General features: G+C 46.8%; 4 protein-coding genes, 2 long non-coding RNA genes and 2 pseudogenes across 7 annotated transcripts; 3 read left to right on the plus strand and 5 right to left on the minus strand.

Moving 5' to 3' along the window:
• Positions 1-15,081: 15,081 nt before the first annotated feature.
• On the minus strand, positions 15,082-24,340 carry LOC120678485 (DNA-directed RNA polymerase II subunit RPB1-like). Its single transcript, XM_039959688.1, has 14 exons — positions 24,007-24,340; positions 22,388-22,651; positions 21,562-21,861; positions 21,315-21,473; positions 20,971-21,132; positions 20,660-20,880; positions 20,433-20,574; positions 19,995-20,330; positions 19,628-19,914; positions 19,256-19,514; positions 16,058-19,155; positions 15,863-15,934; positions 15,685-15,744; positions 15,082-15,594 (listed from the first exon to the last, which is right to left on the minus strand). The coding sequence occupies exons 1-14, from the start codon at positions 24,088-24,090 to the stop codon at positions 15,504-15,506; spliced, it is 5,535 nt and encodes a 1,844-aa protein (XP_039815622.1). The 5' UTR covers positions 24,091-24,340; the 3' UTR covers positions 15,082-15,503.
• Positions 24,341-33,459: 9,119 nt separating this feature from the next.
• Positions 33,460-36,096, minus strand: LOC120677848 (BTB/POZ and MATH domain-containing protein 5-like). Its single transcript, XM_039959053.1, has 3 exons — positions 36,073-36,096; positions 33,936-34,489; positions 33,460-33,520 (listed from the first exon to the last, which is right to left on the minus strand). The coding sequence occupies exons 1-3, from the start codon at positions 36,094-36,096 to the stop codon at positions 33,460-33,462; spliced, it is 639 nt and encodes a 212-aa protein (XP_039814987.1).
• Positions 36,097-37,586: 1,490 nt separating this feature from the next.
• On the minus strand, positions 37,587-39,577 carry LOC120677849 (annotated as a pseudogene).
• Positions 39,578-43,986: 4,409 nt separating this feature from the next.
• Positions 43,987-45,653, plus strand: LOC120677850 (zinc finger MYM-type protein 1-like). The gene is made up of 3 exons (XM_039959054.1): positions 43,987-44,119; positions 44,224-45,133; positions 45,215-45,653. The coding sequence occupies exons 2-3, from the start codon at positions 44,727-44,729 to the stop codon at positions 45,651-45,653; spliced, it is 846 nt and encodes a 281-aa protein (XP_039814988.1). The 5' UTR covers positions 43,987-44,119; positions 44,224-44,726.
• Positions 45,654-45,693: 40 nt separating this feature from the next.
• On the plus strand, positions 45,694-46,790 carry LOC120677446 (annotated as a pseudogene).
• A 158-nt stretch (positions 46,791-46,948) lies between these two features.
• Positions 46,949-47,434, minus strand: LOC120677851 (BTB/POZ and MATH domain-containing protein 1-like). Its single transcript, XM_039959055.1, has one exon. The coding sequence runs from the start codon at positions 47,432-47,434 to the stop codon at positions 46,949-46,951; it is 486 nt and encodes a 161-aa protein (XP_039814989.1).
• A 1,647-nt stretch (positions 47,435-49,081) lies between these two features.
• LOC120679523 lies at positions 49,082-49,559 on the plus strand. Of its 2 annotated transcripts, none has more exons than XR_005677222.1 (2): positions 49,082-49,291; positions 49,368-49,559. It is a non-coding gene; the product is annotated as an uncharacterized LOC120679523 (long non-coding RNA). The 2 variants fall into 2 exon arrangements; XR_005677221.1 differs by having other exon boundaries at positions 49,082-49,283.
• An 18,489-nt stretch (positions 49,560-68,048) lies between these two features.
• LOC120679775 lies at positions 68,049-68,678 on the minus strand. Its single transcript, XR_005677321.1, has 2 exons — positions 68,567-68,678; positions 68,049-68,490 (listed from the first exon to the last, which is right to left on the minus strand). It is a non-coding gene; the product is annotated as an uncharacterized LOC120679775 (long non-coding RNA).
• Positions 68,679-144,179: the final 75,501 nt, after the last annotated feature.

Below are 144,179 nucleotides of genomic sequence, written 5' to 3' on the forward strand. Positions count from 1 at the left end.
ATGCGCTTCAACGCTTTCTTATGGAAAGATTCTTTTCGCTCCTTTTATTTTTTTTCCAACGCCATCGGTAGAAGGTGATATGAAAAACAATCTGGCACAATAATCCAGGTTGTTTGTTTTCTTTTGACAATTTAAAACGCGATTTTGGTTCAACATGTTATTTTAAAATTTCGGTATTTTTCAATGCTCAAAAAAATAATTTATTTATATATTGAAAATGGACTAGATCAGGCAGAAAATTATTTGTTATTGCAGCGAAATTTAATAGAAGATAGACTTGCCGGTAATGTATCAAAGAGGATGAATTCACTAAGGATTGAGCGTATATTTATTCAGCTGAAGGTGTCCGTCATTTGTGCTCATGTCCGTAGCCCGCACTATCACCAAAACCGTCCTTGTTAATGCATTGGAATCATTTTATCATCTCCATGTTGCTCCAAATGTAGCATTTATCCTCACAAAAGAATGTAACACGTATCACTTTATTCTTTTTTTTAGAAAAAAAGTTCTGTTCAATATTTCTACAACGGCAAGTGTTTCAAATCGAATAATCATTGACCTGTTCCTGTTCCGTATTGATCACAAAGTTATGGTCTTCTTCCTCTATTTATGCAGCTACCCTTTGGATCACTTGGTCATGATTAAAATATCTAAGGAACACCAAAAGCCACCTTTGAAACATGCACCTTTTTCTCTTTATTTCTCCAGGGAGATAAAGATAGGCAAAGCAACAGACATTTTTATATGTCAGGCTAAAAATTCACTGGGTGGTATCTCTATCTTGTCTGTTTCTTTTCAGGTTTGTTAAACTGCACAATCTCTAAAATGCTTCAAGGAGCAATTGGAGCCTCCCTAAGTGCTGATGTACTAGTTTATTATATTGATTTGGGTGTACTATGTGCAGTGTGCCTAATTCTCTATATGTATGGCTTTCATTGGAGGGAATTGTTGGCTTTAGACTATGAGCCATTAACTTATCAATAACATGAACTTAGCATCGAAAAAAATATGCTAGACAAGAACCATCTTTAACATATTTTCTGCTAAATATATAATGTCATCAGGCCCCTTTTATTTTTTTTGGGGGGTAATTTGCCCCTTTTGATTGTTATGGATATTTTTTCTTTAAAAAGTTATCGATATATACGAGACATTTTCTTAGCTTTTGCTTTTTGGAATATGGAGAATATAATCAAATCCTATGTGTCTAGCCCCTAGAGCCTCTACTCGGTTTTAGCAATTAAACTACTTGTGAGTGCTGCTACTACACATGAACGAACCAATATTGTGCGGGGAGACCAACTTCGTAAACTAATAGCTAGACACACGGACCTTGATAAGGTATGGTTTCAAAGGGAGTTAATTTACCAAATACAGAAAGTAGGAAAGCATCTTAGTTTTAGAGAATAAATAAATATTTTCTTCTAGAGTTCTGTTTTCCATAGACTATGATTCCTGCAAGCCTGCAAGGGCATCTTCATTCATAGCTGTACCATAATCTCATGAAGTATGTTTTTACCTCTATGTTTGTTTATGTGATATTTCAGCCAATAAAATGCTTTCAGCGGGGGGAGGAGGCAAAAGAACACCTATATAAATTGTTAGAACTGTTAAGACATACTTTAATTATACATCATTTTTGGGTCAAACCGTACTGATATCAAAACTTAAACTCCTGACTTGGATCATTTCTTGAAAAGAAATTGCATAAGCCGGTAATCGGTGTAACATATTCAAAGAAAATATTCCTGATCACAAGGAAAATGGTGGGCCTTAAATCTTACCAAAACCCATGGGACATTAATATTGCATGACTTAGAAGGACCATAATCAATTGCTTAATTTCGCACACAATATAATATTCCTGCAAGAGCGAGGATATTTTGCTGCAGGAACAAACACATTGACAGGATTCCACCTTTAACAATACCAGTAGTACATGCACCCTACATGGCATAGGCTCAATGATAATGCCCACTTGATAGGTATATTTCCATTAAGAACAATATTATATGGATGATAGGTATAATTCCGTTAAGAACTTCCCAAGATCACAGGAACAATTATATATGGATGATAGGTATATTTCCATTAAGAACTCCCCAAGATCAGTTATGGAAACTGAGGAAATGTTGAGTACCTTCTCCTAGCTGTGATGAGTGAATTGTCAACCGTGCGGTGTGATCGTGCGCTTGGTCTTTGGTTGCAGGTACACGGGCATCGAGTGTCGACGGAGAGTTGCCGTGGAGGAGCTCAGGCCGGGCGGCAGCTGTGGCGTCCACTCCTGGATCGAGGGCGCAAGCGGCGACAGGAGGCGAGTTTCTTGGTTTGCGCCACCAAACCAAGGAGGCGGACGGCGGTTGAAGACGCCAAGTCATGGAGGCACGGGCGTCGGTCTCGGGACTGACGGAGGCGACGGGCGTCGACGGCGTCTAGGGCCTCGCTGCGGGCGAGGAGGTGACGGGCGTCGGGCGGCGTCTAGGGCCGTCAGAAGGCCGAGGCGGGAACGGCGTCCAGGGCCACGGCGTGGAGGCGGGAATCTTCCCGCACGTGGAGTTATGGCGGTTTTCTCAAAACCGGCCACCTACCCGGATTTCGCGGACCCCCCAAAACCGCGAACCGGATTTTCATCAACATGGCGGCATCGCGGAGAAGACTTCGTTTCGAAGAAAGAACCTCGGCCGTCGGATGAGATCATGTATCTTTTCCGGTTTTGCCCCTACGGGCCTTCTAGTTTATTTTCAGCTCTAGGAGTAGTTTAGTCTTTTGGGTTGAGAGTTGTTGGGGTTAAATATCCCCTCACCCTCTCTCTCTCTCTCTTTCGCTGGCCCCTGGCGCAAGAACAGAGCTGCCGCTCCTATCCTGGTGCCGCCCTTCTCTTCCTGTCTCTCTCTTTTCTTCCTTCCTCTCCTCTCTAGGGATTAGAGGTATGGATTCTTGAGGATTTTGTACTGAGATTGATCGGGAAAGGAGGCCCTTCCCTCCTTGTGCCCTCCGGGGTTTTGAATTCATCTCGTTCTTGTTCATCTTGTGCCTCGTTTTGATTGAATTTCGATTTTCTTTTGTCGATTCATGAGCACGAGTTAATGGCTTGATTCTTGATGATTTCGTGACTCTATGTAGTGATTTAAAACCATCTAGCCTAGTGTTATACCCTCCGGAATCATGAGTCCCCCCGAATCTAAGTTGCTGCGTTCTTGAGAAAACCCCAATCTTGCTTGGAATTTCTTTGATTCCTCCCTAACCATGGAGTGATTCATCGATTCCTTCTGTGGTCATGTTCACAAGTCCTTTGTGATCGTGCCTACGAATTTTGGTGAGATTTGGACTTGATTTGTTCCTTCGATCATCGAGTTTTTGGGCGAGGCGCGGACTGGAAAATCGTTTCTAGATTCGAACAGAGTTTTTTTCTATCACTGGTTAAACCGACGCTTGTGTTCATGTTGCGTCGGTTCAACCAGTGAGTAGGCTGTTCGGTGTTAGGGTTTTGGCATTTGACTCGTTGCACCGACGCTTAGAAATTGTTGAGCGTCGGTTCAACCGGAGCTTAGTGCGACTTGGATTGTTGGTTCTCTGGACAATTGCACCGATGCAAGGGCTTTGATTTCATCGGTTTAACCGGTGCTTTGAATTTCAATTTTGTGATCCCTCTGGACAACTGAACCGGTGATTGGTATTGATTTTGCCGGATCATCCGGTGTGTAACACCGGTTGAACCGACGCTGTTCAAACTCATCTGTCGGATCAACTGGTGTTCACTTTTTCACTGCTGCCGGCTCTGACTCATCGGTTCAACCGACGTACTTAGACTCATATAAGTCGGATCAACCGGTGAGTTATACCGTGCTGTTTCTCGTGCTGTTCTTCGTGCTTGCTTCTGCGATTGATCTCGTTTGTTCCTAGGGTTGTTTTGTGTTAGTGTAGTTCCTTTATAGCTACTCTGCACTTCACCTAGGACTTTAGGGTTGGGTGCACACGTGGGATCTTAAGCTGAGCTTCCGTTTGCGATAATTTTTTATCGGCTCCCATTCACCCCCCTCTGGTCGCCTTTTCGGTCCCTCAGAAACTAGGCAACAAAAACGTTCTGATCAACGACTTACGTGTCTTTTTGTACGTTGCAGTGTCCTGGTCTCTTGGAGGCGCGAAAATTGATTTGTGAACCACAATCTAAATGACAGATACCTGTAGTGTTCCTGCTGCATTATTGTGCCTATCCTTTGACTCCGTTGACAGTGATTTGTACTGGCCAAAAGGCCACCATCTATCATAATCCTGAACCATGCATGGCGATATCATGCTTATAGTTAATCTCTAGAAATTAATTAATCAAACCATGCTTTTGCAATGATTGATTTACTAATACGTAAGCTTATCTCCTGAAATAATCATTTAAATGGCTTGTTCTTGCTGATGCAGCTGTAGATAATAAAACAGTTGGCCTTATAGGATGGGGCACATAAGGTTCACAAAGGCACAAAGCTCAGATAAGTTGATGTCCATTTCAGTGGCATGGCTGCAAGGCAATTGTAATTGCAGTCACAGTCAGCATTATTGAACCCATGCACTGGTGACTTTTGGAACCCTTTTTCATTGAAACAGAACACAGTAGCAGGGAGCTAATAACCTTTTCAGACCTGCAGGATAAGGATCCAGAGGCATATGCACACACAAGTGTCATCTGAATGGCTTGACATCATGTTCAAACCCTGCAACCCACTATATACGGTTACAGACTACATAAGTCAGATTATGACAGTTATTGGTAGCAGCTGGCTGCATTGCTAGCTAGCAATGTGTACAAAGTTGTTATTTTCATTTGATTGGGTCAAGACAACTAGAAACTGTACAATGATAAAAGTTAGGGTGCCTAGATCCCAGGCAATATCACTTGCTATGCTGCATTATTGATCTGCTCCTCATGACACAGCCCGATATGAAAGATACAATGAATCTGTGACACTGTAGTGGTAGAATATGTTGAGTGACATGCACTATTTGTGAACACTGAAACTTCAGAAATCCGATGACTACCTTTGAGATCTTCTTTTTTCCTTTTATAGCTCTATGGAAGAATTTGTCCTCTAACTGTTTCATTTTCATTATCATTTTCAATTAGCTGTTTATCCTCCAGCTTTTCCAAAATCATGTATCACAGATCATCCTATTCTAGAGGTTGTGGGTTACGATAGACCTTCTATCTTGATTCAAAGCCTTCAGTTGATTAGGATAATAAGTATGTGCTACTCTAAGCAAAACCAACATATGGTTTTAGTAATTGATATGGACAATGAAAAATGGGGATGCTGGTATTTTCCTGTACAGAGCCGAAGCCTAGTTTCCATCATTTTAGAACAAACAGTAGTTTTTATTCCGGCCTCAACCTAGTTTCCATCATAATGTAAGTGTGTAACAGAACTACAATGGGTTCTGTATTGCAGCCAAATTACATCTTTTCAAGTTTAGGACAGCATATATTCAAGAACCTATAGGTTCTATAAGCTTAAACAGTATGTGCAGAATTTCTGAAACTGTAGCTCTCAATTCAGACATATCATTCGTGGAACTTTTGGTTGAATCTCGGGACATCTGACAAATTTATGAAATCTGAAGGAAACAATTTTTTGTCTTAACAATTAGACAGCTATGGAATATTCTCATGCATCGCACAATAGATGACAAAGCAAACCACCTCAACGTGTTAGAGGACTGGACGTATACATTGAAATCATATCAAGGTTTTTATGCGTTGAAAGCACATCAAGGCTGTCGCATCTTGGACAAAGATGATGGACATTTGTAATGCGATCTTGTAATTACCACAGAACAAGCACGAAAAGACAAAGGCATGATGCAAAAGCATGATGGCATTTAGTAATATACAGCATATCTGCACAAGGATGCCAATTCTGTCATGTTATGATTTTGTATTGAGATCACTTTATCATGTAACCAGCTCCCTATTCGCGGCTGGTTCATTCTGTTTAACTCACTAAATTTTATATCTTTCTGTTTGCATCTGTAGTAATGCTTCAATTGTTTCTAGATGATTATTTTGTTTAACATTCTATTTTCAGCTCACATTTTCTTAGAACCCTGTATTTAGATGGATCAAGTATTTATTTAATTTATTTTTTTGACTGCGCGTCGATGAAAAAATCCTCTAGAAAGTAAAAAATATTGTGGGATAAGCATGCGAAGTTCAAACTGCGATTACACTAAATCAGATTTCAGCTGTATTCTGATGATGTACTCCGTGACGCTTGATTAATCATGACTGAGTCTAGATGGATTGTTTAGTTATCACGAAGTTGGTTCATTCTATATTTGTATTTATACTTTATAGCAGGGCTGGTTTGGGTCTATATTCTTATTTATCAGAAGGCGGCACACAACTCTGAAGTCTGAACTGATTTTCTTTCTATATCTTCTTAAACTCAAATTTTATTACAAAACTTCATAAAGCCCTCCTGAAAAACGTGGATCCTTGTGAGTTTCTAATGTTCAGAGTTAGTTTGAGTACATGTCTATTTTTATTATTATCATTCAAGATGACAAAGAAACCCTGAACTCAAATTTTGTTTATGTGTCCAACTCAAAATTTATCCATAAACTTGAGACGTCATGTTCATAGTTGGTTCATGGACGTCTATATTTATATTTGCCACAAAGTTGGCAAACCACCCTCAATCTGATTTTTGTGTGCCTTAAACTCCTCACCCGCCCTCTCCTCTCTCTTCTAAAAGAACGAGGATCCATGTGAGTGCGATGTTCGATCAGTGCAAATGCACAAAGACAAGGCCTCAATAATAGAGTGACTAATTGATGGGAATAAGTCAAAGCCACAGATTTAAACTTTTGAGGTTAGTGGAGTTTAGCAAATGCATGTTACATGTTTTTCCTTTTGTTGCCAGGATAATGAAAGGGATGGGTCAACTCGAGGCATGCAATCAGTTGCCCCTAAAAGATTATGCGGGCTCCCTGCTAAGCGGTGTGCTGATGAATGGCCAGCATTTTTGCAACAGAAAGAGAAGAAAAATGAGAGAAAAAAAAAGATTTAATACTTTTGAGGAAAAAATAATTAAAATGCTTGTATCATTGTATGCAGTGCTAGACATCTATCACCAGTTTAGCACCCATGACATAAGGTACAAATCAACTGAACACCATGGTAGGCGAATATTTCAGGATTTAACGGCATTGTGCTTTCAGTGGTAAGCGATGTTCCCGTCGACAGTGAGGCACCTGTGATGACTTTTTCAATCTCGAGGATTTGCCAGCTCGCTCTTCGAAGATGCTTGTAGGGGTAGAGTTTGAGTACGTGTGTTCATAGAGGGTGAGTGTGCGTGCGTTGTGAATGTCTGAGTTGTACTATGTAATCGCAAAAAAAATCAACCAAACACCAAACACATCGCCTGGTCGTGGCATTTGTCAAACTGCTGGAGTGTTGGGCAGCATTTTCCTCTGAAAAAGGTGCCATTTTTCCAAAGATGGCTTATGGCCTGAGAGACTGAACCGAGAAGAAATATAACTCTCGACCAAATGAATTCAAAGCTAGGGGGTCCAATCAGGAAGGCGATTTCAGGCCGACACATCACAACAAGGGCAACATCAACTTCACTTGGTCTGCATCTCACACACACCACCCATCAGCCAATTATTCCCCTCTGCAGCCACACAACATTCAAAGGTTCCTCTCCAAAAAAAAAAGAAAAACATTCAAAGATCCCAGACAGCATGAGGCCTCATCCACTAAACACCCCACATCATAACCATGTTCAGTCCAGCTCCTGAGAGGACAATAATTATGCTTATCCCCGGTCCCAAAAACCGGGCGGTCCCGCTGCTGACTTGTCTATGCCTGACTGGCCCGTGCGCGTGGCGTGTCCGCCACGCGTCCGACGTGGCGCGCCACGGCGGCGCCCAGGTTGGTTGGGGTGGGGTAGAGCCGTTGGGAACCTGAGGTTGGAGAGAGTAGTAGCCAACTTGGGATTGGTGATGACCTGGTGAAATGATGGGCACGCTCTGATCTCTCCTGGCCATGCAAACCCTGCTCAGGTCGTCTGCTTAGTGGCGGGAAAGCTGGCCGTTTCACCTTTTGCTTTTTTTTTCTTTCTTTCCAAGACTCAGCAGCAGCATGTGAGAAGCATATGCACGTATATTCAGTGGCGCATGGAGAAATGGCGCCAATGTCCAGATCATTCGAATCGATCGCCTATCACGTCTGCTTGTCTGAACGAACAAAGTTTTTCTTTTTCACCTTTTTCACGTGTGAGCAGCAACCTTTTTTTTTTTGTGGTTCATCTGGTTCATTCCGTGGTCACCTGGGTAAAGTTTTCTTTTGGTCATGAACTCATTTCTACACTTTCCTGTGGAAATCATAAGATAGTTGTTGCCTTGTTGGCCTGAACCATATGCATTATTACAGGTGAACCAGATGGAACCTACCTGGTATGTTACAACTTGCCACTATGCCAAGTTGTTGATGGAGAGAAATAAACCGGTATTGAAGATAGGTATTTGAAACAATTGGAGGTTGACCAAGAAGAGCAAAGCCTGGTTCCACTAAGTATACATGTTAAGCCATACCGCGGATCTCTTGGTTGCCGAATGCCGAGCCCTAAGCACAAAGATGGTACTCCCTCGTTTGGATTGCTCATTAATATTTTCTTTATATGATATAAGATTAGAATCAAGATTACAATTGATCATGTTCTTGATCATTTAGCGATTTCTTCTAGAAGTTTGGTGGTTAGGCAAAACTACAGGCATCATCTGTGAACAGATAGAACCTACCCACCATGTTACAATTTCCCTTGTCTATGCCATATTGTGGATGACGATGTGACTTAAAAAATTAAATCATATCTAAGATAAGTTTGTAAAATGAATTGTAAAGATGACTAAGAACAATGCCCATACGTGGCACTTGTGTCTTCCACTAAGAAAAAAAGAAAAAAATCTTAAGGAAACAAGAAGGTGCCTTGAACTACTACTGCTGAAGGAAACAACAAGGTCCCACAGTGTCGTGTTTTGACTTCGTGAACAGAGGTTTAAGGGAAAAGGTCAACGGCCCAAGTGGCTCTAATGGCTGGAACCAATGCAGGTGGGCCCGGCACACGTGGCAGGTTCCCCCAGGAGCACAATGCCGGCCGGCAGTTGGTGACGATGCCGCAACACAAGGTTGGAGTATTGCACAAGAGGCTGGGGCTCTTTGGGTTGGCAGTTGAGGACAGCAACACTTGTACTACACAGAGGACCTACAGCTAAGCCTACATAGGTGGTAATTTAAATGAGAATACGCAGGAACAGGAGTTTGATCAAATTATTGATCTTTCTCCTGTTCACAGAAGGAAGAAAGCAAGCAAAGCCAAAAATACTAAAACAGGCAAACTTGCTAAAAAGCCAAAAACTCCCTCCAAAGTGGTTATCAATTGAAAGGGGTATTCTGGAATAGCAGAGGTCTTGCAGACTTGGCTAAACACAGATATTTGGCTGATTTGGTTAAGGAGGAGCAAATTAATTTCATAGCTCTTTCCGAGACCGGTAGAGATTCCTTTCCATATAATACTCTTAAAACCCTGTGTGCCGGCCGGGATTTTCTCTGGCATAGTTTGGCTCCACATGGTAGATCTGGAGGTATCCTACTTGGGGTAGATCTTCTTGTTTTTGATATTGGAGCTATTGCAGAGGGAGACTTTTATGTTAAGTTTACCTTACGATGCAAAAGTGATGGTTTCAAGTTTGCGCTCTATGGAGTCTATGGACCGGCGCAACACGAACATAAACAAGAATTTTTGGCAGAGGTGGCTAACACTTGCTCTCGAGAATCTCTTCCATATGTAATAGATGGAGATTTTAATATTATGAGACACCCACAGGACAAGAGCTCCGGGGTTTTTGATTTCAAGTGGCCTACTCTATTTAATGATGTCATCGAATCTCTGGACCTTAAAGAGATTGTTATGTCTGGCCACCAATTCATGTGGGCGGGGCCTGGGGATGACCCTCTTTTTGAGAAGCTTGACAGAGTTTTAGTCAGTACGGACTGGTAGGATAAATTTCCTTTGTCCACACTTGAGTCTAGAGATGGAAATATTTCGGACCATACTCCGCTCATTCTTAATACGGGATCTTCCACACATTAGAATAGCCAAAGACCTTTCAAATTTGAGAGAGGCTGGTTAATTCGTGATGGTTTTTATGATATGGTTGCACAAATTTGGCAATCAGAAAATGGAGGATCCACTCCTTTAGAGAGATGGCAGAATAAAATACGGAGGCTCAGACAACACCTTCGTGGATGGGCCCAACATATTTTTGGGACCTATCGAAAAGAAAAGAAGAAGTTTCTGGCTCTCTTAGAAGGCCTTGATAAAAAGGCAGAGAGTGTTCCTCTGACTGATCAAGAGATTAATTATAAACACTTTCTAAAAGGACGTTTAGTTCTGCTTTTGAGAGAAGAAGAACTCAAATGGTATGAAAGAGCCAAAGTGAAAATGCTACTAGAAGGAGATGATAATACCAGATCTTTCCATCTAGTGGCAAATGGTAAGCATAGGAAGCAGCATATCTACCAACTAGAGAATGACCAAGGAGTCATAGTTGGAGATGAGCAGCTGAAAATTCATATTACTCAATATTATAAGAGTCTTTTTGGATCACCTGAGGATTCACATATCTCTCTCATGGAAGATCAAACTCATGATATTCCTCAAGTGACGCAAGAAGAAAATGATGTGTTTGTGGCAGAATTCACAGAAACTGAGGTTAGGAGGCCGTGTTCCAATTGGAACATAATAAGGCGCCAGGACCTGATGGTTTCTCCGCTGAATTCTATCAAGTCTTTTGGTCATTAATTAAAAATGACCTTATGGCTCTGTTCTCGGACTTCCATAAAGAGGAATTAAACCTCTTTAGTCTTAATTTTGGGATCATTACTCTAATCCTGAAAAGTCTGGAGGCTACTAAAATACAACAGTACATGCCTATTTGTGTTCTTAATGTCAGCTTTAAAATATTTACAAAAGTTGGTACAAATAGGCTTAATAAGGTAGCTCAAACTGTGGTGAATCTGACGCAAACTGCCTTTATGTAAAGTAGGAATATCATGGAAGGTGTGGTTATACTTCATGAGACCATCCATGAGTTGCATACCAAAAAAAGGGATGTGGTCATTTTCAAAATTGGCTTTGAAAAGGCCTATGATAAGGTGAAGTGGTCGTTCCTTCAACAGACCTTACGCATGAAAGGTTTCTCTCCTACATGGTGTAGATGGATTGAAGGAATGGTTACTGGAGGTAGTGTGGGGATTAAAGTCAATGATGACATTGGTACTTACTTTCAAACTAAAAGAGATCTAAGACAGGGCGATCCTATGTCCCCAATCTTATTTAACATCGTTGCTGATATGCTTCCGCTCCTGATTAAGAGAGCAAAAGTCGATAGACAAATAAGAGGTGTCATTCCTCATTTAGTAGATGATGGATTATCCATTCTTCAATATGCGGATGATACTATCATTTTTCTTGATCATGACTTAGAACAAGCAAAAAATATGAAACTTTTGCTTTGTGCTTTTGAGCAATTATCTGGGTTAAAGATCAATTTTCACAAGAGCGAAATCTTCTGCTATGGTCATGCTAAAGAGATGGAAGATGAATATACCACTCTCTTTGGGTGTAATGCAGGGGAATACCCTTTCAAATATTTGGGAATTCCTATGCATCATAGACAGTTACTCAATTCCGAGTGCCACAAAGTAGAAGAAAGATTTGAGAAAAAGCTCTCGTGTTGGAAAGCTAAGTATTTTTCTTATGGAGAAAGACTGGTCCTTCTAAATTCAGTACTTAGTATTCTACCCATGTTTATGATGTCCTTCTTTGAAATTCCGAAAGGAGTGGTTAAAAATCTTGATCATTTCAGATCAAGATTCTTTTGGCAAGGGTCTTCAGATAAGCATAAATATAGAGTAGTCAAATGGGACATCCTTTGTAGACCCAAGGATCAAGGTGGCTTGGGTATTCTGGATCTTCAGCTTCAAAATAAATACCTTTTGTCCAAGTGGATAATAAATTTGCTTAATGCTGAGGGCATGTGGCAGAATTTACTTAGGAATAAGTATCTGGGATTCAAATCCCTAACGCAAGTTAAGGCTAAACCATATGACTCCCATTTTTTGAGAGGTCTTATGAAAATTAAAGATCTTAACAAAGGGTTCCTTTTCAATTAAAGATGGGAGTACCGCGCGGTTTTGGGAGGACAATTGGGTAGGCAATGCTTCTTTCAGAGATAGGTACCCATCTCTCTATAACATTGTGAGAGACCCTCATGCAACAGTAGCAAAAGTTATGGCTACTCGTCCTTTTAATATCTCCTTTCGAAGGACATTGCTAGGTACTAAACTGAGAGACAGGCATAATCTGGTAGCACAGATAACACCTGTTAATTTGACAGATGGTTCTGATACTTTTAGATGGGATCTAACCAAATCTGGGTTATTCACGGTCCGGTCTATGTATCTGCATCTTATCAATTCTCAACCACCTTTCAGGCATAAGAAAATCTGGAAGATTAAAGTCCCTCTAAAAATTAAGATCTTCCTTTGGTTTCTATAAAAGGAGGTGATCTTAACTAAAGACAATCTCGCTAGAAAAAATTGGAAAGGAAGCCAAAAATGTGTTGGCTGTAATTTAAATGAGTCTATCCAGCATTTGTTCTTGGATTGCCACTATGCGAGAATGGTTTGGAGGATGGTATATTTGGCTACGGGATTAACCCAACCTAGATCAATAAGACATATGTTTGGATCTTGGCTTTCTAATCAAAACAATAAGTCTAGAAATTTGATTTGGATTGGAGTCGCTTCTTTATACTGGGCTATCTGGAGAACCCGCAATGATATAATCTTTGATAAAATTAAATATAACTCGATCCTACGGGTTATTTTCAGGGGAACATATTGGCTACGTTTCTGGGCGCAGCTGCAGCGGGGTACAACAAGAACTTCATCTCATCGTTGAGCACAAGAATAGAGATGGTGTCTTTAGAATAGGCCAATGATGGATGGAAGCACTTATACATGCTTCCTTAGTTCGTTGTTCTTATGCTGGACCATTGTTGCTCTTTTATACACTCGATCGTTGTAATAATTGGCTGTGTACTTCTCTCTTTTTTTGAGTGCCTCTCATCTAGGTACAACTGTAGTATCTGTTCATACACACGCACACCCACTCCACACACACACACCACACACACCACCCGTGTACAAACAACCCTACAACTACACACAGATCTAACATCGCGACCTTCTTGAGATCACCAGAATCTTTCGACTCCGTAGGCGACGGGCGCGTCGCATTCCCTTTGTGGCTCCACGCGCGAGAGGCAGATACCTGAAATTATTTAGGGAACTACTGTTCCCGGTGGGAAAACCCCGCCCGAGCCAGCGCTTGAACGCGGGGCGGTGGGCGCTGCAGCCAGCCGCTCCACCAACCGAGCTACCGCTCGTTCCCGGCTGTGTACTTCTCTTGACGCCGGATCTTGTATCCGTTATCTAAAAATAAAAAAAGCTAAGCCTACATGCAACGAAGCCATTAATTAAGCTAGATTGTACTAGTCGAGCTAAAGAACGCTTGAGGGCTGAACTGCTGAAGCATTAGCACCACTGATGATGCGTGTGTTGAATTGTTTTGATTTGAATTCTGAACACAAGTGTGACTCATCTACGGCCACACACTTGTTGTTCGCCGCATCAGCAGCGTTGCATGCGTGGTTCATGTTTGTTTTTGTACCAACAATCCACGTCAGCCACCCGGAAACTTGTCCACGTAATCCTGCATGTAGAGATATTGATAATAAACATGCATGTCGCGGCATTTCTTCTACTTTCTTTTCTAATAACGCACGCCGACACGTCATGCCATTTGGAAGAGGATGAGGTGGCCGATTTGACGCCAGTAGTGTTGTAGCTGAGTGTATTTCTTCTTCTCAATGCAGTAAACCCGACTGCAAGGCTAGTGGTTTACCAGTAAGGAAAATGTGTTGCCCTAAAAAAAAGTAAAAAATGTAGGGTCAACAGAAAGTAACTTTCAGAGCGTTGTAACCAATTTGGCTTTACTTTTTATCTATCGTGTGTGTGCAAGTCATTTTGTTTCTGTTACATTAGGGCAGCTCCATTGCTGGTTCAACCTCTCTAATCCACGGATGCCGAACAGAATATTGATTCGCTACCTACAGCGGAGTAGCATCGAGTCGTGAACCCCATAAAGCAAATAAAAAAAAAAAACTCTCTCAGTCTCTCTCCACCTATATCCTCTCTTCTCTTGCAGTAGCAAACTGCGCCAGCCATGTACAAGAATATATATTAGTTTATTCGGGTGGGAGGCAAGCACGTAGCTAAAGAGTTCGCCGCGTCTGCAGAACTTCAATTTTGGCTCTGACACCTACCATTCGACTCCTACAGTGCAAACTTCGATTTTGGCTCTGAGACCTACCATTCGACTCCTATAGCGTTCATGATTCGATTGGAGCAGTTCACGGTTCGCTTTTCGCGCACGCTGGAGCTGCCCTTAAGTTGATTTCAATTCATTTTATTTAGCCTTCCAAACTCCCCCAAAAACTGTCAAACTGGGGAGCCTAAGTTAGAATAATACAAGTATGCGCATTAGATATGACTGTACACTCATAATAAGATGAGCGTGAAACAACCGCTGTAGACTCAATACCCAGTATATACCAGTTTCTAACCATCAACTATCTTTAAATTTGATCAAATTTAGAGAAAAGAGACTTCAAAATCCTATATGTTGCTCATAACAGTACATAATTAGAAAATTAGATTCCAGTAAAAAATAAAAGTCAAAGTTGTAACGAAAGAGAGCGAGCCAAAATGTTCTTGTCCGGTGTACTTAAAAATGGTTGCATTCAGAAAATCCACAAGGTCTGACGAGAGTCCACAATCCATCCATTTTGGCGAATCAGACACACCGCGTACAACGACGCAAGTACAACATTCCCATCTAGGCTTTGTAAATGTAGACCACTACATGTGAGATTTAATCAAACACACCCTCAAAGCCGAAGTTGAGCGCATTCCAAACAAATGTAACTTTATCAGAAGGAACACAATACAAGCTGGTGAAATGCCAAAAGCATTGCGTGGATCATCTGGAACAGCTACATTACAACGGGAAAAATCAGCTCTTACGGCATACACGAATTGGCATGACATAATCACGCCACGATTTTATCACTACCAAATATGTTCTGAACAGCCACCCCACGGGGCACTTAGCATGGAGCAGCTCAGAAGCTGGCAAAGTTCAGTCTCGACTCGTTTACATTTGATCACAGATAAACAACTCTCGCCGCTATTAGCAGCTCTAGGAAACAAGGTTCCTCTAAGTGTTCATCAACCATATAAAAATTTGGGGGTAAAAAAGAGAAGCGAGGTGTGGCTGGTTCGTTCTTCCTATGCAGCCATCAGCAGAACCCTCTCAGCAGCTTCAACGAGTGCTCTCATCATCCTTATCGTTTGCTTGCCCTGTGGATGATGGGGAGTATCCGGGTGCAGTGGGTGAGTAGCTTCCACTTGGGCTGCAAAGTGGAAATTTGGGTTCGTCAGAACACAAATAATGCCTTTTCATGATGTTAAGATGAGATATGACTGGTATTGCGATGGATTGCCTGTAATTTGGTGAGGTTGGGCTGTAGTCTGGACTAGGTCCTCCAGAGGTATTGAACGGGCTGCAGAAATCAAGCAATGTGTAAGATGGGTCAGCAGAATAATAATACTGAAATGAAGCATTGTTCAAACATAAATCTGAAGATGCAGCACAGGTGAAGAAATCTGAACAGCACTCACCTCGTTGGGCTGTACGAGGGACTTGGTTGTGAATACGATGGTGACGTAGGTGAGTAAGTCGGTGACGTTGGACTGTGAAAACAGAAACAGTAACATTCAATACAGATATGCACAGACAGAGTACTCAACGAGGAAAAATTGTTATTGTTTGCCAAAGCTAAACACACATACAGATCTTTGTAGAATTGTGCATACCTGTAGCTTGGAGATGTCTGACTGTATGGAGTCATCCTTGGGCTGCTTGGAGAGTAAGCATGTGAAGGGCTGTACTTGGCTGATGAAGGATTGTAGCTCGGCGAAGTAGGACTGTAGCTTGGTGATGTCGGGCTGTAACTTGGTGATGTTGGGCTGTAGCCGGGCGAGGTAGGGCTGTATGCAGGTGAAGTTGGGCTGTAGGAGGGGGAGGTAGGGCTGTATGAGGGAGAGGTAGGGCTGTACGAAGGGGATGTCGGGCTGTATGAAGGTGATGTTGGGCTGTATGAAGGTGATGTAGGGCTATAGGATGGTGAGGTTGGGCTATAGGATGGTGATGTGGGGCTGTATGCGGGAGATGTGGGGCTGTATGCTGGTGAGGTTGGACTATAAACTGGTGAAGTGGGGCTGTAGCTTGGTGACGTTGGGCTGTAGCTTGGAGATGTAGGACTGTAGCTTGGAGATGTGGGTGAGTATGATGGACTGGTGGGCGAGTAAGTTGGACTTGTTGGGGAGTAATTTGGGCTTGTAGGACTATAGGTGGGAGAGCCAGGTGTATAGGATGGGGAGGTGGGACTATAACTTGGTGATGCAGGGCTGTATGATGGAGAGAGAGGGCTATATCCTTTTTCTGGGGTGAAAACAGGAGAAGATGGACTGTATCCCCCTGAAGATGGAGAGTAGCCACCTGGTGATGGAAATGGTGAGAATGCCATGTGCCCAACATATGGTGAGAATGAAGCATCTGTATTAATGGGGGAAGCCCTGATGTTGGGACTCAGCAGATAACTTGGTGACATCATTCCTTCATGATAGGGTGTCCCGGATATGGGAGAACGCGCTGGTGTCATCCCAAAGTCCAGACCTTCAACATAACTTGGTAGTTGAAGTTCTATTGCCTGTTGCAACATCTGGTCATTCAGATATAATGAACAACCTCCAGTACCAATAGGCGCAAGCTGACCAAGCATAATGTTCTCCGTGACACCTCTCAGGTGGTCAGATTCAGCATATACAGCGGCATCAAGCAAGATATCGACAGTCTCTTCGAAGGAACATCTCATAAGAGGCCCAGTGTCATTACGATTGATACCGTGCCTTGTAATAGCCATTAGATGACCTCTGTATGTCATTGTATCACAAAGAATGGCTAGATGCCTGTAGTTCACATAGGATCCATCGAAAGATATAACCACCCGAAGCTCATCCAAGAGAGATCGACGGACAGCCTCAATTCCAAGAACCTCAATTACTTCAATCAAATGATTACTTGTTGTTCTTGTAGCATCAACATCCTCATGACACATCACGGCTAAGAGATTCACACCTTCTGTATCAAGCATCCACTCCTGATCTGCTTTGAAACCATCATTTTGCTCAAATTTATTGACCTTCCCTTTTTTGATGAACACTTTGTTAATGTCTGGGATGCCTCTTAGAGCCATTTCTGTCAACATGTTGCCCTCTATCTTCTTGAGGAAGACATCATCCTCAGCAGACTCATCTTGTATTTCTCCCTTTGGAGCGTCATCATTTGTGATACGGATACGGAGGATGAGCTTATCAGCATTATCATCATTAAATATGCATGACAGGTCATCATCAAATTCACGGTTGATCTTCTCAGCAATATCAGCCATGCTCAACTTCTTATCAACCATCATCTCACGGTTAAGCTCAATACGCAGCAGCCAAGGAGAGATCTTATCCGGGTCAATATCTTCATCGGGCATTTCATAATACGACCGGACGAACTCCACATCCTCTTCAATGATGGTTCCTAGAGGATCAGGGTCATACCATATCTCAGTGGCATGGGTTACACTGCGCAGTGTGGTGTACTCTAGAGCACATTGAACATTCTTAGCCAACTCTTTCATTTTGTTCACCTCAGGCTTCAGGTAAACAGACAAAGATGGAGTCTTTATCTTCTTGGCAACATTAATAATTTCTCTCAACCTGGGAACCCCAAGGGTGACATTCTTGGCACTGACACCAGCATAATGGAAGGTATTCAGAGTCATCTGAGTTGCTGGTTCTCCAATGGACTGTGCAGCAACACATCCAATCATTTCACCAGGGGCCACCAAAGACTGAAGGAACCTAGATTCAATCTCACCAATAACCCATTCGAAAGCTTCCTTTGTAAGCCTGTATTCCTTCAAGACCCTCTTGCTAGCAAACGTGCTACGAAGCAGGATATTGAAGAACAAGGTTGCATTCTTCTGAGCCTCAATGCTCATAGCATCATCACCAGGTACAACCTTTAGTCTTTCTTGAAGTTTATCTATTGCTTCCACAATTTCCATTGGGTGCATATCAGAAGGTCTTCTAAAATCAATCTTGAATGTCTTCTGGGCATTCCAGATAAGTCGCTTGAGGTTCACAGGCAAATGCCATGCATGGTCACCAGTTGTGGCAATCTCTGTCCCAAGCTGGAACCGATCAGCTTCTAGCTTTTGAACCTCTGCTTCAAACACATTTCTGAATTCACGTATGGTCTTCAAATCATCAACATGTTCAGGCAGCATGTAGTTGGGCCTCCAGTTCTCGTCATCCAGCTCATAACGGAATACATTATCAAACTCAGCCTTCTTCATCTTCAATGAGTCCAATTTTTGAGATTCAATCCAAACAGCATCCATGCCATCTTCCCCATACAAGAACTGAATTACGTCTCCCAGAGAATTTCTTACAGTACCATCATATTTCACCATGATGTCCTCCATAGCCTTCACAAGTCTCCTCTGGATATATCCGGTCTCAGAAGTCTTGACAGCAGTATCGATAAGACCTTCTCTACCACCCATAGCATGAAAGAAAAATTCTTGTGGTGTCAGGCCTCGAAGGTAAGAATTCTCCACAAATCCACGGCTTTCAGGACCAAAGTCATCTTTTGTAAAATGTGGAAGAGTCCGATCAATGAAACCAAATGGGATCCGCTTGCCCTCAACATTCTGCTGTCCGACACATGCAGTCATTTGTGATATGTTGATGAAACTGCCTTTTGAGCCTGCGGTGACCATAGCCTTCAAATTGTTGCTTTCAGATAAGCTCTTCTGAGCACTGCTTCCAGCATCATCACGAGCCTTGTTGAGAACCTGGAACACAAAGGGAATTGATTTTAGTTAACCTAAGCACTCTTACATTAAAGACCTAAACAAAGGCTAACAATAACAGAAGCAAACAGAAACACAGTACCTGGTTCACTTTGTTTTCAAATGATTCCATCATGGTGCGTCCTGGCTCAGCTTCCAACTGCTTCTCCTGTGCTTTTTTAATAAGCTCCTTCACATCATTTTTAGCTTTAGAAATTGTATCATTAATCTTTTCCATGGTGGCTGCATCAGCAATAGTATCCCCAATTCCAATACTGAAACCATTCTGAAGAAGCCAATAGTTGACAAGCCACTGCGTATGACCTAAGAACTTGCGGGCAGCATCTGGACCAACCTCTTCCCTGAGAAGACAAGTTAAGATGGAATTTTCTTAGAAAATGGAAATGGCAAAAGTTCTTAACTTCTTATTCCCATGCAACTTTCAAGTCAAAGAACTTAGATGAAGCATACTTACCAAATGACATGGATAAGACTTCCAGAGCCTGTTCCAAGACTCTTTTTGCAAAGGGTACCAGATAGAAGCTCTCCCTTCTCTATCCTGACCATCGTGTCACCAGGAGTAATAAACCCTGTTTCTGTTTCTGAATGCCAGGCTGAAAACCGAATTAAATTTATTTGCTTGGGAATAATCAAGTTAAAAACTTGTTTCCCAGTCCAAATAGGCCTAGGTTTCAAAATAGCAGGTGCAGGAATCTTCCCATCGAAGTCTTGCCACCACATCAAGATGTTCATAAATACATCCTGGTATAAAATTTTAAATGAGCCACAAAACTGAACAGAGTACAAATGAAAAATAAGAGTTAGGTTTCTGCTTTATTTACCTTTTCAATGAGTGTGTCCCTTTTAGTAATTTTACGACACCCAAGCAGTGTGTCCTGGACAATACCCATGACAGGCCTATTTGATTGTGGGGACACGATGCATTTTGGCACCATCATTAACTCTAGAACTTCTGCCCTGGTCTCAAATGACTGAGGGACATGCATATTCATTTCATCCCCATCAAAATCAGCATTATATGGTGAAGTGACAGACAAGTTCAACCGGAAAGTTGAGTAGGGCATAATTTTGATGCGATGCCCCATGATAGACATTTTATGAAGGCTTGGTTGCCGGTTGAAAAGAACAAAATCCCCATCATTGAGGTGCCTCTCCACCTGGGGAAATCAGGCAAAAGATGAGTTAAATATAAAACAATTTTACAATGAGATTGTTAGAAAGGCAGCATCTTCAATAATTATAGTGAAATTAATACCCACCTTGTAACCCAGCTCCAAATGCTGATCACTGCTTTTCTTCACATAGCGAAGATCAAGCCTCTGACCATCTTCCCTGATGATGTACTTTGCACCTGTCTTCCCTGGGGGAGGGTGAGGCCCATATTCCACAAGTTCCTTCAACCTGACATTATTGAATTTAGCTGCAAATGGTCATTAAAAAGCACAGTGGTTGCATAACATGTGTCAATAACAGCAAACTGGTTCACCTCTCAATGTTATATGGAGTAACTGTTTCAGGATATGTCAGGTTCAATGCAATACTCCATGGTACTCCCAGTTCATCAATGTTTATATTTGGATCTGGTGTGATAACAGTACGGGCCGAGAAATCAACACGCTTGCCCATCAAATTTCCTCTAATCCGGCCTTCTTTTGCTTTAAGCCTGCTACAAATTGATTTGATAGGCCTTCCAGAACGCTGTGTAGCCTGAGCATTCAACCAAAAAATAAAGATCAGTAAACTTATCCTGATATCCAGAAGTTAAGCACACAAAATAGCATTTTAACCTATACTCACCCTGGGTTGACCAGGAAGTTCATTATCAAAGTATGTTGCAATATGAAATTGCAACAGCTGAGCAAACTCTGTTATAATGTGAGCTGGAGCACCATTTCTTTCTTGCCTTCTCAAATTCTCATTATGTCGTATTATCATAGCTAATTGATGAGTCAAATCATCCTGTAGCAAGGCCAAGAAGAATAACAGTGAGGAGCTTATAAAATGTTTTCTTCAAGGTAGGGGCTGAAGCAGTAGCCCTTAAATCTCTTTATTAGAAGAATAGTAATGAGCTATGAAGCATGCATTCTTCATCCATGCAACAACCATTAGACATATAATAACTATAGTGGTATTAAGCTTACCTCACTTCTGGAAGAAGTGTCCATCATGACAGATGGTCTAACAGGGGGTGGAGGAATTGGAAGAACTTGAAGTATCATCCAATCAGGACGGGCAAATTTGGGATTCAGACCCAACAGAAGGCAGTCCTCGTCACTTATACGCTTAAGTACGTTAAGGACCTGGTTAAAGAAGCGATGTTAGACACCACATGATTACAAGAACATTCACAGAATGACAAGCTGAATTGAGTAGAGATTATAGTAATACCCTCTCAGCGGAGAGGATTTGCTTTCGTTCCACTGGCTCAGGGAGTTGATCCTGATCATCAGTTTTCTTCTTTGGAGCTTTGAACTCTGCAACCATCCTCATACCATCAACTGTAATATTTGGCTGCTGAGCACCACAACCACCTCTTTTCTTAACAGGATCGTCAGTGTCATGCTGCTCCTGAACATCAAGGTCATCACCACCTGCACAGACTTTTTTGCTCTTGCAAGCATCATATATTCTCTTCAATCTATTCTTTGGATTCCTGATTTTCAGAGCCTGCTTAAATTTGGTATCATCCTGCATGACAAAAAATGGATAAAAGTAAATAACATGTAAAATACAAAGGTCTGCCAACATAAATGGTAACATGATAAGCATCTTAATGGTTACATATGTGAGAACACATTAATCAGAACATGTGAAAGACTCGAAATTTGAGCATGGTCAGGTTCCATTGCCATGATAACAAATTTGCTTTCGCTAAGGGGCTAATACAATAAATGCAAACTATACACTTACGCATATCAGCTAATAAGCTTCATCAAACATATTATAGAACAAAGAATAAAGATATATCAGGTTGCGGAGAAATAAAGGACAAGTGAAATAATTGCAGTTTACATGCCAGAATGGTACTTCAACAAGTTCATCTCTGTCCATAGTGAAAAGGTGCTAATGATGAACAGAGCCAAGTACAGTAAAAAAGTGACGACGATGAAGGTTCTCACAGTTTCAGTTTACCATGTCTTAAATTAAAATCATAACAACTTCAAGTATAGCGAGATATACACACATACTGCAACACAACCAAAACCAACAGTACCTCATCTGCGAGGATCTTGGAGCAGTTAAAGCAGACGCAGCGCATAATGGACAGCACAGTTTTAATGAAGCCGATGTGGAACATGGGCTTTGCAAGCTCAAGGAGTCCAAAGTGGCCTGGACACTCCGCCATGCCTGCCATGCATGTCTCGCACTTGATTTTCCGGTCAATAGTCCCCAATCGAGGGTCACTGAGCCCACCGGGCTTAGGCTTCCCCCTCTCCATTGTCTCTGCATGTTCTATTTGAACCACCGACATTTGTCTCTGCAAAGGCAGAAAGCAATAAATAGCAATCATTTTCTATTCCCAGAAATCAGTTCCTCACATGCCACATATGAACCAGATTAACTTTTTAATGAAGTGTTACTATTGACCCCAACAAATAATATGGTCGAACTCATCATCAATATCACTTTAATACTAAATAACAAGGAATTTGTGCTATATTTGTGCAGACATACAACCGTTTCAGTTGCAGTTGAACCTGACAGAATCAGACATACAAAATAGATTTCATCTCTATACACGTATACAGATATGGCAAACAGTAAGTCACGCAACCACAACCTACTAAGTTTAAGCTCTACCATGCACTTTACAAGTCACAATGGCACTTTAATTCCTCGTATTTCTCAAAATTAAAGTAAGCATGCTAAGTTCAAACTAAACCATGCATTTCACAGTACAAAGTTCAAATTTAATCATAAACCTTGACAGGGCAGTGCTTTGTGCAAACATAACCACGTATCTCCAAAAGCCACAGTAGCAGTACACTTTTCTTTTCCCTTAAGGATACTCAAATTTTAGGAAAATGACAGTCTGTGCGGTTGTACACATTCTAATTGCCTAACTTCACCGAGACAGACTCTGGCAAGCTGGTAGTCTAGCTCACTCCAATCAATAGTTACAGAAAACGTGCGCTGAATCAGACATCAAATCCCAGTTCATGACCAACTTAATAAGGTAGCTAGGAAACACCTATCACTCAAGAGCACGAATACTAGGCCTGCCCACTCTACTTAGTAAGCTAGTAGCTAGCAACCACCAATCACAGATACGCCAAACAGTAGGTAACGTAACCACAACCTACAAAGTTCAAGCTCTACCATGCACTTTATGAGTCACGTCAGCAATGTAGTTGGTCATACTTTTCAAAATTAAAGTACAAAGCACAAGTGCCAAGAAGTTCAAACTCAATCGTACATCTCCACTGTTCTGCAGTGCTAAAGTCCAGACTTAACCATAATCCTCGACAGGGCAATGCTACGTGCAAGCATAACCACACATCTCCATAGTCACAGTTGCGCTAAGATGCTCAATTTTTAGGAACATGAAAGCCTGTATGGCCGTAGACATTCTAATTGTGTGAATTCACCAAAGAAAGACTCTGGCGAGCTGGTAGTCAAGCTCAGCCCCACCGCCAATTACAGCAAGACGCGTGCCCAGTTAGAATCCTGGCATCAAATTCTCGAGCTCATGACCAACTTAGCAAGCTAGCTAGCAAACACCCATCACAGGAGTCCCATCAGACACACCCTCCCCACCCGACTCGACCCGCCCTAAGCACAGAAGCAAAGAGAGCCAGCGGCGGAGGGGGGAGGGAGGGGGAGGGGTATTACGATCTCGTCGGGGCTGAGGATGCCGAACTGCACGAGCTGGACCTTGGCCACCTCGGCCGGCGAGTACGGGAACCTCGCGTCCATCTCGGCCCCACCCGGCGCCGCAGCGGCCGCCGACCACCACCGCCTAGGGTTTCAGATCGCGGCCCCGCCGCCCTCGCCGGCGGCACCAAGCCCCCGGCCCGGGGCGGCGCGTGGAGGGGAGTGTGTTTTTTGGCGGCCGAGCCGCTGGGCCCGACGTAATCGAACGGATCGGGGCCCCCGAGCAGATCGCTCGCCCCCGCCGCGAGGTAGGGGAAAGGGGAACGGGAGAAGAGGGTGCCTTTGAGGAAAGGGCGAGGACAGCGGGGGTGGGGGTCTATTTATAGACGCGGGGCGCGCCGGGCAGGCTTCCGTGCGCTGGCGTGGGCGCGGTGTATGGCGGTGCACGCGGAGGCGGTGTGGGAGGGAGGCGTGGTGTACCTGGACCGCGTCCGGGGATCGGGCGCGGGGGGTGACGGGCCGCCGCCTCCGGGGCGGGCGGGGTGGAACGTTGGATGGGAACGGACGGTGGGGATCCGAGCCCGGTCAACGCAGAGGGGCTTTGTGTTTGTGGTGAGCCGTCGAGTGGATGGGGTGGGTATATGGGCTGCTTTTCATGGGCCTGCTGGATGGGCTCACCCGGCTGTGGTCCGAAACTTCGTGGGTTGGGCTAAAATGTGTGGGCCTTCCTATTAATAATAAGCGTAAAGGCCACGAGGGCCCACCCAACTCATCATCCTCGCGTGTCCCCTTCCTTTTCCACCTGACAAACAGTCGAACACATTGCTGTAAGCTTTAACCATGGCTGGAGGAATCAGTGAACTTGAAATTGATAGGCACTACACTAAGCCACATGATCGTTGAAATATCGAGAGCAGAAATCAGAACAAACTATAAAGGCCCGCGGCAAAGCCGCGTGGTACCTGTATTTCAAGTTTTATTTCAGGTTGTTTGTTGTATGTTATATGTTTGTAGTTGATGCGGATTTTAGTTCGTGCATATAATAATTATATGGTATCTCGGTAAAAAAAAGCAACATGTGAAATAAATTCGTCGCTTCATTATTTACGCATAGGTGTCATGGTTTGCAAACGGTTGTTATCTGGTAAAATTATTTATTAGGAGGGCGGAGCACAATGAGCCAGAAGCTTAATGTATTTATGAAATGAGAAGATTTGGACTTTTAATCATTTGGCAATTAATAGATGTGATGTTAAAGAAAGTAGTGGTTATATTAAAATATATAGCATTATTGTGAAGGTAGCATGAGAAGCCATAACTGAACGGTGGTGCGATATTATATTTTTAGCAAAATAGGATAGTATGTTGAATGCTTTGAATCTACAATTTTGTTGTGTAGTGAAGCTTTAGGTTTTGAAATTTGAGCATATTTGTAGAAGCCCTTGGAATTTAAATTGTTCTATATTAATGAAGTTGTAGAGTTTGAAATTCTGAGCAACTTTTGTATTGAATATTTTAAAATTTGAAGACGTTTTGATGTCCAAATTGTGGGTAGAACGGATCCCTTGTAAGCATTTGTGCAAACTAATTGTGAATTTTTTTTTTGAAATCTAAATATTTCTCTGCAATAAAGTTGTAGTTTCCGAATTTTTTATCAAATTTTATATTGAACAACTTTTGATTTTGGTGTGTTTTGGTCTTCAAACTATATGTATAATGTAGCTTCTGAAAAAGTAATGTGAAATGAGTTGTGATTTGGTTTAATAAGAACCCGAGGGTTTTGCTAAAAAAATTCTTAGATAGGACTAGGATGCTAGGTTAATTTTATGATAACTTAAGGTTTTCTTTACAAATTTCTATGGGAAGGTTAAACTGTGGGTTGATTTTGATAAAAGTTGTGGATTTTTTGCAAAAATATTTAAGAGAGGAGAACAGACTAGAGGTTGATTTTCTAAAGGGAGAGAGCTTTCTTGTAAAAAAACTAAGAGAGGAGGCCACACTGCGGGTTGATTTCGCTAAAGGTCAAGGTTTTTTTTTTTGCAAAATGCTTAGGATTTGGCCGCAACGTGGCTACGCTCCCAGCACACCTTTTGGTGCAAGAATCGGTACTGAGAGATTAATGTGGATATCATCCCAATCCTAAGAAATTAAGGACCTCTTGCCATTTATCTACATGGTTCTGCAGCTTAGTTTGCCCTTGGATACTACGGTATACTACACAACATGACACAGTAGCTACGACAGGTAAACTCCTCCTGTAGTAAGGCCAATCCCAATGGGTGGTTTTGTTGTTGTTTCCAAGAGTGCCACATCAACAAAATATAAATGAAGCCATAGATGAAACTCACTCAATAATGCATTGTTTCATATTTGCTATTTCAGAGGTTGTCATCACATTTAATTAATCAATTCCAATACTCATTTCATCTCTTTCTTCATTAATCCAATGTCATATCATATAAAATAGTGACACAGTACTTGCATGAAATTCTCAGGAAACCTTCACCGGGAATAGCATAAGTGAGTGACACTCGTAGCAGCTGTGGCACGGTGGTTGTACAAGGTCAACATGCTCAGGCTTGGACTGGCTAGATCAGCAAGCTTAGCTAAGCGTTTACTGGCTCTAGCCTATAGGTCCTCTTAGGGGGTTGAGCCCGAGTGGTTCCTAGAGCCCCCTCCCATGCCGGCAGCCCGGGTTCGATCCCCCGGGCTGGCACCGGGGGCACCTCTGCAACCCTCCTACTGAAAAAAAAGGAAGTCAGCACACTTCACTAACTTGCCACACCTTAGCTGATGAGCTGCTTCCTCCTCTGCAGCAGTCTGCACCCCTTCAGTGTGTAATAAAACAATAAACACATGCATGCTGCTGCTGCCGGCCTGAGATGGCCATACATGTCGTGGAGAAGGGGTCAAGGGGCTCGCCGGGGGGGGCATCGCCATCTACTGGTTCCAGCATTCCCAAGATGGCTCGTTTTCAGAAAACCTATGCTTCCGCTGCTGCTGAGACTGGCCACTCAGACCATCAGCGCATTAACTCCGTTAGCCTCAGTTAGTTCCCTGCATGCAGGCATGGCTGGCTTGTGGAGTGGTTCATGGAGTACTACCGGTTGGTGAATGTTTACATGCATGGGTTTGCTGTTCTTCCTTGAACAGGAGCACCGGCTACCTGGCTAGCAGGAGGGAGTATAAACAAATTAATCCACACCGGGTTCAGGTATGCCATCAATCCAAATTATCCTGAATCTGAACAATATCAACTGGTAATAAGAACCACAAATTAACAACGAAATGCATGCACCTGTAAATCCTGCCATACTCACTCAAAATCAAAAGGCCAAGTCACTGCAAACTGCAATGCAAACGCCAAGAAAACCAGCATGCATGCATGGGCACATAGCTATAGTTGATGGAGAAGATCAATTTTACCGGCCGGTCTCAAGAACAAAGATTGCAGGTAGGGGTGGTAACAGATCATTGTTCTAGTGGTATCTTTACAATCCACCTTGATCTTTACATATTATTAGCTTAAAATAAGATTACAGCATTATTCTTTTAAGATCCGACCCTTATTAGATTATCGAAGTCAAATTTTAAGACCTTTTACTATCTCTATTCGCAGGTCGTCGAAGGTGAAGCCAGAAACAAACTCAGCAGCATGCATGGTCGACAACGACGATCACCAGCCTCCGGCGATCGATATCGATCAAACAAACGCAAGCAGCATGCTAGTAGCTAGCTCAGTAGATCTTGCATGAATGTGGTCTCTTTTTTTTTGCGACTATTGCTAACCAGATCGATTATACCTTATTAACAACTAATTAATGATGCCAAAATAACCAACCAAGATCACACGCATGCATCTGCCAATCGATCTGTGCAGCAATGCAGCATGCGCGTGTCGAACTGATCGCCATCATCACTGCAGCCGCCCATGCATGGCCGGCGCGCGGATCACCGACGAGTAGCTAGTTGTGCGAGGGAGGGTGCGTCTTCGGCCCCTCGTAGTCGACGCCGACGGCGTCCGTCGACGTCGCACTCTCCTCCTGGTCCGTTGCCGACGACGACGACCCTCCCTCGCCGCCGCCGCCGCCGCCGTCGACCAGCCGCGGCGACGGCGACGGCGGCTCCGGCTCGATCGCGGCGCTGGCGTCCTGCCGGGGCAGTACTGGCGGCGGCGGCGCGCCTCCTCCGACGCCGCTCGCCTCCGCGCCAGCCAGTGCAGGCGGGGGCGCGCCCTCCACGGCGCCGCTCGCCGCCCCCACGCCCGGCGGCGGCGGCGGCGGCGGCGGCCCTCCCCGCCGCGCCATCACCGTCGCCGGATGATAATGCGCGTCGTGGTCGTAGGATGAAAAATCCTGCATGCACGCTCGATCGATGAGACACTGTTCGCCGTACGTGCACCTTGCAATGCGAGGCACAAGGAACGAACTCGAGAGGTCGGGTACACATATACATATACGCGCTCGATCGATGTGTACCTTGGCGGCGTGGCGGTGACCCATCACATGGATTGGCCGCGGCGGCGAGGGGGCAGCGGCGTCGACGGCGGGGAGGAAGAGGCGGTGGTTCCGGCTGGTGGCGGCGCAGGTCGAGGCGGACGACAGGTGGAGAAGGAGGAGGAGGAGGTAGACCACGAGCATGGTACGTCTCTCGGCCGGTCTGCTCTCTCCCCCCGTCGTCCCGGCCTCGATCTGTCGGCTCCCAGGATTTTCCTGCCTCCGATCCTTTTGGGAGCTCGATCGTCGTTCCGGTGATGAGCTAGCTAGCTGGATCGTGTCGTCCCTGTCTCGGTCTGTTCCGATTCCGATCGACGGATCGAGTTCGAAAGAGCGACGGGGGGTTTAGCGGGCTCGGACTAGTATTTGTACTTGCTCAGGGCTCGTCGATCGTCTACAAGACCACAACCAATCAATGCTAGATGTCAAAATGTGTTAACTGAATAGTGCAAGGGATTTAGAGCTTGTTTGGTATGGTAGTAGGCTCCACCTCCTTCTAAAATAGCTTCGGCTTCGTTTTCGATGGTGATTGAAGCAGCGTTTCCCCGATTGAGCTAAAGCTAATTTTTCTCTCAAAACGTTTGGTGAAACGGCTTCTCGGTGTTGTAAAGACAGTAGTAGTATTAACTCCACACCTGACCAGCAAATTACAAATGTAACCTAAGTCAACACGGTAGTAATGGATTGGTTGTCCATCCAAGTTAAGGATGATGATCGTGCCAAAGTATATTAATTGGAATGATTAAAGTTATATGTAGGGGCAATGGGGGCGTCTTTTCCTAACGCGCGTGAATATCGGCAGAGGTTTGTGAAAAGATTTCAGATTATTTCTAATCTAGTATAAATGTTTTCACCATTCGAATTTGCTTGAAACTATTTAGAATGTTCTGGAAAAGATTCAAACTAATAGTGAAAATATTTTTAAATGTTCCAATACTTGTGGGAAAAATTATGTTTCCACGTTCCAATTACCAAATCTTTGGAACATTTTAAAATATTTTTAAATGTTTGAAGTCTGCACCATTTCAGAATGTTTGAAATGTTCCATTACCAAAACTTATGGAAATAAGTCGTACCATTCAGAATCTTTGAAATATTTTTAAATGTTCCAAAAAATAATACAAAATTTCTGCACCATTTAGAATTGTTTGAAACTATTCAAGATGTTCCCCAAAAAATCAAACTGATCCTTAAGTATTTTCAAATGTTTCGATACTTATCAAGCAAAGTTCCAAATAGATAAGAAAGATACATTTTTATATATGTTCCAAAATATCCAGAAAATTTCTATACCATTAATTTCAGAATGTTCGAATTGATGTAAATGTTTGAAACATCTCATAATTTTTTTTGAGGGGGTACATCTCATAATTTTTGCAAACTATTAAAAAAGAAGTTCTGCTTAATGGCCCAACACGCTTAATGGCCCAACATCTCATAATTTTTGCAAACTATTAAAAGAAGTTCTGCTTAATGGCCCAACACGCTTAATGGGACATTCTTCTTAATGAGCCTTGGAAAGAAAATGGACCGAACGGCGGGGTGCATGTGTAAACTCGGGCCCAATAGGGCATGTGTTTGCTTCTTCTTCTTCCTTTTGAACTTGGCATGTGTTTGCTCTTGATTCATCAAGATGTGTTTTAGATCTTGTTACCCTACGCGGAGACCGATCACAAGTTGGGGTCGTTTGCGACACGTCACTAATTGTAGTTAGTGATAGAATGAACACGACCCATCACTATATATGGGAGGCCATTAGATCGGTACCGTACGTTTTTTTTCTTTTCTTGTGATGCCACGTCGAGAGAAGCCGCATCCAAGCAAGCATCCAACTTGACAGGTCAAATGGGTCAAAACCATCTATCTTTACCCAAGCCACGCTAGCAAACCATCTATCTTTAATTTGCCTCCTGATCCATGTGTTAATGTGTGTGCGGGTTTAGAGAGACTTCCAAACGTATTAATATATCTAACTCTATATCGCTGAACCAAAAGAGAGCCTCGGCGTTGTTTCCGCCAATCCCGTCATTCCGGGTGTTTTTTTTTGCCTCTTTTTTGTTGTTTGCTAATTGTGTTCCGTGAGCCAGGTCTGCTTGGGGCCCACGAGAGGTTCATTTGCTTCTTGACATGGACATGTTTGCTGCCTCTGTTTGGGCCGTTGGTGTCTCATGGGCTGCTCAATGTGTTCCCCGTGTGTGCTGATTATTTTGGTCTCTTTTCGTTGTTGGACGGTGGGCTGCCCGGGGAGCCTATATTTCTCCTGCGCGCTGCCCTGCTGTTGACCTGTTGGCATCCCCAGCTGTGCGTCGTTTGCCCTGTTTCCGTCGCCGACCGGAACTTCTCGGGTGCGTCACCGAGTACACACGTCTCCTCCTTTCCTTCTTCGGTAAGCTCTGGTCCTTTTCCTTTTCCTTCGTTGTTCTTCTGTGCTAAGTTCTTGAATTTCCTGGCTTCATTCCGGTGATTTGCCTTGCTTTGTTCTCTGTCACATATCGTTTAACTCGAATTTTTCTTCATTTTTTTTGCCCGGGTCCGCTCACCCGCTGTTTGCTGTGGTGCTCCTGCTTCTTGGGCCTTTGGCCCTTCTGGTGGTCTGCATTGCAGATGAGGTTACCAATTCTAGATTCTATTGCTGGTTCATTGTGGCCGCATATTATTCTGTTGTAGTTTTCTGCAACTATGGTTTTCCTTTTGGTTTTCTGATTGCGATTGTTTATTTCTACTGCATACGAGTTCTAAAAGGTGATTTTTTTTTGGTCTTCGTGGTGACGCTGTGTGCATGCCGATTTTATTTGCATTCTGTTATTGCTTGGCATTTGCTTATTGTACGTTGGCCGTCTCCTTTTCATTGATTGGTCTTTCTGGTGTATAGTGTGGCATGTTCTTTGTGTGTGCGGCTACTTTAGTAGTGTAGCACGTGTGGTCAGGCGTAGAGCCTTTATTTGATCAGATTTGTTGTCAGGATATCCTTCAATATGCATGCACAATACTCTTTCCTGGTCTTTATTTCTTGATCGTTAGTAAAAGCCTATCGATTTTGAGAGATCTTGATGTGTACCATTTTCCGCTTTTTGTTTTTAGAGCCTTGCACTATATCTCCACCTTTGTAGTAGGCACATGTTCTTACTTGAGTCACTTTTAATGATGTCAGAATTGATGCAGATGGCCTCCTCTTCTGCTAATGAATCTAAATCCTCTCTTATATCATTAGCATAGTACTTCAATTGTGACTTGGTGATGCAGGGACCAAATCATTTCATTTTTTGATGATGATAACTCGATTGTGGCTTGGTGATGCAGCCACCAAATCATTTCATTTCCTGATGATGAGAAGTCAACTGCATGGTGAGTGTGAAAAAATCCTACTGCCAACTTTTGATATTCCACTCGATTTGAGATCATTAGAATTTCATTGGGCGTGAATTTCTTTTTCGTTCCAGTATTTTGGGAACCACATGAGAACTAGGTCTTTGCCAACAAAGCATCCTTTCATTTTACCTGTATCGTCGCCAACGCCAAGATGAGATGACACTACTGTTATTTGTGTATATAACCGAGTGTTGTAAAGTTTAATTATGTTTTTCTATTCAAGTCAATCATATTATATAGTTGACTTCTATACATGTACTGATATACAATACTACAATATAGCATATTGTGTGTAGCTGACTTTTATACATATACATTTTAATTACTGAATATGTTCTAAAATAACATCTTTAGTTGGTGAATCCAAACTACTACTCATTATTCTGCCGCTATAGAGAGCTCAACAAAATGCAGGCGCTCATCCTTTACCGGCGCGGCGTTAGCGCGCCAATATTTCTAGTACTATACTAAAGCTCCAAGAATCGGAGCGTTTCCGTGAATCGTGGCCCCACGTGGGACCCACGCACTGTTTATGCGGGTCCCACATACTATTCAGGTGGGACCCACGCACTACTCAGGCGGGACCCACGTGGGACCCACGCGCTATTCAGACGGGACCCACGTGGGGCCCACGGTTCTATTAAGTGAGCCTTTTTATCTTAAAAAATTATTTTTCTTCCATTATTTGACAATACAAAATCTATTTAACTACTTCCTACATATAAAAATAATAACTAAACTTTGTATACTACATTCACATGTGGTAGTTCTACTACTTTTTGGCTTTGGGTTTCCCTCCGTAAACTCACAAAATATACTTGAACTGTTTATTTATTTCTAATCTTTTTTTTCCTACTAAAGTAATCAAACTATACCTACTAACACAAAAAAACGAATTCCTAAGGAAAAAATGTCTGTACCTCTATACTAAAATGCTTGAGATTGGCGCGCTCTCAGACTCTAAACTACTATGCCGTTTTACTGTAATTTTTAGATTTAACTCAATACATCGATACGATGTTGTTTCAAACATAATAGCGAATAATATCTTTCCATTAATATTTTAGGTCAATGTTTTTTTATAGGCGCGCGTAGCGCGACAACCTGACTAGTTACTCCTGCCATTCCAAATTGTAGTTGTTTTAGCAAATCTATGCATCTAGATATAATGTCTATCTAGGCACATAACATAATCTATGTATTTAGATTTGTCAAAACGATCTACAATTTGAAGTGGAGAGAGGGTCCGTTTAGTTGCCAAAAATTTTTGGGCAAAATTTTTTGGCACTTTTTCCAACACTAATTATGAGTATTAAATATAGAATAATTATAAAACTAATTACATGGTTGGACGAGAAGCCTAATTAATCTATCTTTAGAGATTGTTACTGTAGCACAACATTGTCTAATAATCATTGCATAATTAGGTTCATTAGATTCGTCTTGCGATTTCACCCGAGATTTGTCAGTTATCCCTATTTAATACTTCTAATTAGTAGTGAAGTAAACAGTCGAAGTTACTGTAGCACAAGAAAATTTTGGAAACTAAACAGGGCCAGAGTACGTATCTTTAAGGGAGACCGTTTCAATACATTCTAATCAAAACTTATGTGCCATAATTTTGCATAATACTTCTAATTTTTGAAAGTATACTATCACTGACACACCTACAAATCACAAATCCTGTAGCAATTATACTGGCCAGAGGACAGGGAGAGATAGGGATGCTTATGTGCCACAATGGGCCTGTGATGAACACTGATGATGGCCCACTATTCTCGATCTCTAAAAGATGGCAGCAATGGATTTATATATGCCAATCAAATCAAATTTAACTGATTACGCGAATCAAAACTGAAGAAAAGTAAATCAAATAATTATTCAAGAAGAAACAGGCCAATTTCTTTATTTTCCTGCTGCTAGAGATACTAGCTATCCGGCGGCCGGATGGATCACGCGCGGCGGTTTTTGGCGAGGCTCCAGCGGATGTACTCCATGTCGTCCAGCGGCTGCCGGCGACGACGCCGGCTGCTCTCGCCGCCGCCGCCCTCCCAGTCGGAGTCGTCGCCGTCGTCCTGCGGCCTGGCGTTGTGGGTCTCCTTGGGCGCGACGGTCAGGACGCCGAGCTGCGTGACGCCGACGTCGCAGCGGATGGCGAGGCAGTCGTCCCTGAGCAGGGTCTCGCGGCGCCTCTCCAGCTCCTCCTTGGTGATGAAGTCGGGGAGGCCGGCGCCGATGTCTTCCGCCGTCTCGTCGCCGCTGGGAGGATCGTAGGGTCCGCGGGCGCAGGTGAAGACGCTCGTCGCGGCGGGGAGCTCGTACGCGGCGTTGCCGGAGGGGTCGAGCAGGCTGAACTTGTAATGCGCCCGCACGGTCTCCTTCTGCTTGTAGGTGGCGGCGAGCTGGAGGTAGAGGGAGATGGAGTCGGAGTCGGAGTCGTCGCCGGCGCGGTGCTTGCCATTGGGGTAGTAGTCGATGCGCCAGTTGCGGCCGCCGACGTCGAAGTGCTCCGAGCTGATGCCCACGCCGACGGGGAGCGTCTTGGTCCACGAGTAGCCGTCGATAAGGAACACCTGGAACCCCCTCACCGGTGACGCCGAGCGCGACACCTGCCGCACAGCGGCGGAAAGCAGAGGCTGCGCCGCCGATATGAGCAGGGTTTACAAAACAGACCGGTCCGATCAAATCGACGCCCTCCGTAGCGGTTTACCGGACCGGTTTGACTGGAAATCGGTAGAAACCGATTGAATTAAAATCTAAATTCAAAAGCACATGTGTAACCGGTTCCGACCGGTATACCGACCGGTTTACTAGTCCAGTCTGACCGGTTACCGATGTTTTAACTAAAGAATCCGACGGTTTAAAAGTGGTTTCCCGGTTTGACCGGTTTACCGGCCGGTTTGATCGGTTTACCGGTCGCCATATGCGGTGAGCCTTAATAGGCCGGCCCATTTTTTCTTTTTCTTTTTTGATTTAACTTCATATGCCCGCAAACTATACTAAATGGACAAATTTTTAAGAAAATTTGACACAATTAGATTCGTCACACCATGAAATATTTTTAGGATATTTTTGGGAATTTTTTATTTTTTGAATTTAAATTTGAATTTTGAATTTGGTCCGGTTTGATACCGGCCCAAACCGAAACCGGGCCGGATTGACTGGTAACCGATTCCCACCGGTTTGGTTAACTCTGGATACGAGAGAGACTGAGAGAGACGAGGCCTTGTTTTGCCGGCCGGCCGGGTATGTATATCAATATGGTGTGCAATGGAGATATGGATAGGCGTGCATGTTAACTTCCGTTAAGTACGGTTCAAGTTAGGGTTGGCAGGTTTGGTATAATCCTTACCTTAACAGATAAGTATTATTGTTTTTTTTTTACATTATAGTAGCAAATCAATTATTGTTGCTGACATCCTGAAAATCTGCACAAAATACATTGCATCGTAATTTCACTTGTGTATGTGTACTCGGGGACTCACCACCGCAGACGATACATTTGCCGTGCGCCCAAGGATTTGGCGTGTGTATTATATTGGGCACACAAAGTTTCTATTTGGCAGCAAAGTAATAACACATGGCAAAGGTCATATTTACCGTGTGGTTAGATAGAATACATATGGCAAAAAAAAAAATACACGGCAAATATTGTACATGTTTGCCATGTGCTAAAGTAGAAAACACACGTCAAAAGCAAAACACACAACAAATTGTACATCTTTGCTGTGTGCATCACCACTAGTACATGGTAAAGTTTCAATCTTTGTTCGTATGCCTCGCCGTTAGGGCACACGGCAAAGCTATGTTCCCCGTTAAGTGATGGTCACAATTCACTTTTTTTTTTTGCCATGGACCAGCTGTGTGCCCAAGAAACAATCCACGAAAAAGGTTTTTTTTCACCAATGCTTGTATACCGTAAGTACTTTGCCGTGTGTGACATACTTTACCATGTGCTTTTTGGCTTTTTGACACACAACAATCCCGTGGTGATGCGTTCGTATACGTTACTTGTGAGTTATAATAATGAAAGACGTTGCATTATTTATTGTTAAAAAAGCAACAATTTATCTATTTGTGAAGATAAGACCGGATTATAGTACGTGTACCTGACCGGCTAACTAACCCTAGCGAGATCCGAAATTAACGGAAGTTAACATGCATGTATATCTCTACAGTACATGCCCCGGCCAGGAGGGCTGCAAATCGCAGCTTGTACAGCCCTGCTCCCGATGTGAGCCATCTGTCCATCTAGCGAATCGGACGACAGACTGATGGAGAGCCTCCTCCATTCTCGGCTCCACGTGGTAATCGGCTAATCGCGGCTCGGCTGAGCGCCTTAGCCCATAGACATGGCTCGATGTTTTCCCCGCCCGCCGCCGGCGTCACCAGCGGACCCGCCCGTGATCAGCACTGCTTCAGCCACCGAGGATAATGATTCTGCCACCTACTCTTGCTGCTTCGTCGATTAAGTTACAACTCCCTCCCTTCTCATGGAAAATGAAAACAAGTCTGCGGAAGGTCCAGATGATGTAGGCGACGAGAGTGTGATCCAGCCCCTGTTGCCTGCTGGCATCAAGCCATCAACCGTAACAGCCGAAGCTAGAGCAATTATAATGATACGACCCTAACAGCCGAGCTGGTAATTTACAATGATACGACCAAATGTTTCATCCATACAGATAGTGTTCTTTTCATGTGTGACCTATTCTCTCAAAGTATATCAGCAATTATCTATACATGATAGTAGAAGTGCTACCTCAAGAAGCACACAACTGAATGCACTACTGTACCCAAAACTGAAACTGAAGATTACAATGTCTTCCTTTTTTTTTGATGAAAATTGCAATGTCTTCCTTGACAAATGAAATTTATAGTGTCTTCTGTGACAACCCCTTGCGAGAAATTTGTATGCCAGCATCTTTCCTAGGAATTATGTCTTCCTGATTGAGAACCTGAATTTATAGATGAGAATATAGCCTGTGTTCTGAACATTTTAACTAGCCATGCAGCACCTTTAACAGTTAGCTGCTCGATGTTGCAGATTTTAAAACATCCATATATATATATATATCAGATAAAAATATACAATGTACATTGATCCTGTGAAAATCTTTGTACATTGATACATATGGATATTTGTACAGTTGTAATTTGATCGATATACTACAGCCCTGCAAGCACTGCTGGAGAACTGACTGTAGACCTCTTGAAGATCTGGACCGATTCCAACCAAAGCCAGCATCTTCTAACTTAATTTGGCCTTTCTAATCAGCATATTCTAACTATTTACTGCTGATGCAAGGAAATGTTTGACGAGGAAAACAATAAACTGGCAGTTATTCCCTGCAAGACAAAAGAAGCAGAGCATCACGGATTCAAGAAATTTGAATATTTGTTAAATCTTCTTGCTTGAGAACTCTAAATTTGAATCACTTGTGGAAGTAAGAGCATCTCCAGTAGGGCTGCTAAATTTGGGTGAGCAAATATTCATTTAGAAGCCTACTTCTAAATTTTGCTCACCCAAACATGAGACTCCACTCCAGCAGAGCTGAGTAAACAGGCTTCTATTTGTTAACCAGACAACTGAGCCCCACCTATCATTCTCCGGTTCTCCACTCTCTGATAGCCGCCGTTCTCGCCGATGCGCCTGGCCGGCGCTGCGCCTTGTCGCTTCACGGCGGGGTGATCCCGGCGGCCGCACGGTCTATTGGACAGCTGACGCATCCCAAACCTGGCTACCTCCGGAAGGAGCTGGTGAGCTCGACGGAGCTGAAGGACCCGAGGTTCTTGTACGGCCCCGGCGAGAGCCCGTCGTCGACGGCACCCAGCTGCCGCCTCGCGTTTGCGGCGACCCGCCGCCTCCTGCTCTACACCCTGTACGCCCCGAACGCAGCCGCGCCGGCCACCGCCGCAACGCCAACAGTGAGCAGCGCTGCCTTGACCCTGCTCGTGCCACCGCCGCCGCTCCGCCCGCGCCCGGCCGCCTCCTCCAGGCTCCTAACCTTGAAGTAGCCCAGCTTTCGCTCGTCGCCCCCCACTAGCAGCTGCGCCGGGTAGTCCAGGAGGTAGCAGTAGCCGGTGCCGTTGCTGCACACCGTGCCCCAGCAGCTGCAGTTGCACTCGCACCGCGCCTCGCAGTCCGTCGCTGACACCGCGTGCTCCAACCCCAGAAGCTCCTTGTTCACCGGTTCCACGCCCTGCCGCCGCACCGCCCTGTACAGCCCACCGACCTCCCCGCCAGGCGTGCCGCACAGGCTGCCCTCGGCGGAGGCCGGGCCAGCGGCGGCGATGGCGCAGCCCGAACCGTCGGTCGCGTTCACCAGGCACTCGCACCCGCCGCTGGGTGGCGCACAGACGCTGTAGGCGCCGCAGGTGGTGGGGAGCTCACAGGCCTCGGTGATGGCGGTGTAGTCGGCGGCCCACCGGGTGCCGTCCCAGTAGTAGGCGAGGAGGTTGGTGTCGGGCTCCAGGGTCATGTGGCGGAGGGCACATACGCCGCGGTCGAAGGTGTCGAACGAGAGCACGTCGGCGGGCGGCGTACCCTGACACGGAGGCCGACCTCGAGCATGCGTGGCCGCTGGACCCGGAGCGCGGGCCCGAGCCCGGGCGCGGACGCGGCGGCAGGGGCGGGGGGGGGGGGGGGGGGCGCCCGCGCCGCCGCATCGACCTATGCGGCGAGATCGAGATCCCGCCGGGCTTCGGCCGCGAGGAGGAGGGAACCGGCGCGGCTGCACCCGCCGGCAAGGACGGCCGGCTGATGGCCGCCAAGGTTCCGATGGGGAGGATAGCGGCAGGGCGGCGAAGTGGAGAAAGGTGGCTCCTTCCACGGAACAGGGTGCGGGGAGGCCGAAGTGGATGAGGCAGGATGATAGTAGGGAGCGGCGGCGCCTCGGCCGGCAGGGCCGCGCGGCGGCTAGGGCGGCCGGCGGCGTGGCGGTGGCGGGGCGGCGGTAACAGGGCGGAGATCTCAGCGGGGCGGAGGCCGATGGGGATCGGCAGGAAATGAAGAAGAAAAAAGAAATTGGTGGGGCCCACAGTTGGCAGCCCAAATAGAGGGCCACCAAATTGGGGGGGAGAAATTTGGAAGGGCCTCTAAAATAGCAGCCCATTTGCTCCCTATGCTAGATTAATTTTTGATGTCCACCGACTAAATTTTCATATAGAAACCCACTTGCTCTCCCTGCTGGAGTTGCTCTAAGGCACTCTGCAAGGAACCGTGACTATGTGAGTGCTCGACAAAGGTATCCGTCTTCAGGCTCCTCAAAGCTGAGCGCGACGAGCCCAGAGGCAAGCTCTGTGCTGCAGCTGATGAGAACGCCTACAAGGCAGAACGCAACGATGGCAAGGAGGAGGCCAGCGGGAATGGGATGTCATGCAGCACGAGATCGGGATCAGGGAGGCCGTATCGAGCAACGGCGGAGGGGTCGGCGAGGAGGGCGGGGATGACATCAGCAACGCAGATTGCGAGTTGGGGACGACGGCGGTGGGCGGAGGAAATACCGAGCTGCGTCTCCAGGCTTAGCCGAGCCGCTATTTCTAGCAGTGGAGTCGAGAGGGGAGGTGGCTCTCCAGCCTTCCGTCCGATCTGCTAGGTGGACAGATGTCACGCATCGGGACCAGGACTGCACAGGCTGCGATTTGCAGCCCTCCTTTAACGAATTTTTTTCTGTCAATTAAGGCGTCAAAACACAAGAGACAAGACGACTCATCTCTCTCTCCATGTCGGCGGTGCAGCCGCTGCTCTCCGCCGCCGTGCGGCAACTGTCGCGCTCCGCGTGCGGCGCCGTCGTCAAGCCGGCGAGGGGGTTCCAGGTGTTCCGCATCGACGGCTACTCGTGGACCAAGACGCTTCCCGCCGGCGTGCGCATCAGCTCGGGGCACTTCGGATTCGGCGTCGGCGGCTGCAACTAGAGCATTGTAACGAACATGGCATCATTTAGACTATTTTGAGTGATTTTGGTGATCGAGTGACAACGTAATCAATGAGACTAACGAGTTTGCGAGATCATATTTGTAGAATTTCTTAGGTCCCTTGGATGACGTCCAAATCATATTCGAGACGTCTAATGCACCGTCGAGACGATGTGTCCAACCCAACGTAGAGATACCAAGTCGCAGTGAAAATCAGAGATAGAATATATTTGAAGTGTCCAAATGACCGCTGCGACGAGTTAGACAAGTGCAACAAAGAAACAGGAAAATTCAGTGGGGTCGGATAATCCGACGCACCTAGGGTCAGACTATTCGGGCAAAGAAGCCGGATTATCCGACGCGTTGAAATGCCTGGTTGGATTTTGAGTAGTAGCATTCTGCAGAGAGCATGCTTTCAAGGGCTGAAAATTGCCTATGGGATCGGATTATTCGACGGTGAGAAAAAGAACGTCGGATAAAGGCTCGGGTGATTCTGCAGAGAGCATATTTTGTCGAGATGGAAAATTTCCTTCAGGGTCGGATGATCCGACGTGGTGACTTCGGAGCGTCGGACTAATGGGCAGTAGCAATGATCAGTGACCGTTGTTTGGAATTCAAATTTGGCAGTGGCACCGGATGATCCGACCTGTGATTCAGAACACGTCGGACTAATAGGTCGGATAAATGACGTCAGCAAAAATTGCAAAGAGTAACGGCTATCGTGGAGATCGTAGTGGGGTCGGATGATCCGACACCCTGGTCAATGGACAGGTCGGATTATCCGATGCCTACGCAGAAAAAGGCATAACGGCTACTCAACGGCTAATCTGAGTTGGTGGCCTATATAAGCGCATCTCCCCGGTCATTTTAGAGTTGCTGGAGTTCAGAGGGATCCTAGACACATTGAAGAACATCTCCAAGCTAACCAAAGAGCAAATTGATCACATCCTTAGGTGTAACACTAATTTAGCTCTTGAGTGAGTGAGCGAGTAAGGTTGTGTGTCTTATGCCTTGGTTCTAGGAGAGAACCATCGTGTACTCGGTGAGCCGGCCATCCTTGGAGTCTTAGTGACTCGCCGGCACGTCTTCGACCCTCCGACTTGGTGTGGAGCGGTGACGACAAGTTTTGTGCGGGGGACGTGGTGACCCCTTCCTTGGAGGAGAAGCTGCTTAGTGGAACCCGGGATCAAGGTGATCGTGGACTCGGTGTTCTCGAAAGAGACTTGATTGCCGAGAAATAATACTCTTTGTGAGTGCTTCAACAACGTGGATGTAGGCGTGCCTTTGTGGCTAACCGAACCACGGGATAAATCCTCGTGTCACAAGAGTTTGCGTCCTCTCATTCCTCTTTAAGCTTCCGCATTTACTTATTGCAATTTTTGTGCTTTTACTTTTTAGAGTAGAATCTTGATAGAATTGGTTATATGTTGCATAACTATTTTGGGATGAGGGTTTTCACACTAAAAAACTTAATTGTACATCTAGATAGTATATTTTAGTTTAATTTATATATAAATAATTGGGACTTAAAGTTAAAAATTTTAATTTGCTTAATTCACCCTCCCCGCTCTTAGCCTACGAGCACGAGCACCCGGTTCCTTTCCAGCATCGACTACTACCCCAATGGCAAGCACCGCGCCGGCGACGACTCCGACTCCATCTCCCTCTACCTCCGGCTCGCCGAGTACCATTACCGGCCGAAGCAGCGCGTGCAGCAGCGCGTGCGGGCGCAGTACAGGTTCCGCCTGCTGGACCCCTCCGGCGGCGACGCGTATGAGCTCCCCGCCGCAACGGGCGTCTTCGCGCCCACCGCCGTTCACGACCACCACTATGATGAGGAGGAGGAGCTCGTCGGGTGTGGCTACGCCAAGTTCATCACCAAGGAGGAGCTGGAGCGGCGGCGCGAGACCCTGCTCAAGGACGACAGCCTCGCCATCCGGTGCGACGTCGGCGTCGTCGAGGTGGAGGGCCTATCCCTCGGCAGCAAGTTCCGCCACCAGAGGGCCACCGTGCTCGATCTCTACTACAGCGACGACGAGGATTCCGACGACGACCAGGCACGGCCACGCCGGAACAGGAGCCGCCGCCAGCCGGACGACAGGGAGTTCATCCGCCGGTGCCTACCCGAACAGCGGCACCACCGCGCGTGATTAAAGTGGCCGACAATCATAGTCAAAATTCAGTTAAATCGATCCATTAATTATTGCTGGATTTGCTAAAATTCAGCTAAAATTGTTTGGAATCTGTTCGTTTAAAGTCCCCTGCGTGCTGTGTCGATCTGTCTTTTTGTGTAGCCTGAAAAAAAACACTTTAATCGTCTCTGAATCCGTTCATAGTCCATTTCTATTTTTCCTTTGATGAACAACAACAAGTACTTAATTCCTTAGACTCACATTTGTTTGGAGAGCAGAAGAGAAGAAGATTGAAAGAGGTCACAAAAAGTAATAGTAGCAAAAGTATTTAAAGTGACCAAGCTTGAAGAAACCAAGCATGAACAATTTAACCAATGTTTTCCTCTTAATGAAACACGGGTTCTCTAAAATAAAGAATTTAACCAGTATTTGTTCTTAAGAAAAAACGCGGCCGGGGGTTGAACGGACCCCACCGTTTTTATTAAGAGGAAGCAACACGGCTTCACTCAGCCGCGAAAAAACCCCCCGAACCCTAGCCCATGCCCGAGAGGGCCAAGCCTTGCGGCGAGCACAGCGAGAGGGATTTTTTTACCCACAAACGGAAATTCATCCCAGCTGGGATTCGAACTCGCGACCTTGTGGGAGGCGACCATACCGTAGCTCCTCTAACCAACTAGACTCGAGGAGCTTTGGTAGTGTTTGTTCTTGAGACCGATATGATAATGCAGGCATGAAGGAAAGGAACCGACGATCGAGCTTAGTAAGGAGTAATTAATCCACAACTTTAGTAACCAAAACCAAACGCTAATTAACACACCCAGTTCGACTACTGCATCGACAATCTACTCCTTATTTCTCTATTACTCCCTCCTTCCCCGTTTGTAGGGCGCATTACCATTTTCACCTTTTCTTCCAATATAAGGCGTGCAGCCTTGGGATTTGTTACGTAGGAATTAACTCACGGAAGCAATTAAGCGCCTGCAGGATTTCGCGGCGGGAGAACATTTGCATGCCGCCATGCAGAATTCCATTTGTATGTGGCCATGCAAAGCTGCATGCGGCCATGCAACATCTCTAAGATCGAAGCGATGTCGTTTGCTCTCCATGTTATTAATGCAAATCTTGGTACATGTGTTATTTGGTCATGCGCCCTACAAACGGGGAAGGAGGGAGTACTAGCTAGCTAGTAGTTTCGCCGTTGGGCAGTGAGGCACCGGCGGATGTACTCCTTGTCGTCCGGCGGCAGCGGCTGGCCACACCTGCCATCGTGCTCGCCGTACATTTCATCAGGCGACTCGTAGCCGCCGCAGTTGTGGTATCCGCCGGGCCTACTCGGCCCCACGGCACCGCGCGGCGGCGCGACGGCCAGGGACCCCACCTGCGCGATGGTGATGTCGCAGCGGATGGCGAGCGAGTCATCCTTCAGCAGTTTCTCGCCCCGCTTCCTCAGCTCCTCCTTGGTGATGAAGCAGGCGTAGCCGCGTCCGGGGTCCCCGCCGGCCTCCTCCACGCGCAGGGCTGGGGCGTGGCCGCCGTAGACGGCGGCGGCGGCCGTGAAGCAGGGGCGGAGCTGGCGGTGGGTCAGGGGGGGGGGGGGGTTCAGCCTCCCCTACCGCCGCCGGAGCCATGAAGCCCCCTAGAGCCCCCCCATGAATTTTTGATGCTGGATGCAAGGTGTAGGGGAGGCTAGAGGTTGAAGACGAGCTGTACTCGCGCTGCTATGAATTGGGCCGAGAAACACACTATGGCGGCCCACTAAGATGTCAAGCCCAAAGACCAGGAGAGATGGAGACCACAGAATCAAAACCCCATCGCGCATCCCCCACCAGGATCGTCGCTCGCGCAGGCAGAGACGGCACAGGCGCAGGGCGGGCTCAGATCCAGATCCAGGCGGTGGCGGTCGGCGGGCAACTGGCCTGGGCATTGGGCAGGCGCCAGCGCGGCAGCGCCCACAGCGGCGAGCGGCCACCGCCCACCCGCACGGGACCAGAGCCCGCGCGCGGCACACCTGTGACGGTGCTGCCAGGCAGGCTGCTGGCGTGCTCCTACTGGCTGCTGCCGTGTACGCGCTGCACCCTTGTGACGGTGCTGCCAGGCAGGCTGCTGGCGTGCTCCTACTGGCTGCTGCCGTGTTGGATTGAATCGAGCCGAGGAGGTGCTAGTGCTGCATAGCTGCAGCCTGCAGGGGCCACGGGCCACGGCCAGCGCCCAGCACACCAGGTATGAATCGATTTCTTTATTCAATTTCTATTTTACTTCTATGATTCAATTTCTAATTTCAATAATTCAATATTTGATTGGTAATTTGGTAATTGGTATGACAGATTTTAGAATGTCAAAAAGAACTATACAATCACACTTTTCAAGTTCAAGTGCTTCAACTCCACACACTAATGAGAGCACATCTGAACCAAAGAAATCTAGAGTGGAGTTTAGTCATTCAGATTTAATTGGGGACCCTGGAAAGCGCAAACCAATTGATGATTATCAGCCTGAAATTAGAGATCAAGTAAAGAGGGCATATGCTTTGAATGGACCAACTCAACCTCGTGATATCATATTTCCTCGTAACTGGATGAGTGGTGAATTTAGATCTTTTCAGAAGACTTGGTATGATGAGTTTGATTGGCTAGAGTATAGTGAGTACAAGGATGCAACTTATTGCTTGTATTGCTATCTTTTCTTTAATTCGGCAAAGCCTGAAAAGTTTGGTAGTTCGGTCTTTGCACATCAAGGTTATGTGAATTGAAAAAAAGCTAAGAATACTTTTAATAACCACAATGTTTGCAAGACTCATGTAGAAGCTAGGCTAAAGTGTGAAGACTTTATGAACCAAAAGACAAATGTGGGTAGAAAATTAGTTCAAATTAGCAAGGAGGAAGAAAAGTGTTATGAGATTCAATTGACAGCTTCCTTAGGTGTTGCAAGATTTCTCATAATGCAAGGGGATGCTTTCCGTGGACATGATGAGTCTTCTACTTCCCTTAACAAGGGTACATACAGAGAAATGATTGATTGGTACAAAGATAAGGTTGAGATAGTGAAGGAGGTATATGAAAAATGTTCTAAAAATTGCCAAATGTTATCTCCTGATATACAGAAGGATCTTACAAAAGCTTGTGCAGAAGAAGTCACGAGTGTCATCATAGATGAGATTCGGGGTAAAAAATTCTCAGTGCTTATTGATGAGTCTCGAGATGTATCAATAAAGGAGCAAATGACAGTGATTCTAAGGTCAGTAGTTGCATTTTCTTGTCTAAATTTTTACCTCTATTTCTATAATTATACTAACACATACTAAAATTTGACATGCAGGTTTGTGAATGATGAAGGGAAAGCGATGGAGAGATTTCTTGGACTTCAGCATGTTCAGAGTTGCACAGCTATTGCATTGAAAGAAGGTTTGGTCCGTATGCTTTCAAGTCATAATTTGTCAATCTCTATGCTTCGTGGGCAAGGGTATGATGGAGCTTCTAATATGAGAGGTGAATTTAATGGGGTGCAGAAGTTGATTCGTGATGAGAATCCTTATGCTTTCTATGGGCATTGTTTTGCCCATCAATTGCAACTAGTGGTTGTTAATGTTTCAACATCTAGTGCAGATATTGCAGATTTCTTTAACTATGTTCCTTTAATAGTCAACAATGTGGGTGCATCTTGTATGAGAAAGGATACTTTACTTGCAAAGCATCATGATGTGTTGCTAGAAAAGATTAAGAATGGTGAGATTATGACCGGAAGAGGTTTAAACTAGGAAAGTAGCCTAGCTAGGCCTGGAGATACTAGACGGGGTTCACATCTTAAAACTTTGCTTCGCATTTTGGTGATGTGGGAGGCTATCATAGATGTCCTTGAGATAGTGAAGAAAGATTCTATTAAACCAGCATGTAATGGTGGAGCTTTAGGTTTAATTGGAAAAATGGAGAGCTTTGATTTTGTGTTCATCTTGCATTTGATGATAAAATTGTTGAGCATGACAGATATTTTGTCACGTGCTTTGCAAAGGAAAGATCAAGACATAGTTGAAGCAATATATTTGATAATGGATGTGAAAGATGGCTTGCAGGATATGAGGGAAAATGGATGGGAACCATTACTCAAAAAAGTGAAAACTTTCTGTGAGAGGAATTAGATTGAAGTGCCAGATATGGATGAGAAAATAAATGTTAGAGGGACATCTAGACGTAGAAAGCAAAAGGTAACAAACATGCATTACTATCATGTCGAGATTTTTCTTGTCGCCATTGATGCCATCTTGACTGAGCTGAATCATCGGTTTAATGAAACTAGTTCAGAGTTATTAGTATGTATGGCTTGTTTTAACCCACGGAAGTCCTTCTCTAATTTCGATGTGGATAAACTTGTGAGACCTGCTGAAATTTATGCTGAGTATTTTGATATTGGTGACCTTACTGTTTTGCCAAATGAACTTAAATCCTTCGTCAACCGTGCTAGAAGAACTCCAGAATTCCTTGGATGTACTGAACTTGGAAAAGTTGCTGAAATTATGGTCAAGACTAATATGAACACATCTTATCAGTCGGTTTATCGTCCCATTGAGCTAACCTTGATACTACCGGTGGCAACAGCTTCAGTTGAGAGGATATTTTCAGCCATGACCATTATAAAGACAGATTTGCGTAGTAAAATAGGTGATGAATGGCTCAATGACTTGATGATATGCTATAACAAGAAGGAGATATTTAGAAAGATTTGTAATGAAAAGATCAAAAAGAGGTTTCAAGAGATGAAAAAACGTCGTATGTTATTGCCTAAAAAATTAATGGTAAACTTTGTTCTATTCTAAATTCATAATTTGGATGTCTATATATGTTTGACTAATTAATTATGTCTATTTTTGCAGATTGCTTCTTCGGATGAATAATGGGTGCCATCGTCACTGGCGGCGTCTATTAGTTTCGTAATTTGCCTTTTTGGTATGGATAAACCGCATCATTTAATTTTCATGATGCATTTTTTGATTTTTATTGTCCATCGATGTTTTAATATAAGACTACTTCAAACTATTATATTTGTTTTAATATAAGACTACTTCAAACTATTATATTTGTCTTTCGTGAGGTGTCGTAGTGGTGCCATGTCGTTGTGGCATTTTTTTTTCTCGGCCCCTCCTAAATTTTTTTCTGACTTCGCCACTGCCGTGAAGGTGGCCGTCTCCTTGGGGAGCTCGTACGCGGCGTTGCCGGCGAGGTCGAGCAGGCTGAACTTGTAATCCGCCCGCACGCGCTCCGTCTTTATGTGGCCGGCGCCCTCGAGGCGGAGGTAGACGGCGATGGCGTCGGAGTCGTCGTCCTTGGAGCCGTCGGTGCCGTTCGGGTAGTAGTCGACGCGCCAGCACCGGCCGCCGACGATGAACGGCTCCGAGGTGATGCGCTCGCCGCCGGAGATGAGCTCGGTGGTCACCGAGTAGCTGTCGATGCGGAACACCTGGAACCCCTGCGCCTTCCTAGCGACCACGGCCGAGGCGGCGCGCGACGGCTTGCCGGCGCCCGACAGCGGTATCGACGACGACATGGCTGGCGGCGTTTGGTGGCTGGGACGGAATCAAAATCAAATCTAATCTAGGTTGTTCTTGCGATCCTGCTCGCGGTGGTTTGATTTCTGGATGCATTGTTCAATCTGGATGCGTCGTGTATATAAGGATCAGTTTAGGTCGGTTGCATTGCATTGCCATGTGTCAATAGTTGAATGTCGGTTATAGTGCTGAATTCCAGTGGCCTAGGTTAGAGATTTATTTGGGCATCGGGAGATAACAGCAAAGCGAGGGCTGGCGCCGGCCCAGCCCAATCAGCCTTTATTTCCTCCTGGGCCTAAAGTGAAAGTTCAAACCGTCTCCGCCAAATTTGACTTCCTCCAATAAACACCAGGTCAACGTTTGCAAGTGCCAAGGAATCCCGGCATTTGGATCGGCAAAGAGGGTGCTTGACTACTTGTTGCTCACGGTGGTGGTAGCAGCTTTCTTGAATGAGGGACCAAGTTAGCTAGCCAGAAGAAGACCGGCAGCAGCTTACTCGCTCGATCAAAGGCTTCACTTTATATATATACATGTGCATCAATCCACACATAATCATATTCGCATGTAATGTATGTATGCCAAGTTTGAGAAGCATATATACGTCTGAAGCATACATCTGACTTGCACAAGTTTCGGGAGTCGATCATGGTGTTGTTCAAGTACGGGTTCATCTTCCTCGCCGGCGCGGGGCTCGGCGCTGCCATGGCGCACCGCGGCTGCTGCAACGACCGCCGCCGCCGTCACGGCCCCTGCTGGCGCCGGGATGGCGGCGGCGGCGGCGATGGTCTAGGACGCCGCCATGATCGCGAGGAGGTGGACCCTGCGGCGGCGAGCCACGAGAACGAGAGGAGGAGGGGCGGCTACTACTTTCGCACTGGCGACGGCGGCGGCGGCGGCGCGGACATGGTGGGCGCGGAGGAAGACGAGTACCGCGCCGTGAAGAAGAACAGCAACAGGCCAGCAGCTGCCGATTCTGCTGCTGATGCCACTTCTGGTTACTAGTACTATTGCGCTTGCGCAGCATGATGTCCAATAATTACACTGCTGGAATGTAAGGTTGTAATAATACTGTTGTGTGCAGTATATGGGTATATATTATTGTACTACTACATACATAATATTTGTCGTGTGTGAGAAGAATTAAATTAATCTTGTGGGAGATTAGCCATTGTATTTTTCAGTTGTGTGACTCATCAAAAAGAAAAAAAAATGGTTTTTTTTTACGGTCAAGTCAGTCAACTGGTCGGCCTGGCCGGGTCTGGTCGATCAGGCTGGCGGTTTTCTTTTCTTTTCTTTTTTTGTGTGCAGATGAGAAGCTGGCGCCTTTAATTTGATCAGACGTGGCACGTGCGCGTTGAACGGCGGCACCCGTGCAGGTCCGGACCAAGGAAAAAAATTTCGAATGGTAAATCCGGTTTACCGAAAAATTTACTGTTACCGGTAGTGTCCGAGAAACGGATTTCGGTGATATTTCGCATTTACCGGTTTCAAATTTGAAAATTTCAAAAAAATTTATATAAAATAGGGTAAAAATCTGATAAAAAACTAGACATTTTTATGAGCATTTTGGACTAACATTTTTTGAAATCTAACCTCATATGTTGTGTAAAAAAAAATAGACCCATACGACGGTGAAGATGCTACCTCTGTCAGTTCCACCTACAGCTACCCGTCGGCACCCACCTTTGTGTGGCCACCACAACCACATCCGATGGCTGTCCCTCCGCGTCCTCTATATGGATATCCTCATATGTACTATCAAGGATACCTCCCATATGGATTTCCTCACATGTACTATCAGGAATATCCCCCAGAGCAAGATCACAGAGATGACGAATGAGTACCCATGTATGTAGGTAACACATCTTATTTTCTCACTTGCATTCATTTCGTTTGCATCTTCTCATCCATTTTATTTATTTCATTCTATAGGATTCGACGTTACAATGTGAGTCATCAACAATTTCCGGTCGGTCGTAAGGTTTTCCTGTTGGAAAACACCGAAATAAAAATTTTAGAGTATATTTTGTGTTAACTATTTGAGACTTGTATTATTTGAACCTATAAATTGTGTTAACAAGTTGAACCTATATTTTATTGCATTTGGATTGTGGTTTGTATTGATATACATATGTTTTACGTCAAATCTATTAATATTTGCTTTGTAAGAAAATCATTATGCATATTGAGCTATTATATATAAGAATTAGATATAATTCTCTAAAAATATTCCACTTCTCTTAACACAATTTGTTATTTTCTATCGTGGTTAACATTTTTCGGTCCATACGCAGCGAATTCCACCGAAATTACAACGGAATTCGGTCGAAAAATCCGAAATCCGATGATTTCAAATTTGAATTGGTTTACCGATCGGTAAATCCGGTAAACCGGCGGTTTTCGGTAACTTACCGTTACCGGTGAGGACCGGTAAATCACTTACCGCCGGTAAGTTTTTCCCTGGTCCGGACACGGATCACCGATCGAGTACCAGCCTACCAGGAGCATCCAGGACCTTTCGATCGGCTGGTAGTGCATGCATGGTGCAGGCGGCGCGGGTTGCGGGCTACCCGCCTCGTGTCCGCAACTGCCGCAAATGCCTATGTGGCCTCAAGCGGTGGCCCTCACGTCCCCGCCAGTTTCTGCGGGCTTTGCGGCAACCCGCATAGCCGCATGCTATCCGCGCTGGTTTGCTTGCTATTAGAAGTGGCGGAAGTACCACAGTAGAATGTACAAGCAGGCTCATGGTGCCGCGAGTAGCACGGCGACGCCGTGCCGGCCGCCATGGCCGCGGGCGAACGCGACATTGACGAGCGATAGCTCGGCCAGCTCGCGGAATGCCGCCATGGTGGGGAGCTGGAGCGTTGCCTGTCCCAAGCTAAGCCTGATCGCCGCGGCTTTCGCGCAGTTCAGCAGGTCGCCAAGGAGCTGCGGCCCCGCCGCCTGCGCACCGGAGCCACGTGTCGGCGAGGGCCCCGCCCCAGCCAGCGGGCGGTGCTGATCTCCACCATGTCGATGCGGGCGCCACCGCCGGTCAGTGGCGGAGCACCCGGTAGGGCAAGGTATGGCTGTTGCCATACCTCAGATTTTGTTAGAGCCACACACGCTCAACTTTGAGCTGAATTATTTAGGGAAGATTTTATCTCTTTATACATTAGGACAAGTGTTATACTGAACTTTTTCTTTTATCAGTCCAGCAACGCCATACCTTAATTTTGTTTCGTCCTCCGCTACTGCCGCTGGTGCCGCCGGGTGAGGATCGCACCGACGATGGCGTTGAACCGCCTGCCGTTCCGCAGCGCAACGTCCTCCCTCGATGCGAAGCGGAGCGCTGGGACGCGCTTCCAGGGGTGGCGCCAGTGCCTGGAGAGTGCCAACGTGTGGACCGGGTCGAGGCAGTCGCTCCTGAAAGGATCGTGGTCAAAAAAAGAGTTTGAATTGGGCTTTTTTAAATTTTTACCGGTTCTTAACCTACCTCTAGTGTTGCCCAAGCCTATAGTTCAAAGACATAATATCTAGAGCACACTAGTAAGAAGATTCTAGGTAGATAAGCATACTAACAAAGCCATTTTCTAGGATGATCAAACTATCATGCAAAGGCTAGCCCAAATTGAAGCAAACTATCAAGAGCAAATCCTAGTCTCAAACAAACAAGCAAAGAGCAAGAACTGAAAATACTTAAAGAAATTGCTTGAATGTAAAAGAGAATGGAAAAGAGACAACCCGATTTTTTCCCGTTGTATCGAGTAGTTGACGCTCTCCCTAGTCCACGTTGGACCACCCACAAAGGGTTAAACTCCCTTGCATCACGAAGAGCAAGTATCCACTAAGAATACCCCTTCTCCATCTCCGGAACGGCAGGCTTCAAACCGTGTACAACTTCTTCTTCTTGAGGCTCTCACAAACTCTAAGAGCTCACCAAGAGCCTCCGATCACCAAGACCGTCTAGGTGTCGTCAAACACCAAGAGTAACAAGCTCTAAGCCTTCACTTGACCATCACTCAGTTGGCCCTAAGGTTCTAGCACACTTGCACTCTTCCAAGGATTGAATTCTTGATTGAATGGGTTGATCTCAATGTGTGGATGTCTTCTCTCAGCTCATGGGGTAGCCTCATGTGTTCAAGGGTTCAAAAGGCAGTGAAGAGACCCGAGGTACCCCCTTAAATAGGTTAGAGATCACCAAGTGGCCGTTACCAACTTTTTCCAGAAAGTTGGTAACGTCAGATAGTCCGACCCAACCCCAGGCAGGGGCTTCAGATCATCCGACCCCACTGCATTTTCTATTTGAGCCGTTAAGGTTTAAATCCTTGCCGATGTCATCCATCCGATGTGTTAGTCCGACCTGCTCTGAGAAGATGCGTCGGATAATCCGGCCTTAACTAAATTTTGAATTCCAAAACCAACGACCACTGATCATTGCTCCTGTGTATTTGTCCGACGCTCAGAAACATTCACGTCGGATCATCCGGTCCAACAGAGAGAAAACCCAGCTGAAAAACATGCTCTCTGCAGAATCACCCGACGATTTGTCCGACGCCCAATTTCTTAAGGGTCGGATAATCCGATCCCACAGTGAGTTTTCAGCCCTTGTAAACATGCTCTCTGGTACATGCTACTACTCAAAATCCGACCTTTACTTCAGCAGGGTCGGATAATCCGGGTTCTTTGATATGTTTATCCGACCCTAGTGCTTCGGATAATCCGGACCAACTGAATATTTTCTTTATCTATTTTCTGACTTGGAGTTGATTTGAGTGACAATTCTTTCTGCTTTTCTGAGTTCCATAGCATGTCTTGAGTTGATCTTGAGCAAGTGTGCATGAAATCTAAGGCCAACTCTTTGGATGATCAAGCTACTCACTTAGAACTCCCCTTAATAGTACGGCCACAAACTAAAAACTATAAAACCTAAACTAAATCAAGTGTCATTCATCTCCTTGTGACACTTGAGTCTAGAAAGGTCCTTAGCCTTGTGAATTTGAGTCCATGACTTTGAATGTTGAAATTGAGGGGTCTCCTTTCATTTGCGACTTTAATGGTTAAATGATAATTTCTTCAAAACACACGTTAGTCACAAACATTGTCACTAATCACCGAAACTTACTGTTAGGAATCCACGGGCCTAGATGCTTTCAATCTCCCCTTTTTGGTGATTGGTGACAACACAAAAATAGAGATAGCAAATAAGGAATTTAAAGCGCAAACAAATAACTGAAACGATGGATTGTTGGTGAAGCTTTTTCTTCATTCTTGGAGTCATCCTTGGAAGGAGCTCCACCTTGAGTGGATGGTGAGATGATCTTTTCATCCTCTTCCTTTGGCTTGACTTGTCCAATGGCAATATTCTTCATGACTTCCGGTAGTGGTTCATCACCTACATCATCACAAGTAAAAACTTTTCCTTGGGAGCCATTAGTGTGGCGGAACCACCCAAATTAACTGGGCCTGGGTGCTCAGGTCATTGTTGTTAGGCAACGCTGACCAAAAAATGGCACTCACCGGTAGTTCCTCGAGTAAAGTCTCGATTAAAGCCACGCTTACCAGGATCAAACAGATAACACCCACACGAAGGTGAGCCCAGAGATTACAACACAGATCATTTCATACATCTCAGAGTTGCAGCGGAAATTTAATTATTACAAAACAGTTCTGAAAATAAGACAAGTACTACAGAGGTCTTATCTACAACAGTTCATCAGAGTATCTTTATTGCAGCGGAAGTATGAAAATACTAGAACTATCGATAGCATGATGTTACGATAAAGCCCGTACGCAACATCAATATGAAGAGTTAGCATTGGCCGGGGAGACAACCCAATCCACCGACCAACCCGCAGGTAAAGTAGTTACACCAGCAAAAACATCTTCAAAAGTAATAACTGTAATCAAAGCCACAAGTAAGGCTGAGTATACTAATACTCAGCAAGGTTTACCCGTCTCCGGATATACCTTAGTCCGATAACTAGACATGCAAGGCTTTTTTGGTTTGTGGGGTTTGTTTTGCCAAAAACGCCACTAAAAGTAGATTCTTATTTTCAGATTTTAACTTTGCCATATTCTAGTTGAATTAACCATTCTAAATTTGCATCAACTCTACACAAGCATAGTAGAGAAAACATTAATCATCCAACAATATTATCATCATCATCATATTTCACTTGTTACTCTATGCGGCAAAAGTGTTAAGCAGTCTCAAACCGTGAGAGGCGGACGATTCGAATCGAGTTTCTTAACCTGGTCAGGGAGACCTAACACACACGATATGGGAACAAGTCACCCGCACAACTTTTCCCCTTTCTTCTCGTGTTGCGGGACAGGCCCACCGCCCTCGACTACAGAGCGTACTTTGCACCCACACATTAGCTAGATGGAATAGAAGTAAAGACGGTGGGGAGATATTTCCCACTCCACGGTCCGATCAGGTACTTAAGCTTACCGATTACCATATTTCTCGGCATTTGGTTAGTACGTTCAAACACTTAACAAAGCTACCACACACTGCAGCCTTAGCATCTTTTCACTAAACAGACGGGGTTTCAACCAGAAACATAATACCCTGACCCCGCCCGTAGACCTTATAGTTATTGTAGTATGTGGTAAACACTACTACAAAGCATAGATATTGTAACACACTCTTGTAACACATAGACCATTATGTTACAATGAAGTTTCATAGTAACACAAAACTAAGTGTTACAACAAAGCTAGTAACACATAGCATTTGGTTTGTAAAGTTGTGTTACAGATAAAGATCATAGTAACACAAAATTAACGTTACACCTTATGTGTTACAAAAGTTGTAGTATGTTGTAACACATAGCTCAAAAGGTGTAAAACGTGCCATAAACGCATTCTTATATAATAACACAAGACAATGATATATCTATAGCGTTCCAAGGAAACATGCATATCTTACCACCTGCTTTCTAGGCAATATCACAAGGGTAAATACATATATGGAGATATTTTTCATAATTAACAATAAAGACTTGTTACTACGACTATAGAAACCTTGATCAATGCGACCAACTCATATAGTGTTTGTTATCCAACTTGCACTCGTATGTATCTATGGGGCCTGTGCACTGTTCATGCGGGTCCCACATACTATTCACGTGGGCCCATGTACTATTCAGCGGGACCCACGTGAGACCCATGTACTATTCAGGCGGGACCCACGTGGGACCCATGTATTATTCAGGCGGGACCCACGTGGGCCCACGATTCTATTAAGTTAGTCTCTTTATCTCAAAAAAATATTTTCCTTCCATTATTTGGCAATACAAAATATATTTAACTACTTCCTACATAAAAAAATAATAACTAAACTTAGTATACTACATTTATATGTGGTAGTTGTACTACTTCTTGGGTTTTGATTTCCCTCTGTAAACCCATAAAATATAATTAAACTGTTCATTCATTTCTAATCTTATTTTTCCCCTACTAAAATAATTAAACTATACCTACAGACACAAAAAAAAATTCTAAGGAAAAATTACCTGTACCTCTATACCACAATGCTTGAGATTGGCGCGCTCTCAGACACAAAACTATTATGCCCGCTTTACTGTAATTTTTAGATCTAACTCAATACATCGATACGATGTTGTTTCGAACATAGTAATGGATAATATCTTTCTATTAATATTTTAGGTCCACGTTTTTTTGTATAACGCGCCAACCTGACTAGTTAACTATAAAGATTTGTTACTATGACTATAGGAACCTTGATCAATGCGACCAACTCATATAGTGCTTGTTATCCAACTTGCACTCGTATGTACCTATGCCTACGGCTGAGCCATCATATGCAAAGGTATCTTTATTCATACTTGTTGTGAGTTGAGGGTATGATATTGAAATTCTTACATGTTGGCACCATTGTCAAACAAAAGCAAAAACTGGCACAAAAAAAAAGAACACATGGCACTTCTAAGGATTCGAACCTATTACGTACCTCCCTCCTCACATGATCCATTCCTACCATCCAACCTATATCTCGTTGATGCTTGTAGATGGTGTTTTATTCATTTTGACTTCTATTCTCTCAAATTTTGATCGACTAGTTAAATGTCAAAACCACGTCAAATCAAAGCTTTTCAATTAAAAAAATTGTGGGCCTTGTCGAACACAATAATTTCCGTATAACATGTGTCTCTATTCGAGTTTCTATGAATAGCTATGAATTTCTAAATGAAAATAGTCTATATGAAAAGTTATATCCAGCCTGCATGATTTATCTGTGCTAGGCTCGAATTTCACCGACACGGTTGAATAGTGACTTAAGCAACAGAGAAATAGACAATTAACTATTTGATCATTTGTGAGAATTAAATCTATCACCAATATATTAGTGTCTTTACTATTAAAATTTGGAAACGTTTACCAGTTTTTTGTATTTTAAAAATATGTTATTATTTAAATTAATGCTCCTGAATGATTATGTAAAAATGTTGAGGGTTTTGGTAAGTCAATAGTCCTACTCGTAAAACAACTGGCCACTAGTTCTTTGCGGCATTTTAATTTTGTTTCTTCAAAATAGTAAATGATAAGTGGGTCAGCCACCGTCAAAAGTATTCTACTTACTCCTAATGGGTCAGCCACCGTCAAAAGTAATCTACTCGCTCCACCTCCATCGCGCCAGTCCGCCTCCATCAAATCAAAATAAGTAACCCACGTGAAATCCATCCCCAACTCGCCAATTCGCTATCGCGGAAGTCGCCGAAACCGCTGCCTCCAGTCTTCCCTCACCATCCCGGCATCCCCGACGCCTCCCAGATCGACCTCGCCGTCCTCCGGCCGACCCTGCGGCGCCGGGGATCATCACGCCGCGACGCCTCCTTGTCCCGCACTTGCCGTCCTGCTGCAGCTGCCGATGGCGTTTATCACGCCAACTTCTCCCAGTCCGCCCTCGCGCTGCTGCTCCTGCCAACCCTGCGACGCCCCTGGGATTACCACGCCTCGCCGCCTCCCAGAGTCCCAGTCCGCACTCGCTGTCCTGCTAATGCTCCTGGCCCTGTTTCCCGCCGCCGCCTCCCAGTGTGCGCTCCTGCGATCCCTGCGACTCTGTGTTCATCCCGCGATGATCCTGATGATGTCGCTGCCCAGCACTCCTACCGTCCGTCGGCTCTACATGATCCTTGGCAAGGTCACAGGTTCCTGCAGGCACGGGTCAAGGGGAACCGGGCCAACAAATACGTATGTGACATCCCTCTCATCTCACAACTATTTTTTATTGAATGTTGCATTGTTTCAGTACCATAGATTAACAGATCGGGGGGTCTCTTATGTTCAATTGTTTTGCGCTTTCAATTAGGTAATGCCGATCATGCAAAGACCCTCGAGAGGGCAAACACATACACAACGAATTAACTAGCACAGCTGAGACATAATTAGATTAGAGAGATTATTAATTCAGTAGAAAGAATTATCAATTGCTGGGATACTTTTTTTTCAAAAAATTGAGTTGTTGGTGCCAATAAATTTATCAGAACAGATGACCAGATAGACACTAATAATGATGTTAATGGTGACTGAACAGTTGGCAGCTGGGGAATGCTATATAAACTCTAAAACCATTTTAGGTGAACTATGTAGTAAATAATCATGGTAATGTTCAGAACCAAGTATTGCATTAAAAAAAAAGAAAGGCATTTCCTTTTACTTTCCATGTTTTAAATTAATGCAGTCTCTCCTCACATTAATATTGTTTGAAATTTTCAGATAGTTCAATCCCCTGCTCCAAATCAGACTCATGTATTCCGTGAATAGTGGGATGAGAATTAGTAAATCTCTTTGTCCAATAAAAAAGTTATCTGCTGGTTGCTTGTGTTTTAAGAAAAATGAGGAATAACCTACTCTTAGCTCATTAGTGTCAAGATAATGCTAGTTACTGGGAATTATAAACCAAGAAGGATCACCCTCAAGATTACAGACAAAATGAGGTGCTACTTAGCTAAGTCATTGAAGAAGATATACTATTCATCATATATTTAATTTATTCAAGATTAATGTTGCACAATTCCAACACTTTATAAATGCAATTACATTTCTCTTTCTTTCAGTTTGATGAACATACAAGGAATTCAAGTGGAGGTAGAATAATAAAAAACAAAATCTAGGTAAGAACGTTACTTTTTTTATTCATTGTAGTAATATTTTTACCTTATATTATTTCATATCTCATTTGAGATGATAAGGATCAACAAGGAGCCCTAGGAGCTACTACAATCATGAGACAAGTCACAAGCTTTCAGATCATATGCAACTTCCAATTAAGATGGATGACCATAATGACAATTATTCTAACTTTATGGTCTTAACATAACTAATGCTCGTTTATCATTTAGTGTATGTATCAATTGAAGTGGATTGGGTCCATAACTCAAGGCTACTTCCATATTGAGGTCTAGTCCAAAATCTATAGTTGGTGGGGTCATCAAAAATAATTTCTAGAAAGTATGTATCAAATCATCCTGTTGCAAAAAAAAAGAGCTATCAGTAAGACCCATTGACCGGGTACAACATCACCAGTGATGCCCATGCCCAAGGATACCAATTGCTTGGCCTTTGAATTATTTTTGTTATAGCTATTTTTTTGTGTATCATATATGGATAGTATAGTATTTGATGTTGCAACTTGCTTTCTCTACGCAGGTTTGGATTACCAATGACTGAATTCTTATATTGATGCATACACGAATGGATAAAGAAGCAATGAAGTTCAAGAATAGTAGATATTTATATTTAGATTTTGCCATCCAGTGAAGTAGACTTGCATTGTTCACTTTTATGTACATATGCTTGTTAGAATCATATCATTATGTATATATACTATCACGTGAGCTGAACAAGTATTGCAATTGAAACTTTGCTACAATCAACACAAGGTTCTATGGTTTTGAAATATTTGGTTGGTGCAATATGTTATGTGTACTTTGAAATTCCGTGTCAACATTATATGCCACATTCAAGTGTGAAATAAATATTTAGTTTAAATTATGAATGTGTTCCAATAGGTAAGATACGTGTTACAGACCATATGTTCCTTTGTTCCAAACTATATGCTCTACCACAAGGTGGAAGTGTTACTAGAGCTAATAAAATGTGATACACACACAATTATTGTAACATTTGATAAATGATCCAGTGGATAAGTAATTGTGTTACAAAGTAGTAACACTTTTTTTTTATGTAAAAGAACATATAACTTGTGTTCTAGTAGCTCAGACTATAGTAACATTGAACATAGGAACACTTATGAGATGTGTTACTAGGGGATGCCGTAACACTTTTATTGACCTATAGTAACACAAGCTGGTGTTACTATATCTATGTTCTGTAGTAGTGAAAGCAGTCAGAACCTATAATCTCGCGAGTGGCAGGAAACCACTCGACTTCTACCGTACCTAGTTAGCGGGGCAACTAGTCGAGAAAAAGATCCAGATAACAAACATAGATACCTAGGGAACATGCATCTATGGTTTCGAGCAACGCCTAGAAACGTAAATGCAAAAATAAAATTATTACAACATATACAAATAGTTAGATGAAATTAACGTGATAAAATAATGGGATTATGCACCAGGGCTTGCCTTCCTGAGCAAAGTTAGCAATGGGCTCTTCCGAACATTGGTTCGGGTCTTGATTCAATTCAGTTAGATAAAAAATAGCATCATGTTGTTCAATCTCGGACTCGGGAATCAATTCGGACGTTCCATCAGCGGGAGATGTCGACTCTATATGAATGCAAAAGTGCTCTTTGTTACAATATGACACAAATTCACTTCTTTCCTTCACGATAAAGTTGCAGTTCAAGAAAACAGTGATTTCAGTAATTGAATTTTCAATTTACTTTCATGGGCAGTCATTTATAGAGTAGTTCATATCTTCACTTTACTTCATAAAATGATCTGGGTAGCAGTTTTTATTTTCTACTCAGGATGCATATGGATATTTGACAATTTCATTCCATAAGAAAAGAACAGTTTCTGGTGCTATAAATTTTACACAAGGTAGTAGTTGTAATCATGAACCAGTAGTAAAGATTTCAGCTACAAATAGTAAAGCATCTAGGCATGAAAAATCATTTAAACAGAGCATGTGCATAACATGATACATTTGTACAGAACGTTGTACAGCATTTCTGAGGTTCAAATTTTTACAGGAGACTCTATACGTATTATACTTTCTACTGTAATTTTTCCAGATTTTAATCAGGAATATATCAGGAGAAATAAATTGGATAACTTAAACATGAACATATCAAGATTTATTTCTACAAAACAAAATATGACTGTAATGGATCTCAAAATTTTACACAGTGTTCCAGATATATTAGTAAGAATACTGTAAAGTTTCATAATTTTCCTATGTAAAATCCAGAAGCAACATTTTATCCAAACTAAATCTACATTTATCAAGATTTAATTTTACAGAGAGTTTCAAAGTGTTTCTGGGTCTCAAATTTTTATCAGAGCCTAAAATTAGCATTCGCATGATGCAGTAAAAATTTCAGCATTTATCTCCTGCTATAAAACCAGCATGGTATTTTCTCATTTAAACACAAGCATAAACATTCAGAATAGATTATTTAAGTAATAAATCCTGAAATTTTTGTGGAGCATCTACACAACTAGGATATGATTCTGTGCAACTTTCATCTACAAACATGCCGTATAAAGACCAGTGCAAAATAAACAAACTAGACAAGATGATATTATGAGCAAGCAATATCTCTGGTTATACAAATTTATTGACTCTAAAAGTTTTCAGGTAGGCTTATCATCTTAAAACTAATCAATGGTAAAATTTTCAGATTTTTTCAGAGGCAAAAACTATTTATCATGAAATAGCATTATTAAACATGGATTAAATGAAAACCATATCTAGAGACATGTGATGGCTTTAAAACTTTTACTACACTGTTATTTTAGGATCCTAAGTGCACAGAAAAAGTTTCATATACAGAAATGAAATAGAACATCCAGAACAAAAATGCAAATTATTATGCTAGATCCAACAAAGAGTAGGGTTTCATCTAGTTACAAGTCTTATCTGGTGATCAAATTTTTACACCAAGCTAAGAATGGCATGAAATAGCTACCTAACAAAAATAACACAAAGATACTGAGTATAACTCCTAGAACAATTAAAGTCCCTTTAATCTAATCTTTTTCCTAGATTAAAATGTATGCAAAATCTGAGTACGTGCATGTAATAAAAGTTGTAGAGTTTGTCACATGGATTCCAGAACAGTTGGATTTGCATTTGTATGAGTTTTCTACGAATTGTTATGCATTTTACAAGTTCACTGATTTGCAAACTAGAGTTCATGTCAATTTTGCAGTCTAGCCCGTGGGATTTTCGTTTCTTTTCAGGGAAGGTCCCTGGCCGGAAAAAACAGATGAGGGGAAAGGCGCGCCGTTTCCGGTGAGATAGCTCACCGGTGGTGGGGGTGCCGTGGGGGAAAATGATGAGGAGGCCAGCGCGCACCTTTTGGTGGTCGTGGGGCGCGAGGAGAAGGCCGGGAAGGGGCTCGCCGGCGTGGAGCAGATCTCCGGCGAGGAGGAGCTTGGCTCCGGCGACGTTCCGGTGAGGAAGAGAGAGTGAGGCCGGGCTGGGGAGCTTCCTGGAGTCTAGAGGAATCCGTTCCGGGGCTCGGCTCGGGAGGAGGATGGCCGGAGGTGGGAGCTCCACGGCGAGCTCCTAGGAGGCAGCGACCATGGCAGGCGGCGATGGTTTTGGGCTACGTTCAGGTGCTTTTGGGCGGAGGGGGATGGGTCGAGGAGATCCCTGGGGACGAGGTGAAGCCTCCTCGGGGCTCGAATTGGGTCGAGGTGGGGTGGAGAGGGAGCTCTATCGTGCAAGGTGGGCGGCCGGCAATGGTGGCCGTGGGGGAGGTTCTGTGAGGGGGAGGGCACAGGGGAGGCTTAGCCTCGAAGGAAAGCAGCCGGGGCCGGGTGGCCAGGTGCACCTGCGAGCTGGGGGAGTTGCCAATCGGACAGCTTGCAGGGGAGGACACGGCCGGCCGTCATGGCGCCATGGCAGGCGGACAGCAGGCAGGGGCGCGTGGGAAGCTCAAGCAACGCCAGGGAGGAGCGGTTCCATACAAACAGGGGGCGTGCGGGGTGGTTTGGCCGGGAGCGCGACGGGTGGGGCGTCCAGGTGGCGCCGGCGGCGTACGGCGCCGCCGTTAGGCGTGGTGCAGGGAAGGAGAGGAGGGAGATGCAGTTAGTGGCAGTTTTGTAATTTTCTCGAAATCTAAAAACCAGTTCTATAAATTTAATTTTTCTCCTTCTTCTTGGCTCCAAATGAAAAACTTGTGAATATTATTTTTGTTCAGTTTTTCGAGATCTACAACTTTCGTGTTATGCACTTTTTCATTTGAGCAATGGTTTGTGAGTTAATTTAAAGGATTCAAAACTCTATAAAAGAATTGATTTTATTTATTTATTTGGGTTGATTTTGGGCCGCTACCTTTTAAGCACATGTTACTAAATTACCAGATTTTGTGTACAACATTCTTGTGAGATGATTGGACAAGAAATGTGGGTGGAACCTTCTTTATTTGCTCTCACAATTTAATTCCAGTGTTTGAATTTGAATTTATTTTGTCTCTTTGGTGATTTAAATAAAAGCTTGACTAGTTGACTTCACATTAATTCAACTCAGTGTTCTAATTTGCCTGTTATTGACTTTCAAACACCTAGGGTGTCACAATTAGTCTCATCAAACTCAACATCACAAGTTTCTTCAATCATACGGGAGGCATTATTGAATACTCGATATGCTTTGGAGTTTGATGAATAACCAACTAAAAAACCAACGTCACACCTACTCTCGAACTTACCTAGGTGCTTCCTCTTCTTGTAGATGTAGCATTTGAACTAAAAAACTCGAAAGTAGGAGATGTTGGGCTTCCTCCCAACAAGAAGTTCATACGGGGTCTTCTTCAAGAACTTGTGGAGATACACCCGATTTTCCGCATGGCAAGCGGTGTTGATAGCTTCCACCCAAAACCTTTGCGAAATCCTATAGTCATCTAGCATTGCTCTTGCAAGGGAGGTTAAGGTCTTGTTCTTCTGTACCTATCCACATCAAAGTGCTTGGAGTTGCTACACATGGACCTATTCGGACCAACCACCTACAAGAGCCTTGGAGGTAATCTTTATTGCTTAGTCATTGTTGATGATTACTCTTGATATGATTGGACATTTTTTCTAGAGGACAAGAGCAAAACCATCGGGATCTTCAAGATATTCATCAAGCAAGCCCAAAACGAGTTCCAGTCAAGTGTGGTCAAGGTTAGAAGTGACAATGGTTCCGAGTTTCGGAATACTCAAGTTGAGGAGCTATGCAACGAAATCGGGATCAAGCATGAATTCTCCGCAACCTATACACCTCAACAAAACAGTGGTCAAGATCTCTAGATCGTGCATCATCCGACCCTGATCAAGCTGAGCGAGGATCCAACTGATCCAGTGAGCGTAAGGCTGCCTCCTGCTCGACGTCAGCCCCTCCATGATCACATCCTCAAGCTCGCAGATAAAGAAGTCAACAATATCGAACGGTAAGCCTCCGAGGATTAGATCAGTAGCCACTGCTGGAGTGCTGTAATCCCCTCACTGTATTCAATCCGGAACAACAAGCTCCTCTTAAGTGCAAAGTGAATCGCGTAGGCTACTGGAGTGAGCCGGCTGGGAACCCTGGGAGTGCCTGGAAGGAAGGGCGGCTGGAACATGACACTCACGCTCTCGTCTGAGGGAAACATCAGCTCCTTCGACCAACATGGTGGGTCTGCATCACCGTAGGTGTGAAAGTGAAATGAGTAAGGCTCCTCTGAGAGTGTCACACCTAGGTACCTCGCCAAGCTCTATATGTTCAACCGATACTGCTTCTGTAACGAACATGGCACCATTGATGCCATTTCGAGTGATTTTGGTGATCGAATGACAACACAACACTTGGACTAATATGATTGTTAAGATAATCATTCTCAGGCTTTTAGGTTCAAGTGATGACAAAGAGAAAGAGAAGATAGGCGTAGCAAGGCCCGATGGACTGCCCCTACGGGGGTTCCGCTACCCGGTTAGTGGACGGGGGTCGAGGGGGAGCCGCCCCTCGCGGGTCTCAGGGCAGCGCCCTGAAAGCTCTTCGATTCAGGAGCACCGGAAGAACCGACGCCAGGGCATCGGAGCATCCGATGGTAGTCGGAAGAACCGACGCCTTGATACTTTGGTGCAGAAGGGAATCGAAGCCAAGTCAGCCTATAGGCACCGGTTGAACCGACGGTCTAAAATAGGGCATCGGTGCAATGGCCGTCCTTTGTACCAGAGACGATGTCAAGTGCCCAGAAGAAGTTTCTTCAGCACCGGTTCAACCGGCGGTGCATCGGTGCATACCACCGGTGTAATGACGTCAGCGTCCAGGAGAAGATTCCTTCAGCACCAGTTGAACCGGTGATGCATCGGTGCAAAGCATCGGTTCAACCGGTGGTCTCTGCGTCAGCCATCAGGAGTCCAACGGCTACTTCGTGTTATGAGTGACCGGATGAACCGACGCTACCCTGCCAAGAGGCATCGGTTCTTCCGGTGGTACGCAGATTTTCAGCTAACCGTTGGAGCAACGGCTACAAGACTTGGTGGCCTATATATACGCCTCACCCCGGCCATTTGAAGTGTGCTGGAGTTAAAAAGAAGTATACTAGAGCTAAAGATCATCTCCAACCACCATAGAGCTTCATTGTACATCATATAGGCTTAAGCACACTTGTGAGAGTGCTTAGTGCTTGTTTAGGCTTAGTTCTTGAGAGAACTAGCTTGAGAGAAAGTCTTGCTGCGGCAAGCAACTTGTGTACTCGTCGTGTGACCCTCCGACTTGGTGTGGAGTGGCAACGACACTTTGTGCGGGGAAGGAGGCCCCTACTTGGTGTTAAAGCTCCAAGATAGTGAAGACGGTGCCGTGGTGACGCTTCGAGATAGACGGTGGCGGTGACCTCGTCTTTGTGACTTGACGTCACTTAGCCTTTGCTTGTCGGGAGCCTTGGAGGCATGACAAGACGGTGATCAAGCGAAGAGACTCGGCATCACACTTGTTCTTTGTGAGCAAGTGGCCGTGGACGTAGGGAGGGACTTTGGTGTCCTAACCGAACCACATTAAATCGTGTGTCTTGGTGTCTTCACAGGAGTTTGCATATCCTCTCCCTTACCGCTTTACTTACCGCATTACGTTTCCGCATTTACTCTTTCTTGCTTACCTTTACTTTCCTAGTTAGTTTGATTAGGATTGACTATAGGTTGCAAGTCTTTTGGGGTAAGTAGAGGGTAGCATAGATAAACCTTAGTCATAACTAGCATGTGTAGGACGTGTTAGGTTTATCTTATGCAATTAGATTGAGCCCTAGGATAGAAAAGCGATTAGCGACCCTATTCACCCCCTCCCCCTCTAGGGTCGGACACCCCGGTGATCCTTACAGCTTCTTGTTGAACATGAACATAATATACTTCCTGTCCTCTCCAACAAATAGGGTGGCGTAGAACACACGCACCCACTCCTGGACATACTGACGTCTCTATGCTAGGAGTGCTGGCAAGCCGGGGAATCTCTCAAAGAAAGGCTAAATCGGCACACCCCCGGCTGCTACTCTCAAAGCTCCCCAGTGGAGCATCCTGTGCTCACTCATCATGATCCCAAGCTGGATGTACCCGAAGTAGAAGGACTCCTGGAGGTGTGTGTGAAAGCACGGGTCTGCGTCCCTGTCCTTCTACTCAGGAAACCAAGTCTGCTCATCCACATATCTCATTCTCCTCACTCTGGTCACTGTGAACTCACGGACATCAATCAAAAACACTGACCTGTCCTTGTCCCCAAACTGATCCTCTGGCTCACTCTCTGGCTGATCATCTGTCTGACTGGCTGTGTCTGTCTGAGGCTAAGTGCGGCCTCTAGGCCTCGGAGGGCGTCCACCAAGGACGCGAGGACCACCATGAGCAGGTGGGGTCTGAGCTGTGCCTCTGGTACGCGTAGAACGGCGCAAAGTCAGAGTGCCTGGAACTGGCTGAGCATCTGGCTCAGACTCCCCCTCAGTAGCTGTTCGGGACTCTCGGATCTGCAATGGCCTCTGAGGGCGTTCTGCAGCATCTGCGGCTGCCTGTGCACGCTCCCAATCTCGCTCCTCACGAGTCCGCTTCTTCTTCTTAGGCTGCTCGTTAACCTTGGTCTTGCCCTTTCTGTCACCTACCATCTGTTTCAAAGAGAATGGTGGAAGATAATAGAATAAGACAGGGCTACATAATAGTACGAGATGATATTCTAGAGACGAGAAAGCCCTAAGCAAAGCAGGAGATCAATATGAGCCTAAGCATGATTCTAGTGGATGATATCTTGCCTCAAATGATTTGCTTTCAATTGCACAACTTTGCGATTTGGATTTGATGTGTACCTTTAGTGATAGTGGTGTAGTTGTTACAAGCAAGGAGGACAAGAGTTTGATCTTCAAAGGCTTCCGGCATGGTAATATCTACCTTGTGGATTTTTCATCTAACAATGCTAGTTTGGCTACTTGTCTCTTTTCAAAGAACTCAATTGGATGGCTTTGGCATCAACGAATTGCTCACATTGGGATGAGTCAACTAAACAAGGCATTCAAAAGAGGTATGGTGGTTGGTGTGAAGGATGTTATTTTTGATAAAAATAAGTTGTGTAGTGCTTGTCAAGCCGGGAAGCAATTTGCTTCACCACATCCCATGAAACGTCACGACCTTAGGCCCTCGACACCGCCTCCAGTTACAGTGGCTTAGGTTGCAGTGCCGGACACGCTTGCTCAGATACTCCAGAACCTCACAGAGCAGCAGCGTGCCTTTGCCGAGCAGCAGGACTGACAGGCAGCCGCTCAGGCTCGACTCCAGGCTGAGCAGGCTCGTCAGCAGGAGGCTCAGGCACTGATGTTTCAGGAGATGAGGCAGCACCAGGAGACAGCCAGGCTACAGCTCTTCCAGCAGCAGATGCTCCAGTACTTCTCGGGCTGCTTCGGAGCACTCTACAGTCACATCGGACTGCCTCCACCTCCTCCAGCTCCTCTTCTTCTGTCGGACCCACCAACTTCTACCGGTCCGGCTGCCAGCCTGCCCCAGACACCCTTGGCGTCGTTCCCGATGTCGCCACTTCTTCACCCTAGGGTGTTTGGGTACCCTCAGCAGACGCCGATGACACCGGATCAGAGGCGACCATTTCTTGAGCAGCAGACAGTTTCAGGAGTACCAGCAGCTCAGCACTGCCCAGTCACGACCTCCAGCTACAGCTGTCTCTACTCTGCCGGTTGAGGCTCTACAGTTTGACAGTACCTCTCCGCCACCGCTTCGACCTTCTTCAGTTCGTGTCTCGGTGGACTCCACGCTTCCCACGTCTCTTGCGGCTTCGGTCGCTCTTCAGACGAAGTCCACGGTCGTCACCACGGAGGCAGCCGTTTCTACAGCTCCCGCCACTTCTGCTGCCCCGTCGCCCTCTCCGACCGAGCGCGCTACTTCCACTTCTTCGGACAACGACGTCGGCCGCTACATCGCCGCTCCGAGCACGACTCCTCCGACTCAGTCTTCTCCGCCCCAAGATTAGTTTGCTCCAGCCTTCCTTTTTGGTGCTTTGTCGCCAAAGGGGGAGATAGATAGGGGGTTCAGGGAGGTTTGTGGCGTGATTTAGACTTTTCATGGTTCTTGATGTATCAGACATGTCATTTGGTTTTTGTGTATGACTCTGTGTTGACATGGCTATATATGTGGCTTTCGTTTCAGTTATTTGTTTGCGCTTTAAATTCCTTATTTGCTATCTATATCTTTGTGTTATCACCAATCACCAAAACTTACCGTTAGGCATCCATGGGCCTATATGCTTTCAGCTCCCTGCGAGCAGGAAGCGGAGAACGTGGTGGAGCAGGTCGTCATTCAGGCCGCTGATCAAGTCGGTGCAGGCGAGATTTGGGACGTGTTCGGCTGGTCTCCACCCCTCCAGCCCTACAGTATTTCTCTCTCTCACACCACTCCAGCTCCAGCCTCTAGCCACCAGCCAGGTAACAGTATTTTTCTCTCACACCACTCCAGCTCCAGCCTGCCGAACACGGGTGATAAGCATTGAACCTTGCTTCGTGGGAATCAACTCAGAGAGCTCAGCAGAATTGGAAGTTTAGCACTCTAGCTAGTCCGACAGATCATAGAGTGCTCGTAAAAAAATATGGGGCGACATGCTTGCGGCCGCCGCTGGGCAACGCGGGCATACCGACCGCTTCAACTATGCGGGTCTGCGACGCGGGTTAGGTGGGTTTGTGGTGCGGGCTGGCCTAGAGGGTTTGTGGCAAAACCCGCACCGCTTGCATCCTAAGTATCAATCGGGGCAAATTTACTCAAAAAAAATCAATCAGGGGGAAATATTCAGTGGAAATATATGCATTTATGCATACTCTCTCCATACCAAAATAAGATGGACACACAAACTAATGTATAGCGAGAAATTACGAAAATACCTTTTACTTTTTGTGAGAATGATCTGAACAATGTCTTAACTTTTTTAAGAAAACTCCAAATATTTTTGTCTTTAATAGTAGCTGGATCAAAGTAACAATTTTTTGCGAGACAAACTCTATATGTATAATTATTTTAGGATGGACTGATACATGATGCAGGTGGTGAAGAGATTCAAAAGTGGATCGGATAGTACTCGTAGTAGCCGGAGTAGCAGTTTAGCTAGCAGATTCATACACCCGGATCGATCAGGTGCTGATTGCTGAAGAGATCCAGACCGAGGGCTTGCTTCAAGCATGCAAGACGAGGAGTCGAGGACGATTCGTCCAGGGCTCCAGGTCAGTCATGCCATCGATCGCCGGCCGTCAGCTATGCTCCTGAAGTCCTGATTGTCATCCGCGCGTTCAGATTGTGCCAGGTACGGTGTTGACGTGTTGTCTAGTTTCGACCCCTGGCATACATAACTTCTCCTCCTAAAATATCATCCCTCTTCTTCCAAATGGACAACTTTTCCTCTCCTAAGATCATCAAAGCCTCCTGGCCTGTAATAAGAAGATGAATATTCAGACAGCTGCAGTACAGATGCATGGCACGAAAAAATGTCAAACAAAGGTCTACCACGCTTATTAGTAAAAGAAACTAGTGGCGATCGCACCAGCATCATCACACGCCATTTGTCTTCTTCTACCGATCTGACGACGACTTGTATACGAGACTCCAATAGTACTGTGAGCAAATATTTATTTAGAAATCAACTTCTAAATTTTACTCGCTCAAATAGAACCCCACTACAGCCTGTCCTTCTCTTTCCTCTTCCCCTCCCCTGCCTGCCCGAGGCAAGCGCGCATGCCGGCCCCGCGCCGCCGACGCGCGCGCCGCCGCCGCCCGCGCGGCGTCCGGAGGCCTCGACCCTGCACCCGACCGCGCGCGCCTCCGCAAGGGCCACCTCCCTACATTCCCGGCCGTGTACCCGACCGCGCAAGCGCCGGCCGGGGAGCGAGAACCATGAACTGGTCGAGCTCCGGGTCGCGCGAGGAAAAGTTGCGATTTTGACGGCCGGCCGGGGAGTGAGACGCACACGGGGACGTGGCCCTCCGGCACCCCCTTGCCCGTCTTCTTCGCCCGGACCTGGCGGCGCACCGCGGCCGGGGCAGCACCGTCCTCGCCCGCCGCGACGGTGCGGGACAACCGCCCTTGCCCTTCTTCTTTGCCCTCTCCCCTGCGCGAGCCCGGTCACCACGGGCGCCGCGACCCTTCCGCCGCCGGCGGACGCCTTCGAGATCCGCACGGCCCGCCGCTTGTCGCGCCGCAGGCGGTGCCTGTGCAGCTCGGCCGTGGTGGCGTTCACCGCGAACGCGTCGCGGTGGACCACGCGGAAGCGCACCGCGGGCGCCTCCTCGCCCGCGGCGGCGGCGGCGGCGAGGCTGCCGCCGAAGGCGTCCTCGTCGGCACCGGCGGCTGGGGTGGTGTACGGGTGGGGCGAGAGCGGGGTGGCCGCGAGAGGCGCCATGGCTAGCAAGCGAGCAGAGCAGAGGCGATGAGCCGGGGCGCAGAGCGGGGTGGCCGCCGAGGTGCCATGGCCGGGGCCAAGGCTGCCGGAGCGCGCGATGAGCTGCTCCCCGAGGTACTGCTGCAGCACCTTCTCCGGCGACGGCTGCGGCGGCGCGGGATCAGCATCCTGAACGGTGACAGCCCCCGCACCACCTCCTCCTTGAGCGCCGCGAAGAACCCCTGCTTCCTCTCCTTCCTCGTCTCCTTTGCTCCCCACTTCTTGTAGATGCCTTCTTCGTGCTCGTAGCCAAGATCCGCTGCTGTCGTCGTGTCCGGAGCGGCAACGATGTCCGCGCGACGGGCGTTCAAGGGCCAGCACGCGGCGGCGATGCCGAGGATCATCAACCTCAACCTGGTGAGGAGGTCGGGCGGTGGCGGGAGGTCCGGCCGGGGCGCGGGGCGCGGGGCGCGCGCAGCACCGCCCGGTGCCGCAGCCGCCGGTCAACCTCGGCGCGCTGTTCGAGTTGGAGCTGCGCGTGCGCGGGCTGAAGTCCGCACCGGCGTCGCCGCCGCCGTGCTCCCGGGCATCGGCACGGTCGCAGGAGGACGACGGCGACATGGCGCGCACGCCGGGTGCGCGTTGCCCCTGTGGACGGCGAACCTGATGGAGGGGCACTTGCGCGCGGGATCGATGGGCCAGTAGTGCTCCCCGGCGACGAGCCCCCGGGAGAAGAAGTACTGGAAGGGCATGTCCACCAGCAGCACCGGCGAGTCGCAGGCCAGGATGTACTTCCTCGCCGGCGGGGGCGGCGGCGGGCGGCTGGGGATCGGGGCGGCTGTCCAAATGGGGGGGGGGGGGGGGGGGGGGGATTTGGAAGCACCTCTAAAATGACAGTCCATTTGTTCTATCTACTATCTCTATTAGAGATTGATTTTTTATATCCACCGAATAAATCTGTATATGATAGCACATTTGTTCTCTCTACTATCTCTACTAGAGATTGATTTTTTATAAATCTGTATATGGTAGCACATTTGTTCTCCATGCTAGAGTTGCTGTTAGTGCTAGTGGGTTTGTATCGTGCAAACTGCCCCTTTTTTTTTTGGCTTGAAATGGTGACATGCTGATCGTGTTTGGTCGTTTGTTTAATTATAGTAGTTTAATTTGATGACATGTGGTCGTGCAAATCTTTAGCCTAGCGTGATATAGGAGTATATAATATAAATAAACAACCAAAAAATTTGAGGAACACAAAACTAAAATATATTCGGATTCAAACAAGATACATTCATGCATGCAGACAAGACACGATCAGCGGGAGAGGGTCAGTTAAGACGACAAGCAACATCCACGCATGTCTCATGTCTGTATCGATCTGACCCGAGCTTGCTACCGGTCACCGGACGTCATGATGGGTCGATAAGGCAGCCGACTGCCGGTGGCAACGCATGGCCTGACGGTGGTGGGTCCTGCTGATTCAACCAATAGCAGCAGCGGCAGAGCTTCTCCGTCCGCTTGAGGCGGTAAACTAGCACGCCGCCCGCCTCCTTCTCTTTTCTATGCCACCTCAGCTCTTCTCCGGCTTTCCGCCCACCACTATACCTGCTCTAAGACGACAAACGAGATGCGATGCGATGCATGCCCAACATTAAATCTATAGCCGTTCATAAGTTTCACAACTCACGGTCGATATGCCTCTCGCTGAAAATATCTATCCACTCCCGCACTCTCTTTTCTTCCCCTTCCCTTTCCCCTCCCCTATCGCTTCCCTTCCCCCGATCCATTCCCGGCGGCGGCGCGAGAGCGCAGCATGGCGGCAGCGGGGGAGCTCCGCTCGCGGTGGCGGCGAGGAGCTCCGCTCACGGCGGACGGCGGCGGGGAGCTCCGCTCGCGATGTGGCAGCGCGCTCCCCGGCGGCGGCGGCGAGCCCCCGGCGGTGGGGGCGAGTTCCCCGGCTGACGGTGTTTTTTTCCTTTTTTATTGGCGGATGCAAAGTTTTTTAAAAAAATTGGTGGTGTAATTTTTTTACTTTGAGCTTTTTTTGTTTTCGGATGCAAAATATTTTATCTAAATTTTTTTGTTCTGGGTGCAAAAATCTTTTATTGAATTTTTCTCAAAATTTTCTCTCTAAAAATTTTCTCATCAAAATTTTTCCATCTCTTCAATCTTTCTCTTGATTTTTTTGAAATCAGAAAACGACAAAAAATTACTAAAAAAGGTCTGAACATCGACCGTAGGGAACCTATCTCTACGGTCGAACGTAAACTAGCCAACCCCGCATGCATGTCTGCATCGATCTGAACAGGACCTCCTAGCACCCGGCTCCGTTTGGCTTCGTCGCGCTACAAAAAGAATTTTATATGTATGGAGTACTAAACGATGTTTATTTCCAAAATCTTTTCACAAATGGGTGTAACTTTTCGTGACGAATCTAATGATAGTAATTAATCAATGATTGACTACAGTAATGCTATAGTAACCGTCCTTTAATCATGCGGTCAAATGCCTCATTAGATTCGTCTCGCGAAGTAACGTAGGATTTATGAACACTACTAGAAAACGGGTCAAAGTTCCTGGCCAAAAATACCAGCTGCTGTTGCGACCGGTACTAATGCCATGTATCAGTACCGGCTGCAAAAGCAGCTGGTACCTTTGGCCAGCGGCGATCAAAAGTAAGAGGTTTGGTACCGGGTTAAAGCATGACCCGGTACCAAAATACCAGTATAGGCACCGGTTGGTGCCACCAACCGGTAGCCGGTGCCTAAAGCGCGGACAATGGCACCGGGTTTTGCCATGACCCGGTGCCGCCACGTGCCCACCACAAAAGCACCGGTTGGTAACTTCAACCGGTGCCTAAGACTATTGTTTGGCACCGGTTGTTGAGCACCAACCGGTCCTTTGGCCCACGTCTATAAATACCCCAACCCCTCCCCCCTTGAAGCTGCCGTGAACTCACTGTTCATGGCAGCTGAGTAAGGGGAGGGGGGATTTTTTGTTTTTTTTTCAAAAAAAGGTTAGTTATTTTTCTCCATAACTTAGCAATTGGTTTTTAGAAGCAGTTATCATTTAATTTAGTTTATACATGTGATAATTATTTTTATTTGTAGCATCTTATTGTAGTTATAAGCGTTATCAATTTATTTGATATGTGAATACTATCAGATTATTGTATTTATATGTTTTATCAATTTATTTGATAAGTGAATAGTATCTATTTATTATAGTTATATGCATTATCAATTATATATTTGAATTCAAATTTTGTATGGAAATATTATCAATTACATATGCAAGGGGGCTTTATTTAGTTCCCTTCAAAATTCTAAAACTTTACAAGATTCCACATTCGAGATGCATGCTGCGCCAATTCGAGACCCGCAGCTTAGCTAGGCCTACCGCTACTGCGCTGCAGCGTGCGCGTCTACAAGAAAAAAACATTATCGTGCCACTGCCATTAATACAGCCAGAATTACCGTGCCAAAGAGAATCATTGCATAGACGATGATCCCAAATCCTCAAGGCTCTAGGCAAACAAACCAAGGTCCATATATAGAAATAAAGTTTTTTTCCCAGTCATGCAGCTAGAAGGCTACATGCACCGTTTCTTGTATAAAAATATAAAGTTCCATATAGAGAAACAAAGGTTTTACACAGTCATGCAGTCAGAAGGCCATATGCATCGTTATAATTTTGTAGTTAAGTTTTATTAACAGCGTATTCAATGTTAGTTATAAATTGGTAGTATGAATGAACTATTTGTACACTACAATGATGTATATAAATGTATTGTGGACCCAGATGAGTCGGCAATGGATGTACATGGCCGACCGGCGTTCAAAGGAGTTCATTGATGGCGTGCATGAATTCATAGAATGAGAAGGATTACTCATCATCAAGAACCATCCACAGTTACTTGTTCAATAGTGGTTTCATGCCGAACTACTATATTTGGACTAAGCATGGAGAAAGAGGAATTATGCTGGATAATAATGTAGAAGAAAAGGACAGGATTCCTGACTTTGCAGCCAATTATAATGCCTTTTTTAATGACACTGCAATGGGTGAGCCTGAAGAAGATACTGAAGGATACGTTGTAGAAGATGATCTTGGTCAGATGCTGCGCGAAGCTGAGGAAGTTTGCCAAACAGAAAAGGAATCGAGAGATCTGAAGCGTATGTTGGAGGACTACAAAACATTGTTGTACCCAGATTGCAAACAAGGCCAAAAGAAGTTGGGTACCACATTGGAATTGTTGCAATGGAAGGCATCAAATGGTTTGTCTGACAAAGGGATTCGAGGAGTTGCTGAAACTTATAAAAAACTTACTCTCTGACGGTAACACCTTGCCGGAGACAACATACGAGGCAAAAAAAAGTTGTTTGTCTTTTAGGATTAGAGGCACAGAAGATACATGCTTGTCCTAATGACTGCATCCTATATCGAGGTGAGTATGAAAATTTGCATTCATGCCCTGTATGCAACGCATGCTGGTATAAGATCCCTCGAGATGATCCAGGCGACGTTGAGGGGATGCGTGTCAAGAAGAGGGTGCCTGCCAAGGTGATGTGGTATTTCCCTCTAATACCATGTCTGAAATGTTTGTTCATGAATAAAACGAATGCTAAATTGATGCGATGGCACAAAGAAGAATGTAAGCAAGACAATATGTTGAGACACCCCGCTGATGGGTCGCAGTGGAGAAAAGTGGACAGAACATTCCCAACATTTGCAAATGATGCGAGGAATATAAGGTTCGGCTTAAGTACGGATGGCATGAATCCTTTCAATGAGCAGAGCAGTGGCCATAGTACCTGACCTGTGACACTCTGTATATACAACCTTCCTCCCTGGTTGTGTATGAAGCGGAAATTCATTATGATGTCGGTGCTTATCCCCGGTCCGAAGCAACCTCGTAACGATATAGATGTGTATCTGAAACCACTGATTGAGGATCTTCTATTATTGTGGAAAGAGGAGGGTGTTCGTATGTGGGATGCGCACACAGAGGAATATTTTAACCTTTGTGCATTGCTTTTGGTAACCACTAATGATTGGCCAGCACTAAGCAACCTCTCCGGACATTCCAATAAGGGTTATAGGGCATGCACCCATTGTTTAGAAGAAACCGACAGCACGTACCTCAAGCACTGTAGGAAGATCGTGTATATGGGTCATCGTTGATTTCTTCCGATCAAGCACCCATTAAGGAGGAGGCATGCTCACTACGATAGAAAGTCATATCATCGTACCAAGCCTAGGCACCGTTGTGGGAAAATGGTGTTTGAAATGGTCAAAGATATAAAAGTAGTATTCGGAAAAGGACCCGGCAGCAGATCAGTGCAGAGTGATGACGGACGTGCACCTATGTGGAAGAAGAAGAGTATTTTTTGGGAGTTACCTTATTGGGAAGTTTTAGACGTCCGCCACGCAATTGATGTGATGCACCTAACAAAGAATCTTTGTGTGAACCTTCTAGGCTTTCTTGGTGTCTACGGTAAGCCAAAGGATACATTGGAAGCGCGGCAAGATCTTCAACGTATGAAACAACGGGCCGCCCTACATCCAGAAAAAAGAGATAAATGACATCATTACCTAGGTCCTGCGTGCTACACTCTTAGTAAGGAAGAGAAGCAAAGTATGTTCGACTATTTGAACAGTATCAAGGTCCCATCAGGCTACTCTTCGAATATAAAGAGGATACTGAACTTGAAAGAGAAGAAATTCGCACACGTAAAGTCCCATGACTGTCACGTGTTGATGACGCAATTGATTCCAGTTGCACTTAGAGGTATTCTACCAGCTAATGTTCGAACAATAATCATAAAGCTATGCGCCTTTCTCAACACAATTTCTCAGAAGGCAATCGATCCATCGAGTTTAAGCAGGCTACAAGAGGATGTTGTCCAAAGTTTAGTCAGTCTTGAAATGATATTTCCTCCATTATTCTTCAATATTATGACGCATCTTCTAGTTCACCTAGTCAAAGAGATTGGTATTCTCGGTCCTGTTTTCCTTCATAATATGTTCCCTTTTGAACGATACTTTGCAGTCCTAAAGAAATACGTTCGTAATCGGGCTCGTCCAGAAGGAAGCATTGCGAAGGGTTGCATCATAGAGGAGGTCATTGTGTTTTGTGTTGACTATGTGGAAGAACTCTGCCCAATTGGGATTCCAGTATCACGTCATGAGGGGCGGCTGATTGGAAAGGGCACACTTGGAAGAAAATCAGTAAATGCCATAGATCATGCCATGTTGAGCAAAGCACATCTCACAGTTCTGCAACAATCAACCTTGGTGGCTCAATACATGGAGGAGCACATGCAAATTGTGCGAAGCATGTACCCTTTGAAGTCTAAGACATGGATTACAAAACATCATAATGATACATTCACCACCTGGTTGCAGAAGGAAGTCATGGCCAACGATCAAATTCATGAGCAGCTAGCTTGGCTGGCTAGGGGTCCGGCAAATTCAATCCTGATGTATCAAGGATATGAAATTAATGGTTATACATTTTATACAAGTGCCCAAGATAACAAGAGCACCAATCAAAATAGTGGTGTCCGTATAGATGCCACTGACTCTAGTGGCCAAACGAACTCATATTTTGGTTACATTGAAGAGATCTGGGAACTCGACTATGGGCCGTTGAAGATCCCTCTATTTCGTTGCCAATGGGTTAAACTCATAGGAAAATGTGTCGATATCGATGAGTACGGAATGACAACGGTAGATCTCAAAGAGCTTGGCTATCGAGACAAACCATTTGTCCTAGCTAAGGATGTCACCCAAGTTTTCTATGTGCAGGACATGTCTAGCAAACCGAAAAAGGATAAGTCTAGAAATAAATTGTAGGTGCGGAAGATGAGCCAAAGCGCCACATAGTTCTGGCAGGCAAAAGAAAAATTGTAGGAGTCGACGATGTCACAGATGAAGAAGAATATGACAAGGTCGAAGACATGACTCCGTTCGCAGTGGAGGTTGACACAAGTATTCTTTTAGCCCAAGAGGAGGCTCCCTACGCACGTCATGATCACAATGAAGGGACGATTGTAAAGCGAACCATCGTTAATATTCTATTAGTTGAATGATTAACTCTTGTAATATTATCCATGAACATTATCAGATTTATTGTGCAATTAAATTATTTACTAGGCATTTATCAAATTTATTAGGCAATTAAATGATTTATTAGATGATTAAATGATTAATTACATAATTAATATAATTATTGGGCAATTAAATGATTTACTAGGCATTTATCAGATTTATTAGGCAATTAAATGATTTGTCAGGCAATTATAAGAGAAAAAGAAAGGCGAAAAGAAAAGAGAACCTTTGGTACCGGTTGGAAAATCCAACCGGTACCTTAGCGTCCTATTTGGGTAAGAAAAGTGGGGCGTTGCGCGGGAGTCGAACTGTGGCCGTGGAGCCCAAATTACATCGCGTTACCATTGAGATACTGAAGAATTCCATTCAAAGCCGGTCAAAGTAGAGAGAAAAATGAACTTCAAAAGGCCTAAGGTACCGGTTCCAGAAGTCCACCCGGTACCGGTGATTTTCCTTTCCCGCCCGTTGGGGCCCAAGGCACCGGGTGTGCCAAGAACCGGTACCTTAGGCTTGCCAAGGGTACCGGGTGGGTCAACAACCGGTTCCTAAAGCCTAGCCTAAGGCACCGGGTGGAGACACAACCGGTACCTAAGGATTACATAGGTACCGGTTGTGTTTTTTACCCGGTACTTTTGGCCTGGGGTATAAATCCGTCTCCTCTGCTTCTTCCTCCCAATTCTCCATTGCTCATCGCCTCCTACAATCGACCGCCGCCGCGCGCCCTCGCATCGTCGTGCCGCTGCTGCCGCATCGTCGTGCCGCCGCCGTTGCCGCCGCTTCTTCTCTGCGTTCCACCGGCGGCGTCCGCCCGCGCTGGTGGCCCTCCTCCGGGCGCACTAGCCCGCGCCAACCTGGTCGTCGTGGACGTCGACTCCGGCGACCTCTACGCGCCGACCTCGTCGTCGACGTCGACCTCCTCGACCCCTCCGGTGGTCTAGCCGTCCTCGATCACTGTCGCCGGCCCTCCTCGACGCCGCGCGCCAACTCGCCTCCTCCACCACGCCGCCCCTTCACCCTGCTGCACGCCGGCCACCCCACTGTGACGCCGGCGCCCTCCTAAGGGCCGCGCGCCGACTCGCCTCCTCCACCGCGCCGCGCCGATCTGCTCCCCCTCCACCAGTCCCGCCGACCTCCCCCCATCGACGTAAGCATCAATGGCGCCGCCGCCATCTCTTACATTTTCATTTTTTTTCTTAATTATTATATGTAATGTGTAATTTTCTTATTTTTTATTTCTATTTCTACTATTTAATTATGTAGTGAATAATTTAGTATAATAAAAAAGAATGTATAGAATTGAGTATAATTTAGGTAAAAGAATTAGTTTTATTGTTAAGTAGATAGTTTAGTTTTATTTAGTTTAAAATTTATTTGTTTTAGTGATTACGAGATAGTTTAGTTTTATTTAGTTTAAAATTTAATTGTTTTAGTGATAGCTAGATAGTATAGTTTTATTTAGTTTAAAATTTAATTGTTTTAGTGATAACTAGATAGTATATAATTTATGTATATTAGTTTCATGTATAATTAGTAAAATTAGTTTGTTATGTATATGTATATACTATATAATGTATAATTAGATAGAATTTAAATAATTTTTGTATAATTAGTTTGTATTATATATGTATATATGTATATAGTATATAATTTTAGAGAATTTCATGTATAATTTTAGAGAATTTAGAGAATTTTAGAGAATTTTCATGTATAATTTTTTTACAATGTATAATGTATAATGACGGATAGTATTGACGACGATGAGTAATGACGACGCATGTCAATTTTATTACTTTTTCTTTACATGTGTAATTTAGATGTACTTGTATTGCATGTGTAATTTAGATTGAGTTAAATTAATTCTCGAGTTCGAACCCGTTCGTATTCGCTCTCTAACTCACTAACGCATTCGCCGTCCCTCGACCTCGTTCCTCGACCCCGTTCGTACCACAATTGTATAAACTATCGACTGTCGACCCTCGACCCTCGAATACACACACACTCACACTAACACACACACACGCACACTCACTCACTCACACACACACACACACACACACACACACACACACACACACACACACACACACACACACACACACACACACACACACACACACACACACACTCACTAACGCATTCGCCGTCCCTCGACCCTCGACCCCATTCCTCGACTCCGTTCGTACCACAATTGTACAAACTATCGACCGTCGACCCTCGACCCTCGAATACACACACACTAACACACACACACACACACACTCACTCACACACTCACACACACTCACACTGACTCACACACACACAAACTCTCTCTCTCCCTTTCTCTGTCCCTCTAACATACACACACACTCTCTCACACACACACTCACTCACACACACTCACACTGACTCACACACACACACACTAACTCTCTCTCTCTTTCTCTGTCCCTCTAACATACACACACACACACACACACTCTCTCTCTCTCACACACACACACACACTCACACACACTCACACTGACTCACACACACACACACACACTAACTCACTCTCTCTCTTTCTCCGTCCCACTAACACACAAACACACACACACACACCCACACACACTGACTCACACACACACACACACACACCCACTAACTCTCTCTCTCTTTCTCTGTCCCTCTAACATACACACACACTCTCTCTCCCTCTAACACACACACACTCTCTCTCTCTCTCTCACACACACACACACACACACACTCACACACACACACACACACACACTCACACTCACAAACACACACAAACACACACACACACACACACACACTCTCTCTCTCTCCCTCTAACATACACACACACTCTCTCTCTCACACACACACACACTCTCTCTCTCTTTCAAACATGCATATTCGTTCAAAGAATTGAATTCTCCTGCTTCATTTAAGGATGGACACATACTCTAACACATTTTTACGGTTTCAGTTAAGGATGGACCTCTTCGGTGATGACGAGGCCGCCGGGCAATACATGTTGGACGCAATAAACGAAGATACGAGGGCCAACACCACCCAGCCAATCGCTGAAGAAGATGCTCGGACAGCTGATTCGTTCCTGAATATGTCTAGAGATGCTGATGAAGAAGATGATGACTTTGCGCCGCCGCCCAATCAACAACAGCATGTTCCAGTACGAATCTTAAAACTATATGCATGGTGACTTCGGTAGATTAGTTTTGCGATTAACATATCTTTTCTGTAATTTAGTCGACCTCTGCATCGACTTCGTTGAGCCAGTCAAAAGGGAGACGCCGGCCAACCAAGAAAATGGAGGGAAGACAGGTCATGTGAATGCAGAGGGCTGTCCAAGTGCTCAAGAGGCTGCTATCAAAAATTTGTCAACCAATGAGGGGTTATTGTTCGGGCAAGAATTCCGATCACCACAAGACTATGGAAAACGAGCAAACCCGAAGAAAAGCAACACGCCGTGCCTGCACATCAGAAGGAAATGATATGGGCAGAACTCAAGGATATGTTCACTCTTCCTGAAGGAGTTGACCAAGAACTTGTGAAGAAATGTGCCTTGAAAAAGATGGCCCTTGCCTTTGCAACTTTCAAGAAGAAGTTGTACATCAATTATATCAAGAAGGATAAGGAGCCGATCTGGGACGATCTTCCTCAGGTTAAACCATACTGGGAGGAGTTCAAACAATACAAACTATCAGAGGAAGCCCAAGAAAAATCTGAACAAGCCAAGGTGAATGCAGCAAATAAGAAGTACAACCACCACCTTGGGGCTGCCGAGTACAAGAAGTCAGTCAAAAAATGGCAGAAGATGGAGTAGGACCTTATGGATAGAGGCATCAGGCCGACGACTTGAGATTGGCCGGATAGATCCAAGTGGTGGTTATTTGCTAATGGCCTGACACTAAACTAGTTGGATGGAAGTTTGGTCGTGCCCGAGCATATGCAAGAAGTGTACTGCGATCTAGTCGCTGCAATAGATGAGGTCCAACAAGGAACATTCCAACCTCAAAGGGAGAATGATGAGCTGACAAGGGCATTAAAGAATCTGGAACACCCTAGACGAGCCCTAGGCATCGGCGTGCTCCCATGGAAAGTTGCTTGGGCCGGAGATTCCTCTTACAAGACTCACCGAAAGAGCAAAGCCGAACAAGAATAGAAACTCTGTGCCATACAAGAAGAGATGAACAGGAAGGTTGCGTCCTTAGAATCCCAGATGGATGCCAGGGTCAATGAGGCAATACAGCTAGCTCTGAGTCAAAGGGGCACTGCTGGGTCAGACCCGGATGTTGTGATAAGCCCTGCCTCTCAGCGACGCAGCAGCTGTGCATCCACGGCGGTGCCCGACATACAAGTGGACCATCAACCCCAGATTGAGCCAACGGCGGTAGATGACCAGAGGTATCCAGTGGATGATGTCACCATGCCGACACCGTGCGGGCTTCATGTGCGAGCAAGGAATATATCCATAAAGGTCGCATACAGGTCAGCCCTACCCCTGAATCCTTCTACTACAATTCATGGAAGGCCGATACCCCCTGGCTACACATCCGTCACAGTTGAGCAGATAGTTGGAAACACTGAGGATCTTGAGCTCGACTTCATTGGAGGGGGGTGGAGAGAAGACATTGGGAGACGCACTGCACGGAGTCGTTCTATGGCACAAGGCCGACATCAAACTTACTGCAAGCACAACGGCTCCCGTGCAGACCGATCGCACGTCTCCCTCACTACCGTCCCCACAACCAGCTCCTTCACCACCGTCTCCGCCGGCGCAAAGGGCCACGAGTACTCCAACTCCTCCTGCACCAGAAAAAGGAAAGAAAAAGACAGCATCCCTCCCAGTGGCTGGACCCTCAAAGAAGAAGCAGAAAACGGTCGAAAGAAAATTGACCTATGAGAAGACCGCTGAGGAGTTGGAAGAGGACACTGCTCGATATATAAAAGAACAGTTGAAGCCTAAATTCCCCCCGTCGAGGGAAAAGGTACCTCTAGAATTAGGGAAAAAGCTTCTCGCGAGCCTAGACAACCCACCACCACCGAAAAGCTTACCCTCGGACTATGAACGTACTCTGACAAAGGCACACAAGGTGAGAAATGTGAAGAAAAAATGGGGCAAGGCCATTCCTCAGCTTGGTACACAACAAAAAGAACTCGAGCCCCTCCGGTTGCCAGGGTTGCCACTCCTACACCCGACGAACATACAACTCCAGGCGGACCTACAGGCCGCGATATTTCTTTCTGAAACTGGATTAACGCTAGAGGAGGCAACGGGGCAAGTGGAGGCGGAAATCCCTGTCGCTCCCGTTCTTACTCCATTCCAGCATGGAAAACCTTTTGTCACTGAGGAAGAGGAGAAAAGTCTAGGCACGCAGATGTTCAATTTGTATAGATGGTACCTGCGAATGTCGAATGACGAAGGTATCGTGACCATGATTTCTTCCGCGGGGAGGACGACTTCTGGGTGTACTTCGAAAATTTATATCACATTTACCATCAACAAGCCCTCGACGCCTCTATCATCACCATTTGGGTTTTGTAAGTGTCACTTACCTCTACATTAATACTTTTTTGTTAACAAGAACATAATTATATGTGTGCATTATAAAATTTCTATTGTATCATTTAGACAAGAGACCCAAAGAAGCCGAAAACATGGATGGCACTATCAGATCGGCTTCATGTCTCCTTTGCTAGTCAACCAGAAAGTGCTCAACAAAAATTATAAGGAAACGTGCCAAAACATGTACGATTCGTTGACTAGGCAAAATTACAAATCCTATATATTCATACCATACAACTTTGGGTAAGCCTTGGTCGACTCAATTCTCTGTTATATTACTAAATAAATACTAAGTCGTCTAATGCATGTATGTATATATCCTATCTATGTCTGCAGTTATCATTGGATTTTACTCATACTTTCCGTAGAGACCGGCAATCTTATAGTCTTTGACTCAATGAGAAATCCAAAGTTCGCAATCCAACATATCATAGACCCCTTGAACAGGTAAGTTCAGTTTGCACAATCAAATCCTTTTTCTGTTAATAACAATTCCTGAATATCAAACTTAACTTTGAGCACAGGGTTTGGAAAAAATTGTGAAAAATAACAAAGGACGTGGTCAATGGAGGCCCGAACTGAACGTTAACATGGATTATCCGGTATGTTGATTCATAAAGATTTGTCTAGTTAAGTATATATAATCCCAAATTGTTCTAAATTGAGTAATTTATTTGTTTCTCCTTAAGTGTGCGAGACAACATCAACGAACTGATTGGTGCGGGTACTACGTATGCGACTACTTGCACATCATGACTCCATGCGGGAAGACTACTGATGAGGACATGAGAGTACGTCCAAATCGTTCACTAGTACATTTTCATAATTGTACTAACGCACATGATGTTAATCCTTTTTTCATAAATGATAGATGTCTCAAATGGGGGATGAATGTTACTCTACTGATCGGATCAACACCGTGTGCGAGCAACTCGCCGGATTCATTTTGAACGAGATCTTGGATCCTAGAGGCGAGTTCTACCACGACGGTCACATCCATAGAGGACTTCCATCGACCTCCTGAGGGGACCAGTAGTTGGACTACAAACATGACTTGTACATTTGTAAATATTTCTAAATGTGATGCCTTGATTTTTGTATATTTGTAAATATATTAGTTCATCTAATTAGTTTAATTATATGCTCGGATTTCAATTTTAGTTAGTTTCAAATATTCTCTGAAAACGAACACGAACGACCAATGAATGTATAGTACTGTAGAGCTCGAGTACGTTTATCAATTATAAAAGAATAAACAGTAATAAATATAACAAATAAAACTGTATTTGGAAAAAAAAGAGAAAAGGTCATTGGTACCGGTTGGAAAGACCAACCGGTACCAAAGGGGCTGCCACCTTGCGTCAGCGTGGTAGCCTCTTTGGTACCGGTTGGTCTTTCCAACAGGTACCAATGGAAGCTCAATGCACCGGTTGAAAAACCCTGTGTCTTAAGGCGAGGCCATTGGTCTCGGTTTGCGGGAACCGGTTGGAAAACCGGTGCCTAAGGCCTTTTCCAACCGGTTCCCATAGCTTGTTTTCCAGTAGTGGAAGTTTGTTTTGTAAATTGACTTTATTTAATATTTTTAATCAATAGTCAAAATTTGCTATAGTAGTTTGGGCTTCAAACAGATCTGGATGGTGTCAAGTCGGACACTTCCGGGTACCGTTGCAGGCTCGCAGCACACGAGCATCCTCTCCCGTCCCCTTCCAAAAAAAAGTCCCTGCAGCGCTCTTAGAGCCGACACACACCCGGCCAGCGGCCTGCTCCTGTATTGCGCACCAGCGTGACATCGAGGAGAGAAAGTCAAAATATTGGAAAATAAGTGTACAAAACGTTGCACATCAACTTCTGTAACGTCGACAATAAGAAACCAAAACTAGATCAGTAGATCATCACACACAACTAACTCGAGACAAAAAGAACGCCATGCAAAAACTACTAGAATCACCCCCACCCCCCTACAAACCCGAAAAGTACATATTGCAACATCTCATATGAACTACTGTAACGGGAGACAAGCGGACGAGCGGTGTCCAAGTGGAAACCCCCGCGGGAGGGTTGGACTAAGATTAACGTGGATGGCGCGTATGATGCGGACACTGGTGTAGGAGGAATAGGCGTCGTGATCAGAGATGACAAAGGTGCTGTTATGCTCACTGCATGGAAGTTCATCGATAGGGGGGCAGGATGCAGAGGAAATAGAAGCATTGGCCTGCGTCGAAGGACTCATGTTAGCAAAGGAATAGTGCCCGGGTAGATCCATCCTGGAGTCTGATTGTAGCACCATGGTGACTGCCCTGTCAAGGCATGACAGCCAGCGCTCGCGCCTCCATTTCATCATCGACGAGGCCAGGAAGACCGGAGAAGAATTGACGGAGTGGATGGTGGTCCATACGAGAAGAGAAAGCAATGGAGTAGCTCATGAGCTTTTACAATTGGCAAAGAGAAACCGGCATTCTGCTGTGTGGCGTTTCATAGCGCCTGTATGTGTCGAGCACCTAGTGGCTCGAGAGTGTAACGAACTCTCTGAGTAATATATTTCTCTTCTCCTCGCAAAAAAATGAACTATTGTAACGACCCCAAAATCACATCTTAAAATGTAGACATATCCTGACAATTTACACAATTGCAACAAATCTTATAAATGTTGGCAACATCCAAACAACAATGTCACCGAAACAACCAAATCAAAGCTACTGCAACATGTGTAACATCTAAAAATCTCCAGTGCAACAACATGTTTTACCTTTTGCAACGCGAGCACAAGCTGTGCTAGCAGATCCTATCTTTCCTACAAGACTAGGGGAGCAAATTGGTGACCTTAGGTGCACCTCCAACTCTCTTTAGTTAAAAATTTGGTACCAATTTTCCAAACTGAGATCTAATTTTGGAGAGTACAAAATTTTAAACTAAAAAGGATTGGAGGTGCACCTCAGTATCATTAATTGACACCACTATGTTGACAGCCAAAATTGGCATTTAACCGGTCTGACCGGTCTGACCAAGCAGTCTAACCGGTTTGGTGCTGTAGCTAATCCGGCAGGAGCCTAACCAGTCTGACCGGTTCTGACCGGTCCATGAGGAGTCCGTGTACAATTAGAGTTTTTCTAGATTTAGATCTGTAAATAGGATTTCTTGCGTGATAAATCCACCCCACCCTATAAATATAAAGGGTCATAGCCGATTGAGGTATCCAATCAATCAAAACAAAATATAATTACTACTTTTTATCGTCTTTGATTTCCCCCCCTCCAAATCCTAACTTTTCCAACCTCCATCTTCTATTCTTCCTTCATCTCCGCGACGTTTGATTGTGTTCTAGGTGGCTTGCCGATTCTAGAACAACTCTACGTGCGCCTACCCTGACAGGGTCCCTCCCAGGCAAGCGTTCATCGGTCATCACTGATTCATCCCGGTGACCGGTCTGACCGGTCTCTTTGACCGGTCTGACTGCTCCACATAGGAGGAGCTGTAGCGAGCACCTCCTCGCACCGCGCGACCTAGCGTGTTCGTGTGTCGATCCATAAAAGGCGTCAACATATTTTTTTGATGACTCAGCTGGGGAAGAAAGATCTCAGTTAGCAAAACCGATCTAATCTACCCCAAAGAAGATGGGCTCTACTACCAAAATCAACAAGAACAACATCATCCCTACGACGTATGAGCATCTTCCTTAAGATGTCCACCAGATGCTGGAGGAGCGCAAGAAGAAGCGCGACGAAGAAGATTTACAAGCAGTGCTTGCAAGCATCAAGATCGATCGACGCGACAAAGTCACCAATATCAAGGAGATCGATTTCGCTTCTACCTCCACAGATGCATCTACTAAGGCAACACCTGTTGCAAGTGATTCATCTTCTGGTGTTACTATGGAACAATTTCGGAAGTTGTTAGCTGAGTGTGACGTTCATTGGACTAACTGGCTTAGCTCTAAATATTGAGAATCGACTGGAAAGAAATCAGAGATAGCCGATGAACCTCCATCTGTTTCTACTATCGCTACTTCTGAATTTTATGTTCCTTAACCATCGGTAGCATCTCCTATGAATCAACCTCAATATGGGATGCTGATGAATTATTTCAGTGGTCAAACGTTAACACCTACATATACTAATCATATTATGAGCCCCCTGGTTTGGCCAACATTAGCCGAACAAACGAGCTTGTTGCATACATGCCACCGGTACCCCCTAGGAGTTCTATGCCACCAATCGGTCCTATCTCCGATGATATGTTTGACTGATATGTGTAGCAATGGCAAAATCGGCAGAGACCGGTCGGACCGACTTCCCAGTCCGATCAGATCGGTTCCCCTCAGCCGGTCAGACTGGTCACGCCGACTGGTCCAACTGGTCCGTTCGGTCATTCTGTTTCAAACCAACGCGAGGTGTCTACATCCATGCAGCCAAATTCTTCGAGTCATTTTGATAAAGTGCTTGCTGATTATAAGAATGATTTGGCTAATCTGCTTAGAGAAAACTTTGGAGTGGATGTTAGAAACAAAACTCGCACATACCAAAATTCGTATCCTACTTCGTTTGATTAGGTTGCATATCTGCTGGTTTTAGGTTGCCTGAATTTGTTAAATTCAATGGGGATGATACTAGGAGTACTTTTGAGCATATTAGTCAGTATCTTGCCCAATTAGGAGAAGCCGGTTCAATAAACGAGTTGAAAGTGTGCTTGTTTTCTTTATCTTTAACTGGAACCGCTTTCTCATGGTTTTGTTCTTTGGCACATAATTCCATTGGCTCATGGGAACAATTAGAGCAGAAGTTCCATGAGTATTTTTTTTGTGGGCATGATGAGCTTAAATTATTTCACTTGACATCGGTTAGACTATCGCGTGATGAATCTATTAATGATTACATAAGACGATTCCATGATAAAAAACCCGATGCTTTAGTGTGAATATTGCAGAAAAAGATTTAGCTGATTTGGCTTTTAATGGCTTGCACTCTCATATTAAAGAAAGATGGGTCAGTTGGATCCATGCCACTCCAATTTCTTGAAATTGGATCTCATGTTGAAAATCATGCCATTGAGTGGCATGATTTTCAACATGACACCCAATTTCACGGAGTTGTGGTGGCATGAATCGAATTTTCCCAAGAAAGATTAGAGGGCTACGATTTCTTTACTGTTACTCAGATACATCAGAGAACTTTGGCTATAGAAAGCCGAAGGAAAGAGTCTCATAGATATCATCGTTCTAATGTGCATGCTTTAGATTGTAATTCAGATTGTTCGGACGATGATTCTAAAGATGTATATGCTGCTGAGTTTATTTGGCCATCTCAAGCCAGACCATTCACTTGTTCTGCTCTTAAGCTGATTCACAAAAATATCGGCAAGAAGAGAAGTTTACTTTTGATGTATCCAAATGTGAAAGTATATATTTGATGAGTTATATACGATTGGATACATCAAGAAGTCATATACTATACCGCCGCTAGAAGAATTGAAGCGGCGAGCATATTGTAAATTTCATAATACTTGTCACATGCTACCAATGATTGCAATGTGTTGCATAGTCAGATTCAATAGGCCATTAATGAGGGATGATTGGTTATTCCTACCATGCATATTGATCACAATCCTTTTCCGGTGCATACACTCTAATTGAGGAATCCTAAAGTGCTAGTTCGGCCGAATCAAGTCGAATCGACAAAAGAGAAAAATGTAATCATTGGTGATGAAAGGTTTGAAAAGAAGCTGACACAGAAGACCCCTCAATCCGCAAAGACTTCACCACTCGGGGGGCAAGACAATAAGAAAAAGGCTGATAGTAAGTCTACCGGTGAGACCGGTGGACTAGTCCGACTGCCGTTGGAACCGGTCAGACCGGTGCTAAGACTGATCTGACTGGTGCGTCCAGTGAACCTGGAATTCCTCCAGAGCCAAGAACAAGAGAACGCCGAGCTTCAAGGATCTCCTGACCAAGTATGAGTAGGAGGGAATCGCCCAAAAACAGAAGGGGCAGCCGAACAAAGTTAAGAGTTCGAAGCCCTCATCAAAATATCCGGAGCAATCGGATTTTCATCCATGTCAAGGTAAATGTATACCTTCCAATGGACTGATTGCTCCATGGTATTGTTGGTATCCTTACTTTTATATGCCCATGGATTATAGTAGGATGCATATGCAATCATATTATATTCAATATCCTACTGTGCTGTCACCCCCGGTTTCAAAGGCAAAACCAGATGCAAATATTACATGTGTGCCAGGATCAAAGTTTACACACATGTAACGACTCAGTGAATACCAAACGGCAGTGCCAAAACATAAAGAGAGTATTATAATTATTACATGACCGAAAGTCTCATAATCTAAATAAAAAAGCGAGTACTAGCAGCGAAAATAACACGGATGTCTCCCCAGGCAGTCGACTGGAAGCACGCTCGCCTAGAACTCGTCGATATGTCCAGAGAAATCTTCAAATCTCTCGTCTGAGCAGCAATCCGGGTAGTGTAGATGCAAATAAATAAACACGAGCGTGAGCACATGTCGTACTCAGCAAGGGGAGAATAGTATAATAAACATGCAAGACTTTATAAGTGGAAAGGCTAATGGGTTAAAGCAGTTAGCATTTTAGTTGGTCAAATTTTATTAAGCAACTTAATTACTAGCAAGTATAAGTGTATACGATCCCACAATTAATGTAAAGCATCCCCAACATAAATTAAATGCACAATTTAAATCTATCTTCCATAGTTTACACATGTGAGGGTCCAGGCCACTCATTACCGTGAGCACGGCTAACCAGTTAGTTTTACACTCTGCAGAGGTGGCACATCCTTACCCACAAGTCGTGTTTCCCATGTTGCCCGGGTTTGCAAAGCCCTCAAACACTTCCTTTGGTGAGTGGCTAGGGATTTACTATGAGGTCTTTACAAAGATTTCCTAGTGCCGACTGCTCGCTAGGTTACATGAACATCTGTAACACCCTAATTTAAATTTCAGTATTTATTAATAAATTAATTGGCTTTATTTAAATTTCTAAGGTTTATTGTGTTTAGTATGGCATTTAATTCAATTTTAGTTCTATAAGTAATTAAAATTTTACCATAGGTTTAAATTTTGTGTTGCATTCATGCCGGTGCATAGTTTTTAATTGTTTGAGTGTGGGTGAATTCAAATTTTATTTGAATTCAAACTTTGATTGGTTTAGAAATAGAAATAGAAAACAAAACCCTCAACCAAACCCAAATCTAGAAACCCAGCCCACCAGCCCAAACCCACCTCAGCCCAGTCCAATCCTCTTCCCCGGCCCGCTTTCCCTAGAAAGCCCAGTCCAGCCCATCCCTTGCCCGTGGCCCTTTTTCTCCCGCACGGGCCCAGCCCATCTCAGCAGCCCAAGTCGGCCCAACCCTTGCCGCGGCCTGCCTCCGCCTAGCGTCCCCGGCCCGATCCCGCGCGTCAGCCCGCGTAACGCTTTCTCCCACTCCGCCGCTGACAGCTCGGGCCCACGGGGCAGAACCGTCCCCTTCCCTCGTCTGCCCCGCGCCGGGATGCGCTGCTCCACTTCGCCCGCGCCGCTTCTCCGCTGCCCAGTGGACCGCTCCAACCTTGCAGACCCACCGGCCAGCCTCCACGCACCCCGTCCCGCCTTCCAGAAGTTTCAACACCGGAGCCGAGATCACGCTGGACAGTTGCTCGAGATCCACTTTCACCGCGATGCGCCCGCGATCGTCGCCGACCTTCCATCAGGGAGCACGCACGCCCAAACCCCGTCCGCCTCCTTTAATTGACGCTGCGGCTCCCTGCGTCCCGTCTCGCAACGCCACCGCCGCCACCACACCCCTGCGTCACGCTCCCTTTGCTCCGCCGGGGCAGAGTTCCCCGCTCCGCCGCGGCCGTGCTACCCCGCCGCCTTCTAGACCTTCTAGAACCCCGCAGCTGCTCCACCTTGACTTCAAGAAGCTCCCAAGGTCCGTTTTTCCCGCTCTCGTTCCTCGCCGCGCCGGATTTCGCCACGGACCCGCCGCCGCAGCTGATCAGTTCTTCGAGCAATTGCTCGCCGCCGACCATCTTAGAGCCCTTCTGACCCTCTGCACGCGTTCGCAGGAACTCCAGGAGCCCACCCGTGGGATCCAGACGCTAGGAGGACCGCCGCACCGACCCCCCTCCGCGAAACCGATCTTGCGCTATCGCCGGTCATCGCCGCCGCCCTTTCAGCACTGCAGCTCCGGCCGACCCGCACCTCGGTGAGCACCAGTGAATCCCCCTGAACTTGTTACGCTCGTTGGTTAGCCCTTAGCCCGCTCCCGAGGACCCTGCACGCCGCGCCCCGGCGAGGTTCGCCGCCTGCGCCGCCGCACCCACATCCCGAGCCCCGAATCCTCTCGCCTGAGCACACCAGTGTCCTACGCATGCCTCATAGTTGCTTCTAGACCCAAGCCCCGCTCGAGTCCACCCCGGGAAGGCCGGATTCGGACTTCTCCGACGATGCGCCGCCGCGGTGCTTGCGTTCCCGGCGAGCCGCGCCGCCCCCACGCGACCGAGCCGTCCTGGCCGTCGGATCCGTTTCCTGTGGCTGGGATTAGATCGCCCCGCGTTTAGATCCAAACCACCCGATTCCGATCTAACGGCCCATAAGCGTAGATACCGGTTCGGCTTTACCCTTTTGCTTAAGAGCCCCCCGAGTTCTGAGTAATCAACCCGCAGTCCTATGCCTTTCAAAAGTAATTACAGTCAGGCCCATAATTTAACACTTTAGCCCCTGAGCTTTGTAGATTTTGAACCCGCCGTCCAGGTTAGTTCTTTTTGCGAGTTAGACCCCAGAGTTTTAGTTTATTTACGTTTCAGCCCTCGGTTTTAGCAGAAAAGCCCTTGAAACTTCAGTTTTCTTACAAATAAGCCCCTAGAACTTGTTTTTAGCCTAGATTATGCGTTTTAGCTCCGTTTTTAGCGTTCTTTATATCCACGCGATCGTTGTAACGCGTAGAATAGTTTTAGCTTAGTTTTTCTTGCTGTTTTTATGTATTGATGTACTGTTTCTTAGTTTTTGTTAATGCTTGTTTGTATGCTTACTTTTGTATATTGTTTTGGCCATGTGTTCGTGAGTAGACGCTGAGCTACCTGAGGAGCCCCAGTACCAGTACCCGGAGCAGCCGTCTTCGGATCAGTTTGAGCAGCAGCAGGAGCAGTACGAGGAAGGCAAGTATAACATGAACAACCTATCACTTTAATTACAATTTCATACTGCATTTTAATACTGTATGCCTATAAGGATTTCCTAGCCACTTTATATCCTTTATATATACCTTTGGGTTGCATTTTGGTTAGTTGTGCTAGGTTGCTGCGCTATAACACACACTGGTCCTTTTTAATTAATTTGATTAATGGTTTACTTGAATTTAATTCTGAGAGTGGCACTCTGTGTGGCTTGAGTGGCTCACTTCTCGTTAAAAGATGTTTTTTTTAGAAACATGGTTTAGGGGGCCAGCACGGTGCTTACTGCCTGGTTGGCCACTCTCCATAAGGACCGGTTCATAGAGCGACAACCTGGGACAACAGCGCTACCACAAGGCTAGAATGGGATAGACTTGGCGTAATAATTAGATCTTTTTGGTTTGGAGTAACTTACCTGCGGGGCAAGAGTAGTAAGCTTCAATGGTCCCTGCTCCTCCGGCTTGGTCTGTGCTTGGATTGCGCTCCTGTGCTTGTACCCCCGGAGGTGGGCCCCATCGTCGCCGACCTAACTCTCGCGGTTACGCCTTACCAACGAGATTCTTTTTAAAGGCCTCGTAGTGAGTCGCTGGCCATCTCACCTAAGGAAGTGTGATGAACAACTGGCGTAGCTCACGACTTGTGGGTAAAGATGTGCAACCTCTGCAGAGTGTAAAACTGGTATACTAGCCGTGCTCACGGTTATGAGCGGCCCAGATCCTCCTTTTGATTAGTGAAGTTATCTCCTTCCGACGAGGGGGGTGCTTCTCGGGGTTTACCTTGGTGGCTTGGTTTCGGTTTGGTTCTCAGTAGTAACATGCTTAATTTTGATTAATTACTATGTAACTGGGTTAATGGTAATTCATCAACTAGTAGTAAATAGCTTAAATAAAATTTTGTCAACACTTAAAAGCTAATGCAGTTGAGTCAGCCAACCTTAGAGCCTCATAGTTTGTGTTATACTTGTTGAGTACAAGTTGTGTACTCACTCTTGCCTCTTCTCTACTTTTTCCTCTTGGCTACGCTACTGCTGCTCAGTTCCTGCCGACACGAGGGAGTTCGTCCAGCGCTACCAGGACTACGAGGACTTCTAGGTGCTTCGTCTCCCAGTCGACGTCCCTGTGGCGCCCTGCTTCAGCTTCGGAGAGCTTTATTCGTATTTTGTACTTCGCTTCCGCTGTATCAGACATTTTGTCATTATTGTAATAAATAACATTCGTATTCGCTTTATTATGTCTTTTTACGTGATATGTGCTATGATATACTGTTCATTCTGTTGTATATACGTGTGACTTGATCCTGGCACGTATATGATTGCTCGGTTTATGTTCTTTTATAAACCGGGTGTTACAGAGTGGTATCAGAGCCATATCGACTGTAGGACGAAGCCTAGATAGAACTGGTCGAGTTTTAGGACTTCTCCTCACCAATCCTTGTCTGCTGAAACTATTTTACTATTATACTCCTTGACTTCTTTGACTTTTTACCCTTCTTGCCTTGATTTCTCTCTCTGAAGAATAGTTTTCGTAGATTTTGGCCTGAATCAGTCATCTGACCACCATGAGCATAGCTAGGTGACCTTTTTATAATAACACGATAGCACGTTCTGCGACGCGTTGTGTTAGTCGAGTCTATTGCTAAACTCGGCTAAGTCGTGAAAATTGTCTGCTTGTTATTATGCTACATGTTTGATTTGGATTTTTGACTGATTGCATAGCTTAGCAGTTTAAATTTGTTTAAAGAAAATCACTCAGATGTTAAAGTTAACTAATTAATAAAATGAGTTAGATCGTTGGGGGGGTAAAACAGTCAACTCTATCCTGTCTACTTTATCATGGCTGAGTCTTTTTCCGCAAAGAGTTATCATATCCCTCTGAGTTTATTCTTGCAATATCCTTACTCGTGAAATCTTTTGTTCAAATCAGATGGTGAACACCAGGAGCACCGGTTCCGGTTCTGGCCAGCAGCAGGGTCAGAACAACCAGGGTACCGGGATCCCGATGCCTCCGCCCTTGACTCCGGAGCAGTACTTCCAGCTCCAGATGCAGATGATGGCTACCCTGAACAACACTGTTCAGGCTCTTCAGCACGCTCACACTCAGCCTCCGCCTCCTCCACCGCCGCAGCCTCGCGACAGGCGTGCTGAGTTCCTGAGGGGTCACCCGCCGACGTTTTCACACACATCCGACCCTCTTCAGGCCGACGACTGGCTCCGTGCAGTGGAGCGTCAGCTGGACATCGCCCAGTGCGATGATCGTGAGCGCGTCTTGTACGCAGCAGGACAGCTGCGAGGGGCAGCTTTGGACTGGTGGGAGTCCCACCCAGTTCACGACCGCGAGTCCCTCACTTGGCTCCAGTTTAGGGAGCGTTTCTGCAGCCACAACGTCCCCGCGGGCGTTATGAAGATGAAACAGAAGGAGTTCCTTGCACTAAAGCAGGTAACCTTAAGTATAATCATTTAGCGGTTTCTTTTCAGCTAATGCCCCTTGTTCTATCCTTATGAATCTTGAGTTAATCTTCCGATATCTATCTGTCTTTGTGAATTCAGGGGACTATGCCGGTCACGGAGTATCGTGATCGCTTTCTTCAGCTGGCTCGCTACGCCCCTGCCGAGGTTGCGGATGACCGCAAGAAGCAGGAGCACTTCATGGAGGGTCTTGAGGACTACCTCCAGTACGCGCTGCTCAACCTCCGCTTCGACGACTTCAACCATCTGGTTGACAGTGCGCTCAACACTGAGCGCAAGCACCTGGAGATGGAGGACAAGAAGAGGAAGGTTGTCCCCGTTGCTTCCGGCAGCAACACTCGTCCTCGACTCCAGCAGCCCCAGCAGTACCAGCAGCAGTACCGGCCCCCTCAGCAGTACCAGCAGAGGCCACCACAGTAGTACCCGCCTCGACAGCAGCAGCAGGCGGGGCAGGGCCAGAGGTTACCGGCACCTCCGGCTCGTGCTGCTCCACCGGCTCCACCGGCACCGCAGGCTCCACGTCCGGCAGCTCCTACCGGACAGCAGGCTCAGGGACCTCCTCGCACCTGCTTTCACTGCGGCCAGCCAGGGCACTACGCCAACGCTTGCCCCCGGAAGGCGCAGGCGGGACAGCAGGGGCGCCCCGCTCAGCCCAGGGCGCCAGCACAGGGCAGGGTGAACCACGTGACGGCCGAGTCAGCGGCCGAGGCTCCCAACGTGGTTATTGGTACGTTCATGGTTAATTCATATCCAGCTACAGTGCTTTTTGATACTGGTGCTACGCATTCCTTCATTACTCAGTCTTTTGTCGAGCATCATGGTATTCATACTAGCACATTAAAGAGGTGCCTGTTAGTATCTTCACCGGGAGGACAGTTGAGGTCTCACACTTACTGCCCGAGAGTCAGTGTTTCTTTGAGGGGAGTAGAGTTCTGTACTGATCTGATGGTGCTAGACACCAAGGGCATTGATGTCATTCTGGGAATGGAGACTCTGGCCAAATGGGGAGTTCGTATAGATTGTGCTCAGAGGACAGTCTTGTTATCAGCTTCCAGTGGCCAAGAGGTTGTTATCAGTGCAGTAGAGCCTTCGGGATTTCTTCATCAGATGGAGGCTAGACCCACGGACGGTATTCGCGTGGTGTCTGAATTCCCGGATGTCTTTCCGGATGATCTGCCAGGTATGCCGCCTGAACGCGCCATTGAGTTTTGTATTGATCTCTTGCCTGGCACAGCTCCTATTGCAAAGCGGCCCTACCGTATGGCACCTATAGAGCATGAAGAAGTTAAGAAGACTATTGATGAGTTGCTAGCCAAGGGCTATATCCGTCGCAGCTTCTCTCCTTGGGCTTTTCCATTGCTGCTAGTAGATAAGAAGGATGGCTCGAAGAGGATGTGTGTGGATTATCGTGAGCTGAATGCAGTTACTATCAAGAACAAGCATCCACTGCCCCGTATTGAGGATCTCTTCGATTTGCTTCGAGGTGCTCGTATATTCTCGAAGATTGATCTTCGTTCGGGTTATTTTCAGCTGAGGATCCGCCCTGGGGATATTCCGAAGACGGCATTCACCTGCAAGTACGGGCTATATGAGTATACGGTCATGTCCTTCGGCTTGACTAATGCCCCGGCTTTCTTCATGCATCTGATGAACATGGTCTTCATGGATTATCTGGATGTCTTCGTGGTGATTTTCATTGATGATATTCTGATCTTCTCCAAGACAGAAGAAGAGCACGAGGAGCATCTGAGACTCGTATTGCAGAGGCTGAGAGAGCATCAGTTGTATGCCAAGTTCAGCAAGTGCGAGTTCTGGATTGACGAGGTTCCATTCCTCGGTCATGTTATCTCTCAGGGAGGCATTGCTGTTGATCCAAGCAAGGTGAAGGATGTGCTCGAGTGGGAGACACCGCAGACAGTGAAGGAAGTCAGATCTTTCTTGGGATTAGCTGGATATTATCGGAGGTTCATTGAGAATTTCTCCAAGATCGCGAAGCCTTTGACTTCTTTGCTGGAGAAAAATGTGGCTTTCGTATGGACTGATGAGCGTCAGATGGCCTTTGAGGAGCTGAAGAAAAGGTTGACTACGGCGCTAGTCCTGACTCTGCCAGACCAGACGAAGAGGTTCACGGTGTATTGTGATGCTTCGAAGGATGGTCTTGGGTGTGTTCTGATGCAGGAGGGCAGAGTGATTGCTTATGCTTCACGGCAGTTACGTCGGCATGAGCTGAATTATCCTACTCATGATCTTGAGTTAGCCGCAGTTGTGCATGCTCTGAAGATTTGGAGGCATTACTTGTATGGGCAGCGGTGTGATATCTACACTGATCACAAGAGCCTCAAGTATATTTTCACGCAGAATGAGCTGAACATGCGGCAGAGAAGATGGCTAGAGTTGGTCAAGGACTATGATTTGGAGATCCACTATCATCCGGGCAAGGCCAATGTTGTAGCAGATGCTCTGAGCAGAAGAAGTTATGTCAACATGGCCGTGGCTTTCCGGATGCCTCCAGAGTTATGCGAGGAGTTCGAGCAGTTGAGTCTGGGTTTCTTGCATCATACCTCCAGTGCAGCATTTGAGGCAGTACCGACTCTAGAGGCAGAGATCAGGCAGCATCAGAAAGATGATGAGAAGCTGCAGGAGATTCGTGAGTTGCTCAAGAAGGGCAAGGCTCCTCATTTCAGAGAGGATGATCAGGGTACCTTGTGGTACAAGAACCGGATCTGTGTGCCAGATGTGAAGGATCTTCGGAAGTTGATTCTGAGTGAGGCCCATGATACAGCTTACTCTATTCATCCGGGCAGCACGAAGATGTATTATGATCTGAAGGAACGTTTCTGGTGGTATGGGATGAAGCGTTCAGTGGCAGAGGACGTGGCTATTTGTGACACTTGTCAGCGTGTCAAGGCTGAGCATCAGAGGCCAGCAGGTCTGTTACAGCCTTTGAAGATTCCAGAGTGGAAATGGGAGGAAATCACTATGGACTTCATTGTTGGATTGCCTCGTACTCAGAAAGGGTACAACTCTATTTGGGTAGTAGTGGATCGCCTGACGAAGGTTGCTCACTTCATACCAGTGAACACTACTTACTCCGGTGCCAGACTTGCGGAGTTGTACATCTCTCGGATTGTCTGCTTGCATGGTGTGCCGAAGAAGATTATATCTGACAGAGGGTCCCAGTTCACTTCTCGGTTCTGGGAGCAGCTCCATGATTCGTTGGATACGAAGCTGCGCTTCAGTACGGCTTATCACCCTCAGACAGATGGGCAGACAGAGAGAACCAACCAAGTGTTGGAGGATATGCTGAGAGCTTGTGCCATTTAGTACGGCACTAGTTGGGATAAGTGCCTGTCATTTGCTGAGTTTTCATATAACAACAGCTATCAGGCCAGTCTGAAGAAGTCACCCTTCGAGGCATTGTATGACAGAAAATGCAGGACTCCTCTCTATTGGGATCAGATTGGTGAAAAGCAGCTCTTTGGCCCTGAGATCATAGATAATGCAGAGCAGATGGTCCAGGCTGTGCGAGAGAATCTGAGGATTGCACAGAGCAGACAGAAGAGCTATGCTGATGGCAAGCGAAGAGACCTGACTTTCAGTGTCGGTGATTATGTGTATCTGAAGGTGTCTCCGATGAGAGGAATCCGCAGATTCAATGTCAAAGGGAAGTTAGCACCTCGTTATGTGGGGCCATTCAAGGTGCTAGAGCGGAAAGGCGAAGTTGCTTATCGCCTGGAGTTACCTCTCAGTCTCTCAGGAGTTCATGATGTCTTCCATATATCTCAGCTGAAGAGGTGTTTGCGAGTACCCGAGGAGCAGGCACCCCTGGATGGAGTTGATGTGCAGGAAGATCTGACTTATACTGAGCATCCGGTGAAGATTCTGGAAACATCAGAGAGGGTCACTCGGAACAAGCGCATCAAGATGTGCAGAGTTCAGTGGAGTCATCACAGTGAAACTGAGGCTACTTGGGAGCGAGAAGATGAGTTGAAGAAGACCTATCCAGATCTCTTTGCTAACCAGCCCAGCTAAATCTCGGGACGAGATTTCTTTAAGGGGGTAGGGTATGTAACACCCTAATTTAAATTTCAGTATTTATTAATAAATTAATTGGCTTTATTTAAATTTCTAAGGTTTATTGTGTTTAGTATGGCATTTAATTCAATTTTAGTTCTATAAGTAATTAAAATTTTACCATAGGTTTAAATTTTGTGTTGCATTCATGCCGGTGCATAGTTTTTAATTGTTTGAGTGTGGGTGAATTCAAATTTTATTTGAATTCAAACTTTGATTGGTTTAGAAATAGAAATAGAAAACAAAACCCTCAACCAAACCCAAATCTAGAAACCCAGCCCACCAGCCCAAACCCACCTCAGCCCAGTCCAATCCTCTTCCCCGGCCCGCTTTCCCTAGAAAGCCCAGTCCAGCCCATCCCTTGCCCGTGGCCCTTTTTCTCCCGCACGGGCCCAGCCCATCTCAGCAGCCCAAGTCGGCCCAACCCTTGCCGCGGCCTGCCTCCGCCTAGCGTCCCCGGCCCGATCCCGCGCGTCAGCCCGCGTAACGCTTTCTCCCACTCCGCCGCTGACAGCTCGGGCCCACGGGGCAGAACCGTCCCCTTCCCTCGTCTGCCCCGCGCCGGGATGCGCTGCTCCACTTCGCCCGCGCCGCTTCTCCGCTGCCCAGTGGACCGCTCCAACCTTGCAGACCCACCGGCCAGCCTCCACGCACCCCGTCCCGCCTTCCAGAAGTTTCAACACCGGAGCCGAGATCACGCTGGACAGTTGCTCGAGATCCACTTTCACCGCGATGCGCCCGCGATCGTCGCCGACCTTCCATCAGGGAGCACGCACGCCCAAACCCCGTCCGCCTCCTTTAATTGACGCTGCGGCTCCCTGCGTCCCGTCTCGCAACGCCACCGCCGCCACCACACCCCTGCGTCACGCTCCCTTTGCTCCGCCGGGGCAGAGTTCCCCGCTCCGCCACGGCCGTGCTACCCCGCCGCCTTCTAGACCTTCTAGAACCCCGCAGCTGCTCCACCTTGACTTCAAGAAGCTCCCAAGGTCCGTTTTTCCCGCTCTCGTTCCTCGCCGCGCCGGATTTCGCCACGGACCCGCCGCCGCAGCTGATCAGTTCTTCGAGCAATTGCTCGCCGCCGACCATCTTAGAGCCCTTCTGACCCTCTGCACGCGTTCGCAGGAACTCCAGGAGCCCACCCGTGGGATCCAGACGCTAGGAGGACCGCCGCACCGACCCCCCTCCGCGAAACCGATCTTGCGCTATCGCCGGTCATCGCCGCCGCCCTTTCAGCACTGCAGCTCCGGCCGACCCGCACCTCGGTGAGCACCAGTGAATCCCCCTGAACTTGTTACGCTCGTTGGTTAGCCCTTAGCCCGCTCCCGAGGACCCTGCACGCCGCGCCCCGGCGAGGTTCGCCGCCTGCGCCGCCGCACCCACATCCCGAGCCCCGAATCCTCTCGCCTGAGCACACCAGTGTCCTACGCATGCCTCATAGTTGCTTCTAGACCCAAGCCCCGCTCGAGTCCACCCCGGGAAGGCCGGATTCGGACTTCTCCGACGATGCGCCGCCGCGGTGCTTGCGTTCCCGGCGAGCCGCGCCGCCCCCACGCGACCGAGCCGTCCTGGCCGTCGGATCCGTTTCCTGTGGCTGGGATTAGATCGCCCCGCGTTTAGATCCAAACCACCCGATTCCGATCTAACGGCCCATAAGCGTAGATACCGGTTCGGCTTTACCCTTTTGCTTAAGAGCCCCCCGAGTTCTGAGTAATCAATCCGCAGTCCTATGCCTTTCAAAAGTAATTACAGTCAGGCCCATAATTTAACACTTTAGCCCCTGAGCTTTGTAGATTTTGAACCCGCCGTCCAGGTTAGTTCTTTTTGCGAGTTAGACCCCAGAGTTTTAGTTTATTTACGTTTCAGCCCTCGGTTTTAGCAGAAAAGCCCTTGAAACTTCAGTTTTCTTACAAATAAGCCCCTAGAACTTGTTTTTAGCCTAGATTATGCGTTTTAGCTCCGTTTTTAGCGTTCTTTATATCCACGCGATCGTTGTAACGCGTAGAATAGTTTTAGCTTAGTTTTTCTTGCTGTTTTTATGTATTGATGTACTGTTTCTTAGTTTTTGTTAATGCTTGTTTGTATGCTTACTTTTGTATATTGTTTTGGCCATGTGTTCGTGAGTAGACGCTGAGCTACCTGAGGAGCCCCAGTACCAGTACCCAGAGCAGCCGTCTTCGGATCAGTTTGAGCAGCAGCAGGAGCAGTACGAGGAAGGCAAGTATAACATGAACAACCTATCACTTTAATTACAATTTCATACTGCATTTTAATACTGTATGCCTATAAGGATTTCCTAGCCACTTTATATCCTTTATATATACCTTTGGGTTGCATTTTGGTTAGTTGTGCTAGGTTGCTGCGCTATAACACACACTGGTCCTTTTTAATTAATTTGATTAATGGTTTACTTGAATTTAATTCTGAGAGTGGCACTCTGTGTGGCTTGAGTGGCTCACTTCTCGTTAAAAGATGTTTTTTTTAGAAACATGGTTTAGGGGGCCAGCACGGTGCTTACTGCCTGGTTGGCCACTCTCCATAAGGACCGGTTCATAGAGCGACAACCTGGGACAACAGCGCTACCACAAGGCTAGAATGGGATAGACTTGGCGTAATAATTAGATCTTTTTGGTTTGGAGTAACTTACCTGCGGGGCAAGAGTAGTAAGCTTCAATGGTCCCTGCTCCTCCGGCTTGGTCTGTGCTTGGATTGCGCTCCTGTGCTTGTACCCCCGGAGGTGGGCCCCATCGTCGCCGACCTAACTCTCGCGGTTACGCCTTACCAACGAGATTCTTTTTAAAGGCCTCGTAGTGAGTCGCTGGCCATCTCACCTAAGGAAGTGTGATGAACAACTGGCGTAGCTCACGACTTGTGGGTAAAGATGTGCAACCTCTGCAGAGTGTAAAACTGGTATACTAGCCGTGCTCACGGTTATGAGCGGCCCAGATCCTCCTTTTGATTAGTGAAGTTATCTCCTTCCGACGAGGGGGGTGCTTCTCGGGGTTTACCTTGGTGGCTTGGTTTCGGTTTGGTTCTCAGTAGTAACATGCTTAATCTTGATTAATTACTATGTAACTGGGTTAATGGTAATTCATCAACTAGTAGTAAATAGCTTAAATAAAATTTTGTCAACACTTAAAAGCTAATGCAGTTGAGTCAGCCAACCTTAGAGCCTCATAGTTTGTGTTATACTTGTTGAGTACAAGTTGTGTACTCACTCTTGCCTCTTCTCTACTTTTTCCTCTTGGCTACGCTACTGCTGCTCAGTTCCTGCCGACACGAGGGAGTTCGTCCAGCGCTACCAGGACTACGAGGACTTCTAGGTGCTTCGTCTCCCAGTCGACGTCCCTGTGGCGCCCTGCTTCAGCTTCGGAGAGCTTTATTCGTATTTTGTACTTCGCTTCCGCTGTATAAGACATTTTGTCATTATTGTAATAAATAACATTCGTATTCGCTTTATTATGTCTTTTTACGTGATATGTGCTATGATATACTGTTCATTCTGTTGTATATACGTGTGACTTGATCCTGGCACGTATATGATTGCTCGGTTTATGTTCTTTTATAAACCGGGTGTTACAACATCACAGTGTATAAAGCTCCCTTAAGGGTAACGTGTCTTAGCCAAGCCCACAACCCAAACGAGTAGGTCTATACACCAACTACCGGCACCCCCTAGCCCTTTTCAGGTAAAGCATATCGCACACTAAGGTTTCTAATTAATTGACCAAGCCAGAGCCATATAGCCTTGTGGTTGCACTGTTGTCCTGGGTGGTCGCTCCATGTTCCGATTAATATTTGTGGTCTTGTAATTGAATCATCACAATTGAACATAGAGCATAAATAAGTATTCATGTTGTTTATTACCATTTCAGTTAAGCAAACTAAGCAGCATCTGCCATCAAAATTAATTAACTCAATTACAAGGCAAGGGTAAAAGAATCTAGTCATCCTTGGTACGAACCCATCAAAATTAATGCAAGCAATGAATAAACAATGTAATTGAAATGCATGTTGTATAGGTAAAGCGGGTATGCATCAAGGACACTTGCCTTTCACAAGATCCGAAAGCTGCTCAGAGTCCCCGAACTGCTTGTTCTCTACGCATCACACAACAGTACATACAATCACACAATGGAAATAAATTAAATCAGTACACCAATGAATTAAAAATAGAGGTAAAACACTTAAAAATAGGTTCTACGCGTTGCAATGATCAAAACGGTACCAAGAACTTTTAAAACAGAGTTAAAAAGCTAAAGATACGCTAAAAATGGTGTTATAGGGGCTTATTTGTGAGAAAAACAATTAAAAAAGGGCTTAATAGATATAAACCAGGGACTAAAACTTAATTAGTATTGAATAAAGATGGACGTCAGGTTGATTAGGGAAGAATGGAGGCGCTTTTGTGCAAAATGGCCACAGTTGACCGGTGAGGGCTTATGTTGACTCGGGTTGGGTCGGCCTCCAGCCGTTGGATCTCGATCCGACAGCCCAGACCGGATTATGGATTCCCGGCGGAGGCGAGACACCAGCGCACGGCGCCGCCGCCATGGTGTGGTGGGAGCTCGTCGGAGTAACAGCTACTCGGCGCTACGGTGCGCCAAAAAATGCGCCGTTTAACCCGGAAGCATGAGCGCAGCGAGGGGATTCTGTCGGTGTCCTGACCCGGCGGTCCGGCACCAACTAGTAAAGTGCTGCATGATCTCTCTTCCTGGATGGTTGATGCAAGAGGTAACACAGGAAAGCACGAGTTTATCCTGGTTCCGGCCACGGGGCCGTACGTCCAGCAAAGGGGTGTGCGAGTGCACTGTACTATCTTGCACTGGGGGTGCCCGTAGTAGGGGTACAAGCGAGGCGAGAGAGGGAGGTTTATTGAGGCGAGTGCCAATATCGGGGCTCAAGAGAGCGTATGTGCTCTGTGAATAGTGCGGGAAAGATGAGCGTGGTGAGGACAGAGCCCGCCTCCTCCTTTTATAGAAACAAGGAGGGGCGGTGTACATGTACGGGAGGGGGAGAAGTCGTCATTCTTCCCCGAATCGGGGGGCGCGCTGTAACTGACTACTGTAGAAAGTACAATGTGCCGCACTGGAGAGTGAGGCGCCGGGCGTGCAGTCGTCCTGGGTGTCGTCCTTGGCCTTGCGGAGATTGCGCCGGCGTCCTTGTGGCCCCAGCAGGTGGCATGGTGGCTCCTGTAGAGGGTACCGTCCCCCGCGCTCGACGTGGCGGCGTTCCGAGGGTCCTGTAGGTCGGGGTCTTGATCTGGTCAAGGCTCGGGCGCACGATGAAAGTACGAGGGAAGTACAAGGAGTTGGCAGCACAGTGGCCGGTGCAGCGCCGAGCACATCTCACATAGTGCATCGCAGGTTCCCACAGTGGTGCCACAGCGCCAGGGATGGCTGTGCAGTGACCGGAGTTGGTGGATAAGACCCTGGTCACAGCCATTGTGCGGAGTGGTGGCCTGACGCTGTCTGACTCGGGTGCCGCGGTGGGGTCGTGAGCATTTAATGCCTCCGTATGGCGGACAGGTGAACGGATGGCCGTTTGTCCTTTCCGTCGAGGGGTGGCCTTGAGCGAGGCGGAGCCGATCCACTTGCTTGAGGGTAGGTTCGCTACCCTCGAGTGAGGCGGAGATGCAGGGCATTGTCGAGGGTCACGGCGGGGAACCCTCGAGCGAGGCGGAGATTGCCCCGTGGGTTCGAGGGGGTTTGGATGGGCCGCACTGTGTACGTGGACCGTGGACAGGGCTTCTTAGAGTCCTTTCCTTTCCTTTGGATCGGAGGGAGGCTGTAGGCCTTCGTGGGCGCGATTGCCTAACATATGTTTTGCATTTTAAGAGTGATTTAGTCCCCTAGTTATTGTGCCCCTAATCATGGTACCCGACAGTAGCCCCCGAGCCTTTGTGGGGATGAGCATCAGCCCTGCAGAGGCTTGACCCCTCGAGGGCGCGACTCGGGTGCTGACCGTGGGGATCTTGGTTTGCCCGGCGGGGGCGCGACGGTGCTCCGGAGAGTGTTGTCGGGGGAGATTGATCCGAGGTCGGGGTTCGTCATTAGAGAAGCAATGAGGAGGCCACTCCGAGTTGTCTATTCAGATCATAGTCGCCTCGAGCACTATGGCGTTGCCGCTGGGGATGTCGTCATTGTGCTGATGACGTAGTTCGAGCTGGTCTGCGGAGGATTTGATCCTCGAATGTGTGAAGTTTCCTCTATGGAGGCGCGTCAGTGCGCCCGCGGGTGTTGCCCCCGGCCTTGGAGGAGTGCTTGCACTCATCCAAGGGCTATAAACGTCACCCTGCTTGGTTGCTTGATTGGGGTGACTGCCCAGCGTCTTTTTTAGCTGGCCTCGGTGTTCCTTTCAGCCGGCCTCGGCGTCTTTTGTATTAGCACAGCAGCCCGTGATTCTTTTGAGCAATCCGGCAGGCGCGTGTAAGTGCGGGGAGTTCGTTGAACACATGGAATTCCACAATCGACGGTTGCCAATTCATTTGGGGGTGCGGCCTGAGCCGCGGTGCGCAAGGAGCCCCCGAGCCCCGGCCTGTGTGAAGGCATTCAGGGGGCCCTTGACTTTCATTACGACCGTCATCGCCCTTCCGTAGGGAGGAGGGGTGAAGCGCACCATGCTATCCATGCCCGGGCCGCGAGCTATGGTTGCTTCAGTGAGCTGTTATCAGGTGGTTCAAGTGGACGTCCGTGCCCCATTCGATAAGGGTCGGCTTGTGGTCCATGGCCACGTCACATAAAGCACTCGCAAAGGTTCGCTAGGCGGGGCTCGTACCCATTCGATAGGGCTCGAGGGCTCGGTGCTCTCCCTTGATGGGATCCCCCTGCTAGGCACCCTCGGCTGGCCTTGAACACTGCGTAGGATGTCTCGAACTCCGCGTTCGAGGATAGCTTGTATGGCACATCCGTGCAGTCCCTGACTCTGGCGATCTGGGGCACCCGTCGAACCCTCGATGGGCCAGGCTTTGAACCCCTGATCAGTAAGGCCTCAAAATTGGTTTCCTTCGACGGTAAGGAATCCTTGAAGGGAATATCCCATAACGGTTTGCTAAAACGGCGTGGAGTTGCCGGTCGTGCGCGGGTCTCCCGCCGATCGTGGCTGACGTGGCCCAGTACGCACGGGTTATGCGGGCGCACCTTTTCAGACGGTTGCCTCGGGTAGGTGGAGAGGCGTGGGCGGTGGCTGGCAGATGGGATGACGCTACAGTCCTGCCGCACCCCGCCGGTTACCGTGCCGTAATTATTGCCGAGTGCGCGCATGGAGGGGCTCCGCGGTCATGGGGCCCAGCTGTCGGTGACAGCAAAATCTACCGCATTCAATGCGGTGGATTCGGGGCTGTGGTGGTGAATCCGCCCGTCATGATGGATAAAAGCTGGGAAGGGGGAACGACTGGGTTCACCTAGCCTTTTGCTCTCGCCTCCCCTGCCTTCTTCGCCTCCCCTGCATCCAGAGCCCAAAGCCAAGAGCGAGAGAAGGAAGAAGGAGAGAAGAGAGCGCACCTTAGCCCTTGCTTGAGCTAGCCTTTCGTGTTCTCCACCTGACTCGAACCAATGGCGAGGATCGAGGAGCCGTTGTCGTGGGGGAAGTCCACCGCCACCCAAGCGGTCTTGGAGCAGTTGGATTCCCCTGCGGCCGGAGGAGACTGAGCCGAATCCCCCCAGTGGCTACATCGTGAGCCTCGTGCGGCTCCACGAGCGGGGGTTCAGCGTCCCCATTGGCAGATTCATGCGGGCGCTGTGTGATTACTACGGGGTGGAGCTGCACAATTTCAGCCCCAAATCCATCTCACATGCGGCGGTCTTCGTCGCCCTCTGCGAGGGTTACCTGAGGATTGAAGTGCACTGGGAGCTATGGATCCATCTGTTCTGCGGCGAGCTCTTCATCGACAACGCGCGGGGCCAGCCGAAGAGGTATGCTCGTGCCGGCGGCCTCATGCTTCATGTGTGCAGGAACAGGTCGCACCTGTACATCACCTGCAGGATGACTACCAATAACGCCGGGTGGACTCGAGGGTGGTTCTACCAGCGCAATAACGGTGGTCTGCTCCCGGCGTTCACTAACAAGGTGCTCCGGAAGAGGTCGGAGAAGTAGAATTGGGAGGTGTCGCCCACAAAGCAGCAGGCCAAGCTCGAGGTCCTCACCAACGCACTACAACATTTGGTGAGGAAGGAGCTGACAGCGGCGGCCGTCATCGCAAATTTCCATCAGCAGAGGGTGATTCTTCTCATGGAGAGGAAGCTGCCGATCTTCGAGCTTACCCCTGAGGCCTCGTACAAGGGCTCGAGGACATCGAACGTGCTAATCCCCCACAACATTACTGCTCGAAGGGCGAAGAGTGCGGTGGCGGAGTTCCCCGACAACCCAGACGATCTCTAGAAGATCAAGATGCGCCCCGAGGAGGGGTACATTTCTCTGGTGAGTTTGGCTTTAAATCGTCGTTAATTTTGGGCTATTTCCTCCCGTGCTTCCTGTTCCTGATTTGGCCATGTTTGCAAGGGGTGAGCCGCAAGAGCTATGTCTTGAAGCCCCCGGTCCCGGAGGAACGTCAAGCCAACCGCCTACGAGATGAGGCGGCTTAGAGGAAGAAGGACGCGGCGAAGGACGCCGCCATCAAGAAGAGGGAGAGGAAGGAGAGGCACACCAGAGAGTGCAAGATTGCACAAGCGGAGGGTGCCCCGCGGCCCGGCACGTCTGTCGGATTGTTATTCCGGCCAGTCCACCAGGGATGTACCCGGTGGTAGAGTTTCAGGATGGGGATCTCAGAACCAAGAGCTCGATGGTAACATGAAGACGCAGGGACTTAGACAGGTTTAGGCCGCGATGAGCGTAATACCCTACGTCCTGTGTTCGGGGATGTATTAGGGTTTGCAGGATGCTGCGAAAAGTGGAGAGAGTATATGGGTCGGCCTACGTCTCCTTTATATAGACCAAGAGGCGTAGGGGAGTTGACACTCACTAATGACCATTTCCAGTCGTCAACTTGATCAGAAAATCATGAGAGTTTGCATTTCTTACACGCATCCTTATCCAATAAAGTTCCTAAATCACACTTTACCTTTTAGAATATGCAAGTTGTGTTTTCAAGCTAATATGTAGGTTACAAGAACACTTTGGCCCGACACAAAATCACAGAAAATATCAGAGTGCCGATTCAGGCTCAAATGGACCAAGTGAAGCCCAAGAACTGAAGCAAACCCAGCTGGGGCAGGCCATGAAGATTGATCTCCTCCTCAAGAAATTTGAGGATTATTCCCAAGATAAGGCTCAGATGCAAACACTTCAAGGCTTGGAAACTCGTATGACGTGCGAGGTCTGCGGGAATGTTGGACATTCGGGTGACAATTGCCCAGAAGCCCAAGAAGAAGCTCTATTCCTCAATGGGAGCAATGGGTTTCGTCCACAAGGAGGTCAGGGGTGGAATCAACCATGCCCATATTACCAAGGAGGTAATAGGAATTCGAATTCTTTCAGTCCTAACCAGCCTACCTTGAGAGATCTTGTCTACGGCCAAGCGAAGATCAATGAGTCCCTTCAGAAGAAGTTGGCCGCTAGAGACAAATCTATGGAGAACATCCATGCCAAGATGGACGGATTCTCCACGGATCAGAACATCTTGTCTAAGGCGCTAGAAGCTCAATTGGCTCAACTAGCTGCTGCTACACCTGCTGCTGAACTAGAGAAGATTCCGGGGCAACCCGAATCAACTCTAGAAAGCGTGAATGCCATCAATGCTATGTGGAAAGAGCCCCTTAGCAGGACATCCCTCAGCTATGCATAGAAGCTCACACGCCCAAGAAGAGGTGCGTGGGGCGAGTTGGCAGCCACAATAAGAGAAGATCCCGGTACCCCAGTGATCAGCTGCTCAATCTTTGATTATGAATTTGATCACGCCCTTTGTGACCTTGGAGCCAGCGTTAACATCATGCCCAAGGTGACTTTCGAGGAGCTAGGCTATCCATCAATTTCCCCTACCACTATGTGTGTTCAGCTGGCAGATTCCACGATAAGATATCCAGAAGGAGTTGTGGAAAGGTTAATGATAAAAGTCAAGAATACCTACATATTGGTGGACATTGTAGTCCTTGATATGGATGGAGATCTTGGAATTCCGCTCATACTTGGGCGACCATTCCTCAAGGATACAAATGCCAGAATTGATGTGGGGAGAGGAAGAATTAGCCTCCATATCATGGGAAAGACCATGGAATTTAAGTTCCAAAACAAGAGAGAGGTATTCCTGATTCATGAGGATAGTAAGAAACAAGGGCTATGGGCAGAGCCCGGTTGGAATGATCAAGACTATCACCCCTCTTCCAAGCCAGCTTGGGAGGATTGGGAAATTCATACTCCACCAACCGAGCCAGTAGAAGATGATCAGAAGATCCCTGATTTTATCACCAATACAGTATGGGAAGATCTGGAAATCATCTATCCAACATCCGAGGATCCTGTTCCTGTGCTGCCTACGCCATCAAAGAAGACCAAGAAGGTGTGGCGCAAGAAGAACAAGACGTCATCGACCGCTACTACTTCTCCAGGTACGGACGAAACGACCTCAACCTGATTAGGTATGGAGAAAGGTCCTGCTTTTTGACCCTAAACTATGAGCTAGCTTGGGTGAGGTTCCCTCCCCTAAGTCAACTATATCCCTTTATTTGCTTTCAATAAAAAATTTGATAAAAACTTTCAAAAACAAAATAAAAAATTACTGCTTTATTTCCCTTTTCCATGATGCGATGTAAGAATGTTTTAACTCCCTTTTGATAAATTGAAAGGATGAGTTTTGCTTTGCTCTATCATGTCTGTTGTGCCTAGTTTGAAGATAAGAGTTCTCTTGAGTTTATATTCGTTGGTTATGCAAATATCTTGCCAATAAACCTGAAAGTTCCGTGGGTTGCATATGCTTGATCAGAGTCTAAGTTGTTGTGAGTTTAGATATAGTAAATAAGGTTATGCAAGCTTGTTCTAGTGATGCTTGAAGTCTGGAGTTGTTTTCGAAAAAAATATTAAAAGGCAAGTTTCCCAGCGATATGCAATGTCCTACCAGAGCCATATGTCATATTCAATGAAAAACCCTTATACATATGCTGCTTGATATTCTGTTGAGTTTTGTCAAATTGGGTGACCCTAGTAAGATGCTCTTCATGCTTTCTCGATCATAAGCACGTACACGTCCCATCCATTTGTTATATTCCTACCATGGGAATTAGCACCACCATCCACTTCACATCTATAAATGCTCCATGTCTTGGTGATCTCTCTTGTAGAACATTCCTGAAATAAAATAAAGTTAGATTATGGTTTTCCTAAAAAGAAGAGAAAAAATGGCATGCCAAAGAAGCATGACCCAAAAAAAAGGAGAGAAAAAGGGGGTAACCATGTCTCAAAAGAGAGAGAGAGAGAGAGAGGGATGATTCGAGAGAGAAAAGCCATTACCTCAAGGAGTAAGCCATATTCATCCATCTATCCAACCATTCATACACTTGCACCTTTTGATCGAGATTGCATGACTTGTTTCTCTATGGATCCTCTCTTTGACTTTACAATAAATAGAATACAAGTGTGCTCTATTCTTATCCTACCGTGATCTCCACAAAGGCTTGTAGTAGTAGAGAAGATCAAAGGCAAACACTGCCCTGGTAAGGAAATACAAGATGAGTACCTCGAGAGAGTTATCCTGGAGCTTTGCCATGTTTTCAAAAAAAAATCTTTCAAAAAAAAGTGTCTCCAGATGGATTGAGGATCTATGAACATGTAAGTACTGCTTTATGCACCATTCTAACTCTCAACAACCCAAGACAAGGAGATAGCTAAAAACCCCATGAGGGAGTAAGGTAATTGAGCAAAGGTATGCTAACCAACTTATTTAAGCTTATAGATGAATCTCTTTGCTTCAGACTATGACATGATTGGTAATGTACGAGTCAAAGTGATTTTCTGATCAACAACCAGATTTGTCCTACTTTGCTCGGGACGAGCAAAGGACAACTTGGGGGATCTTATTGACGCTCACTAATGACCATTTCCAAGCGTCAACTTGATCAGAAAATCATGAGAGTTTGCATTTCTTACACACATCCTTATCCAATAAAGTTCCTAAATCACACTTTACCTTTTAGATATGCAAGTTGTGTTTTCAAGCTAATATGCAGGTTACAAGCACACTTTGGCCCGACACAAAATCACAGAAAATATCAGAGTGCCGATTCAGGCTCAAATACAAAGTGAAGCCCAAGAACTGAAGCAAACCCAGCTGAGGCAAGCCGTGCCTCAACTTTAGGACAAGGGGAGACCAAGACAAGCCCACTCTAGGAAGTTGGGGGCGGTTGGCGGCCCGGGCAGGCCGACTGTACTACCTGGTCGGCCGGCCAGGCCCGTGGGCCCCACCGCCTCAACCAAGGCACGTGGCGCTTCCCTGTTGGCTCACAACGTCGGTTTGGGGTGCTGCGGCTGGTGCTCCCTGCTATAAATAGAAGGGGGGTAGAGAATAGAACACACACACACACACACACACACACACACACACACACCACACACACACCTCTTCCTCTCTTGCATTCCTTACATAGTCTTTAGGCTTAGTGGAGTTTAGGAGAAGTCTAGGAGTCATCGAGTAGCCGGAGTTGCTCGAGAGTCTGGTATGGGTTCATCTCTAGCTCTCTGTTGTAATATTCGGTCATTTGTAATAGAATTAGACTATGGTTACCGATATCTGCTTGAAGTATATTCTGAGTTATCGAGTATATGCTTCTTGTCATGGTTGTGTTATTATTTAATGCTTGCATTGCATGATTGCCCTGTGCTGGAGATGGTTAGTCTTTTGTTCTTAGAACTCTATCAACTGCTCCAGTATTCGTCTGATTGCTCTAGTGTGATGTCTGTCCATCCGGAGGGTGGGGGCTCCGCGCGGGACACTAGATTATCCCTTACTAGTGTAGACATGGTGTCTAGATTAGCTAAGAGTTGCTGGATGTCAACTATACCCATGGTTTGTAGAGGTAGCCGGTAGGTGGTGACAGCCCTGTCCGTGCCTTTTAGTAATCCTCCATGTTCGGTATGGGGGGGGGGGTAGGAGGTACATAAAGTCGCCGGGGTGTACGGGCTCCTCCCGTTACTTCGATGGCGATCTCCTTGTTGTGTAGTTTAATCTTTGACGAGCTAACTAATGAGAAAGTGTAAATATAGCTAGCCTAGCACAGCTGACTCGAGCTCTGACTTTTACCTTGCTCCCGGCCTAAAGTAACCTTTATTCTTTTATCCAAGAGAGTAGTTTGTGTGTGTGTGTGTCACACTACCTCCTATAATGTTATTATCTTACCCCTGTTTATGCATGAGAATATCCAATCTAGATAGAGCTCACCAATTGAACTATATATTCTCTCACTCATCGCCTTCCCTGCGGAAATATAAATGACACCCCAGTATTCTCCCGGGTAAAATGCTACAGCGGTATTTTGTGCGCTTGCAGATCTATTCGTGGTTCATGAAATACTGCCGTCCCAAATTGGCGTCTGCGGGCGTCATCGCTAGGTGACGTTGGTAGGCGCCAATAAGGGGTACAAGGAATGATATGCTCAGGTTGTTTTACAAGGAAGAAGGTCGGTTAAGATCTCTAGATAACCGGGTCTCTAGTTAGAGCTTCTCGTCCTGATCCTCTAAAGATCCTCTCTGCGCACGGCCGAGTCCCGCACGCCGAGTAGTTGTAGCCGAGTCACCGAGCACGGTAGTCTCCCGGGTTCGTGGACTCCACTCGGCAGGGAGGTACATAGATCTACTTCCGTCAAGCCCCCGAGCGCCGGAGGGCCGAGTCAAACTTTGTGATACTTGAACGAAGTCCTTCGGTGCTCATGATGATTATCCACCGTGTTTTGCTGGTACAGAACGGGATGCGCCCCTAGGTGCACCTGTTGGGTGTACCCCCGAGCCTCTGAAGGTTTCGGAGAAGCATTTCGAGGGTCAAAGAAATGATCTTTAACTCGTCTGCCTGGATACCTGGACATTCAATCAATGTTTTTGCCATACTGTCCCTCTGAGGTTATCCGGCCACCCTGAGGCTGCCGCAATGATCGAACCTGACTTGGAAATCCTGACTCTGAGGCCATAGATTAAGTCTCCGAGACTTCCCAAGTTAGCCAAACACACAGACCCTGGGGCCTTAGCTGCATCACCGGGACGCACCAAGTTGTTAGCGGCGCCCAGCCCTGACCAGGGTCGCTGGCGGAGTCACGAAGACACACTGAGTTGTCACGGTGTCCGGGCCCTGAGGCCTTGGCTGGGGTACGGAGACACGCTGAGTTGTCATGACGTCTGGGCCCTGAGGCCCTGGCTGGGTCACGGAGGCACGCCGGGTCGTTCGCAGCACCCAGCCCCCGAGCAGGGTCACTGGCGGAGCCACGGAGACACGCCGAGTTGTCACGGCGTCCGGGCCTTGAGGCCCTGGCTGGGTCATGGAGACACGCCGAGTTGTTTGCGGCATCCAGCCCCCGAGCAGTGTCACTGGCGGAGTCACAGAGACACGCCGAGTTGTCACAGCGTCCGGGCCCTAAGGCCCTGGCTGGGTCACGGAGACACGCCGGGTCATTTGCGGCGCCCAGCCCCCAAGCAGGGTCACAGGCAGAGTCATGGAGACACGCCGAGTTATCACGGCGTCCGGGCCCTAAGGCCCTGACTGGGTCACGAAGACACGCCGGGTCATTCGCGGCGCCCAGCCCCCGAGCAGGGTCAATAGCGGAGACACGGAGACACGCCGTGTTGTCACGGCGTCCGGGCCCTGAGGCCCTGGCTAGGTCACCAAGACACACCGGGTCGTTCGCGGTGTCCAGCCCACGAGCAGGGTCGCTGACGGAGTCACGGAGACATGCCGAGTTGTCACGGCGCCCGGGCCCTGAGGCCCTGGTTGGGTCACGGAGACACGCGGAATCGTTCGCGGCGCCTAGCCCCCGAGCAGGGTCACTGGCGGAGTCATGGAGACACGTCGGGTTGTCACGGCGTCCGGGCCCTGAGGTTCTGGCTGGGTCACGGAGACACGCCGGGTCGTTTGCGGGAATATTCGAAGCATATTCGCGTCGGAGTTAAAATCCAACCGTTATTCACCGCGCGGATCAGTCGCGACTGATAGGGGAGCGGGGTTGTCAGAGGCAATTGTAAAAAGGGAAGTTACCGTTTATCTCGCCTTCTCCACCGCGAGATCACTGGCCCGATGAAATCCGGCCGTTAATTTCAGATCTGCCCTTTGTAAGGCCCTTGGTATTTAAACAGGGGAGGCGGCGCGGAGCAGCCACCCCATTACCGAGCACTCCAGAGCTTTCCGTCGCCTTAGCCAACTCGGCGAGTCTCCAGATCTCTCGGCCTTCTTCTTCCTTGCAATTTCCTCTTCTCTCCTGTGCTCCACCACCATCGCCATGGCCGCCTCGCCTGCTGCATCAGGGTCTTCGACTTCGGGGAGCTCCGGAGAGGCCCCGCCACCATTGTTGTCCTAGCAGAAATGCTCGCTCCAGGAGAGCGACATCCAGGACCTCGTCGAGCGTGGCCTCCTCCCGGAGAAGCAGATCTCGGGGTGGTGGTGCTGCTACGGGAAAGAATTCCCATCGGAGGACACGAACCAGACGGTTGTGTTCAAGTCCTTTTACGAGAAGGGCTTCACGCTTCCCGTGGGGGCGTTTTTCCGCGGGCTTCTCCATTTCTACGGGCTCGAGGTAACTCATCTCAAGCCCAATTCGATTTCTCAAATTGCGATCTTCATCCACCTCTGCGAAGGGTACTTGGGGATCGCTCCCCACTTCAATCTGTGGCGGGCTCTATACCGCCTCAAGGGGCACCCGTCCAACGCTCACCGGAACATTGTGGGTGGGGCTGCATTCTCGCTGCGCCAGGGGAGCGTCTACCCCAACTTCGAGCTCCACGACACCAACAAGGGGTGGGCACGGGAATGGTTCGTGGTGGCGGACCTGACGCCCTGTCTCCCAGAGCACACCGGCCGCGCGCCGGAGTACAAGGCGTGCTGGGAGGAGCCGCCGACCACCGAGGAGATGTCACAGGTGGAGTGCCTCCTCCAAGAGATCGCCGACTTATCGGCACAGGGCCTGATGAGGGCCGCGGTGGCCATCTCCTTCTGCAGGCGGCTCACGCAGCCGATCCAGGAGAGGGTCCACCCGGCCTTCAAGTACTAGGGTCATCGAGACCCCACCCGGGGACATGAGCGCAAGGTTCCCCAGGACGAGACCACGAACCGGGTCGCCCGCATCATGGCGGGGCAGATCCGGGACAAGGGCTGCCCCAAAGCCCACTGCCTGAAGCGGCCAGCCGACGTCGTAAGTCTTCTTGAGCCTTGCCGAGTTGTTTTTATTCATTCCGTGTTGTTTCCTCTTTTTTTGCTCTGTTTTTTCGAGTGCACCAGTTGAGATGTATAACAACTCGGCTCTCTTGCAGGCCAAAGTCTTGGAGTATTGGTCCCCCGCTCCTTTGCCTGAGGGGGACCCTGGGAAGGACACCACCGCCCCCACCGAGCTGCGCCAGCTGGCGGAGGAGGAGGCTGAGTTCTCCTCCGACTCCTCCATGGGGAGCGAGCTGGAGGTGGAGATCACCGAACCCTCAGGGCCGCCACGTCGGCCGCCCTAGGGAGGAAGACGCGCCGCGTCGTCAGGAAGATCCAGCTGTCGAAAGCTGGGTTGGCGGCGGCATAGCAAGCACTGAAGAGCTCGACCCGCAAGGGGGCGAACAAAGTCCGGGGGCATAGGCGCCCCCAGCCACCACTGAGGTGGGGTCGGCGTTGGTCGGCCCCCGAGTCGAGGAGGAGGCAGCCCAGTAACTGGGCCAGCTGCGTGGGGAAGTGGCGTCACCGCGCGCCGGCTCTGGAACTCCACCAACCGCGCCGTTGAGGCTGAAGTTCCCGCTGCGTCTTAGCGGCGGGTAAGTTCTATTACCTTGATGCCATTCTATCTTGATTTTTGTTTTCTAGAGTCCTTCTCAGCGCCCTTGTTGTTGCTGTAGGAGGGCGACGCTCAGCGGCGCCAATAGGAAGGCGGAAGAGTCGTCCAATGAGGGCGGCTCCAATGATGCCGCAAGATTGACCTCACCGCGGGCGAGCCCGGCAAAGAACCGAGGCTGCCGCGAGGAGGAGGAGGAGGCCAGCAACAGGGTCTCCACTCCATGTGACGTGGAAAAGTAGGACCCGCCCCGCGATGAAGGGGCGGTGAACGTTGGGCTCGGGGCCTTAGATGTCCCGGCCATCAAGGAGGTCAGGACCATCGAGGTCCCAGCCATCGAGGCAGAGAGGGCCCAAGCCGAGCCCACCGAGGGGGTCAGGCCCCCGCCGGCGAAGGAGGAGGCCGAGGAGGACGAGTCACTCGGCAGCCACATGATCGAGTGTGCCAAGCTGACCCACGAATGGGTCGAGGTAAGTCCCCAGCCTTTCCCCTTTTGTGAAGCCGGCTTGTTCTTGGGGGTGTTGTCATGTAACGTGTGTGTCTTCGTTAGGCTCTTGTGGATATGTCGGAGCAGGCTGCCCAGGAGTTGACCAGGGTGCGCCGCCCTTGGTCGGGTGGCGGAGCTCGAGGCCAAGGTGGCCAAGCTGGAGGCGGAGCCGCCATCTGGAGGCCGACAAGGTCAAGGCCGAGGATGTTCTGCACAAGGAGAAGCGCGGTATGTAATCGGAGACACATCCGCCGAGTTCTTTGTGCGCTGTTTGGTCTCTGACTTGCTTTTGTTTAGAGCTGGATGCCTGCACCAAGGCCAACGAGGAGCTGCAGAAGCTCCGAGAAGTGGCCGAAGCGCGGTAGGCCACCTCCGAGGAGAAGCTTCGCCTGGAGCGGGAGGCTCGGCGAGGTATGACCCGGAGATCATATGCTATGTTCTTTTTGTCATGTTCTTCAGCTTGGGCTGACCTAGTCGGGTGCTTTTTTGCAGAAGCGGAGGAGCAGGTGGCGCAGGGCCGGGTGACACTGGATCGCCTGAGTAGGCCGCTGGAGGCACTGCTCGGGGCTTTTGAGCCCGAGGGCGTGGCGGCTGCCGAGAGCCTGGCTGAGAGGCAAGAGGCGTCCTGCGGCCGACTGGAGGCCTGCATTCGGGGAGCTGCCAAGGATGCTGTGCAGCACACCCTGGGTCTTGTGAAGACCCATCTCCCCAAAGCGGACCTGGACCCGGTGGGAGACGGCATCCCCGAAGACTACTCGGACGCAAAGTGGGAGGCCAACCACGCCGCCATCCTGGAGATCGCCGAGCGCGTTGTGGCCGAGCTGTAGGCTGCCGATCTCCAGGAGTTTGTTTCATTCCTTTTGCTGTAAAGAAAGTTGGTCAGAATGGACCGACTAAGAACAATATTTATGTAAATAATTTTTTTAGTTTAATGTTAGTGTTATGCCCAGGGTCTGAGTTCTTTTCTAAATTTGCCGAGTAGGTGGAAAGCGAACTCCGAGCCCTTTGAATGGCGCCTGAGAGCGGATCATCAATGTGCTCGTTCGGTCGGGGTGACACAGAGTGGTTCCTGAACGTACTTGGCTGTGTTCAGGAAAGACGAACCGGGTTGTTCTTGTCCGACTGGTCAGACTCTGAGTGGGGGCTGGCTGGATGGCCGAGACATAGCCACCGAGCGTGTTGAAAACGACTCGGTAAAGAACGAAGAGCAAGTAGTATGCAACATTTGAAATATAAAAAACTTTACTGAATGAGTAGATGGGTACATAGCTTTGCATTTCCTATGCTTCTACGGATAGAAGCGACGCAGGTGTTCGATATTCCATGGGTTGCCCACATCTGTACCATCTGGCCTCTGTAGGTGGTAGGTTCCAGGAACCACTATCCCACTGACTACAAAGGGGCAATCCCAAGGGGAATACAGCTTGTGAGCGCCGGTGGTCAACTGGATTCGTCGTAGAACCAGGTCGCCGACATTGAAGTTGCGCTCGTGAATGTTGCGATCATGATAGCGCCGGAGCTGCTGCTCATATCTCGCGTGCTGGATGGAGGCCGTCAGGCGGTGCTCCTCTGCCGAGTCGATGTCCATGCATCGAGTCGCTTTGGCTTCGTTCTCGTCGTAATTCTGGATGCGCGGAGCACCAAAAGCTATGTCCGATGGCAAGACTGCTTAAGAACCATACACCATGAAGAATGGTGAGTAGCCGGTAGCCCGGCTTCTTTGTGTGCGGAGTCCCCAAACTACTCTGGATAGTTCTTGGAGCCATTTTGCACCGTATTTTTCAATCGGATCGAAAATTCTGGCTTTGAGCCCCTGAAGGATCAAGCCGTTGGCTCTTTCAACTTGGCCATTGCACCTAGGGTGCGTCACAGAGGCATAGTAGACGTCGATGCAGCTTTCTTGGCAGTAGTCCCAGAACTCGAAGCCTATGAATGAAGTACCGAGATCTGTGATGATCCGGTTGGGCACCCCGAATAGGTGTGATATCTCCTCAATGAACTCGGCTGCCTGGGCTGCTGTAGTGGCTGTCACTGGCTTGACTTCAATCCATTTTGTGAATTGTTGGCATTTCTTATGCCCCAATAGAATATTAATTCCGCAAGCGCACAGAATCACCGCTGCTGTAGCACTTCACCATGGAGTATTCCAGGGTATCGTATTTTTCCTCAGGGAAGCACTATGGTAAAGAGTATAGTAAATCGAATGATAACTGTACTAGTTTGATCAACCGCCTAATTTAGACGGGGGTAAGCCAGATACAAGGATAAGATAAATGGCCAGTCTATGACCGAGTGACACACGGAGACTCAATTCCTTAGAGAGGTAGTAGTTGGGAGGACAACGTGCGAGATAAGACACCTGATACACTTCTGAACTATCGAGCTAGCTCTCTAGATCAGACTAACTATCTAACTAATCCTCAGGAAAGAAGAACTTACTTCGGCAGCCTCAGGGAAGGACTCAGAATGGGATGATAAGGGACTCCAACGGCAGTTGGCACTACTGCTATGAAAACACCCGAACGTGGTGGACTACAAGGGACGGACAGGGCTGTCACCACCTGCCGCCTACCACAATGGTACCGTGGGGTGGAACACACTTTCTAGCTAACACTAAGCTCAGACACCACGTCTGCACTCGGTGTTAGAATTTCTCTCAAGGCCTTCGAGAGAAATCCCCCTCAACCTAGAGCACTAACTTGAGATACTCTAGTCCGGGTGAGAAAACACATAAGATAAATTCCCGAATATCAGAGAGATAACTTAGCCTAAGCTAAAGGATAAAACTTTCGTGCTCGAGTTGAACACTCAGACTCGAGAAGATAAAAGAAAGCAGAAAGTAAAGCTGACTCAGAAAATTAGAGAAGATAACTTATATTGATAACTTCGAAAGAAAGATACAAGAGCTTTACCAGACTTTCGAGGACTCCAGAATCCCGAGCAAGCTCGACTCGACTCGAACTCCCAAACTACTAATCCTACTCTAGAAAGTGAAGAGAGAAATGAGCTCCAAGGTGTGTGTTACAAGTGAGGGATGAGTGCTCTATTTATAGCCCTTCCAAGGTCGGTTCTGAGCAGGTGAAGCACGTGGCATCGGTTGGAGGCGGTTTTGATAGTTGTGCTTAACCTTCACGCAAAGTCGGAGCCTGAGTGGCTGCAGAGTGGGGTCGGCTGTCCTCTCCTAGGCCGGTCGGCCTAGGATTTTGGCCATCTGGCCACCGCCTTTGCGTGGACGTCCCTGATTGCCTCCTGGAGTCGGTGTAGCTTGCGTTGCCCGAATGCAGACAAGTCTAGGCCGACCGGCCTAGGGGAGGCCGCCCGGCCTCCCTATGGATCCTCTCGGCCCTCTGTTGCACCGACGTTGCTAGTGGACGCTTGTGATCTTCCAGGGAGGTGGATTGCTGACTTGGACAGGTCTTTGCGCTGAATGGTGGGGCCTTTGATCCTTGTGCAAGCCTTTCGGTCCATTCAATCAAACCGACATCCAATCCTTGGCTCAGATACACTTGAGTCCATGACAATGCCCCTGGATCGAAGACGTGGCAGGGTTTGTAGGGGTGCCATGCCGGCCAGCCTAGGTTTTGGCCCAAATTCGTCCCTTTTTGTCATGTATGCTCCTGAAATCAGAACTCATCCAAAACTCGTGGAACTTATTAGAATTAAACAAAATATGAATGGAACATAGTGTAAAGCTCGTTTATTCCCGAGAAGTTGATGGTCAGAACGTGAAATAATGGCCGTCAACACCCCCAAGCTTAAACTTTTGCTCGTCCTCGAGCAAAGCTCAAACTGAGGCTCGGTGGATCAGGAGTTGCATCGATGTTCACACCCTGTAGGTACCTTGTGCACAACATATTACTCGTCCTGTATGTACTATGAGTAATTTGGCTCATACCTAAGGTTCTGGAAGATGGGGCATATCTGTTTTCATCCCTTGGTCTTGAGCGGTTAAAGGACTGAACAACCTTCACCGAAATATTTTCTGCTGCTTATTCAGGTTCCTCTCTCGGAGTTTTTGCAAGATTTTCAAAGAAACTCAGGTTTCCCAATGGTACTCTCGAGTCACTCATGGTGTATGATCCTCACATGGGGTCGGAGTTTTTGACCCTCTTTTCCCTACTCCTAAGGCTGATATGTGGAGTTTGTAGGTAGGGAGAGTGTCGCATACCTTGGTTACCTATATTGCCGAGCCGAATGATTGTCGGTACCCTATAGCAGGGATACCCACTCCTACTGCCACAAGGCAGGACTCGCGTAGTCATCTGTAACTATGCCCTAAGGGGCGGAGCAGCCGGCCCCATGGGTCAGGCTCTTACCTCACCGGGCCAACGGCCCCGGACCCGCTCCCCGCTCTAGGACGGGTCCGGAGACGCCACGTGTCCCTGAGGAGGGGAAGCTCCGCACCAACAGCCGAGGGCTCGGACCCCCCATAGGGGTCCGAGACCTCCCCGCGTCCGTCCGGACCTCCCACGCATGTAGAACCAATACACCGCCGGGGCTGGGTCCTGGGGCGCCACGTATCCCGCAGGCGTAGGCGCGGGCGCGAGTCTTCCGCTGGAAGACTCGCCCACCCACCGCATTCAATGCGGGTGGTTGAGGCGTGCTCTGCCGCCGCGGCACGTGGGGCAGCTTTTGTCAGGCCTCACTGTAGACTGCATATTACCGAGGTACATAGTGCAGGCGCATGCGCCACATCCGTGCAGAGCCCGTCTGCCACATTAAATGGATACGATGGCACGACACCTTTTCATCATAGCGCCTACGCCGCAAGCTACACAGCCCGATCAGCTACGCTGCAGGCAACGCCGCAAGCTACACCCTGGCGCTGTTTCGACAAGACAGGGCATGGCTATGCTGGACGGAAGATTCCCACAGGCAGAGCAAGGAAATCCTGGAATGAGGTCTCCGTCCCCTGCAATGCCATAATATATGTACATTATGTTATTTTATACTACATCATTGGGCCCACCTGTCAGGGACTCAACGGCCATGTACGCGCCTCCCTTGAGATATAAAAGGGAGGCGCTCGCTGCACACTCCAGAAAAAAGACTCTCACAACACAAGCTCGGTTTCACTCCGAACAACTCGGCTCTCAACCTCCTGAGAGCACAAGCAATACAACACACAGTGGATGTAGGGTATTACACTCCGGCGGCCCGAACCACTCTAAACCTACTGTGTTCATCGCGTTCTTCCACCGAGATTGGGCTAATCCTAGCTAACCCCCGAGTACTCACCCTCTGGGTTTAGGCGGGTGCACTATGCCACCCGGCTGTGGGTTTGCACACCACGACAATGATGATCTGGGAAGGATTGGGACTTAACCAAATTCCGATCTTTGTGAGGTGTCAAAGGATGGAAAGAGATGGGCTCACACTAGGAAGGAAATTTGGTCTTTTTATTTGAACTCCTTGTTTGCAACTCTTTGGGAGAGTGGGATTTTCTTCTCTCATTTTTTTAGAGAAGATCCCCTCTCTCTTTGCTGAAATGATTCTAATAACTTTTGAGTTTCATGATGAGAAGACCTTATATGGGATGATCAGTTGTGTGGTGGAGACTTTTGGTTTATGATTGCGGGGGAAAGGATGTCTGACAGTGGATGTTAATCCCGGAATGGGTGATTAGCAGGCCAGGCATGTGAGGCTAGCAGACGATGGGTATATGGAGGAAATTGATCGGGAGATGACAAGTTCTATTTCCTTGACGGACACATCGTTCGGCAAAGCTCATGATAACACCAGATAGCTCATTTTGGTTTATATAGCATGTATGGCTTTGGATGGGTCATTAAAACCATATGGGAAACCTTCACCAAAATTTTAATTTTCAAAAGATTCCGAGAGGTTCCCTACTAGAGCAAGCAGTTTTAAATCCGGTTTGGGCTATCTCAAATCCCGCAACAACTTATACTTCGGAAATTAAACACATGCCTCCACTCAACCATTTTTCTGTGGAACTAAAATGTGCCAACTAGCTCATGTACTAGGAGAGTAAAAAGCTATAAATGAGGCACATACGAGGCATGAACAGAGAAACTATTCATCATTTCCAAGGCAAGAGCTTACACGGATTTCCACTCATATGAGATTATTCTTTATTATTATTATTTATTTTTATTTTTTAGATGCATACTATCATGGCGTGGCTGCTTGAAAGACGGTCGGGATGTGGTGACTTACCTGACGGTATGACCCCCCCTCCCCCCCCAAAGCTTCGAAGAAGCTCAGTCCTCCTCATCGGAGTCCTGATCCTCCTCGTCCTCTTCCTCATCCTCATCGTCGTTGTCCTCTTGTTCAGGCTGCCGGTATTGCTGGGGCTGATAGTACGGCTGGGACGGTTGATGGTCCAACCCCATGTGGAGGAAGATGTTGGAGACGTCGTACTGCATTGCTGAAGTCAGCCCCCAGTTCTGCTGAGTCAACTGGGTGTTGTGTGCGATGGTGTCCTGCATCTGCTGCTGTTGTGTGCTGAGTGTGGTGATCTGGTTCGAGAGGTCGGAGATGCTTCGCATAATTGGGTCTTCATAGTTGAAGCGTGCTGATGCCGAAGGACCCACCTGTGGACCATAAGACGGATGCATACCTGCGGGGTAGTACGGTCCCTGATCACCGGTGTACCCACTACTGCCAGCCTGGAACATGTTCGGGTCGCCATGGGCATAGTACCCATAGGCTTCATCGAAGCTCATGTTCTGGGTGGATATTCCGGGCTACGTAGTAGTGGAAACCGGGGGCACTTGATGCGATGAACCTGCTCCGGTTTGTTGGTCCAGCTGGGTTCTGCTTCTCATCTGAGGACCTACAACACTGCGTCGTGCGGGCTCCTTCTTCTCCATTTGCAAGGTTAGGCTCTTCACCGCATAGAGAGATAGTCTCGGGCATGGGAGCTCGATCTCTCTGTCGTACCCGGGGTAACACATAAAAATGGAATTTCCGGGCCCTTTGCGCATCATGTGTCCCTGCACAAAGTGCTCGAGGCCAACCTCATACCTGAATGCCTCGGTTTCTGGCATGAAGATGACCTCGGCATTGTCCAACACACCGACGTACCTCACAATGCGAGTGACCAGGGAGGTCATATCGATGGGGCTTCTGCCGAAGATCAACTTCTGCCAGTGGGCGAGCATGGTTCTGACTGGAGAGCAGCGAATTTCCTTCGCCATGGCGTACAAGTACAGTAGCTCGGGCAAGCTGCAAAGGCGAAGGTCTGCACGAGGGTGCACGACCATGGCTAGCCACTTGAATAGGAACATCAAAGTAGGATTATGGATGGAGACTATGCTGTTTTTGCTACTCATAGGTTCATTTGATTATGCACTCCACCATGAATTTCGGTCGTAACGATGTTTCTTAGCAAGCTTGTTGGGGTCATGTGACACCCCGGCCTACAGATAGTACAGGAGGATTTGAGAATCTCTCAGATGAGGCAGAAGAGTTATGCTATAGCTCCCTTTTTCAGAGTTATGTAACACCTATCTGGAGTTAGTAGCAGTGATGCATGGGCAGTGTTGTCCAAATAAGATAGAACCTTACATAGTGGGGTTATCTTCCTTTGGTTAGGAGGGTTTCCCCGGGTGGTTAGTTTGGTTTGGTTCTCAGTAGCATCATCATTTAATTTTGATTAATTACTATATAACTGGGTTTATGGTAATTAATCAACTTGTAGAAATTAGCTTTTATAAAATTTTGCCAAGATTAAAAGCTAATGCAGTTGAGTCAGCCAACCTTAGTGCCTCATAGTTTGTGTTATACTTGTTGAGTACAAGTTGTGTACTCACTCTTGCCTACTCTACTCTTTTTCCTCTTGGGGATACTCTACTGCTGCTCAGTTCCTGCCGATGCGAGGGAGTTCACTCAGAGCTACCAGGAGTATGAGGACTTCTAGGCGTTCGTCTCCCAGTCGACGTCCCTATGGTGCCCAGCTTCCAAGAGACTTCGTATATATATTTTACGCTTCCGCTGTATCAGACATTTTGTCATTAATGTAATAAATAACATTCGTATTCGCTTTATTATAACCTTTTATGTGAAATGTGCTGTGATATATTGTTCATTCTGTCGTATGCGGAGATGGTGCCTCGGGACTGCTGGAGACTCCTCTTCCTCACGGGGCACATTTGTATGGCGACCGGAGTCGACCGACATATTATCCCGCGAGGAAGACGAACTCCGTGAACTTCTCGAGTTCTTCGAGAACGTCTTCTTGATCTTTTCTTTTGCTTTCTCGAACATGGTTCCTGCAAACTGTTAGTACACAATACCCGAAGGATATGACAATTAATAGAGAGGTTAGTCGTTCTTGCGGGGTGTTAAACCACCACAACTGTTTGTCACTCAGCGTGCCATAACTTTATTCAAGGGAAATATTTTTGGGATTTTCAGATTTAAAGAACTTCACTAAATGCTAAAGGATTTATTTTTGGTTGAGCTAGCACTTGAGTTCTTTACTTAATCAACCCAAAAGAGATCAATTAAGCAAAGGAACTCAGGAAGGGAGATGAGATGGACGAGCTCGGGCTGGAACACGCAAACCTGAGCTTCTGGTGCACTGAGGATCGTCGCCATCGTCGGGTTTTAAAGCGTCGCGCAGAGGCCAGGCCGGCCGGCCTAAGTGAGGCCGGCCGGCCTCCAACGGAGGCGAGCGTGCCATGGCTGGGGTCTAGGGCGTAGCTCTGCTGGTGGTGGTGCTCCCTATCCATGGTGAGGGGACATGAACGGCGCAGGGAGGCTGGCCAGCCTATATAGGACCGAACGGTCTGACCTTGGCACATTCAGTGCTCGTCCTTTTTCCTTTGCTCCATGTGCACGCAATACTCCTTATCCCTTGCTATTCCTGGCCAAAACAAAAGAGTGTGGGGCCGGCCGGCCTAACAAATGGCCGAACTTTTTTTCGAAAATTTTTGTGAAATTATTTTGAATGTAGTGTTTCGAAATTCAAAAATGCTTTGGTTTAAAATAAAACATGCTTATGCAGAGATGAAGTAAAATTTATGCAAGAATAAATAAACTATCCTATATGCAATGCAATGATGGATACGTACCATGAACCTCATGGCGCGGGCTCGGGATTTGAGTCCATAGCTGGACTCTCCTTCCCTTTGGTTCGTTTGTCGTCGCCGGGTGGAGTTTCCGACGACGACCCTTTCTTCCGCCACACCTTCTTGGGTGTGGGTTCTGATTCGACCTCTTTCTTCTCCGATTCTAGAAATTTCTTACGTTGGATTCTTTGTCTCGCATTTCTGTAGTTGTGAAGCTTGATTTGCTTCGCCTCCTCTTGAATCCGTAGACTTTCTACGTACTCAATGAGGGCTTAAATAGGTGGGATGGATGGCTTCTCCGGCTCTTTCTCGGACTTATTTTTATGGTTGATTGCCTTGACTTGAGAACATTGTTCGACCTTTGGTTTGAAGGTGAACGTCTCCTTCTGACCATTGATGTTGAGCTGAATTTGTCCAGCTCCCACATCAATACTTGCGTTTGCGGTACTCAAGAATGGCCTCCCAAGGATGAGAGGTGTCTTGGTGTCAACTTCCATGTCGAGGACGACGAAGCCTACGGGGATGAGGAAATTCCGAATTTTCACCGGAATGTTTTTCGCTACCCCCGCAGGGTAGCGAACTGATTGGTCCGCTAGCTGCAAACACATGGTAGTAGGGGCAAGTGCATGATGATTAAGGCGGTCACAGACTACCTTGGGCATGACGCTGATGCTTGCTCCCAAGTCGCATAAAGCGTTTGAGAAATGTTGAGTCCCGATAGAGCATGTGATGGTTGGGCAGCCTGGGTCCTTCTTTTTCACCAGGAGAGGATTGAGTATAGCAGCATTACATTCTTCTGTTAACTGCACAACCTCGGTGGTGGGCAGCGCTCTCTTGTTTACAAGAATATCTTTGATATACTTGGCATACGTAGGCACCTGCATAGCATCAAGAAGTGGTATATGTGACACCTCAGGTGTCAGTACACTTAAATACAGATCACCGTACCCCATTTAAACTTAAAAGAAAAATGTAGGAAATTAATTCAAAGAGAAGGGGTCAAATAAAAGTCAAAATATACAAAAGAAATTAAAGGAGAAAGAAAAAGGAGCAAAAAGCTACTCAAATTTCATTTCAAAAATGTGCACAAAATTTTAGTTGGCTCATGATAGGTACGTCAATTGACATGTGCTCAATTGAACTTCAGCCAAAAATAAATCAAAAACTGAATAAAACCAAAGCCCTTTTGTGCATGTTTGAAGATTTACAAATAGTTCAAAATGTGAGTTTCAAATGAAAATTTGCATAACACAAAAGTTGTAGATCTTGAAAAGTTATGCAAAATTGGTATTCAACACTTTTTCATTTGAGCCCTCTAAGGAGATATTTTTAGTTTACCGAGAGGTCCCTGAATTTTCAGAAATCACAAAAGGCCCTCACCTCCATCTCTCTCCTGCCAGTTGCTCTGTTTCGCCCGCCGCCCGCCGTACGCCGCCGGTGGACCTCGTCCACGGCGCGTCCGCGTCCAAATGGACCCGGGGAACCTCTCCAGCGCCACCTGGCCTGCCCGTTGGCATCTCCCCAAGAGGACACGCGCCCCTGAGGCACTCCCGAGCTGCCACGCCGCCCCGCCATGCAACTCGCCGCGTGCTTGCTCCGCCCGCCCGCCGTCGAGCCACCCCGAACCAAACCAGCCTCCCCCAGACACCACTCCCCTCGGCTGGGTACTCTCTGGACTATAAGTAGCCCCAGAGCCCCGCCGTCGCGCGACTTCCCTTCCTTCTTCCTCCTTCCGCCGTCCGCCATGGCCGGCGAGATCTAGCTCGCGCGGACCGGCCACCACAGCCTCGCATTGCTCCATCCAACCACCCCAGCAGCTCCGCCACATCCTGTTGTCGGTCGAAACACACTGGCGAGCAGCGACAGGCAACATGAAGAGCCGGGAGGTCGCCGGGGCACTGGCAGGCACTGCTCCCTCGTCGACGGCCCGCTATTCCATCACGCGCCCGGAGATTCCGGAGAAAGTCGGGCGTGCCACCTGACCTATACCCGATCAGGAAGGTGCGAACGTGCTTGCAACGATTTGCCTGCGTACACAAACACGTGGAAACATAAGTCCGAGCCGCGGTCGGCTCCCTGGGACGACTCTTGCATCGGCTTTAAAGAGCCGATCGAGTCCCAGTGTCAGATTGGATCTGCATCTATCCGGATATTGATAAATAGAGCAAATGAGTGTAAAGCTGCTTCAATTAAATCTAATTAATCTAATCCACGACGGTCAAAGCTTCACTGCTAGATCGGAACATCCTACACGTGATTGGGCCTAATGAACGTAATAAATAACTAAACCATAACAAAAAAACAGAGGCCTAAGAACTAGCAAGAGCCGATTCCTGGATCAATTCCCTGTTACGACTAAGGCAAAGCATCTAATACATCACCGGATCATCCAATCCGTTTGCAAGGCCTAACCTAGCAGATATCACGCCAACTCTTATGAGCAAGAGCAAACCGTAACAGATTGGATCTGCTAGATGGAAAAGAAGCAGGGTGTTGTTTCCGTGCAACTAATTCTACACAACAAGAACTAGCATAAGATTGAAATGTGACTGCACGAAAAGCAACATGATATTCGTAGATGATAAGCAACAAAGCACAATAGATCTACTAAATCCATGCTACGAACATCAGGATAACTAGCATTACTCGCCATAAAAAACGCTTCAGTACGAGTAATACCAAGGTAAAAGCAAGAACAACGTTGCCCTGATCGCAAGGAGCGATCAGGGCAGCATGACGCTTACTTGGATGAAACCCTAAGATTAGGGGTGGCGATGCGCCGAGAGTTGTTGATTGCGAGACGTGATGACGTTCTTCTTTTACAAATGTCATAGGGTACATATTTATAGTCCGGAGACTTCTTGCCGTGCAAGGCAACCTCTAAACTCTTTCCTAAACGAAGACTAGAGATAGATTACAACTCAATAAAAACTCAAAGATTAGATAACATGATCTGGACTCTTCCCTCCACTAGTCCAGATCTTCATGAAGCTTCCAAATATCAGCCGAAACATGCCGTATAATTGTGGCAGATTCTGGTCGTCCTACTATTTCGGCAGTTCCCGTCAACTCCGAGCGAATCTGGACGTGATTCCAGTGGTATTAGAAAGCTTATCTCCTTAGCTTTCCATGTATATCTAGAACATCCAAAATGGAGTCCATATGTGGCCTGGGCATCCATTTTTGCGCGGCTTCTTCCTGCAGTCCGAACCAGCCTCGCGAATAGACTGGGCTTCAACATGGATTAGGCCTGTAACTCCATCTTGGCTTGAGCCTTGAGTGCACAGTTATCATCATATTTGGCCAAACTTATGATATAAGCCTGGCTAAGTGGACTCCTTTACCGTGGGCTTCTTCTGACATTTGGCCCACCAATCCTGGTCAAATTCTGGCGATAACACATGCCCCCCAAGTATGGCCAAATATGACAGAATCTTCTAAGCGCCAGCCGTAAACCAAATAAAAACATCATCTCCTGAAATTGTCTTCTCATGCCGCTGATGGTCTTGCCCCCCGAGCCGATAAATCGGATATTAGCCAACTGACTTTTGTGACCGATTGCTTGACCCGGCCTCACGCCTTCCTTGACCAACATCAATGTTGTTGCAGACCAGCCCTAGTTTTCATATTCCATGGATGGCGCTGACTTACGGGATCATCCTCATGCTTTATCAGCTCAGCATCAACATACTTGGCTTCTTCTTGATGATCATTGATCGCCAGGAGTTGGTGAAGATATAGATATTCAATAGGTAGTCGATTCTCCATCGAATAAATAATAATGTGGGCTACATGGATTACCTGCAAAACAATCACTTGCCGGACCGGCTCTACAAAGATCATTGTGAATCGGCTAAAAGCCGATGGATCATATTTAGTTAGGCAAAAGTCATGCAAGCCGACCCAACATCAAAAAATCTCTTCCCCCACAAAAATATGCTATGTCATGTAAAGGGTGAGTGTGAGCTTCCAAGTATGTCTCAAAGCATTTACAAGTGCTAGCATGTATATACAGTGAGGGTATAGCATAAAGACACCGCATAGAAAAGCTCAAAAGAATATATCTATATTAGAACATGAGCAAGCAATTTTTAGGATTTTCAAAATAAAAAGCATCACCACTTAGCCCAACCAACTAGTACATTAAAGCATGACAAGCAAAAACCAGCAAGTACCTACACTAGTGAGCTCTCTCCGATACAAGGATCTTTTAACAAGCTTGATTACTCATGCCCTCAGGTCTTGCAGGTTAAAACATATTGCATTTGAAACTCAAACAAGCCTTTTGTTCTGTGCTAGGGGTTATTTGCTTATCAGGCCACTTCTTACCAACCAATGCTAAGCCTAGGTCCATTGAACCATCAGAAGCTTAAAGCAAGGTTTTGGTCATTCACAGCCTAGTCCAAGTTCATGCTAAAGTGCAATAGCAAGCAGTCCCGAACTAGATCAGTGAGATAAAACAAACCCACCTGGATCTTTTCATTATAGCACAACATGGACATCATTCAGATTTTAATGTAATTTAGCACAAGATTATCGTATAAGCATTGAGACTCGAGCTGCATAAATGATTCCAAGAAAAGGATATAGCTACCAGGCATGTACAAGATAGTAAAAGCAAAGTCAGCCTACACATACTAGTAGCCAAGTAAAGCAGTGACCATATTTCAGATTTTCAAAAGAATAAAAGCCATGCTCGGTATCAGATATTCAACATATTCAAATGAGCCTAACCACACATAGTCACCAGCATCCACACCTCAAAATATATACACGAAACACAAGTAGAAGCTACTAAGCATACAAGGAAGCTAGTGCAAGTGATAAACGCATATACTGTATGATGATGCAATGGTGGGTTTGAATATTACCAATCAAATTGGCTGTTGACGAGCCGATGGTTAAAATCCCGTCTGGTCCGTACTTGCCATAATGCATTCTCATCACAACTATCGGCTGTTAGAAAGCCGAACATCTATAGACTAAAGTCCAATCAGCACATCTGTTGTCGTAGAGAGCTCTTCAAATGCTTTGTCGACGTGGATGAAGTAACCGATGTTGATCGCATCGAAGGAGCACAGAAGCTGAATCAGCCAGCTGATGTGACGAATGCCCTGACCCTCTATCCGCGGGGGTCGGGCGAGATGGACCCCGTCCGCGGGGGTCGGGCGAGGCGGACCCGTCCGTAGGCGACGAATGCCCTGACCCCGTAAGAGCAAAATTCGCCGATGTCGATGGTGTCGCAGGAATGGGAATAGCCGATGACGATGCAGAAGTACTATTGGACGGATCGATCGGCTAATGTATCAGACACTCCCACGCCCACATGGAAGCAGAAGTAGCCGATGTCGACGGCCGGAACTGCGAAGGAGCGGAAGTAGCCGATGGCGAAGAAGCTATAGGAGCACCGGCGGTAGTTCTTCATCCGGACGAAAATTTTTGTATGGGTCTCCATATTTCATCACCAAATCTCCGCTTATGCCAGAATGTGTTTATTCTGTGAGGCCAGTGGATATGACCAGCCTCAACCCATTTTTTGTCGCTTCGATCCGACCACAGTCTTCCGGCACGATCCCTGAAATCGGCTCTTGCCCTTCGGCGTCCCGGGCGTTCATGTCTGCGAGCGAAACCTCGCTGGAGTCATCTGCTCGGACCACCTCCACTTCATCGCCATCCCAATGGACCAAACACTAGTGCATCGTGGAAGGAACACAACAATTGGCGTGAATCCAATCCCTCCCAAGCAGCACTATGTACGTACTCTTACTGTTGACGATGAAGAACGAGGTTGGGACGGTCTTGCGGCCAACTGTCAACTCCACATTGAGGACGCCCTGTGCCTCCGATGGCTAGCCATTGAAATCATTGAGCATCATGTTGGTCTTGATAAGATTAGCAGCAGAACGACCCAATCGGCGCAGTACTGAGTACGACATTAGATTGACCGCGGCGCCAGTGTCGACCAACATCCTGTTCACAGGCTTGCCGTCGATGAGGCCCTTGAGATATGACCCCTTCAAGTGCTTGTAGCTTTTCTCCTTGGGCTTCTCGAAGATGATCGGCTATGGGCCAAGATCCAGCTGTGCGATGGCCAATTCCTCCAGTTGTGGCGCCCGAAACTCCGACGGGAGCACGAACACCATGTTCACATCAGCCGATGGCTTGTCATCGGCTCTTGGCTGCTTGGGGCGCCACTCCCTCCTTGGAGGACGCCTTTCCACCCTTTGCGGGTGCCTGACTTGTTCTGCGAGATCTGGACGTGCTTTCCTCAGCACGTCAAGGTACTTTGCTTCCGCCTCTTCGAGATTGTGTAGGCGCTGCACTCTGCGCTTGATCGGCTGAGCCCGTCAGGACACCACCATGGACGATGATACTTGTCTTCTTCTTCTAGCTCAAGATCATCCCTGGGTGGCTACCTCACATGGTCGTCGTGATGTGTTATGGGTCCCAAGCGCTGGAACACCGATGTCTCGCCTTGCTGGCGTCCCCGAGGCCTGCACTCCAAGCAATCATCTATAGTAGGCAATCGGCTCATGCCGGAATTCCAACAGTACCTGAAGAATGGGCAATGCCAGTGGTCGCGTATAGCCTGGCGTCTCCCCAGCGTCCTCCCTATGCGGTGCTCATACTCCTCCTCTTCCGATTCATATCGGTGGCGCAACTTGTACTGATATTAGTACTTTTCTAGAAGCCGATTGGAAGCTGGCAGCTGATTGTGGATGTGACACACTTGTTCTTCAGTAACATGTTGCTGCTCCGGCTCGTGTTTATCTTGGGGCCGTCTGCTAGAAACGGCTTCTTTCCTTTGCTCATCACGGCGGCGCATGGGCCCCGCCATGTTGATTTGGAATGCCAAGTTCTGGCCCTCAGGTCCAAAATCCGACAGCTCCACCACATTAGCTTGTGGGAATGGTTGACTGTCCACCTTCATCGTGTGTTGGGCCAGAATTAATCGGCCTTGCTCGATAGCCGATTGGATCTGCCGACGCAGCTCCTTGCAGTCATTCGTGGCATAGGTGAACGAGTGGTGCCACTTGCAATACAGCCTCCCCTGCAGCTCTTGTGCCGTTGGCACCTTGTGATTCTCTGGGAGCTTCAACTGCTTCTCCTTGAGCAGTAAGTCGAATATCTGCTCTGCCTTGGCCATGTCAAAGTCAAAGCCCTTCACAAGCCTCTTCTATTTGACCCACTTGCACGGGACGGGGTTTGCCCCCCGGGTCCAATCTGCCACAGCCACTTCTTGTTCCCCGCCAGAATCATCGGAATCATATGCTTGGGCCATGTTTACATGGCGCTTGAATTTTCCTGGTACAGCTCCAGGTGATAGTGTTCATATGTCGTGAGCTTCTACACCATGTGCGCCAGAGAAGTGATTTCCAACTGAAAAACCAGATCCTTGATCGACTTAGCGAGCCCCAAAACTGCCAAATCGACTGCCTCCTTCTCTGTGATGCACGATGAGTAGCATCGATTCTTAACTTCTCTGAAGTGCTGCATGTACTCTGACACACTTTCCCCTTGCTTCTGCTTGACTTGGGCGAGGTCGGCAATCCCGGCTTCGGCAGCCTCTGAATGATACTGGGTGTGGAACTAATCTTCCAGCTGCCTCCAAGTCCGGATCGAATCTGGGGGCAGTGACGTATACCCCCCAAAGGCTGAACCCGTGAGAGACTGGGAGAAGAAACGAACCCTTAAAGGATCCGACACTGAAATCATCCCGAGCTGCGTTAGGTATCGGCTCACATGCTCGATGGAGCTGGCCCCTTCTGACCCGCTGAACTTGGTGAACTCCGGGAGCCGATACTTTGGTGGCAACGGGATCAAGTCGTAATCACTTGGATACGACTTGGAATAGCCGATCGCCTTTCTCTTGGGCAGGAAGCCAAACTGATCCCTTAGTATTGCACTGACCTGCTCCACACTAAGAACTCCTGGAGCCGAGGGTTCAGCACTCGGCCCGGTAGCGTACTTTGCCAGCCATGCCTGTTTCTCCGCGTCAGCTCCTGAGCCTCCTGTACCCACCAGCTGCCCCGTGCGTGTTGGGTTGATATTGTCAGGTATGTACACGCACGTGTAGCCGTGCGGGATCTCTTTGGGTGGCTCGCTCAGGAACTGTCCTTCTCCGGGGTCACCGCCGATCTTGTAGACGACGTAGATCGGCGAACTCTATTGTCCTGCTGCCGCGAGCGAGTACGATACTGGCGGCCTAGATTGCAATGCAGCTTCCCCCCTGTGACTCCCCAGGACTGGTCCCGATGGGGAGTACTGGTTCTTGATCACCTCCTGGACAACGCGATGTGCCACGCGCTTAAGCTCGTTCACCAGGCTTTCTGAGTGCCGATGAAGCGCATGAGCCACCATGTAGTTCATCTCCTGGCGTAGGGCTCGGGTGCGCTCCTCTGAAGGCACGAACAGGTCAACGTTGTCGAGAGCGCCCTCTGGTGAGAACCCCTTCCACCTGATGCTGTGGTTGCGGGTCCTCTCGAAAGAGCCGATGAGATCGGCTTCGAATTGAGCTTTGACCTCATCATATTTTAGCTTGTGTTCTGGAGTCAGCTCTTCATACGGGACAGGTTTGGTGACCGGCGGAACCGGTGCTTGGTCCTGAGCCCCTGTCATCTCTGCAGTTGGCGTTGTTATTGATGAAGGTCCCACCGGGTGTGCCAGAATGTGTTGTCGATCGAAACCCACCGGCGAGCAGCGACAGGCAACACGAAGAGCCGGGGGGTCACCGGGGCGCTAGCAGGCACTGCTCCCTCGTCAACGGCCCGCTATTCCATCACGCACCCGGAGATTCCAGAGAAAGTCGGGCGTGCCACCTGACCTATACCCGATCAAGAAGGTGCGAACGTGCTTGCAACGATTTGCCTGCGTACACAAACACGTGGAAACGTAAGTCCGAGCCGCGGTCGGATCCCTGGGACGACTCTTGCATCGGCTTTAAAGAGCCGATCAAGTCCCAGTGTCAGATTGGATCTGCATCTATCCGGATATTGATAAATAGAGCAAATGAGTGTAAAGCTGCTTCAATTAAATTTAATTAATCTAATCCACGATGGTCAAAGCTTCACTGCTAGATCGGAACATCCTACATGTGATTGGGCCTAATGAACGTAATAAATAACTAAACCATAACAAAAAACAGAGGCCTAAGAACTAGCAAGAGCCGATTCCCGGATCAATTCCCTGTTACGACTAAGGCAAAGCATCTAATACATCACCGGATCATCCAATCTGTTTGCAAGGCCTAACCTAGCAGATATCATGCCAACTCTTATGAGCAAGAGCAAACCGTAATAGATTGGATCTGCTAGACGGAAAAGAAGCAGGGTGTTGTTTCCGTGCAACTAATTCTACACAACAAGAACTAGCATAAGATTGAAACGTGACTGCACGAAAAGCAACATGATATTCGTAGATGATAAGCAACAAAGCATAATAGATCTACTAAAGCCATGCTACGAACATCAGGATAACTAGCATTACTCGCCATCAAAAACGCTTCAGTACGAGTAATACCAAGGTAAAAGTAAGAACAATGCTGCCCTGATCGCAAGGAGCAATCAGGGCAGTATGACGCTTACTTGGATGAAACCCTAAGATTAGGGGTGGCGATGCGCCGAGAGTTGTTGATTGCGAGACGTGATGACTTTCTTCTTTTACAAATGTCATAGGGTACATATTTATAGTCCGGAGACTTCTTGCCGTGCAAGGCAACCTCTAAACTCTTTCCTAAACGAAGACTAGAGATAGATTACAACTCAATAAAGACTCGAAGATTAGATAACATGATCTGGACTCTTCCCACCACTATTCTAGATCTTCATGAAGCTTCCAAATATCAGCCGAAACATGCCGTATAATTGTGGCAGATTCTGGTCGTCCTACTATTTCGTCAGTTCCCGTCAACTCCGAGCGAATCTGGACGTGATTCTAGTTGTATTGGAAAGCTTATGTCCTTAGCTTTCCATGCATATCTAGAACATCCAAAACGGAGTCCATATGTGGCCTGGGCACCCATTTTTGCGCGGCTTCTTCCTGCAGTCCGAACTAGCCTCGCGAATAGACTGGGCTTCAACATGGATTAGGCCCGTAACTCCATCTCGGCTTGAGCCTTGAGTGCACAGTTATCATCATATTTGGCCAAACTTATGATATAAGTCTGGCTAAGTGGACTCCTTTACTGTGGGCTTTTTCTGACATTTGGCCTACCAATCATGGTCAAATTCTGGCGATAACACATCCTAGTTAAGCTCCACGCGCACGGAATCGAACCCAGACGCTTCCCCATCGCTGTTCCCCTTCTGCGCCGCCGCCGGCGAGCTCGGACTCACCGCGGACCGGCCAGCCCAGAGGGAGAGCGTGCACGAGAGCTACCCCAGGAGCATCCTCACACTCTCGCGGTGCTCGTGCGCGCCACGTTCCTCTACCCCGAGCCCTCCTTCACCTACAACGCCGGTGAGCTGAACATCTTCTCCGCCATTGATGCCGACGAGCTTGATTCCGTTCACCCTGCACTCGAACGCCGACCTGGGTAGGTGTTCCTCGACATCCTCTCTCTCACGCGCCTCCCCGTTGCAGCCCCGGTAAGCCCTGCCTAGCAGAACACCACCCGCAAGATGCAACGGCGGAGAAGGCCGACGAAGGACCCGGTTGTAATTTGTTTTTTTTCATTCAAGGGTGTGTTTGCAAGAATTCCAGTGTATGTCAGTGAACTTCTAAAATGCAAAACAAATCACAGAAAAATCGTAAAAATTCAAAACCAACTGATCTAAAATCCTTGTAACAATATCTACAAGTTTTGTAACAGTCAAATTTGCAGAAACTCTACCAAATTTAATCTAGGAAAAAGAATAAGAAAATCAACCTATGCATGTTCAGAAAGTTCCACTCAACAAATTACCTTGATTTTTGAATATGTTATCACTGATGGAATATTAAGCTCACAGTAAAAAGATGGCCTCCAACAAAAATAGTTATCATGTTGGAACAATCAAGATTCTATAATCTATTGTTGACTTTCAGGATTTAATACTGGAAAACATATACACGAACTTGCTCTGGAATTTCTACTGCATACATGTGTAAGCAAAACCTTGTTAATACATAAATATCAGATTTATTAGAGTTATTTTGCTATATACCATGTTTTATGCTTGTTTAATCAACTTAATTCATCATATATAGTTGTTATGCTTAGAAAAATCTATATTTATTTATGATGTCTCAATTTAGTTCTGTGATCCTGCATAAAATTTTTGAGATGCAGTTACTGAGTTTTCCTCTAGTTAAAAATCATGCTTAGCATCTCATGGTTAGAATTACCATTTTTTCTTTGAGTAAACTAGGTTGTATCTGATCATGATTTTTGGACATGTTCTTAGTTAGAGTACGGTCTAGCTATAATAAAAAGGTCACATGCAGTACTGATCAAATGAACTGTGGAAAAAGTTATGCTTACTCATGTTAATTTAAATGCATAACTAATTTATCTGGTGGATATAAAGCTTGATAATTTTTATGGAATATGTTTAGCTCATGAATAGGCTCTTGTAAAAATTTTAGGACCATATCCCTAGTATAACTCTCTGTAGTTTTAATCTTAGTTAATAGCTTGCTAATTTTGTTCATTTTGTCACCTCTGATGTATAATTAGATAAAATCTGAAAAAATACTGTACTGAGTAGATGCTTTGTAGATGCTCCCGTAAAATTTGTAGCACCAGAACCCATGTCAAACGTTCTTTGAAAAAAGGTGAAGCAACTAGAGTAATCTAATTACATGAATAGTTATGGTAATTGCTTTATGGTTAGATGCTGAAATTTATACCATAGATGCTAAAGTTTGGATCTGTGTTACTTTAATTTTTTCATCACTAGCTTATGAGTAGGTTTGTGGTTATGAAATAGTGAAAGCATGCTATGTTTTATTATTGAAAATGAAAACCAAACCCCCACTCATTCATGAAGAAACATAGTTGTGTTTACTACTCTATAAATGACTGCCCATGAAATGAAATATTGAGATCATCATTGAATTAACTTTTGTTGAACTACAACTTTATCGTGAAGAAAAGAAATCGTATCCATGAGTAACTCATAATCTTGCATTGCATATAGAAACGGTTAATCTCACGGATGGTGACTACGAACTGGTGTCCACGGACTCTCAAGTTGATCAGGAGGTTAATTTGAATTGTGTTAACTTATCTCAAGGCCTGGGCCAAGCCCCAGAGGTTTTTCTGCCTGACAGTGCCCAGAAAGGCAAGCCCCGGAGCATAATCCCACTATTTTTCAAGTTATTATTCATCTATCTATTTATATTGTGTTGTAATAATTTTATTTCTGCATTTAAGTTTTCTAGGCGTTGATCGAAAACCTTAGATGCATGATCCCTAGATACCTATATTGATACCGGATCTTTTTATCGACTACTGGCCATACTAATTAGGTACAGTAGAAGTCGAGGGGTTTCTTACCTCTTGCGAGCAAATAGGAATTTTACTGACTTTAATTCCTGCTGAAATATAAGGACAACGAGCGGGGTTGTGTAGTTGTGATACCTCGCTGGTGTAGTCAAAAATGGCTAAGGTCGCGGCGTGTGGCTCATTTTGTTAAGCATTTGAAAGTACTAGCCACATACCGAGAAATATGGTAATCGGTAAGCTTAAGTACCTGATTGGACCGGCGAGTGGAACGATCTCACACCCTCCTGGTAGAAGTAGGATTTATATTTTTGTCGCGACGTATGGGTGCAGAGACGTCGGGCTCTGTAGTCGGGGAGGGTGTTCCGGATCCACGGACTGGAAAGAAAGGGGAACTGTAGCGTGGGTGGGAGCGAAGTCGATCCCCATGCATCTGGTCTAGGTTCCCCTAGCCAGGTTGAAATTCGATTCAGAATCGTCCGCCTCGCACGGCATGAGATTGCTTAATGTTTTCAGTCACACAGAATAACTAGTGGAACATGATGATGTTAATACTGCTGGTTGATTAAATGGTTGCTCTACCATGTTTGTGTAGAGTTAGATGCAAACTTAGAATAGTTAATCCAACTGGAAGATGGCTAAATAAAATCTGAAAATAAGGATCAACTCTTAGTGGCGTTTTTGGCAAAACAAACCCCACCAAGCAAAAAGCCTTGCATGTCTAGTTATCGGACTATGTTATATCTGGAGACGGGTCAGTCTTGTTGAGTATTAGTATACTCAGCCATGCTTGTGGCACTGTTTTTCAGGTACTAACTTCGAAGATCTGTTTCCAAGTCTTACTTGGCTGTGTACTTTGCCTCCGGGTTGGTCTGTTGAGTGGGATGGCCCTTCAGCTGGTGCTGACCACCCTCCCTCTGAGTGACGCTTTCGTACGGGCTTTATCGATGTGTCACGTATTTCGCTAGTTATCTTTTAATGCTTCCGCTGAACAATGAGACTTGAATAATTTGAGTAGATGGAACTCTGTAGTACTTTACTATTCTGAATCTGGTTTGTAACAAATTTCCTTTCCGCTGCAATCACTCTGAGATGTATGAAATGTTTTGTGTTGTAATCTCTGGGCTCACCTTCGTGTGAGTGTTGTCTGCTGATCCTGGAATAGCGTGGCTTTTATCGAGGCTTCACTCGAGGAACTACCGGTGAGTGCCAATTTTGGGTCAGAGTTGCTTAGCAACAAAGATCAGTGCACCCGGGCCCAGTAGTTGTGGGTGGTTCCGCCACAGCTGGCATCAGAGCTCGCAGACAGCCTACCAGAGATGACAGCCTCGGTTTTCAAAACAACAAATTAAAACTTGACGTCAAAACTACTAAAGTTTTTGGAAGAGTTTAGGATCTCCAAGGACAAGTCTAGAACATAAAGCCCTAGGGGATCTTATGGGTATTATCAGGTGGCTTATTTTGTATGGCTAACTTCCAGCACATTACTTTTCAGCATTTAAATTCTGGAATTTAAATTCTGCAACTATATCGTCGCCACGGAGGTATGCTTACTCAGTCAGCTGAGGGAGTCTGACCTTCCCGTCGGTGATGCGAGCCGAACGCTGGAGCTCAAGCAGTGGCCTACTTGAGCTGCTACCCATATACCAACTTAGGTTGATTATATGGGGAGTAATGGTTCGAAATTGGAATTCAATTCCACGTCAAAGACGGTACTCAGTTAATACGTTGTTTCGATGACGTATGCTTAACGTTGTCCATACGGCGGTAATTGTATGGATGCCGGTTCTATAGTGATCGGTAATGTATGGGAATGCTTTCGTGAGTGTTGGCACGGAAGTTTCAATTTATATATTGTCAATTTTCTGTAGGTACGCTAACTCGAAATTGAATCTTAGGCTATCTAGCTATATCGAGTAGCTACATAGTGAGAGACGTAATATGTATGCCACCGAAGTCAATTGCGTAAGACCAAGGTTACTTGGCAATTCTTTTCCTTGGTGAGGACAGATAGGTTCTGCATTCATCCTCAAAAGTTTTAACAAAGAAATCTTTGGAAGAAATCGCAATCAAAACGGCTAAAACCCTATCTTAAGGAGCATCCAGATAGTCTGCAAAATCAGGGAAATTGGTTTCCACGAATTTTAACCCTATGTTAAATTATTCAAATCGACTTGGGGTAGTAAGACGAAATTATTTTCCCTAAGTTATCAAACTCTTGTAAAAATTTGAGAATTTTTGAAGCCTTCTAGTTTGGTATTTGTGATTTTATATCAACCCTGTGTAGAACAGTCAACTCTGAACAGTCTGTACAAACTGAAATTTTTGGACCTTCATAAGTTGTTCTAATGAAAAATAGTTCAATATGAAAGTTGTATAAAACTAAGTGATGAACTTACCATAAAAATTTGAATAATTTTTGACAACTGGTTTGAGAGTTATGCTCAAAATACACCCTCTCTGGACACCCAGTTTTTTTCTGGTTGACGTCATTCTGAAAACCTAAGCATATCACCCCCCTAGAGACCGAATTGATCTTAGTGATGACTAGATTAATCGTTCCTTATTATCATAGGGATCTTGTATAAATTTTTGAGAATTTTAGGAGCATATTATCTATCATTTTGGCAATTTATTTCACTGTCCAGAGTCAGCTATTCCTTGTTTACCATCAGCAGATCCATCGGTCTTTTGTTGGGACAGATGGAAGGGCTACTGGTTGTTGACGCACAGGGGCACGTGCACTCTGCTTGCTTGCACTAGGACGGATTTCCTCGCCGTCTTTGGGAGCTTTTGAGTGTAGACGGTTACCTCCAGCCACCGATTTACGATGGCCACGAGTTTGTGGAGGATGGAGTTCGTCGCTGCAGTGTGACGATGGTGATCCCGCAGCACCCGCTCAACGGGTGGGAGCCGATCGTGACTCAGATGGTCGGTCACTATCTGCTGGACACTTGGGAGCTTTCCGCCATGAGGGTGATGACCACTTTTTGCTCTTCGCACCCTTTGGAGGTGGTTCTGACCGCGTTCGGGTTGTTCCCTGCACCCGACCCGACAAACCCACTTTGGCTTGACCGGATGGCACACGTGGACGTGGTCGCTACCCTCGACTCGGTCGGGGCACTTTGGACGACAGCGATGTGCTTAGACAGTCTCTACAGACTTCACACGTACCAGAGTTACGCCGCCGCTCAGTTGGTGGACCAGGCTCAGGCCTTGCACCTGACGGTCGAGCTGAGAGACGAGCAGCTTCAGGAGGCTAGTGCCGAGCTCGAGAGCTGGGCTGCCCTTATCGCCCAGCTCCACGGCCAGGTTCACGAGCTCCAGGGCACGGTGTTGGATCGTGACGCTACAATCAACTTCCTAGAGGACCAGTTTCACGACATGCAGCTTGACTTGGACGAGGCCCACGGGCAGCTACACGAGATGCAGCACGCGCAGGATGCCCTTCATGCACCACCCGACGAGATGCAGGTGGACGGTGAGGATGAGCCTCAGGAGATCCAGGGCGTATCGGAGATGGACTCCGAGGACCAGGCGCCGCAGCCCGCACCGGTTGAGGTTCACACTCCCGCGGCGAGTGAGGCATCAGTTAATATGTAGACCGAGGCGCTGTTCTCTTAGCTTTTGTAGACTCCTCTTAGTGTAGCCTACTTTTGGATCATGGCTACTAGGCTAACTTAGAGTTGAGTAACCCCCCTTAGTACTGATGTTAGAATTAACCAAGTGGAAATGAAAGGATGATGAATATAATGAATCTCTAATGCTACTAATGTGAAATATCGGTGATCTGTGAAAAGCTGAATGCAGCAGCTAGTTCGAATTTTTTATCCTCTTTTGCTTTCCAAATTATCTCCTGAGTTGAATACCAAAGTTGTTCCAAATTTCATTGTGGAAATGCTCACAAAATTTCAGCTCAAACGGATTAGTATCGCAGGAGATAATCGCAAATTACAGAAGCTCTGTTTTCTGTAAAACAGAAAGACTAGAGGAGGAGTAAATGAATTTTTTGACTAACCTACTCTGGGAATCTGACTTTTTGATGACTACCAAAGTTGTAGCTCATGAAATTGTATATCTCCTGTAAAAGTTTCAAGTTTATATCATGTACATAACTCCAGATATGAGCGATTTCGTATCACCGGTTTTTCTGCACAACATGATTCAAGCGATGTTTATTACTTCCATGTCATTTTGAGTTGTATGTTCCATTTGAAATGATGATAATGTTGAGACTAATGCAAAAGTACTCACATTTCAGATGGTTGGATCAACTCGAGGCACCCCTAGTGGTTTTGGAGCCGGGGGGAATGGCGATACACCTCCACCTCCTCCACCAGTGGGTATCGCTGAGGTTCTTGCCGCCCAGACAGAAATTTTGCGGCAGTTGGTTCAAGCTCAGCAACAACCGCGGGGTGGGCATCATGCTCATCAAGCACAAGAAGCGAGCTACCAAGATTTCCTCAGTACTCAGCCTCCGCTGTTTACTAAAGCGGATGAGCCTCTGGACGCGGACGCTTGGATTCGCACAATCGAGTCCAAGTTTTCTCTCTTGACTACTCCTTGTTTTGAAGCAAACAAGACTCGCTACGCCGCGCAGCAGCTTCGCAGATCAGCTCATATGTGGTGGGATCATTACCACGGGATGCTACCGGCTAATCATGTGGTGAATTGGAATGAGTTCAAAATAGCTTTTCGGGCTCATCATATTCCAGCTGGACTTCTTGACCATAAGCTCAACGAGTTCTTGGCCTTAACTCAAGGCACTCGGACTGTAGTGCAGTATGCCCAGGCATTCAATCAATTGTGTCAATATGCTGGACATCACGCGGATACCGATGCTAAGAAGCGTGAACGCTTCCGTCGAGGCCTTAGCACCAAGTTACAAGAAAGGCTAAATCTTGTCAGTGCGGACTCTTTCAATGAATTGGTGAATATGGCTATCTCCCAGGAGGATCTTATTTCTGCACACCGCGCCGAAAAGAAGCGCAAGGCACCTGCTAGACCCTCGAGTGCCTCTGCACCGAGGTATCGCCTTGTGCAGAATAACCCACCCGCACCCTCTCAGAAGGCCCCTCAGCCAGGGCGTTGCATTATTCGTCCTCCTCAGCCGCAGCAGCAGACTCGATTCGGGCTACCTCAGCAAACTCGATTTGCACCTCAGTAGCAGCAGACCGGCCTTAGGCCGAATACTCAGCAAGCCGCTCGCCCTGACAACAATAACCGCTATTTCAGATGCGGGAGTCCGGATCACTTTGCCAAGATGTGCCCCCAGGCGGGACAATCTCAAGGGCAGGCTTCTCGCAGAAATGATCAGAACAAGGGCAAGAGGCAAACCATTCAAGTCAGGCAGGGCCGACTTAACTTCACCAGCCTTGTTGACCTTCCTGAGGGAGCACCAATTATGCCGGGTACATTCTCCATAAACCATCACCCCGCAGTTATCTTATTCGATTCTGGTGCATCTCATAGCTTCATTAGTTCTAAATTCGGAGTAAGGGTTGGGTTAGATTTTTGTCACACGAAAGGGTCATTCATGATATCTACTCCGGGTGGTAAAGTTGCCTCAAACCAAATCGTTCATAATGTGCCACTTAGTTTGGGTAGTAAAACCGTTCCTACCACTTTAATCTTGTTGCCACTAGAAGGTATGGATATTATTCTGGGAATGGATTGGATGAAAAGACATGGGGTATTGTTAGATATCTCTTCCCGAGCCGTTGAAATAAATTCCCCAACTCATGGTCATTCGGTTCTATATTTACCTCATCACCAATGCAACAACTCTTGTGCCTATGCCATGAAAGATATTCGTCTCGAAGATATTCCGGTAGTCCGCGAATATGCAGATGTGTTCCCGGATGATTTACCTGGTATGCCGCCAGACCGGGATATCGACTTTGTCATTGAACTTCAGCCTGGTACAGCACCTATTTCAAAAAGGCCGTACCGAATGCCGCTTAAAGAATTAGCTGAACTAAAAATCCAGCTGCAAGAACTTCTGGACAAGGGTTTTATTCGCCCAAGTGCTTCACCTTGGGGCTGTCCAGCATTGTTCGTAAAGAAGAAGGATGACAGTCTGAGGTTGTGTGTTGATTACCGGCCTCTCAATGCGGTGATCATTAAAAATAAATATCCACTTCCCCGCATTGATGTACTGTTTGATCAGTTGGCTGGAGCAAAGATCTTCTCCAAGATTGATCTTCGTTCGGGGTATCATCAAATTAAAATCCGGCCTTGTGATATTCCCAAGACCGCTTTCTCAACCAGATATGGCCTCTATGAATATTTGGTTATGTCTTTCGGTCTCACCAATGCTCCAGCTTATTTCATGTATCTCATGAACTCGGTATTAATGTCGAAACTTGACAAGTTTGTCATGGTTTTTATTGATGACATTCTGATCTATTCCAAGAACGAGGCAGAACATGAACAACACCTGCGTATTGTTCTCCAACGTCTCAGAGATCATAAGTTGTACGCAAAATTCTCCAAGTGTGAATTCTGGCTGGACACAGTCAAATTTCTGGGTCACACTATATCCAGTGAAGGCATCTCAGTTGACCCCAGCAAAGTACAAGAAGTGATGGACTGGAAACCTCCTACTTTAGTTCATCAGATTTGCAGTTTTCTCGGCTTGGCGGGGTATTACCGCAGATTTATTCCGGACTTCTCCAGAATTTCTAAAACCCATGACAGAACTACTAAGGAAGGATGTCAAGTTTAAATGGGATGCGAAGTGCGATGAAGCATTCCATACGTTGAGAGCACATCTAACCACAGCACCAGTCTTGGCTCAACCTGACAACAATAAACCCTACGATGTTTATTGTGATGCTTCAGGTACTGGTCTTGGTTGTATTCTAATGCCAGACAATCGGGTTATAGCATATGCTTCCCGAGCTCTTCGTCCACATGAGCTAAATTATCCCACTCATGATCTTGAGCTAGCCACAGTTATTCATGCTCTCAAGATTTGGAGACATTATCTTATGGGCACTCATTGCAATATCTATACCGACCATAAGAGTCTCAAATACATTTTCACCCAAAGTGAGCTAAATATGAGGCAACGAAGATGGCTGGAATTAATCAAAGATTATGACCTGGAAGTTCATTATCATCCGGGCAAAGCTAATGTCGTAGCCGATGCGCTCAGTCGCAAGGTTCACTGCAATTGCCTTTCAGTGGAGTCGTATAATGACATATTGTGTGCTGAAATGCAAAAGCTGAAATTGGAGATCATCCCTCGGGGTTCTCTGACTCATATTTCTGTGGAACCAACACTGTATGACAAGGTCATCATGGCACAATTACCTGACAAAAGTGTTGGTATCATCAAACAGAAAGTAGTAGAAGGCGAAAATAAATACAAGTGTTTCCGTGTAGACCATAAAGGAATCTTGTGGTTCGAGGATCGCCTCGTCGTTCCCAAAAATCATGAGCTGCGGAAACAAATCCTGGACGAAGCACATCTCCCTAA

The sequence above is a fragment of the Panicum virgatum genome, chromosome 6N (genome assembly GCF_016808335.1).
Source record: "Panicum virgatum strain AP13 chromosome 6N, P.virgatum_v5, whole genome shotgun sequence".
In the NCBI taxonomy this organism is placed as follows: domain Eukaryota; kingdom Viridiplantae; phylum Streptophyta; class Magnoliopsida; order Poales; family Poaceae; genus Panicum; species Panicum virgatum.

Coding starts and splice junctions, on each gene's coding strand:
- LOC120678485 (XM_039959688.1), bottom strand. CDS start 24,090: ATGGACGCGAGGTTCCCGTACTCGCCGGCCGAGGTGGCCAAGGTCCAG. Junction 21,474..21,561: donor AAATCCTCTCCGCTGAGAGG/GTATTACTATAA, acceptor TTCTTTAACCAG/GTCCTTAACGTACTTAAGCG. Junction 21,133..21,314: donor ACACTTCTTCCAGAAGTGAG/GTAAGCTTAATA, acceptor GCCTTGCTACAG/GATGATTTGACTCATCAATT.
- LOC120677848 (XM_039959053.1), bottom strand. CDS start 36,096: ATGGCTCACATCGGGAGCAGGGCT. Junction 34,490..36,072: donor CTCACATCGGGAGCAGGGCT/GTACAAGCTGCG, acceptor TCGGCGGCGCAG/CCTCTGCTTTCCGCCGCTGT. Junction 33,521..33,935: donor AAGGAGACCCACAACGCCAG/GCCGCAGGACGA, acceptor TGTGATTTGTAG/GTGTGTCAGTGATAGTATAC.
- LOC120677850 (XM_039959054.1), top strand. CDS start 44,727: ATGAACCAAAAGACAAATGTGGGTAGAAAATTAGTTCAAATTAGCAAG. Junction 45,134..45,214: donor CAAATGACAGTGATTCTAAG/GTCAGTAGTTGC, acceptor TTTGACATGCAG/GTTTGTGAATGATGAAGGGA.
- LOC120677851 (XM_039959055.1), bottom strand. CDS start 47,434: ATGTCGTCGTCGATACCGCTGTCGGGCGCCGGCAAGCCGTCGCGCGCC.